We start from the raw sequence: 144,179 nt of genomic DNA, 5'->3' as shown, positions 1-144,179 counted from the left end.
CAGTGAGAATTGGCCTTTTGTTTTAGCTGTCAGGAGGTCATTAGTAATCTTAGTCAGTGCAGTCTCTGTTGAATGCTGTGGACGGAAACCAGATTGTAGAGGGTCAAGTAGAGAGTTTGACGGGCGAAAGTTTGTCAGTTGATTGTAGGTTAAACGTTCCAGCAGTTTGGAAGCTGGCGGGAGAAGTGAAACTGGACGGTAGTTTGATGGGGATGTGGGATCAAGTGAAGGTTTCTTTAGGATGGGGGAGATGATGGCATGTTTGAATGAGGATGGGAATATACCAGAGGACAAGGAGAGATTAAAGATGGGGTTTAGGCTTGGGGTAAGGACAATAGAGAGGGGTGGCAGGATATGTGAAGGTGCAGGGCGGAGGGGACAGGTGGTGAGGTGGGAAGACAACAGGACCTTGGAAACGTCGAGTGGTGTAACTGGGCTGAAGCAGGTGAGGATGGATTGAGGTGAGATGGGATGTTGTCCCTGATAATGTCAATTTTGTTTTTGAAGTAGGTGGCAAGCTCTTGGGCAGAGAAGTTGGCGGGCAAGGGAGGTGCTGTGGGTCTGAGAAGGGTGTTAAATGTGGAGAATAGACATTTAGGGTTATGGGAAAGAGGTGATTAATTAAATGAAATATGTTTGGAGAGATGGAGGGCCGATGTATAGGAGCGGAGCATGAATTTGTAGTGAATGAAGTCTTCAGGTGAACAAGACTTCCTCCATAGGCGCTCAGCGGTACGTGAACACCTTTGAAAGAGGCGTGTCTGTTTGGAATGCCATGGCTGAGGTGGACGGCGTGGGGGATTGCGTACAGTTACCATATCTAGGGCTGAGGCTAGTGTACGGTTATACTGAGCTGTAGCTGTGTCAGGACAGGAGGAGGAGGATATACTTGAGAGGAGTGGCCGTAGTGTATCTGAAAGCTGTGGAGTGTTGAGGTTGCTGATGTTACGGTAGGTTTGTGGTGGTTTCTTGGGTAGGGAGGGTGTGTGTGGTATGTCGAGATTAAATGTAAGCAGGCTATGATCAGACAGACAGATGGGAGAGTTGGAGAACTGAGATGTGGAACAAAGGTGGGAGAACACTAGATCTATTTGATGACCGCCACGGTGCATTGGGGAGTTAGTCCATTGTGAGAGTCCGAGGGAGGAGGAGAGTGAAAGTAGTTTGGAAGCAGCAGGTGAGGATGGGTGATCAATAGGTATATTGAAGTCCCCTAGGATTAGTATAGGGATGGTGGAGGAAAGAAAGTGGGAAAGCCAAGCAGCAAAGTGATCAAAGAAATGCAAGGTAGGGCCAGGAGGCCGGTAGATCACTGCAACCCGAAGAGCAATCAGGGAGAAAAGGCGGACAGAGTGTACTTCGAAAGATGAGAAAGACAGAGAGGGAATTGGTAGTAGACATTGAAAGGTGCAGCAAGGAGAGATGAGAACACCAACACCACCTCCCCGTTTGTCTCCAGGTCTGGGAATGTGGCTGAAGTGAAGCCCACCGTAAGTGAGAGCAGCAGGAGAGGTAGTGTCCGAGGGTGTCAACCACGTTTCAGTGAGTGCAAGAAGGCTACGGTGGTTAGAGATGAAAAGGTCATGGACAGTAGTTAGTTTATTGCAAACGGAGAGTGCATTCCAGAGGGCACAGGAGAAAGGGGTGCCGGGGTTGCAGTGGACTGGTTTAAAATTGGAGGGATTGCGGTAGTTTGTGTTAGTTCGGCAGGTGCGGGGAGGGAAGAAAGTGGGGATGGTGGGGCCAGGGTTACGTTCAATGTCACCTGAGCGCAGAAGGAGTAGGATACACACAGAAAACAAATGGGAATGTGATTTGTGGGCATTGGATGCCTTTACTTGCGAGTGCTTAGTGATGTTGGGGTATGAAGAAAACAGAAAGGCATATGAGATAGGGTGGGGTGGTAGATCGGATTTAGTTATGTGGACTGTAAAGGGTTTGTCAAGGGGCATGGAGGCTGCAGCGATTGTGCGAATTGTGGGTAGAGGGCATAGAAACATGTATGTGTCCATAGTAGGGGCGGAGGTGTGGCAAGCAGGTGCCTATGTGGGTTACCTGAATTTTGCACTGTCCTCGGGATGTTGTTTCTCGTTTCTCTCCCGTTTAACTCCAGTGTAACTCTTATCTGTCCACTTATGAAGAGTCCACTTGGGGAAAGGCCAGAGCAGCTACATTTCCAGTTATTAAAATGGCTTGGTGGTGTACTAGCAAAACCGTTAACTGATTTATTTAACAAATCATTGGTAACGGGAGTCATCCCAGGGGATTGGAAATTAGCGAATGTTGTGTCCATTCACAAAAAAGGCAGTAGGGAGCAGTCGGGCACTTACAGGCCAGTAATTCTTACATCTGTAGTGGGGAAATTCATGGAAACAATGTTAAAGGACAGGATTGTTGAACATCTGAAGTCATATGGGTTTCAAGATCAAAAACAACATGAGTTTACCTCAGGAAGATCATGCCAAAAAAATCTTATTGATTTTTTTGATTGGGTGACTAAAGTAATTGATCAAGGTGGTGCAGTAGGCATTGCGTATCTGGATTCCAGTAAGGCCTTTGACACTGTGCCACATAGAAGATTTATAAATAAACTGCAATCTCTGCGTTTAGATCCCAATGTTGTTGAATGGATTAGGGAGTGGCTAAGTGACAGGTAGGTAGACAATGCAGTAGAGCAGCAGGTAATGCTAGCAGAATGCTTGGTCGTATAGCGAGAGGCATTATTGTAGTAACAGGGAAGTGCTCATGCTGTTGTACAGATCACTGGTGAGACCTCACTTGGAGTATTGTGTACAGTACTGGAGACCGTATGTCCAGAAGGATATAGATATGTTGGAGAAAGTTCAGAGAAGGGCTACTAGAATGGTTAATGGATTACAGGATAAACTTTACCAGGACGGGTTAAAGGATCTTAACATATATAGCCTGGAAGAAAGACATGACAGGGGGGATATGATAGAAACATTTAAATACTGAAAGGGAATCAACAAGATAAAGGAAGAGAGTTTATTTAACCCCTTAATGACCGGGCTCGTTTTTCTTTTTGTACCCTGTGGGACCGAGGCTGTTTTAATACTTTTGTGGTGCTTGTGTTCAGCTGTAATTTTCTCCTCACCCATTTAGTGTACCCACATAAGTTATATATTGTTTTTTTCAGGACAAGATGGGCTTTCGTCAGATACCATTATTTTGATCGTATCATCTTATTTACTATAAAAAATAAAAAAAACATGTTGAAAAATTGGAAAAAAAAACACATTTTATGGCTTTTATTTGAAAAATCTTTTACTCACCTAAAAAAGCAAGTAAAAAAACTAGCTAAATAGATTCTACTACTTGTCCTGAGTTTAGAAATACCCAATGTTTTTATGTTTTTTTTGCTGTTTTTTGTAAGTTATAGGGCAATAAGTACAAGCAGCGTTTTATGATTTCCAAACCTTTTTTTAACAAATCTGGTCAGTCTACCTCCATCTCCTCTTTGGAACATCTTTGAAGCCGGTTAACTTAATTTAACCCATTCAAACCATATATTTTTGAAAACTAGACACCCCAGGGTATTCCAAATGCTGTTATTTTAACCCTTTCCATGCACCAATTATACAACTACACTTTGTCAAACTTTGTAATAGTAATTTGTTTTATTTTTTTTCACACAAATTGTACTTTAGTTATAGATATACAGGTTCTGGTATATGTCACTGTCAAACAACACCCCAATGTGTGTTCAGCAACATCTCCTGAGTGCAGTGATACCCGACATGCATGGGTTGGTCGTGTTGTTTGAGATTTAAAATGCCACATTTGGGAAGTGCGCTTTTTTCTCCGTTTTTGGTCAGTCTGTACCTATGCCCTATCTTTGAGCTCGGCCACTCCAATTTACCCCATCAGCCATTTTTTTTTATATTAGACACCCCTTGGGTATTTGAAGTGCTTTTATTTTAACTCTTTGTTGAGATTTTTGAGAAATTTTAGCACTTGCTCAATATAATAAACTTTATTTTTTTATTTTTTTAATACTTTTTTTATATTTTTTTTACACATTTTGCTGTTACTCGATGGTTCATCTAGTGACATCACTGCATAATTATTTTTAAATGTTAGCACATTTTTTTCTAATTTTTTTCCCCATTTTTTTTATTATTTTTTGAATATTTTACTAATCACATTGTGATTAGAAAGCTGGGCTCCATTGACTTGCATGGTTGAATGCAGTACCTGTATTCAACCTGCAAGTGGAGCCAGAGTTCTCTAGAGGGTCTGGAGACCATCTAGCGAACTCATTGATCTTTATTGTTTTTTTTCCCGGGCCGCCGCCATCTTGCTGATGGCGAAGATCAACGGCAGCTGCGGCTGTGACCGCTCTCCGGAGCGGTCACAGCCCATCCAGAGGTAAGTGTTTGGTGTCGCTGGATGCCTCCTGATCGAGGCATTCCAGCGACACCATTTAAGTTTATCGCGTTGATCGCCTCCTGAACGCTTTTAAAACGGGCGTCCGCCCGTCCCGGGGAGGGCCAGACATTGTCCCCGATGCCGATCTCGGCCTTGCTGAATGCCTCGACATCGAGGCATTACAGTAACGCCGTTTAAGCGAAGAAAGTGATCATTGATCACTTTCTAAGCTTATTAAATTTTTTGACGATTCAGGACTGTCAAAGGTCATTCTGTGACCGTTTTTCCATGACGGTCCTGAACCGGCAAAGGTCGTTAAGGGGTTAAAATGAGAAATACTACCACAACAAGAGGACATAGTCATAAGCTAGAAAAAAGTTTATTAAAAGGGGAAAGGTTTAATGGTAACATCAGGAAATATTACTTTACGGAAAGGGTAGTGGACGCATGGAATAGCCTTCCAGCAGAAGTGGTAGATGTTAATACAGTAAAGACATTTAAGCAAGCATGGGATAGGCATAAGGCCAAGCTAGATAAAGGATAAAAGCAGGTACTAAGGAAAGTACTCAGAGGTTGGGCACGCTGGATGGGCCTAATGGTTCTTATCTGCCGTCACTTTCTATGTTTCTAAAACACTTAGGATTTTTGTAGCTCTCCTCTGAATTCTCTCCAATGTGTCAATATCCTTCCGGAGATGGGGTCTCCAGAACTGTACACAATATACTAGATGAAGCCTGACCAGACATCTGTAAAGTGCATAATCACCTCCCTCTTTCTGCTACTAATGCCTCTCCCAATGCAACCCAGCATCCTGCTTGCTTTTTGAGATGCATCATTGCATTGTCTGCTTACCTTTAAGTCATGAGATATACCGTATTTGCTCAATTATAAGACGACCCCCCAAATCTGAATATTAATTTAGGAAAAAAAGAAAAAGCCTTAATATAAGACGACCCTATTGGAAAAAAGTTTTACCAGTAAATGTTAATTCATGTAAACTATTTTTAATAATAAAAGGGCGGCAGGGACGGAGGGAGAGGAAGGGTAGATAAGGGGGGGCGGCATTTTAAAATTCGCATTTTGCCTTGGGCCGGCCCTGGTTACAGGGCAGTGCAAATGAGCCTATTAGTCGCCTACAGGGACCTCCTCTGGCATCAACCAATTGGTTGATGCCAGAAGAAGACCCTGCAGGTGACCAATAGGCTCACTCTCACGGCCTTTGTAACCCCTGACAGCGAACCTATGGATTTCTGCTCCCGTTAACCCCTTCGATGCTGCGTTAGATAACGGGAGCGGAAATCCGTAGGTTAAAGGGCCGTGCAGGCGACCAATAGGCTCACTCGCACGGCCCCTTAACCCCTTAAGGTGCAACAAGTTACGGCACCAGGAGCCTAAAAGTCTGTACGAGCGACCAACAGAGTCGCTCGTACAGACTTGAAAAAGTTAAACCCTAATGAAACAACTTGTCCGGCAGATCCCACGGGTCTCCTTGTTCTATCAGTTAAATGATAGAACAGGGAGACCAATGGTATCTGCCGGACAAGTTACGGCACCAGGAGTTTAAAAGTCTGTACGAGCGACCCTATTGGTCGCCAGCAGGAGCCCCCTGCTGACGACCAATAGAGTTGCTCATACGGACATTTAAACTCCTGGCACCAGAGCTGCTGCGGTATGCGATAACCCCGTATTAACCCCTTAACCGGGAAAAAACAAAGAAAAAACAAACACGAAGAATGTCCACGAATATTCGCCCGAAGAGAAGACAGGAACAGGCGAATATTTGCGTAATACGAAGATTTTTTCTTTCCCCTAAGACGAGCACAAAGATGAACATGAAGAGCCCCCGGTGCCCAAGTCTAATATACACCATTAACTACAACCTTCTGCCTCCTATAACTCAACCATTGTCTTATCCATTCAACTATTCTGGCATCCATACCCATAGACTGCAATTTATTTATAAGTCTTCTATGAAGGATTTACTAAAATCTAAATAGGCGATATTAACAGCTTCTCCCTGGTCTATTATCTTAGTTACCCAGTCAAGAAGATACAGTAGATTAAGTAAGTTTGACAAGTAAAACTGTGCCGTTTCTGATCATCTAAACCATTTACTTCCAGATATTTAACAATCCTATCCTTGGTTTCCATTAATTTGCCAGCTACTGAGGTTTACTGGTCTTTAGTTGGTAGCGTCTTCCCTATTTCCTTTTTTGTGCAGTGATACTATGGTTGCCAGCTTCCAGTCTTCTGGAACTATTCCCGTCATTAGTGACTGGTTAAATAGATCTGCTAGGAGTTTGCCAGGAGACCTCGAAGCTCTTTTAATAATTCTGGGTGTATCCCATCAGGTCTCATTGATTTGTGTGTTGTTACTTTGGAGAATTCAAGTAGAACATCTTCCTCTGTAAACACAGCTGTGTCACATTGTGTCACCCCATGTCTCTTGGCTAACAAGGGTCCCTCACCATCATCTTCCTGAGTAAAAACAGAACAGAAGTATTTAAGCAGTTGGCTTGCTCTTTATCCTCATTTACATAATCCCTTCATATGTCTTTAGTTTAGTTTAGTTTAATTATTCCTGGTTTATGTTTTCTTCTCTCACTTATATATCTAAAAAAGGTTTTATCACCCTTTTTGGTTAACCCAATGTTCTCCTCAGTGTGTGTGCTTGGGTGCATCTAATAATGCGCTTTGCCTCCCTAAGATTAGCAGCTTAGCTTTGTATTTGCTCCCATCTTCCTTATTTTGTGTCTGTTTCTATTTCTTAAAAGCTCACTTCTTCTCATTCAATATATTTGCCACATCTGTGGAGTACCACAGTGGTTTTCGTTTTCTCGTACTCTTGCTAACAATTTTAATGAAATGTTCTGTTGCCTTTTGCAGGACATCTCTTAAATAGCTCCATCTCACCTGGACTCCATCTAAAGATGTCCAGACCATCAAAGACTCACTTACCAGTCTCTCCATTTTTGGAAAATCCATATTTCTAAAATTAAAAACCTTGGTTTTAGTGTGATGCAATGTAACCTCTCTCCTCTCTCCTAATAAACCACACTGATTTGTAAATACTAAATCCAGCACAGCTTTTTTCCTTGTTGGCTCCTCTACCAACTGCTTTAGACACAGCCCCTGTGTTAGGAATTTAGGATCTGTCTATACCTGGTCAACCCAGCTGTTTGGTTTTTCTAATCTACATCAGAAGGATTAAAGTCTCCCATAATGATAACCTCACCTTTCATTGACATGTTAGTCATTTCTTCAAGTAGTAGCTTGTTAAGCTCCTCTACTTGTCCCAGGGGTCTATACATCACACCAATAATAGTTTATGTCCTAAGAAAAAAAGGCAAGATGACCAAGGACATGTATGTCCAATGGTTTTTGCACCGGCATGGATGTTTCCCCACGGGTACATAGGAAATGAGGCTGAGACCCCTTGTCACAGTAACCCCCTGACAGGGGCGGGCTGGGCTGGGGGGCAATTGCCCCCCAGGCCGCCCTGAATCCGGGCCGGTGGGCCCGCCCCGGCTGCCGCTCATCTGAGGGGTGCCGGCGCGGCAACTGTGGCTGTGCATCAGGACTTGTGCCCCGGGACATGAGAAAAACACTGAAGCCACGCCCACCATCTTCCGCACCGGAAGGACAGGACACAGAAGAAGAGGAAGAACGAAGAGGAGGAGGAAAAGTGACAGTAACAGAAGAAAGGAAGGACAAGATTCAGGGAGAGTGGAGAGTGTGTGAGAGTGATGGGTGTTATGCTGAATGTTTGTGAATGAGGGTTTCAGATAGCATGGATGTGTAAGTGTTGGGTGATAGCATGGCATAGGGAGGCTGTAATCACATTCCTTTCATGCCCAGATTCCAGCATATACTGGCTGCCTAGTCATGATAGGAGTGTGATTGCTGTTATCAATTTTTTTTTTTGGTTCAACTTTGGTGTGTTAACACTTTTATTGGACAGAATAATTATATATATATATATATATATATATATATATATATATATATATATATTCCAAACAGCAATCACACTCCTATCATGCTAAGTCAGCCAGCACATGCTAGAACCTGGGCATGATAGGATTGTGATTGCTGTTAATTATATATATATATATATAAATTAATATTGTTGTTGATTTTCTTTAGTCTAATTTTGGTGAGTTACTTTTAATAAAGTATTTTAAAGTTTTTTGGGTTTTTTTTGGGGGGGGTTTTGGCCAAGTGAATGCTGAATTTTCAGTTTAAGTCCAGAATTTTCATTTCGGTGCATCCCTACTATATACTAAGCCAGTGACTGACATGGTAGGCCTACACCACATCAATGTTTGGCTTAGTATATAGTGATAGGGGTTGTAGTGCAGTATTGTCAGTGTCTGGCTCAATGTATAGTGATAGGCACGCATTGACGTCAATGTGTGCCTCAGTATATAATAGTTATGCTGTACCCCTGTCATTGTTTGCCTAACCATAGAAACTATGCAGTTTTAAAGTGTGTGTGGGGGGGTGCCACATACAGTATATGCCACAGGTGCCAAATACTCTCGGTACGCCCCTGCATCATGCAGCAGTCAGACCCAATGGCTGTGCCTCCGCGTCTTCGTCCCACGTCTTAAAAGGGGTGGGATGAAGAGCTGAGGCACAGCCATTGGGCGGTGCGGTGTGTGCACGCCGGCCGCTTTGATTTCATTAGGCACCGGTGGAGTGACTGCCGCACGACAGCCGTTTTCAATGTCGCTCGCAGCCGCTTTGGTGGCGCAATGGGCCAGTTGACTAGACTTGCCCCCCAGGCCTTGGGCTGCCAGCCCTCCCCTGCCCTCTGAGGCTGAGGACACATGGAGGTAGATTTGAGTTTGGGAGGGGGCACTGATGAATTCCTGTGGAGACTTGCCCGCTTGCCCAGCCCCCTCTTATGTCTAAGTCACCCTGTGCTCAGACTACGCCTGGCTGGGACCTAGCCGCAAATCCATGGAAAGTGGCGGCTTGGAACCCACTGAGATGCCGTCAACAATTGGAGCTGCTTCGCTACGGACACCTGATGTCCCACCAATGTAGCTCTTTTGGGGTTACGCTCTGCTTGTGGTGGGCAACATTCAGAGGTGGTTACGGAGAAGGAGCTCATTTGGGAACCATGGTTTTATTACCAATCGTTAGGAGTGGGGTTTACCCAGCCATGGCTATGGAACTCTGGCCCGGCCACCGCCCAAGGTCCCCAGGTTGGATCGAGTCGCTTTTTGGAACATAACATCCTTGGACCCTGAGCTCTCCATTGGTATCCTGGGATTGCCGCTGATCCCTCAGGATCACGCCAAAAATAGTGACTTTTATTGGGTGGGCATTGCTGGCCATAGAATTGTATGGAGGCACCGGGCTGTCTCGTAGTTGATGGGATTATACTTCTGATCCAATTATGTTGTCTGTATAAACATCTGTGCTGTTCCCAATAAAGTCAGTTTCTGTTTTACCTCAATACGAGCTCTGTCTTGTTATTGGGGTGAGCCTCGGTGCTGTCCTTGTCAGGACAGTAAAGCACTGTTTTGCTATGTTACAGTGCCACCGAAGTTCCTGAGATGCTGTGTTTCCTACTGTCTTTAACGCTATTTCCACCTGACGATCCAAGTCTTGTATTTCCCTGCCCATTTGGTTTAAACAAAAACAGGGCGCGTTCTTAATTCGGGAACGAAATCTATTGCCCGGAGCCCACATTTGCTCTAATTCACTCGCACTCTTACTCATTCTCTCACAGTCTCATTCTCGTTTACTCTCTCTCACGCTCTCCTTGCAGCTCTCCTTGCAGCAGCAGTTCTCCCATCCTAAAGGAATATGTAGTAAAATTCTCACCACTCAAGCCCAGCTTCTCCAAATATATACCAAATACCCTTCTAAATTGGAAAATAGTCAGCAGAGAACTTTTCTCATATAACAATAAAGATTTCCCTTCTACTGGTCTTACCCTCAAGTGATCCTTTAAAAGCCCCCACTTTAAAAAGTGACACCCAGCACTCTTTACCTTCAACATTTGTTTTGGATCCTTACCCTATTCTCTTCCAGCTTCAATACTGTCAGGGTACCAGTGAATCAGGACGGAGGCAAAAAGGTACTGGTCAAAATGTTTATTAAAATAAAATGATAACAAGAATCCAAAACATAAGACAAGCGGGTGGTCGTAGAACAAGCCAAGGTCAGGAGCCAGAACGGGTAGTCATACGAGCCAAGGTCAGGAGTCCAGAAATCCACGTAGTCCAAAAGCAGGCAGGAGTCAGCACCAGAATGGGAGTCAGACAGGCCGGGTCATACACAAGAATCAAACACTGGAAGGAAGCACGCACTCACAGGTCCGGAACCACGAAAGGGCAACCAGCAACTGAACTAGCTGGTTAATATAGTCACAGCCTGGAGGAAGAAGAGGGGTTAACTTGGACATAAAGTTGGAAGAGGAAGGGGGCGCGGCCTAACAAACAGAGCCATGAGAAGGAAAGCCGGTGCAGGTAGGCTGAAACTCTGACAAATACCTTCTCTCCATAAACCTGACTCTCTTGTCTTACTGGCTGCTACAAGCGCTTTAGCCGTAAAAGCCCCAAATAATGCCAGAATAAAAGCAACTTTAAACAGCCTAACCTCTAAATCAAACTAACCCCAAAGTCCCACAAAGTTTCTCTAAAACTTCAAAATAATAGGCCTCTAACTATCTGGAACCCTAACCTCCTTATTATAACCCTTCACTACTTGTTGGACCAGAAATTCCTTAACGACCATTGGCTTGCCCGAAAGTTTCAAGAAAAAACCCACACCCGAAAGCTGTGTTCTAATTAAGACTCTTGTCTTAAGCATGAAATAAGCATGAAAACCAAAGCACCCTCCAACAGGGGTGTACATAGAGTATTTGGCACCTGGAGCGGATACTGTATGTCGCACCCCCCCACACACAAAAAAATTATATTGCCAAGAATATTTATTTCACAAAGTTGTAAACTGTATGAACAGATATGGTACAGCATAACTCTGAGCCAGACATTGATTGTGGCACAGCACAACTCCCATGACTAGACACTGAGCCAGACATTGACAGTAGTACAACATAACCCCTATCACTCTGCCCCTAAAACAACCTGCCTGTGCCACTGCTGCCCCTTTAGCAGCCTGCCTGTGCCAACTCTGCCCCTGAAACAGCCTACCTGTGTCAACTCGCTCTAAACACTCACTCTCCGGCACCCCCTTACCTTTCTTGCAAATTTCACTAGTCCAGGGACCAACCTGAGCCTCCCTGGGGCCATGCAGACTTCTATGCGGCTCGACGGCTGCATAACGTGGGCATGCAGCTCACTGCTGTGGCGCCCGCGCGCTGTGTGAAGAAGCCTTTTTCCCACGCAGGGGAGCGGAAACCACAGCGGTAAGCTGCTGTACTGTCTTAGGCGGCCATGATGAGTGGCACCCGGGACGGACCGCCCCTTTTTATGTACACTACTGTCCTCCAAACCTATTTCCCCAGGATCCATACACCAATCTCCAGCAAACTTGCACCAATTGTTCCAAGCCTTAATATAGCAATTCCAAGTAGATGGTGCTAACTGAATTGCTGAATAGGCCACTTAACTGGGAAATATCAATTCCCAGATTCTTCCTATTAACACCACACCCTGCTGGACTGCATCCGGGGCAAGCTTCCTGAAGCTCCTAAACTCGAAAAGAGACTGCCAGAGAGTACTCCCATTTAACTCTTACAAACTTAAAAATCTTTTCTTGTTTGCCTTGTACCCCTCATATGCATACATTTTGATATCTTCCCTAAAGCCATTTGCCTAGAGAGCATCCTACCCATAGGTATAACCCTAACTGAGATTAGGACCTTCTTACACCTCTCTACCTTTTTAGCTCTGCTAAATACCCTTAATATTTTCTTCAAGCAGCCTAAATTCCACCTTAACCAATCAATAGTGATACAGAGAAAAAGTGTATAAAAATGTTTTTGGTAAAGTGTTTACATTTACAATAAGGCCATTTACGTTGGATCTCATTAAAGGCCCAACAAATTCCTCTTTTTGACTTAGTTAATTTGCCTATTTGAATTTGGAGTCCTCTGAGGAAGCATGAGAGTCCTTCATGCACCACTTTGGGTGCTTGTGCACTTCTAGTTTTTGATTGAATAGCTCATCATAGCTAAACCATCCAAAACCAGTAAAATTTTTATAAGGCTCCAACACCAATTCTAAATATTGAAAAAAAACTGTGCTCACAGCAGGATTTTTCTTACAAAACCAGAATACAGAAAGCCTCCAGTCAATTATTAAATGACAACTTTTTTTCTTTCTACTTTTTTCTCTGTTGCTTAAAAAGGTACTCCTTAGCTAAAGGCAAAAATGTTATTAAGTCAACACAATCTCCTCCCAGATCTTTCTTTTCATATTCTTAGATAAGTGAAAGCCCAGGGGGGATGCCTCACATGCATTGTTTACTGACTGACTTGTCTAGTCTCTCCAGGTCTGTTTGAGAACTAACATTGCATTGAGAGCTATGTCACAGTTTTTGCTGATGACACAAAATAAGGCCGGGTAATTCAGACTAATCTTGATGTTTCTTCTTTGCAGGAAGATTTAGACAGTTGGGGACTGGGCGTGCAAGTGGCAGATGAGGTTCAATATAGAGTAATGCAAAGTTATGCATTATGGTAAAAATACTAAAAATGCAACCTATTCTTTAAATGGAATATCCTTGGGGGAAACTACCAATAAGAAGGATTTAGGAATAACGGTTGACAACAGACTTGACAACAGTGCGCAATGACAGCAAGCAGCTGCGAGGGCCAATAAGGTTTTGGCATGCATGAAAAGAAGTATTGATTCAAGGGAGGAGGATATTATCTTGCCTCTTTACAGGTCATTGGTAAGACCTCACCTTGAATATGCGGTACAATTCTGGGCACCGGTCCTTAAAAAGGACATTATGGAATTAGAAAAAGTGCAAAGGAGGGCTACGAAATTAATAAGGGAATTGGGAGATACTAGTTATGAAGAGAGATTAAAAAAGTTAAAATTATATACGCTAGAAAAACGGCACCTCAGAGGGGATATGATAACATTATATAAATATATGCAGGGCCAATATAAAGAGCTCTTCAGTGACCTGTTCATTAACAGAAATATACAAAGAACAAGAGGTCACCCACAAGGAAGATTCTTTACAGTGAGGACAATAAAGGTATGGAATTCAATTCCAAAGGAGGTGGTGTTTTCCAATACATTAGATACCTTCAAAAGGGGCCTCGATATTTTCTTAGAAAGGCATGACATACAGGGCTATAAATAGAATGACATTAATATTTTAGAGCTTCTTGATCCAAGGAGAATTCCGTTTGCCTCTTGGAGTCAAGAAGGATTTTTTTTTCCCCTGATGGCAGAATTCGAAGTCGCTTGATTAGGGTTTTTTTGCCTTCTTTTGGATCAAGAATAGGAAGGTTAGGTAGAAGGGTTGAACTTGATGGACTTAGGCCGTTTTTCAACCTTATGAACTATGTAACTATTGTCAGTCCCATTAAAGATAGAGCCTCCTAAGTCCAATACTGCAGATGCCTGACCATAACCTTTTAAATACAGCACACAGCACTGCTACCTCATCCAAATGCCTTTATCTGATGTAGCAGGTTAACTCGAAGCTCCCTGTCAAGCAGGGCAATTTATACACCCGATTCCTGCCTAAACCTATGGCATGCGGTACTTGGACTTACCAACCAATAACTGAACACACCTGCCTTACCTTGAGCTACCTCGCACCTGCGATATGCCCAAGAAACTTAACCCTATGCTGCCCTAGACTCTCATGTTACAAACGGGCTAAATAGTCCTATGTATCCAGTACATCCAGAATACCCCACATGCATGTCTAGGGCATGTTTTTTTGACAGAGCACTGGTGAGACCTCACTTGAAGTATTGTATATAGTACTGGAGACCGTATCTCCAGAAGGATATAGATATGTTGGAGAAAGTTCAGAGAATGGCTACTAAAATGGTTCATGGATTACAGGATAAAACTTACAAGGAAGGGTTTAAGGATTTTAACATATTTACTCTGGAAGAAAGACGTGAAAGTGGGGGATATGATAGAAACATTTAAATACTTAAAGGGAATCAACACGATAAAGGAAGAGAGTTTATTTAAAAGGAGAAATACTACCACCACAAGAGGGCAAAGTCTTTAGCTAGAGGGACAAAGGTTTAAAGGTAACCTCAGGAAATATAACGTTACTGAAAGGGTAGTGGATGCATGGAATAGCCTTCCAGCAGAAGTGGTAGATGTTAATACAGTGAATATATGGAATAGGCATAAGGCTAAGCTAGATATGGGATAAGGCCAGGGACTAATGAAAGTATTGAGAGGTTGGGCAGACTTATCTGCCGTCACTGTTTCTATGACACTGCATGGGAACATTGTACATTACAGTTTTCAAACATGAAATTTTGACAGACCCGTTTGCTAGGTTCATGCCTCATTTTAGACACAGTAGAGGTCCCATATTTCAATTTAACACCATAAAACTATAAATGCCCTAAAACCACATGTTAAATGTTTACGTTCACATGGGGGGAAGGACACAAATTAGCCTGAACACACAGCGTGGTTCCTTTGGCACACATACCAGCAGATAAAAGTAAGGAAAGAACCCCTGTATCCATGGAAGCCATGCCAGAGCGAGTTATGGACATGGGGGACAGGTCATGGCGGGAAAATATCTGCCGGGCGATTTCAGAGGAGATTGGGCCACAGCAACTGGCTGAGCTCCCTTTCAAAGATCTACTAGGTGAGTGCTCTTCGGAAGAAATATGAATAGTGACTGTTTTTTTTAACCTAAAATGGTCAAATCTGATGCCCAAAGAGACGTTGTAGCTAAGCTACATTACTATGAAAGCAAAGAACAGATAATGCGAGCAGCACAAGGACAAAATGCCTTCCCAGTAAAATTCGTAATTCATAAAGATAGCCGACCCCTCATCTTCAACACATCCACCACCAGAAGCCAAGACAGAATTGATTAAGTGGGAATTCCTGCTGGAGATGCAAGGAAAGCAGCTAAATAGAAAAATAAAGTTCCCAAGAGTGTCCCCATGTTCTACTGCAAAATCATCTCCGAGGAGCATGCATAGGAAGACCCTGACATGAAAGGCAGCATACGATAAAGCTTTATGGATCCGGATTTGTATTTCACTGCTAAGACTGAACCTCACACTTGTTAACTCTTATTCTGTATCTCCCCTATTGGGGTATTACCAAACACCTACACTAGTTCAAGTATTCTTCAGAGCTCTTATAACCCTGAGATTTAATGGGGAACACATCTCTCCAAGGGAAATTCTACAGCAAACTATATTCACCCCCCTTATTACCTCTCTTCTAGATTCAATAGAGTCCATTTGGCAGGGTAATGTAATAATTGCAGGAGATCTAAATTCTGTATCGGATCCTGCACTAGATAGCACTTACATTTCACAAACAAAACATAAATCTCAGATAGCTAGACTAAGCCGTAGACTCTAAGATTTATCACACCTGCACACCATATAGACACCTGGAGCATCCCAAGGAGAAGGATTACAAATTTTATTCGGCCCACATAAATCGTACACAAGACTTGACCACATTACAATTTGCCCTTGAAAGGCATATGGTGTTTAAGTGAAAGCATTCTAGCGACTGAAATTAATAAAGAGAATATCCATGCAAAACTGGAGGACTATTTTGTGCTTAACCTCCCGAACACTAGGCCTGAATGGTTGTGGAATGCCCATAAGGCAGTGATTCAGGGTATGTTCATAAAGTTCTCTGCTGAGAAAAAAAGAAAATGAGAAGGCTATACTTTCCCTTATCCTTAAACGTAATGACCTGGAAAGAGCAATAAACACAAATCAGACCCTGCATGGATACCACAAATCAAGGCAGTCAAGGAAGATATCCTAAACTTAATAACTTGAAGATAACAGAAAATTGTATTAGGCTGGTCAGTAACAGTAAAAAATTAAGGAAACCGCTGTGGTACTCTGCAGAAGTGGCCAAAATCGTGAAAGACAAGAAGTTGGCCTTTAGTAGATACAAAAATACCCAAAGTGAGGAAGATAGACAGATCTATAAAATTAGGCAGAAAGAGGCAAAGAAAGTTATAAGAACTGCCAAATCACATGCAGAAGAACGAATTACCCTCTCAGTAAAAAATGGAGATAAAACATTTTTTAGCTATATAAACGAGAAAAGGAAAGTTAAACAAGGATTAGTTAGACTAAAAACAAAAGGAATATATGTAAAAGAGGATAAAGGTTTAGCTGACTCGCTCAATGAATATTTCTGTTCAGTTTTTACAGATGAAAATGATGGAATGGGACCTCAGCTGGGAAAAAAGACTGAATCATTTGAAATATGTGAGTTTATCGAGGCGGAGGTTCTACTTCAGTTGTCTAAGGTAAAGACAAATACGTCGATGGGGCCTGATGGGATACACCCCAAGTTATTAAAAGAGCTTGGGGGTGGGGGCGTGGTTTGCATGGCGGCCTGATCGGACGTGTTTTGCTGGTGCTCTGCGACCTGCCAGCTCTATCGCATTCCATCCACACGATTTAGTGGCCTTTTCCTTTTATTTTGATTTCTATTCCGTTCGTCCGTCTATGTCGACTCACCGTGGGAGGAAATCGACTAAAATGCCGAGTTTCTTTGAACCTAAATCAGGATGAGGACTCAGACGCCTCCATGAGTCACGCTTCGGCATCACACTCAAGGCCTCCTTCTCCTGCATTACCCTCCCAAGAGGAGCTTACCGATCTCCAACAGCCACTTACCTCACACATGATGAAAGCCTTGCTTCGTGAGATGAGAGATCAACTACGCCAGGACTTCCATGAAATAGCCTCTTCCCTGCGGCGAGACTTAGATGGCCTGGGAGACCGGACGGATGCCTTGGAGCGCCGTTTAGAGGAATTTGCGGATGCCCATAATGCTCTGGCTGACGGCCAGGTGTCCACGCAGAGTGAGCTCTCGCTTCTCCGTTACAAAATTATGGATCTAGAGGATAGATCGCGACGCAATAACATCCGTCTCCGGGGCATCCCGGAATCTGTGGATCAAGCTGACCTCCATGAATATGTTATGGCCCTTTTTGCAGCTCTTCTTGGCAATACTTTACCTGCCGACATTCGCCTAGACCGTCTTCATCGTGTTTCCCGCCCGAAGAACCTTCCAGGATCCCCCCCACGTGACGTGCTGACGAGAGTTCATTTCTTCGATGTCAAGTCCAAGATCATGCAAGCGGCGCGCAATCAACCTTCCTTACCTTCCAGGTTCCGCGATGTTCAGCTCCTGACGGACCTGTCCCAGCTCACGCTTCAATTACGCCGAGCCTTTGCCCCTGTCACGAGCATTCTTCGCTCGCACCAGATCCGCTACAGGTGGGGGTACCCGGTCCGCCTGATAGTATCCCGGAACGGCTCAACTACTGTCCTCAACTCACCTGAGGATGGTCTGGCCCGCGTGAAATCTTGGGGTCTAGAGTCGCCCTCCGCACCGGATCCAGCTCGTGCTATCACTCCATCGAAAACCACTTCCACCCCGAAGAAGCTGAAACGGGACTGGTCGACTAAAGCTTGATCTGCTGGCGTTCGTCGACGGGTGTGAGGCGTGAGCTGCCCGGAACGTAGTAATAGAGGTAGGAACCCAGTATGCAGGTGACAACTAGGAGCACACACGAAAATAAATAGGAACGTCAGGAATAGCCGGGGTCTGGTACACGAGGAGGCACGTCAGGAATTAGCCGGGGTCTGGTACACGAGGAGGCATGTCAGGAATAGCCGGGGTCTGGTACACGAGAAGGCACGTCAGGAATAGCCGGGGTCTGGTACACGAGAAGGCACGTCAGGAATAGCCGGGGTCTGGTACACGAGTAGGTAAATCAGGAAATAACAGGAATACACGGTATAAGGCACAATAACTGTGACGTCACTCGCGCGTGTTCCCTGCCGGCAGCGGCAGGGAACACATAAAGTTACGCGCTTAGAAGCCACCACGCGGCCGGCTGAAGAGGACGGCAAAGCCAAGCCGCGGGACCGTTTACCCGGAGCGGGTAAGTGCCGCCGGCGAGGACCCCGCCGTGGGTCCTGACAGGAAGACGGGACAGCCACGGCGCGGGACCGTTTACCCGGAGCGGGTAAGTGCCGCCGGCGAGGACCCCGCCGTGGGTCCTGACAACGGGTAACCTCTGGTCGTTTGAATTTTGTGTGTTTTTCCTCTCGACCTTTTAGCCTAATAGGCCCTACCTGTGTTACACTTCGCTCTTATGTTTTTCTTTTTACCATTTTTTACGCATTTTACCATGAGTTTCGTTTTTATTATTTTTCACGTTTTCGTTCACTACACCACACACATAGACGTACCCACTGCTACTCAGGGCTGGCTGGCCGCCGTGGGTCCTATTTTCCCAACTTGTTTAGTGCCCCCTTGGTGCTATTTATATCATTAGCACGGTTTTCTACTATACGTTGCTCTTGACCATGAGCCGATTTTTGTTACTGGTTTACTGGTTTATTCCGTTTTATTTACTTTATCGTTACTCTGCAAGTACCATTCTTGATTTGTCCGTCATTATGTACTGTACTGCATTGCTCTCTGGCGTTCTTTTGGTGGTGGGGTGTCTCCCCACATTTGGAGTGCAATGGCTGACGAATCTCAAACTCAAATTCCTGCCGCTGTCCAAGCCTGGCTCCGCTCCGCCCTGGCGGCGTCTTTCCCTACTGCGTTGGAGGAACGCCATTCTGCTCACCCTTCCTCGCCTCCCGCTTCCCCTGCTGAGGTGGAGGATTCTGACACTGGCGGCCTTGCATCCCCTGCGGCTACGGCAGTTTCTCACAAGCGCACCTGGGACGAATTGCCCTCCACATCTGGGAAGGGAAAAGCTCCGCTGAAGAAACCCCGCAGTTCAACCTTTCCTATGGTTTCCCCTACTGAAGACCTCACCGACTACGAGGTTCTAGATGAATATTGTGCTGGCTCCTCCGGTCCGGCCTCCCCATTGCGGAACCAGGACTTCGCTCCGGATCCTCCCAAGATCTCTTTCAACCCGTCTCACGCTCCGGATCAACCTTTTGAGGTCACGGATGATCTGGGTACCCCGCTGTTCGACCCAAGGGCTCTGCGCCACCCTCGTTCCTCGGAATGGACACCATCTGCCCACATTGCAGAGTCCCTGAGGTTCTGGATTCGTCGCCCCCTGGATAAAGAGGAATGTCCTAGACCCACGGTCCGGGACAAAGTTCTCAATACGCCCGAGTTTGATCAGACCTTTGTGACTTTTCTAACCAAGAATGGCAAAGACCCTCGTAAGGGCATTGAACTGGGCTTGCGTTCGGCACAGTATAAGCTCCTCGATGTAGCGGGCCCCTTGACCCAGGTGTTCCAAATGGCCGACGAGGCCATCTCTGACGGCTCTCCCCTGGATCCCCATCTGGTCCGTGACTGGACCCAGAGAGCTTTATGTTTGCTGGGCAACGCCAACTGTGCGATATCGTCTGAACGACGTAAGGCGGCTCTATTTAAATTGGATGCCAAGTTGGCTGAATTGGGTCCCAAGGAACTGGGCGCTGACGCCAAGCCTTCCGTTCGGACTCAGCTCCGCCCCATGGTGCTTCACCAAACTCCTGAAGCCCTTCATGGAGTTCCTTCGGGCTCGCGGGATTCGCTCCATAATTTACCTGGACGACATCCTTCTCATGGCCCAGGACGTCGAGTCCCTTCGTCGCGATACCTACCTTGCGGTTCATCTGCTTCAGGACTTGGGCTTCGTTATCAACGAGGCCAAGTCGGTCTTGGTTCCGACGCAGACTATCCAGTTCCTCGGTTTCTCTCTCGACTCGGTGGCGGCGGTCCTCAGGCTCCCTCGCGACAAGGTCCTGGTCATAAAGAAGGAGATTCGCAGGCTCCTTCGTGGCGGCCTGGTTTCTCTTCGAAATCTCGCCAGAGTCATTGGCTTGCTCTCTGCGTCCATTCAGGCCATCTTTCCGGGCCCGCTCCACTACAGGGCCCTCCAGCGACTGAAGACGCGGCATCTTCGCGAGTCGGCCTCCTACGACGCGCTGATCTCCTTGTCAGACGAGGCTCGGCTGGAACTCCATTGGTGGTTGGTCCACATGGATGCGTGGAACGGCGGTGCCATTTTCGGGTCAAGCCCGGATTTCGTCCTGGACTCGGACGCAAGCCTCTCTGGTTGGGGGGCCGTTTGCGGCGACGTGGCTACCGGGGGTCAGTGGACTTCGGAGGAACGCGACCTTCATATCAACTGTTTGGAGCTCATCGTGGGCTCGTTCGCAGTTTCCTGAAGGGGGTTACTCACTGTTCCCTAGTGTTGCGCATGGACAACGTCTCCGCCGTCCACTACATCAACAGGCTGGGGGGCTCGAGATCCAGGCTCCTCACAGAGCTCACCAAGGAGCTCTATCAGTTCTGCCTGGACAACCACTTGTCTATCCGCGCGGAGTACCTGCCGGGCAAGGAGAACCTCGTGGCCGACTGGTTCTCCCGGCATTGGGGGGACGTGAGCGATTGGCATCTCCTTCCAAGCGTGTTCCACTCTCTCCACCTTTGTCGCGGTCCCCTCCATCTGGATCTGTTCGCGTCCAGAGCGAATCGTCAGACAGACGCGTTCTTCAGTTGGCTCCCGGATCCACTGTCCTTGGCGGTAGATGCCTTCCTGCAGGCGTGGCCGCTCCAGGGAGCGTATGCCTTTCCCCCATTCAACATGATCCTCCGGACTCTCCACTCCGTCAGGCGTCAGGGTGTCTCAATCCTTTTGATAGCTCCCCTGTGGAGGACACAGCCGTGGTTCCCGTTGCTTCTGGAACTGTCATGCGCGGATCCCCTGATCCTTCCCTCGACTTGGGATCTGCTTCGGGATCCGGAGGGGAACCCTCACCCTGTCATCCTCGAGGATCGGTTGACTCTCGTGGCCTGGTCGGTTTCCGGGGATCCTGGCATGTGCCGGGCTTATCGGAGTCGGCTCGAGATCTGCTCTGGGGATCCTGGGCTCCGGGAACCAGACGGTCCTACCTCCAGGCTTGGCATGCCTGGGGTCGCTGGTGTTTGGCTCGACACCTTGATCCCCTTACAGCTCCTGTGACGGCGGTTCTTAATTTTTTTGGCCCATCTTTTTTCCCTGGGTCGGTCTTACCGCACCATTAACTTGTTCCGTTCGGCCATCTCGGCGGCTCACGTTCCGGTTCAGGGCTCGGGTGTCGGTAAGGATCCAGCGGTCTGCCGTCTTCTCAGAGGTGTTTGTCTTTCTAGACCCCCTAGGCCTCGTTATGAGTCCTTTTGGGATGTCTCCCGGGTACTTTGTTTTTTGGAGAGTTGGCCGGACAACGACGGTTTGTCCTTGCGCCAGATTTCCGCCAAGACTGCTCTGTTGTTTTGCCTCGTCTCTTTCCGTCGGGTGTCTGACGTTCGGGCTTTTGATGTATCCTCGTTTGTTTTTTCTCCTGACGGGGTATCGGTCTCCGTTTTTCGTAGAACTAAATCCAGTTCTACTTCTGTCTCTTACCCTTATTTTCCTGACCGGCCGCGCCTTTGCGTGGCTCGCTGTGTTCAGGCTTATTTGGCCCGATCGGCCCCGTTTCGGTCTTCCTCCTCTGGTCCGTTTTTCATCTCCTACGTGCGTCCTTTTCGGCCTGTCTCTGTTCCCACTCTCTCCAGGTGGATCCGGTGGATTCTCGTTTTGGCCGGTATTGATAGTTCCTTTGGGGCTCACTCGGTCCGCGGCGCCGCAGCCTCCACGGCTTTCTCAGCGGGCTGTTCCCTTTCCGACCTTTTATCAGCGGCGGATTGGTCCAGGGAATCTACTTTCCGGACTTTTTATTTTCGGGCCCCGGCCCCGGCTTAGACATCTGATCCTACTACCCCTATGTCCCATATTTGGGACATCTTTGAACCCGCCCAATTCAATTCACCCGATCAACTCATGCATTTTTTAATACTAGACACCATATGGGGATTTGTAATGCCAATATTTTAACTCTTTCCATACGGGAATTGTTGTGAAGATATAGAATTGTAGGACTTGCTCATTAAAAACTTTAATTTTAATGAGCAACTTAAAATTTTTACATAGACCCTCTGTGAACTCAGATCTATTGTTAATGCCATCGTGTGAATGACGGCAACGTCATTTACAGGATGGCACTTGCGGTTGCTCTTCGGAGCAATCACAATGATATCGGGGTAGGGGGTAGTGTTACTGCAACACAGTTTATGCTTAGGACGCGATTCCGATCGCTTCCTAAGCTGTTTTAGCCGGGCGCTGCCGCGATCTTTGATTATGGGTGCAGCGGCGGCCATTTTTCTTTGTCTTTATCACGTTGCACGGCAACCCCGTATATGTACGTTAAGGGGTTAATGTATTTATTTATAAAAGTATGGTGTCAATGATATTCTCTGAATGATTCGAATCCCTGTAAGATTCGAATCTTTGAACGATCCTCTGCCTTCAGTGACATCACTAGAGTAGGCAGGAGGTTTCAATGACTGTAATGAAAGGGGCGGGGCCAATCGTTAGTGTAACTTCAGGGAGGGACTGGGAAATAGTGATGGGAAGTTCGGATCATTAAAGTGAATCGGATCATTTCGATTCGTTCACTGAAATGATCCGATTCATGATCCGGATCTTCGGATCACTCAGTGTGCCTGCACGGAGTTACTGTTTTCCAGTAACTCCGTGCAGGCACACTAACGATTGGCCCCGCCCCTTTCATTATGAATCCTCCCCCCCGCCTCCAGTGATGTCAATGAAGGCAGAGAGTCGTTCAAAGATTCGGATCTTACAGGGATCCGAATCTTACAGTGATCCGGATCACTGTAAGATCCGGATCATTGTAAGATCCGGATCATTGTAAGATCCGGATCTTTGAACGACTCTCTGCCTTCATTGGCATTCTAATCATTCTCATCACCATACTGTTATAAATACATTAATAATCACTGCCCCCAGGATTTACATTCCCCTTTACCTGCAACTGCACCTTAAGCTAACTTTATTAAATTAATTAAATTAACCCTCACCATTAAATTAACCCTAAACACCCCATCAACCATGACTGCCCCTAAAATTAACCCTTAACACCCCATTAACCATAACTGCCCCCAAATTAACCCTAAACACCCCATTAACCATAACTGCCCCCAGATTAATCCTAAACACCCCATTAAGCATAACTGCCCCTAAATTAACCCTAAACACCCCGTTAAGCATAACTGCCCCCAAATTAACCCTAAACACCTCATTAAGCATAACTGCCCCTAAATTAACACTAAAGACCCCATTAAACATAACTACCCCCAAATTAACCCTAAACACCTCATTAAGCATAACTGCCCCTAAATTAACACTAAAGACCCCATTAAGCATAACTGCCCCCAAATTAACCCTAAACACCTCATTAAGCATAACTGCACCTAAATTAACACTAAAGACCCCATTAAGCATAACTACCCCCAAATTAACCCTAAACACCTCATTAAGCATAACTGCCCCTAAATTAACACTAAAGACCCCATTAAGCATAACTGCCCCCAAATTAACCCTAAACACCTCATTAAGCATAACTGCCCCTAAACTAACAATAAAGACCCCATTAAGCATAACTGCCCCTAAATTATCCCTAAACACCCCATTAAGCATAACTGCCCCTAAATTAACACTAAAGACCCCATCAACCATACCAATTTATTAGGTAATTTATCTGGAGTATATGCAATTAATTTAGGGGCAGTTATGGTTAATGGAGTATTTAGGGTTAATTTCAGGGGCCGTTATGGTTAATGGGGTCTTTAGGGTTAATTTCAGGGGCCGTTATGGTTCATGGGATCTTTACGGTTAATTTCAGGGGCAGTTATGGTTGATGGGGTATAAGGGTTAATTTTATGCTGATGACTGAGGGTTAATTTAATTAATTTAATAAAGTTAACTGTAGGTGCAGTTATAGGTAAATGGGGGCAAACTCAGGGGAATCTAAATCCTGGGGGCAGTGTGAACATTATTAATGTATTTATTTATAAAAGTATGGTATCAGTAATATTCTCTGAATGATTCGAATCTCTGTAAGATTCGGATCCTTGTAAGATCCGGATCCCTGTAAGATTCGAATCATTCGACTCTTCGGTTCATTCGACTCTTCGGTTCATTCGACTCTTCGGTTCATTCGACTCTTTGAACGACTCTCTGACTCTATGAGTCATCGTTCCTGTGTGAATTAATGAGCTGTAACCTGACCCCAGAGTCTGTGTCTGAGTGCTCTGCAGATGACTCACAGCTCTAGGATCAGGTTACAGCTGCATGATTCACAGACTGAACCGCTACAAATGAATCGTTCAGTCTAGTGAACCGATTCATCCGGATCACTAAAAAGAACCGGATCAAATGAACGATTCGTTCATGATCCGGACATCACTACTGGGAAACGGTAACTCCTGTGAGTCACACGTAATGATCCGAAGATTCGGATCATGAATCGGATCATTTCAATGAACGAGTCGAAATGATCCGATTCTCTTTACTGATCCAAACTTCTCATCACTACTAAATGTAATTATTTTTTATTTTAAACGCAAAAATAATTATGTAAAAAAAGGTCCGCTTGCTACCTTTATCATGTGCTTTGGGCGGTGGGTGGAAAAAACAATGCACCATAGTCTTAACGGCCACAGCATCCCCACCAATGATCGGATGAGAGCTCTCGTAAATCAAGCTGAGGCTCCACCCTTTTTTCAGACGTACTCATTGGGGGCGTGTGGTTCAAAAATCAAAATGAAGGGAGACAAGTAGTAATGTTTATGAGCAACCGGCTTCGCCGGGTTAGCGTTTTGTTAGTTGTGGTAGTTCAGCCATGCTTGATTATGATCAAGCCACCTCGTTCCTGGGGGAATGGGGTCCGTTCCAGCTCATAATATTCTTCATGCTCAGTGCCAGCATAATACCTAATGGCTTCAATGGCATGTCTGTAATGTTCCTAGCAGCGATCCCGGAACATCATTGCCTGGTCCCGGAGAGCTCTAACCTGAGCCAGGCATGGAGGAATGTGAGCATCCCCTGGGAAATGAAGGAAGGAGTGCAGGTGCAGAGTCAGTGCCAAAGGTACCGACTGGAAACGCTGAGTAAATACTCCGCCAAGGGACTGCTCCCTGGCAAGGACGTCAATGTGAGTGAGATAGAGCTTGAGAAATGTCTGGATGGATGGACCTACAGTCAAGAACTTTATATCTCCACCATAGTAACAGAGGTGAGTGTATTAAGATGAGTACACTTATTTCGAATACTTATGTAAATGAGTTAGGAGAACGTATATGTATTTGCTAGCTTTATCTGTGAGTATCACTTTGCACTAGCGTTTTTAAGATTATTTTGACTAAATGTGTCAAAAATAAGTGACCTGTCGGAAAGTTTTTTTTTTTTTTTTTCTTTGTGGCAAGAGGCCAGTTGAAGTGTAATTGGCTCGTATTATCTGAAGTTTACATACTTACGCACGTGTATCATTAGGTCTTATCATTTTTGTGTCAGTGGAACACATTCAAACGATAATGTTGCTCTCTCAACGCCGTTTTCCATATTTAAAATGTGATTATTTACATGTCCCGGTAATACTAAATCCGCCTAGTCCACGCCATTTTTCAAATTGATTATATCATTTCTGGCCCGTGGCCGTTTTAAACCATCATTTAATTATCAATGTTGCAAACAAGTGTTAACGAGTGTTCTTGTTCCAGTCACTGCATGATGTCTTATGCAAGGGAGACATCAGCTGTTACACAACTATTCTGGACGCATAGCTTGCCTCAACGCAACAGTCATTGGCAATGCTCTCCAAAAATGTAGTAACCCTGTGTCTTTTCTACTTACCTCAATGTGCAATAAGCGACTTATTACTTGTTTAATTATTTAGCTTAAAGCAGCATTGACACAGCTCCCTTTCTCAACTGCATTTTACGCGATGCCTGTTACGAAATCATGTATTAGGTGGAGAACATTCCATAAAAAAATAATTATGTAACTTCAGCATCAAATTACTTGGACATGGCGTGAAGGTGTAAAACCTCGTCGCATCGGTTACTTAACTAAAGTAGGAACGCGCATGTAAACCTGAAATAAACATACAGATATATTGTGTATAAAAGGATGTGGGACTCTATTTGGAGTTTCACAATTGCAGCAAATGAAACATTTACACCTTTCACATGCATTTACAGGTGACAGGTTAAACCCCATTAAAAACCTAAACTGTTTTCCTTGTGTACCTTACGCTGTCAGTTGCCATTGGCCTGTCTGTCTTGTACTATAATTTTGCTAACACTTGAGATCTTACCCCAAAGCTTTTGATAATAAAGGAGACAGCCTCCCTCCAAGAAAAAACACATTCTGTATAAAATGTTTATGAAAGTATTTATTTTGTGTACTCTTTGAACATTTGTTTGTATTGAGCTCTAATTTTCTTTTTTATTTGCTGGACCCATCCAAGTTAGTTTTTTACTTTTCAGAACAAGAAGGATTTTCTCTAAATACCTTTATTTTAGTCATATCTAGTTTACTATAAAAAAAATGGTGAAATATTGAAAGTTCCCTCGCTTATATTTGAAAATGCTTTTACTCAAATTTTACAAATGCTAATGAAAAAAACCTGCTTAACAGATTCTAATATTTGTTTTGCAAGTTATAGGGCAATAAGTACAAGTAGTGTATTGCTATTTTAACTGCTTCCTGAAAATGGCTTTTGTGTACGCTTGCGACAATGGCTGTTCGAACATTTCTGCAGTGCTCATGTTTAGCTTTTCTTTTCTCTTTTACTGTTACCCCACAAGTTATATTTTGTTTTGTTTTTTTTAGGACAAGAACATCTTTATTTAGATGCCATTATTTTGATCCTATTTTACTATTAAAAAAAAGTGTAAAATATGCCAAAAAATGTAGAAAAAAACTTTTACTACAAAAGCTACATATATTCTACTATAGCTTAATGGAGTACTATTTGTCCTGAGGTTAAAATTACGCAAAGTTTTTATGCTTTTTTTTTTTTCCTTTGTATATTGCTGTTTCAAAACAGTCTAGTCATTCTGCCCCTGTGTGCTATTTGGTACATCTTAGAAGCCAGTCAATTGTTAACCTCTCATCAAACCATATATGTTTGAAAGCTAGGCACCGAAGGGTATTTCAAATGCTATATTTCAAACGGCCTTTGTCAAACTTTGTGGTACCGTAATAATTGTTTGGATATTTGGACATCTGGTCAGTCTGTGCCCATGTCCTATTTTTGGGACATCTGAACGCGGCTGTTTCTATTTACCCATCTAATCATACATTTATTTTTAAACCAGACACCCCAACATGCCAGTATTTTAACTCTTCCTATGAGAGGCTTTTTCTGAAAATGTAGCACTATAAACTCTAGCACTAAACAACATGATTACCATCCATATGTAAAAAAAAGAAAATCAGATGTTTAATTTATATAAGACATTTGAAGCTTCTTAAAACCAGAAAACCACACAAAAAATCTTATTTTTCTATTATGTAATCTACAATTCTTAAATTTATTGCTGCAAGCTCTAAAGCTGCAGTTATAATTCTTACAAATTACCAACCGTTTACCAAAAATAATGACAAAGCAACAGTAGCATTAATGCTAGCAGTAGCAGTGTCCATATATAGCATTAATATTTCATTATCCAAGAATTCCTTTTTAAACAGACCTCCCACAAAACCATAACTAATTTAATTTAGATTATTTCTTAATCTGCCTTGTAATATGTGAAAACAGGGATTTCTTACATGGAATAACTCTGGACGTGAATATACAACAACAATTTCTGAAGTGCTTTAACTCCTTCAATCCCAGGGGTTTTTGGTACCTCAAAGCCCGGAGCAATTTTGCCATTTTTGCGCTATGTCGGTTCAGAGATTATTCTCTTTTCCTGTGAATAGTGTACCCGTGGAAACTATATATTGTTTTTTCAAGGAGAGATAGACCTTTCTTTTAATACCATAGTTGGATGATTAGCTGAAAATTTTGAATGAGAAATTTAGTAAAAACTAGAGAAAATTAGAAAAAAATAAACTGATTTTTTTTTACATTTTTACTTCTGAATCCTCACAAAATTAGGTAAAGTGATGGAAAATCCCCTCCAAGTTCATCAATTCAGGTGTCCTGATTTCAGAAATACCTAATTTATATAGATTTTCCCAGCACCAGGGAGCATGCTATAAGGTGTACAGTTTTTGTATAATTTTTATGCCTATGGTTTAACGCAGGGCTCGACAAATCCCAGGCGCCAGGTCGCCATGGCGACAGAGAATTTTGTCCTGGCGCCTAGGTTTTGTCAGCCTCTTACATCCAGAAAAAATTGTGGATGTAAGAGGGCGAGTCACCACACGGTGGCGCTGCTGCTGTCTGCCCAGGAGTCTGGGCAGACAGCAACGCCACTCCGAGCCCGCCCCCGAGCCTGAGATCACTCCCACGGAGTGAGCCTGTAGGCTGAAAACGCGGTTGCTGCAAAACCAGCAATCGCGTTTTCAGCTGCCACAGGCAGCTTCAGGGAAGGGGGTTGTGTGTTGATTGGGTCCCCACACAAGTGTGGTTACCTGACACAACACCCCCCAGCTGCCTGATCGCTCCATGAGAGCGACAGCGCAGCGTTAACCCCTTCAATGCCGCGATCGTGGCATTTAGGGGTTAATTCCCGTTTTGTACGGGGCTCTGCTGCTGGTAGTCTGCCTGGCAGACAACCAACAGCAAAAACGAGCCCCCACAAGCCCTGTGATGACTCCTGTAGGCATGGAAGCCTACAGCAGTCATCAGAGACTCCCCCCTGCAATGGCTAGTCTATAGACCAGCAATTTGAGTCCCAGCTGCCAGAGGCTGGAGAGCAGCCCCAACACTCCCCTGCTGCCTGATGACTCCCGGAGAGCGACAGTGCAGCGTTAACCCCTTCAATGCCACAATTGTGTATGACACATTGGTGGCATTGCAGGGGTTAATATTTGTCCACACAAGCTTGTGGGGACTAAATATCAGTCAATGCTGTGCTCCAATGGAACATCAGCATTGAAAGGGTTAAAAAAATAATAATAAAAAATAAAAAAACAGCACTGGCCTGAAAGTACAGGGTGCTTCCAGGTCAAATGCTGTGAGTTTAGTAAGTGGGCTGATGATGATCAGATCACTCCTGACCAACTGTTGGTTTTAAAAAATCCTGGCTCCTAACTTTTTTACCTGGCGCCTAGATTCACAACAAATTTGTCAAGCCCTGGTTTAACGGGTTTGGGGGTTGTGAACGGGGGCAGGAGGGTTATACTGGCTAGATGTTATGCTAAGGCAGGCATGTCCAAAGTCCGGCCCGCGGGCCAATTGCGGCCCGCGTTCCGGACTGATACGGCCCCCAAGTGAGCCACGGGACTTGGCGTCATCAGCCGGCGCAGGGAGAAGGAAAGCGCGAGATTTGGGCTTTCCTTCTCCCTGCGCCGGCACACACCCCTCAGTAGCGTACCGAGCGGGGGGCGGTCCGCACCGGGTGCCGCTCATCAGAGGGGTGGCAACTTGCCGGCACCCCTCCAGAGACGGACAGTAATGTCCGCCGCTGGAGGAGCAGGCTCGCAAGGGAGCGGTATCGGAGGTCTTTAACAGACCACCGGCTCCCTTGAGTGATTTTAAGCCGGTTCAAGGATCTCCCTTGAACCGGGCTTAAAATCACTCAAGGGAGCCGGAGGTCTGTTAAAGACCTCCGATACCGCTCCCTTGCGATCCGCGCGGCAACAGCTGTTGTGCGCCGGGGTTTGTTGTCAGATCCCGGGGCACAACACTGAAGCCGCGCCCACCGCTGTCCGTGCCCTCTGAACCCCGTGCCCTCAGAAGAAGACAGAAGAACTGAAGAAGAAGAGGAGCGAAGAGCAGGAAAATGAGCTGTAACGAGAAAAGAGGAAAGGTAAGAAAGCATACAGTGAGAGTGGATTGGTGTATGTGTGTGGATTGGTATGTGTGTGGATTAGTGTATGTGTGTGGATTAGTATATGTGTGGATTAGTATATGTGTGGATTGGTGTATGTGTGTGGATTGGTGTATGTGTGTGGATTATTATATGTGTGGATTGGTGTATGTGTGTGGATTGGTATATGTGTGGATTGGTATGTGTGTGGATTGGTGTGTGTGTGTGGATTATTATATGTGTGGATTGGTATGTGTGTGTGGATTGGTATATGTGTGGATTGGTATGTGTGTGGATTGGTGTGTGTGTGTGGATTATTATATGTGTGGATTGGTATGTGTGTGTGGATTGGTATGTGTGTGGATTGGTGTGTGTGTGGATTGGTATGTGTGTGTGGATTGGTATGTGTGTGTGGATTGGTGTATGCGTGTGGATTGGTGTATGCGTGTGGATTGGTGTATGCGTGTGGATTGGTGTATGCGTGTGGATTGGTGTATGCGTGTGGATTGGTATGCGTGTGGATTGGTGTATGCGTGTGGATTGGGGTATGTGTGTGTGTTGGTATGTGTGTGTGGATTGGTATGTGTGTGTGGATTGGTATGCGTGTGGATTGGTATGCGTGTGGATTGGTAAGTGTGTGAGAGTGATGGGTGTTATGCTGTACCATTTCCAATGTATTTTTCATTATATAATTATGCTCTAAAGTACATCATAACTCCCATCACTCTATACTGTTCCATACAGTGGCAGAGCTGGGAGACAGAGGCCTTGCACCCCCACCGCAGGACTCCTGAAAGGTAAGTGAACTTCAAAGAGGGAGAGGGTAGATAGTTAGGAGGGGTAGATAGGGCAGAAGGGAGCGAGAAGTGGTAGATAGGGCAGAAGGGAGCGAGAAGGGGTAGATAGGCCAATCATACTCCTATCATGCCAAGTCTGCGAGTGCCTCCTGGAATCTGGGTATGCCTGGGCATGATAGGAATGTGATTGCTGTTAACAATTATATATATATATATATATATTGTTATTTAATTGTTTTGTCCTATTTTGGTGTGTTACTTACTTTAAATAAGTGTTAGATTTTTTTTATGGTGTGTGTGGGGGGGGTCATATTCAGTTTCGGCCAGGTAGTTTTGAAGTGTGTGTGTGGGGGGGTGCCACATACAGGATCCGCCCCGGGTGCCAAATACTCTAGGTACGCCCCTGCCCTCCCCTACACAATTTCTTCATCAGATGCCCTGTGGCTGTGTGTGCCGGCGCAGGGAGAAGGAAAGCCCAAATCTTGCGATCTCGGACGTCGCTAGATTTGGGCTTTCCTTCTCCCTGCGCCGGCACACACAGCCACAAGGGCATCTGATGAAGAAATTTGTAGGCAGTGGCGGAACTACCGGGGTCGCGACTGCGACCGGGCCCTGGAGTTCTGCCAGTCAGTGGGGCACAAGGGGTGCCGAGCGGTTGCTGAAAACGACCGCTCGGCACCTCTTGGGCCCCCCAGACTGACAGAAATCCAGGACTCCTCTGCTCGCCGCCGCCTGCCTCTGCGCTGCCCAGAGTGCAGTGTTGGAAGTGTGAGGTGTTTGTCTCGGGTGCCGGCGCTTCACGCTGAGCGCTGGCATATGACGGCACTCAGCAGTGAAGCGCCGGCACCCGAGACAAACGCCTCACGCTCCCAACACAGGAGTTGACGGTAAGTGACCTACAAAGGGGAGTAGGGAGGGAGTGGGTAGATCGTGAGAAGGGGGGGTAGGGAGGGAGGGAGGGAGAGGGTAGATCGTGAGAAGGGGGGTAGGGAGGGAGAGGGTAGATCGTTAGAAGGGGGGTAGGGAGGGAGAGGGTAGATCGTGAGAAGGGTAGGGAGGGAGAGGGGAAATTGTGAGAAGGGGGGTAGGGAGGAAGAGGGGAAATTGTGAGAAGGGGGGGTAGGGAGGAAGAGGGGAGATTGTGAGAAGGAGGGGTAGGGAGGAAGAGGGGGAGATTGTGAGAAGGAGGGGTAGGGAGGAAGAGGGGAGATTGTGAGAAGGGGGGTAGGGAGGGAGAGGGGAGATTGTGAGAAGGGGGGTAGGGAGGGAGAGGGGAGATTGTGAGAAGGGGGGTAGGGAGGGAGAGGGGAGATTGTGAGAAGGGGGGTAGGGAGGGAGAGGGGAGATTGTGAGAAGGGGGGTAGGGAGGGAGAGGGGAGATTGTGAGAAGGGGGAGTAGGGAGGGAGAGGGGAGATTGTGAGAAGGGGGGTAGGGAGGGGAGATAGTGAGAAAGGGATAGATGTGGTATGCCGTTTTCAATAAACTTTGCATAAAATAGTTAATTTGCATTAAATTTTAATGGTTCAGAAAATGTCAGGCAAAATGGTCGGCCCTCGCACATGTTCACTTCATCAAATCTGGCACTCTTCGAAAAAAGTTTGGACATGCCTGTGCTAAGGCAATGGGATGTAAGGTTTTATAATTTTTTTAAATTTTATTTTTTTTTACACAAAAATGGTTAGAGGTCCTCTTTGGGACCCCCTGAACATGCCAGTGATGTCACAATGACATCACAGCTCACATTATAATTTTTTTTATTGATTTTTTTTTTTTTACTATTTTTTAAATGAATAAACTTTTTTTTTTTTTCCTGCTTTTCTGTTTCAGGACGGGAGGGGGGGGTGAGAGACATGGTTTCTCCCTCCCCTCCCCGTGATCCCCCTGCACTGATCTCTATGCAGGTCCTCACAGACGTGCATAGAGATCGCAGCGTCTGTGTCTCATCCCTGCAGGGGATATCCTGTCCTCCGATGACCTTCCGGGTTTACGTCAGCAGTGACCCAACCCGGAAGGGGATTGCGCGATCGGGCAGTTTGAAATGTAACAGCTTTCTGGCTTTCATGCCGGAAGCTGTTACAGCAGATCGGATAGCAGAAACAGTGGGGAGTCCAGGCTGTCAAACGACAGCCTGATCTCCCGTGCAGCGGCAGGGATGTGTCCCTAACGGTGCAAGAAGGGCTGGACGTACCGGGACGTCCATAGGGGTTTCTTAATAAGCGTTTTTTGGACGTCCCGGTACGTCTATAGGGGATTGAAGGGGTTAACAACCAATGACATGTCTGGCACATCATTAAATAAGCTTAGAAAAGAGATCTAAGGTTGCTTTCTTCACTTAACCCCTTATGGACAATACAGTTTCTTACTCATAGGATATTGTGGGACAATGGGCTCTTTTAACATATTTCAGTGTTGCTGTGATTTTCTTCTTTCTCATTTCGTGCTCCCACACACATTATATACTGTTTTTTTTTTTGTTTTTTTTTTTCTTCAGGACAAACTGGGCTTTCTTTAGATACCATTATTTTTATCATATCTAATTTACTATATAAAAAAAAGATAAACTGTGGTGATTGTTACTTTTTCTCACTTTTGAAACCAAAATCTTTTACTCATCTGCAAAAACTAATGAAAAAACCTGCTAAATAGATTCTACTATTTGTCCTAAGTTTAGAAATACCCAATGTGTTTGGTTTTTTGGCTTTTTTTTGCACGTTATGGGGCAATAAGTACCAGTAGCGTTTTGCTATTTCAAAAAAATTTTTTTCCACAAAGCTGGTCAATCTGCCCCATATCCTTTTTTGGGTATCTTTGAAGCTTGCCAATACAATTTACCCCATCAAACCAAATATTTTTTAAAACTAGACACCCCAAGGTATTTCAAATGCTGATATTTTACCCCTTCCCATGCACTAATTTTACCACCAGCCATTGTCAAACTTTATGGTAGTAAATTGTTTTTGTATTTTTTTTCACACACGTTGTACTTCAGGTATGAATTTACCGCTTCTTGTATATGTCGCTGCCAAACACCCCAATATGTGTTCAGTAACATCTCCTGAGCACAGTGATACCCCACATGCATGGGTTTGTTGGGTTATTTGGGAGGTAAAAGGCCACCTTGAGAAGTGTACATTTTTGGAGTTTGGATATCTGGTCAGTCTGTGCCCACGTCCCATATTTGGGACATCTTTGAAGCCAGCCAATTCAATTTACCCCCCTAGTGAATGACAGACCAGTGGTCACTGGTCTGTCGTTTAAGCCATCGATCGCCGTGATTCTCTGTGAATCACGGAGATCGGGAGGTTGTGAAGCCCCCTCTGGGGCATTGCTGGCTTGCCTCAATTAAGAATGCCCCTCACCAGATTTGCATCGCGCTCGGGGGCGTGTTTAACAGACCGGTTATTTGCATCACTGGTCTGTTTAAAGTGCTGATCTCGGCGATCGGAAGGTCTGAAATTTTTTTTTTTTTTTGTTTGCCTGGACAGCCTCAACAGCAATACTGCCGATCACAGCGCAAACGTCACGATCAACGGCAAATAACGTTACCACGTACATGTACAGGCATTGTCATTAAGGGGTTAAAAGAGCTTAGGGGTTGATCAACGATCGCGTTCAGCGACAACGAAAACCCACCTGTGGGCGCACTGTGACCTCTCCAGACAGAGAACATACGCACCCTGCATTCAACAATGGAAGTCAATGGAGCCTAGCTTTCTAATCACAATGATTAGTAAAATAGAAACAAATTAACATAGTTTAACCCCTTCGTGACAAAGGCTGATTTTACTTTTTGTACCTTTCGTGACAATGGCCATTTAACATTTCTGCACTGCTCGTGTTTAGCTGTAATTTTCTTCTTTCCCGTTTACTGAACCCACACACATTAGATATTGTTTTTTTCAGGACAAGAAGGGCTTTCTTTAGATGACATTGTTTTGATTGTATCATATTATTTACTATTAAAAAAAGTATAAAATATGGTGAAACATTTAGAAAAAAATTACTTTCTAACTTTTAGTTGAAAAATCTTTTACTCATCTATAAAAGGTAATGAAAAAACCTGCTAAATAGATTCTACTATTTGTCCTGAGTTTAGAAATACCCAATGTTTTTATGTTTTTTTTGCTTTTTTCTACACGTTATGGGGCAATAAGTACAGGTAGCGTTTTGCTATTTCAAAGCCATTTTTTCCAAATCTGGTAATTCTTCCCCCATGTGCCATTTCGGGTATCTTTGAAGCCGGCCAATGCAATTTACCCCATCAAGTCATATATTTTTGAAAACTAGACAGCCCAGGGTATTCCAAATGCTAGTATTTTAACCCTTTCCAAGCACTAATTCTACCATTAGCCTTTGTCAAACTTTATGGTAGTAATATTTTTTGCATTTGTTTTTTTCACACACATTTTACTTTAGGTATGAATAAACAGGTTCTGGTATATGTCACTATCATAAAACACCCCCATATGTGTTCAGCAACATCTCCTGAGTACAGCGATACCTCACATGAATGATTTTGCCTGGCTGTTTGGGGGCAAAAGGGCCACATTTGAGGCATGCGCATTTTTCAACGTTGAACTTTGGCATTTGGGGATCCACTGCCCATGCCTTATTTGGTACATCTTTGAGCCAGGCCATTTCAGTGTGCCCAACAAAACCATATATTTTTGAAAACTAGACACCCCAGGGTATTTTAAATGCTGGTATTTTAACTCTTTGCATGCACACATTTTACCACCAGAATTTTTTTCAAAGTTTGCAGTAGTATTCTTTTGTGTGTATTTTTCTCCCACAAACCTACGTTATGTATGAATTTACAGCTCCTGGTATATGCCGCTGTCACATGACACCCCAATATGTGTTAAGCAACATCTCCTGAGTACAGTGATACCCCACATGCATGGGTTTGTCATTTTTGGGGGGAATTAAAAGGCCACATTTGGTACGTGTGCATTTTTCTAATTGGTAATTAGATGTGTGGCCATCCTTCCCCCGTGTTAATTGGGACATTGTTGAACCCGGCCAATTCAATTTACCCCATCAAATCATACATTTTTTAAAAGTAGACACCCCATGGGCATTTAATATGCCAGTATTTTAACTCTTTCCATGCAAGAAATTGTTTTAAGCTAATGTGCTAATTTTAGGACTTGCTCACAAAAATATATTTTTTATATATATTTTATTATTTTTTTGCCTTTTTTAAAAAAAAATTAACATTTTTTTTTCAACTTGAAGGTTCCCCTGATAGTGACATCAGAAGGAAATTATTTTTACATTTTACAGTTTTTTTTTACTATTTTTTTCTAATATCAAATTTTATTTTTTAATTTATTTATACGGATCTCACTGTGATTAGAAAGCTGGGCTCCATTGACTTGCATGGTTGAATGCAGTACCTGTATTCAACCTGCAAGTGGAGCCAGAGTTCTCTAGAGGGTCTGGAGACCTTCTAGCGAACTTTTGCATCTTTGTTTTTTTTTCCCGGGCCGCCGCCATCTTGCGGATGGTGAAGATTGCGTGCAGCTGCGGCTGTGACCGCTCTCCGGAGCGGTCACAGTCCATCCTGGGGTAAGTGTTTGGTGTCGCTGGATGCCTCCTGAACGAGGCATTCCAGCGACACCATTTAAGTTTAGGAGGTGATCGTTGATCGCCTCCTAAACGCTTTTAAAACGGGCGTCCGCCGCCATACATTGTATGGCGGATGTTGACGCTCCGGGGAGGGGCCAAACATGGCCCCTGGTGCCGATCGTGGCGTTGCTGAATGCCTCGAGGTCGTTGGGTGAAAAAATCGATTGTGTGCATCGCGTGTAGAGCTCTACGCGCTTGAGCGGAAGTTGTCTATGCGATTCGCGTAGACCTCTACACGCTGCCCGGACTAAGCACCGGGGACTCAGGTGCAGGGGACCTGGATCCTCCTGTGTTAAGCCCCCCCCCCAACTTATAGGTGTTTGAGTCCCCAGTGCTTAGTCCGGGCAGCGTGTAGAGGTCTACGCGAATCGCATAGACAACTTCCGCTCAAGCGCGTAGAGCTCTACACGCTGCCTGGACTAAGCACCGGCGACTCAGAACCACCGGTAAGCTTGGAGGAGGGAGTGTTAAATGGGGGGCATAAGGCGTTTCTGGAGGCAGAGTGCTCTGTGACATGCCTTTTAACCCCCTTAATGCCACTCTGCCTCCAGAAATGCCTTTTAACCCTCTATACGCCACTCTGCCACCTGAAATGCCTTATACCTCCCTATATGCCACTCTGCCCCATAATATGCCTTTTAACCCCCCTAAATGCCAGAATGGCATATAGGGGTATAAGGCAATTCTGGAGGCAGAGTGGCAGATAGAGGGTTAAAAAGCGTATCATGGGGCACAGTGGCATTTAGAGGGTATAAGGCATTTCTGGGGCAGATGTGCATAACTGGGGGGGCAGGTTTGAAAAAAGGAAATAAAAACAAAATATTTTTCTCAATCATAGCTTTTATTAACAAACAATTGTTCACATAGTTTACATGAATTAACATTTACTGGTAAAACTTTTTTCCTATAGGGTCGTCTTATATTCAAGCTTTTTCTTTTTTTCATAAATTAATATTCAGATTTTGGGGGGTCGTCTTATAATCAGGGTCGTCTTATAATCGAGCAAATACGGTATTATTACACAGTTGTTTTTGGCTCCTTTTTTCATAACTGATATCACCCAGATGCACTGATCAGGCTAGATAGTGAGTCATGGGGAGCAGAAAAGAACTGTCCAAAGATAATGGAATTTCAAAAAGATGGAAAAGCATATACAGTGAAGGAAACAATTACTTGATCCCCCTACTGATTTTGTAAGTTTGCTCGCTGACAGACATGATCAGTCTAATTTTAATGGTAGGTTTATTTGAGAAGTGAGAGACAGAATAACAACTAAAAATCCAGAATAACACACTTCAAATAAGTTATGAAATTGATTAGAATTTTACTCAGTGAAATAGTTATTTGATCCCCCTATCAATCGGCAAGATGTCTGGCTCCCGGTGTCTTTTATACAGGTAACGAGCTCTTAAAGGAGTGCTCCTAATCTCTGCTTGTTACCTGTATAAAAGCCACATGTCCACAGAAGCAATCAGATTCCAAACTCTCCAAAGAGCTTTCAAAGGATGTATGGGACAAAATTGTAGACCTACACAAGGCTGGAATTGCCCACAAGACCATCACCAAGCAGCTTGGTGAAAAGGTGACGACAGTTGGTACGATTATTCGCAAATGGAAGAAACACAAAATAACTGTCAATCTCCCTCGGTCTGGGGCTCCATGCAAGATCTCACTTCATGGAGTTTCAATGATCATGGGAACCGTGAGAAATCAGCCCAGAATTTCATGGGAGTGTCTTGTGAATGATATCAAGGCAGCTGGAACCATGGAAAACAATTGGTAACGCACTACGCCGTGAAGGACTGAAATCCTTCAGCGCCCGCAAGGTCCCTCTGCTCAAGAAAGCACATGTACAGGCCTGCCTGAAGTTTGCCAATGAACATCTGAATGATTCAGAGGAGAACTGGGTGAAAGTGTTGTGCTCAGATGAGACCAAAATCAAGCTATTTGACATCAACTCACCATGTTTGGAGGAGGAGGAGGAATGCTGCCTATGACACCACTGTCAAACATGGAAGTGGAAACTTTATGCTTGTGGGGTATATTTCTGCTACGGGGACAGGACAACTTCACCACATTAAACTGGGGGGGCAGGTTTGAAAAAAGGAAATAAAAACAAAATATTTTTCTCAATCATAGCTTTTGGATAGGGTACCGTGTACTATCAAATCTTGGGTGAGAACCTCCTTCCTTCACCCAGGGCATTGAAAATGGGTTGTGGATGGGGATTCCAGCATGACAATGACCCAAAACACACGGCCAAGGCAACAAAGGAATGGCTCAAGAAGAAGCACATTAAGGTCCTGGAATGGCCTAGCCAGTCTCCAGACCTTAATCCCATAGAAAAGCCGAAGGTTTGAGTTGCCAAAGGTCAGCCTTGAAACCTCAATGACTTGTAGATGAAGATCTACAAAGGAGAGTGTGACAAAATCCCTTCTGAGATGTATGCAAACCTGGTGGCCAAGTACAAGAAATGTCTGACCTCTGTGATTGCCAACAAGGGTTTTGTGAGCAAGTTCTAAATCACTTTTTGCAAAGGGGTCAAATACCTATTTCACTAATTAGAACGCTAATCAATTTTTTACTTCTTTGAAGTGTGGTGTTCTAGATTTTTTTGTTCTGTCTCTCACTGTCCAAATAAACCTACCATTAAAATTAGACTGATCATGTCTTTGTCAGTGGGCAAACTTACAAAATCAGCAGGGGTCAAAAATTTTTTTCCATCGCTGTAAAAAGCTATAACCAAATTCTCCACTTCTTAATAAGTGATTGAACGGTACTGACTGGCATTTTCAAGATTTTGGAAATCTCTTGATACAAAGCCAAGGTCAGGGTAGACCAAGAGATTTCAGCCACAACTGCCAGAAGAATTGTTTAGGACACAAAAAGAAAACTCCTCAGGAGAAATACAGGCTGCTCTGGAAAAGATGGTGTGGCTGTTTATAGGCGTACAATATGACGATACTTGAACAAAAATGAGCTGCATTGTTGAGTTGCCAAAAAGGAGACTTTAACGCACCAGTGCCACCAAAAAAGTCTGGTTACAATATGGCCGGCAACACCTTGACATGAGCTGTATGGTCATAACCGTAAGTGCTATGTTTGGAGAGGGGTCAACGCCTGTAGTGAAAAGAAAACCACCCCCACTGTGAAGCATAGTGGTGGCTTGCTGATGTTTTGGAGGCATGTGAGCTCTATAGGCACAGGGAATTTTGTGAAAATTGATGGCAAGATGATTGCAGCATGTTATCAGAAAATACTGGCAGACAATTTACGTTCTTCCGCACAAAAGCTGCACTTTCCAGCACCAAAATGATGTAAATGTGTTTACACCAGAAAAAGGTGAAGGTTCTGCAGTGGCCATCACAGGATCCTGACCTTAATATCGTCTAGCCGCTCTAGTCGTCTTGCATGAACCGCACATTTGAGATCTCCCCAAGGACTTTGCATGACCTGGAGGCACCTGCAAGAATTTGGGGTCTCGCAGACAACTATTACAAAAGACTGGTTAAATATGAATCCCATAAGAAATAAAAGAAATGTGTTTTGCCTACTCAGTCATGTTTTCTTTAAAAATGTTACACGTATAGCCAATTCTCCAAGGGTATTTAAACGTTTTATCGCAATCCAATGCATATGGTTACTACTCCAAGCTTAGGGTATTCTGCAGTCCAAGCCTGAACTAGTGAGTCCTGCGTATATGGAACTATTGAATGAAACCACTAATAGAAGATCAAAGTTACAGGACTCGCCACCCACGTCCAGCCTGCTTTTCTTACCCTTGTTCTTAATGCTGTCTTTCTTTCTTTACACAAAAGCGAGTTACGGATTTTCTATCTAAGGCTGAAAGAGAGCTCCTGGTCCACTTTCTTGATCCTTATACCTAGAATTTGCTGGATAATCCACCTTGTCTCAGTTCCACCTCTTCTGAATGAAAGGTGGATACCCCTCCTCTAAATAGACCGTCTTTTTACTCCTCTCTGTTTCAGGATGGTTCTGCTGCTAAGCACTTGTGAAGCCACTCAGAACTGCCACTCTTCAGTGCCGCTTCATTCCTCTATCCTTGGCTGAAGCAGTAAAAGGCTCAGCATTTTAGCGTAATCAGTCTGCCAACTGTGACAGGCCATCACACAGTGCTAAAATTCAAACTCCATGTCCTACCGGAACTGTCTTGAGCGAGATCTCCAGTTTTCAGCTCAGTGTAGGTATATATGCACATATTTTATATTTAAAGGTGTCCAGTATTTCACCCATACAGTAATTTGTTTTCAACTATTTTAGTTTGTTTTGCTTATGGTATGCTTTCAGATACCATTTTTTTGATCATAACTAATTTCCTATAAAAAATAAATAAAATATGGTGAAAAATTAAAAAAAAATCCCCCCTTTTCTCACTTTATTTGGAAATTGCTTAATAGATTCTGCTGTTTGTCCTCAGTTTTTATTTATTTATTTTTTGCTTTTTTTCTATAAGTTATTGCTATTTCAAAACCATTTTTTCTCTAATCTGGTCATTCTGCCCATGTGCTATTTCAGGTATCTTTAAAGCTGTCCAATGCAATTTACCAGGAATTTTTCCTTTAGCAAATCTTGATTTGGGTATTTTTTTTCGTTTCTTTCTTTTTAGACCAGAAAGGAAGAGGTGTCTACTACCTTGTCTTTGTAGTGCCAAATATTTCAGGTTAATCATAGACCGGTTCTTTTCATCATCTACCGAATGTTCAAGATGGAATCTGCCAAATCTAACCTAGAGATTCTCACTAAAGATGTTTTTCTGCAAACTCTGGACCTTATGCCCCCTGACGCTTACTTGCACTAATCAACCTGGAACCCCTAAGGTCTCTTTGTGCACGTGGACAATGAACGATTTTTTTGCAATAAATACATGCTAATGCATACAAATAAACACAGTTTACAGCAGTGTGACTTTTTTTCTTAGAGTTTGAATCTACTTGTTGATATAAACCTTTCTTTTAAGAATTGGGGGTAACAAGGAGTCAGGAAAATGTAAGCACTTTTGTACTTAGCAGACAAGGTATGATGTAACAGAGCCCTTTTCTGTTAGTTATATTGTCGTTGTCATGTGTTTATAGACCCTGTTAAAGGATTTTAGCCCTCCCCATATTCTCTTGAGTTTTCCCAAGTTGCTTTATGTGCCTTTGCTTGGGTTTTCAAATTGAAATTGTAGACACCATTTCAGTTAGTCTTTGCGCCCCCCCCTCCCTTCTCAAGTTGAAACCTGTATATCCCAACTAATGAAACCTCTCCCCTCATGCTCGAACCTCCTTTAGGCGGGGGATCAAAGCAGGCAATTCAATTTGACTTTCTATGTACGTACGAAGGTTACCCTTCAGCCTGGCTGTCATGCCCTGGCAGCTAAATGAAAAGAGTTTGAAAATACTGTGGTTTTTTTTTTTTGTTGTTTTTTTTTTGGGGGAGTGGGCAATTAGCTGCAAAGTCCATCCCAGACCCCTGCCCCACTGATTGCATATCAGATTTGACATGGAAACGGGTTAATCTAATCGGATAAAAAAAATGCCATAGCACTATGGAAGGTTAATTTCCATGTGATGTGAGGTTGCTTGCTGGCATGTATCGTATAACATGTGTGGCTCATATTGGAATTTTTTATGATGAATCCTGCTGCTGTCAGTGTACACAGTACTGATAATATTTTATAAAGGATTTGACTTTAATTATATATATATATATAATGTATGGGGATACAGTTATAAGGTCCCATTTTGCAGTCGTAACAGAATCTGGGCAACTCCCCCCCCCTGTTTAATCCAATCATTACCATGTCTGCTTGTTCACCATTTACCGTATTTCACCAAGTATAAGATGCACCTTAATTTTGGGGCCCAAAATTCTACAAAAATATATATTACATAGTTATTGTAATGGCTGCCTGGGCATGATATGAGTGTGATTGATGTTAGCTGCTAGCAATTGTTAGCATGCACATCACTTTCAGCCTCCCTGTGCCCCCTACTCACAGACACACACACTATAAGACGCACCAAGTTTTTAGACCCCAAATTATTCTAAGAAAGGTGCATCTTATACATGGGGAAATATGGTAATTGCCAGGCACCAGAGGGGTTACTTCCTTTTTTAGAATGTGCCAATATGTTTAGCTCTTCGAAAACAGCCCCCCAATATTCTGTTTGGGGAGAATACCTGATATGTAAATTTTATAGTGAATGTATTCTAGGGATGCAGCGAAATGCAAATTCTGGACCAAAACCGAAAATTCAGGATGCGCTTGGCCAAAATCGAAACCGAAAATGACCCCCTGACCCCATGTATATGAAATATTTCATTACATATACCGTATTGGCTCGAATATAGGCTGCACTTTTTCCCCCCACTTTAAGTCTTTAAAGTGGGGGTGCGGCCTATATTCGGGGTCTAGCGCCCGACGCCCGGGACATACAGTCCCGGGCGCCGGGCAGGCAGCGGGGTTAGGATACAGATCCCTGCAGCGGTGCAGGGGACCTGCATCCTACGGTCTGATACGCTCAGACAGCCTCCCCTGCCAGCACTTCCCATGCACTTCCCACGGGGGGAGTGCCGGCACGGGAGGTTGTCTAAGCGCATCGTGCAGACGTTCACCGGCAGCCGCAGCCGGTGAACGTCCGCACGATGCGTTTTACTCCTGCCCCCAAGACTCAGAGGATGTGCCAGCACCGCAAGTTGTATACGCGTACATGTCCCCCGCCGGCCCTGCAAGACAGTCGGGAGTCTCCTCTGGTAAATCAGGGGGGGGGGGATTAGGAAGACAGTGGCAGCATATCTCAGGCAGGGGGGGATTAGGAAGACAGTGGCAGCATATCTCAGGCGGGGGGGATTAGGAAGACATGGGCAGCATATCTCGGGGGGGGGATTAGGAAAACAGGGTCAGCATATCTCGGGGGGGATTAGGAAGACAGGGGCAGCATACCTCGGGGGGGAGGACAGTGGCAGCATATCTCGGGGGGGCAGTGGCAGCATGTTTTTTTGGTGCTTTTTTAAAGAAAAAAACTTTTTCTTTAAAAAAAGCACCAAACTTCTAGGGTGCGGCCTATATACGGGGGCGGCCTATATCCGAGCCAATACGGTATATACACATACACACACACACACACACACACTATTTATATCTGATTGCTAACAGGAATCACACTCATACCATGCCCAGGCAACCAGTACATCCTGGAATCTGGGAATGCCTGGGCATGATAGGAGTGTGCTTGCTGTTGGCAATCATAAATCCATATGATTGCTAACAGCAATCTAGGGCTGCAACAACTAATCGATAAAATCGATAATAAAATTCGTTGCCAACGAATTTCATTATCGATTAGTTGAATCGATTATTATCGATTCTAAAATGAGGGTTTTAACCCTCATTATATAATCCGTTTAGTCTGACTCACAGCAGCAGCTCCTGCTTACCAGTCCCTCCCTGTAATCACTGTGACAACTGGCCCCGCCCCTTCCTTCTCCCAGAAGGCCAGAACCACATGGCTGTGACACTCATCTAACTGTAAGTATGGGGGTTAATTTAGGGGCAGTTATGGTTAATGGGGTGTTTAGGGTTAATTTAGGGGCAGTTATGGTTAATGGGGTGTTTAGGGGCAGCTATGGTTAATGGGGTGTTTAGGGGCAGTTATGGTTAATAGGGTGTTTAGGGTTAATTTAGGGGCAGCTATGGTTAATGGGGTGTTTAATGTTAATTTAGGAGCAGCTGTGGTTAATGGGGTGTTTGGGGTTAATTTGAGGCTGTTGTAGTTAATGGGGTGTTTAGGGTTAATTTAGGGGCTGTTGTGGTTGACAGGGTCTTTAGGGTTAATTTAGGGGATGCTGTGGTTAATGGGGTGTTTAGGGTTAATTTAGGGGCAGTTATGGTTGATGGGGTGTTTAGGGTTAATTTAGGGGTAGTTATGGTTAATGGGGTGTTTAGGGTTAATTTAATGAATGAGGACCGAGGGTTAATTTGATTAATTTAATAAAGTTAACTTAAGGTGCAGTCAGAGATAAAGGGGGGCCAAACTAAGGGGAATCTAAATCCTGGGGGCTGTGAAGATTAACCCAGTACTTATTTATAAAAGTATGGTGTCAGTGTGCTGTGAACGGGTCTGTGACTCTATGAGGGGACTATGAGATATCTGGGGTATATAAGGCATATCTGGGGAGGACGGAGTGACATATCTGGGGGTATAAGGCATATACAGTATATAAGGCATATGTGGGGAGGGCAGTGTGGCATGTCTGGGGAGGACGGAGTGGTGTATCAGGGTGTATAAGGCATATCTGGGGCCACAGTGGCATATCTGGGGGTAGAGTGGAGTGGCATATGTGGGGAGGGCAGCGTGGCATGTCTGGGAGGCAGTGTGGCATGTCTGGGGAGGATGGAGTGGTGTATCAGGGGGTATAAGGTGTATCAGGCACAGTGGCATATGTGGGGGTGGAGTGGTATATGTGGGAGGCAGCGTGGAGTGGTATATGTGGGAGGCAGCGTGGAGTGGCATATGTGGGAGGCAGGGTGGTATATGTGGGAGGCAGCGTGGCGTAGTATATGTTGGAGGCAGCGTGGAGTGGTATATGTTGGAGGTGGAGTGGCATATGTGGGAGGCAGCGTGGAGTGGTATATGTGGGAGGCAGCGTGGAGTGGTATATGTGGGAGGCAGCGTGGCATATGTGGGAGGCAGCGTGGCATGTCTGGGAGGCAGCGTGGCAAGCCTGGGCTCAAATGTGCATCAATTGGGGGGGGCTGGTTGGGAAATAAAGACAAGAAATGCATTTTATCAGTTTTTTTTTTATTCTGCTGTTTGTATTTAACATCATTTGTTTATTAAGTTATTTTAAATAAACGAAAAATTTACATTAATTTTTTTATCCGATTAATCGAAAAAATAATCGGCCAACTAATCGATTATGAAAATAATCGTTAGTTGCAGCCCTACAGCAATCACATTCGCATACATGCTGAAACATGGCTAGCTGTCCCCTTGTGTGTTGATGCTGCAAGCACAGATAAAATGTATTTTATTTATTTTTAAACCATTATGTGGTAGATTTACCTTGATGTTTAGGGTCATTGTCCTGCATTACACAACTTCTGCCGAACTTTAGCTGGAGACATTCTTCTGTATGATGCCTTGATGAACTTGGGACTTTATTGTGTCTCTGAAGGGTTTTTTTTTTTTTTTTTTTTTTTACCTCATTGTGCCCTTGGAGTCATCTTGGCTGGGTGCCCACTTCTGTGGAAAGTGGCCACAGTAATAAATAGACTCCGGTTATAAACAAGTTGTCTACCTGTGGACTGATGAATATGTAAACATTGACATTTATTTTGTAACCCTTTCCAGGTTTATGCAAATCAACATTTTTTGATTGAAACGTCTTCTGAGATTTCTTTTTGTGAGGCATGCTTTACATCAGCAGGTGCTTCTTGTTAATGACAAACTCAAAATGTACATCCAAAGTAGCTCTAAAATACACCTAGGAATTAGCGATTGTTATGCCCTTTAACAAGAAGGGCTGTAGGGAGGAGTCTGGCAACTACAGGTCTGTGAGTCTTAACATCAGTACTGGGGAAATTAATGGAAACTCTTAACCCCTTAAGGACCAGGCTGTTTTTTACTTTTTGTACCCTTTGGGACCACAGCTGTTTTAACACTTTTACGGTGCTCGTGTTTAGATGTATTTTTCTCCTCGCCCATCTAGTGTACCCACACATTTTATATATTGTTTTTTTCTGGGCCAGAAGGGCTTTCTTCAGATACCATTATTTTGATCACATCATCTAATTATGAAGAATTTTATTTGAAAAATCTTTTACTCCTCCAACAAAGCTAAAGCAAACACCTGCTAAACTGAGTTTAGAAATACCCAATGGTTTTTTTTTTTTGCTTTTTTTTCTGCAAGTTATTTGGCAATAAGTACAAGTAGCATTTTGCTATTTCAAAACCATTTTTCCCCAAATATGGTCATTCTATGCAATTTACCCCATCAAACCATATATTTTTGAAAACTAGACACCCTAAGGTATTTCAAATGCTAGTATTTTAACCCTTTCCACGCATGATATTCTACCACCAGCCTTTGCCCAAAGTTTGTGGTTGTAATTTTTTTTTTCTTTCCACACAAATTGTACTTCAGGTGTAAATCTATAGATCTAGGTGTACGTCACAATCAAACACCCCAATATGTGTTCAGCAACATCTCCTGAGTTTAGTGATAGATTTAAAAAAAAAAAATGTACTAATCACATTGTGATTAAAAAGCTGGGCTCCATTGACTTGCATGGTTGACTGCAGTACCTGTATTAAACCTGCAAGTGGAGCCAGAGTTCTCAAGGACCCTCTAGCAAACTTTCCTAACTTAATTTGTTTTTTTTTTTGTTTTTTTTAACCCCTTAAGGACAATGGGCGGTCCCAAAACCCATTGAAAATAAAGCAGTTTGAGCCCGTACATGTACAGGCTTTGTCATTAAGGGGTTAAAGGACGCGCCACCATCTTTTGAGTGTCAAAACTGCTCGCTGTGACGGCGTCCTGGGATGAGTGTCCGCTGTTACTGAATGCCTCACAATCGAGGCATTACAGCAAGACCGTTTTAGCAAAGAAAGTGATCGTCATTGGTCGTTACCTGACTGTGTCTGACGTGCCTGTGCCATCATTGGACGTTAAGGGGTTAAAGCATAGGATTGTTGAACATCTAAAGTCACATGGGTTTCAAGATCAAAAACATGGGTTTACTTCAGGGAGATCATGCCAAACTAATCTTATTGATTTTTATTTTTTTTGACTGGGTGACTAAAATAATTGATCAAGGTGGTGCAGTAGGCATTGCATATCTAGATTTCTGTAAGGCTTTTGACACTATCCCTCATAGAAGATATATCCATAAATTACAATCTTTAGATTTTAGATCCCAATATTGTTGAAAAGATTAGGCAGTAGACAAGTGACAGAAAACAGAGGGGGAGCTTTGGCAACTGGCATATAATGTGGAGGCCATATTTCCAGAACTATATAGATGAGAGGTACCTGCCACTGACATAGACAGACTAGGTTACCTTGCCACACCACCTGTCTACAGAATACAACTTAGTACTTTGTCATCTACAAAAACAATTTCTAAGAACATTGCAGGTAAATGAGTTGGTTTACAGTCTTACAAAGCTTGGTGCAATTATTTATCAATTTATTTTGCAGTGGGATATAGTCTGTGAAAATGACTGGAAGGGGCCATTGACTACATCTTTGTTTTTTGCTGGTGTTCTCATTGGATCATTTATTTCTGGCCAACTGTCAGACAGGTAATATCACTAAATTACAAGGTGCAAAACAAGTTCTGTGTTAAAAGAACAATGTGAAGGGATTATGTATACTGGTTTGTGTGGAATTCTCATTGAAATTCTCTTTTTTTTTTTTTTTCACGTTAGCTTTATTAATAAACTAAATAAACCTACCTACACCAAAACCATTTTCTGAATATTTTTAAAGCTTTTAGGCTTTGTGCTGTGCAGCATACAATAGACACTAGACAGTAAGTACTCTTGAGCTGAGGTCTTGTATAGTGGGCAAAGTTAAGTATGGCATTTAATACAACTATCATTTTGTTTTTTGTTTTTTTTTGTGTTTTCAGTTTCGGCAGGAAGAAAGTCCTATTTGCTACCATGGCAGTACAAACTGGCTTTAGCATTGTCCAAGTCTTCTCAACAAGCTGGGAGATGTTTGCCATTCTGTTCTTTATTGTTGGTATGGGACAGATTTCCAATTATGTGGCTGCATTCATATTAGGTATGAGCTTCTCATTCTTGGTTCTGTTTCTTGACAAGTAAAAACATTGAATGGACTGAGGAATAAGCACTTTAAGGCCAGGGGCTGATACATTACAGCATGTGGCTGTCATGTATCATAGCTGCATGCTGCTCTCTTTTGTGAGAAGGCAGGCAACCACCCACTAAATTGTGTAGATGCCCTTGGTCTGCAGTAGTCTTAAATTACAGATGATCAATTAGATTCTATGTTTTCAGTTAAGCTTTTCCTATTCTGAATGTGTATCTCTTGCGTTCATTTACAATCTTTTAAAGGTCAGTGGATGGAGTGTGTGTGTGTGGGGGGGTGGCGGGTTACACGCGTCAATGGACAGACTGACTATGCCAAACATTGTCAAAGGCTGGTGGTAAAATTTGTGCATGGAAAGAGTTAAAATACTAGTATTTGAAATGCCCTAGTTGTCTAGTTTTCAAAAAAATATATGGGGTTAATAGAATAGGCCGGGTTTCAAGATGTCCGAAATAACACATGGGGACAGGATGTCAATTTCGAATTGAAAAATGCACGTTTCCCTTATGTTGCCTTTTGGCTCCCAAACAACTCAACAAAGCTGTGCATGGGTGGTATCACCGTACTCAAGAGATGTTGCTGAAAACCAATTTAGATGTTTGACATATACCAGGAGCAGTAAATTGTGGGGGGACACAAAATTACTACCACAAAGGCATGGAAAGAGTTAAAATACTAGCATTTGAAATACCCTGGGCTGTTTTCAAAAATATATTGTTTGATGGGGTGCATTGAATTGGCCAGGTTCAAAAATCTCCTAAATAGGATACGGGGGCATACTTTTCAACATTAAAAAAAAAAAAAAAATCCAAGTTGAAAAACTGAACTGCGCATGTACGAGTATAACATTAATGTTTGGGCTGTAAGTAGCAACTGCTGTGAGTCACACTGAATGAAACATTATAAAACAAGGGATATTTTTCAGAGCATTTGCTCTAAAAAAAACACCCAAACCCCCCCCCCTTATTTTATAATCGATAATCGATTTCAACCAATAGATAATGAAATTCGTTGGCAACGATTTTCATTATTGATTATCGATTAGTTGTTGCAGCCCTACCAGTTTCCCACTGTGTTGATTATTGTTTGCTGTTGCCTTATCACATTTTAAACTGGTCAGATCAGTTTAACAAGATCTGCACAATCTTATGCACTAGATGCTTATGCATAGTATGCTATAACTGTGTCAGGCATGCTAAAACTAGCATTATTTCTGAGTAGTGGTCAACCCACTCCATACATATAGGGTCATCTGTTCTTGAAGCTGGTACCATGTCTTTATTTGGTTTACTTTTTCTCCCTTCTAACAGGATCGGAAATCCTTGGCAAGTCTGCACGTATCATCTTCTCTACATTAGGAACATGCATTTTTTTTGCTATCGGGTACATGCTGCTTCCTCTGTTTTCGTATTTTATTAGAGATTGGAGGACATTGCTTCTGGCTCTCACTGTGCCTGGCCTGTTTTGCATTCCACTTTGGTGGTGAGTCTGCTGGAGTTGACCAATTGCTCATAAATAAGTAAATTTAATATAAAAAAATTTAAAAAATACTTCTGTTGCTCTGTTAGACGATATGAACCTTCTATGATATGACCTTCCTGCAGTTGTGTTTGGACAGCTCCATCTTTAGGTCACAGGCTGTCTGTATGTATAAGTATGTATATATAACCCCTATTGCAAATCGGGTTTACTGTCAAAATTTTACAGACTTTCAGCCGTTGCAAAGAAAAAAAATCAAAATCAAACAAAAGCAACTGAAAGTGCAGCTGATAACTTCTCCAGTCTGTTATTCAACTCCTTCGTGACAAACCTCTTTAGAACTTCGTAGAGCACCTTTTTGCTTCTATGACCAGCTGCAAAAGGAGATGCATAGCCACCAGCTTCTGGTATCTTAGACAAATCCTCATGAGCAATGCCTTCCAGTTCGGTAATATTCTTGGGTTTGCGTGCGGCAACCTTCTTCAAATCCCACCAGAGTTTTTCTAAGGGGTTCAAGTTGGGTGACTGTGATGGCCACTGTAGAATCTTCTAGAACAAAGAACACTAGGGGGCGCTCGTGTATACCGGTTTCAAAAAGTAGATAAAGACAAAAAAAAAAGAATATAATTGTGTAATATTCAACACAGGTGCTATCGCTGTAAGTCTATACAATGCACTTACAGTGTTTACATGTGTTCAGGCTTCAAGAGACAATCCAGTCTTCCGGATGGGTGTATAATAAATATATGTAAAAAAGCAGAGAGACAGGTAGGGACACCAATGGTGTATTATCACGCAATGTTTGTAACACGCAAATACAGAAATGCACTTACACTTTAGGGGGGGTTTTTGAAACCCTTACACATCAAATGTCTTTCCTCTGCTCCTCTTGTGAAGACTTCAGATGGTCTGTATATGTGGAGCTGTGTCCAATGATGGAATCAGGCTACATCCACTATATAGTATAATTTAAAAACCTATTTATTTAAGGCTTACAAGCCAAAATAATAAAAGATTCACAATCATCCACCAAGGGATGCTTTAAAAGTATATAAAAAGTCCAAATAAAAGAATAAGAAGAGCTCTATAAAATCCTCGACGCGTTTCGCCAGTTCCGTGGCTTATGCCACAACAGAGATAAAAAAAAAAATATTCTTGATTCCGTAGTGGCAATCAGATTACTCCCTAGATCAATTTGCTAATACTACTCTCCCTGTAGTTGTTTTTCTAGTTTCAAGGGATGCACCGAAATGAAAATTGTGGACTGAAACCGAAAATTCAGGATTCACTTGGCCGAAACCAAAAATGACTTTTATTAACCCCTTCAATCCCAGGGGTTTTTGGTACCTCAAAGCCCAGAGCAATTTTGCCATTTTTGGGGTATGTCGGTTTAGCGATGATTCTCTTTTTTTCCTATGAATAGTGTATCCATGTAAACTATATATTGTTTTTTCAAGGAGAGATAGAGCTTTTGTTTGATACCATAGTTGGATGATTAGCTGAAAATTTAGAATGAGATATTTAGTAAAAACTAGCGAAGATTAGAAAAATAAACTAATTTGTTTTTACATTTTCCCTCTGAATCCTCACAAAATTAGGTAAAGTGATGGAAAATCCTCTCCAATTTTATTAATTCAGGTGTCCTGATCTCAGAAATACCTAATTATATAGATTTTCCAGACTTTCCCAGCACCAGGGAGCATACTATTAGGTGTACAATTTTGTATAATTTTTATGCCTATGGCTTAACGGGTTTGGGGGTTGTGAACGGGGACAGGAGGGTTATACTGGCTAGATGTTATGCTACGGCAATGGGATGTAAGGATTTTTTAAAGAATTTTTTTATTATCTTTTTTTATATATTTTTTTTATTTTTTTTTTTATTTTAATTTTTTTACATTTTTTTTGTATTTTTTATATTTTTTTTTGTTTACACAGAAATGGTTAGAGGTCCTCCTAGGGACCTCCTGAACATGCCAGTGATGTCACAATGACATCACAGCTCACATTATAATTTTTTTGGTATTATTTATATTATTATTTTAATGATTTTTTTAATATTATTTTTTAAATGAATTAACTTTTTTCCCAGCTTTTCTCTTACAGGACGGGAGGGGGAGTGAGAGAGATGGTCTCTCACTCCCCTCCCCGCGATCCCCCTCCACCGATCACACTGATTTCTATGTAGGTCTGTGAGGATCGTAGCGTCTCTGTGCCTCATCGGAGGGCAGGATATCCCCGCAGGGGACGCAGTGACGCAACCTGGAAGGGAATGCCCGATCGCGCGACCTGGATTCCACTCACTGTCAACCAGTGGGTGGGTGGGTGTGTGTGCGTGCGATGCGCACAGACAACTTCCATCTCTCCCCTCCACTTCTGCTCGGGCTTCTACGATGCAGCGCCATGATGTAGAAGCCCCCACAGAAGTGAAGGGACGTAACGGAGGCTGTCTGTGCGCATCGCGCAGACCCCCACCGGCTGACAGAGAATCGAGGTCTCCTGCAGAGGATCATCCTCTCTGTCAGCTGGTGGGAGTTTGCGCGATGCGCACAGACAGCCTTCGTTACTCCCCTTCACTTAGCTGAGGCTTCTATGAAGCTCCAGTGAAAGTGCCTGTCAGCAACGGAGGTTCACAAAACACCAGGGAGTCGGGTAGAGAGGCAGAGTGGTGTATGGGAGGTCATCCCCAAAAACCGCCCCCACATCGCCACAATAGAAAGCCCTACTTGTGCTGAAAAAACAATATATGATTTGTGTGGGTGCACTAATTTAGAATTTACAGCTGAAGAAAGACATAGCAAAAACAGCTCTGGTCCTTTAGCGCCACCTTAGTATCAAAATCCTGGTCCTGAAGGGGTTAATCATGCATACCTGCTCATAAACCCTCCCCCCACCCCCTAACCTGAACTGCAGATCTCTCACTCGCAGACGTATGCAGGGCCTGGCTGTCCGAGCAACTTATCTTGTCCCGTCCCCAGGGGAAGAAGGAAGGGAGCAGAGTCATGTGACATGCATTCACGTGACTTTGCTGAGTTCCTGCTTTTCCTGGCCGGTACCAGAGACGCTCGCCCAGGTAAGCAGCCTGGCTCCTGCGGACGATTACTTTTCAGACTTTTTTTTTTGACGATAATGCCCTTTTCGGCCGATTATATTTCGGCCACATATACCGTATTTGCTCGATTTATAAGACGAGGTTTTTTTCAGAGTTTTTTCAAAATACCCCTCGTCGTCTTCTAATCTATGAGACTAAGATCCAGATCCCCCGCACCGCTGCAGGGGACCTGGATCCTTCTGCCCCCCCCCCCCCCACACACACACTTACCGGTGCTTCCAATTTCCTGCTGTATACCGGGGCAGCAGGTTGACGTCCACGCGATCCGCGTAGACAACTTACGCTGCAGCCGGAGGGAGGTGTGGCTAGCAGCGGGGGTTGTCTGCGTCCATCGCGCAGACCTTCCCCGACTGTCAGAGATCAGAGTTCCCCGCACCGGTGCAGGAAATTGGAAGCACCGGTAAGTGGGTGGGGTGTTAAATGGGGGGGGGGGAGACAGAAGGAAGACTGCTGCCCCGGTATACAGCAGGAAATTGGAAGCCCCGGTAAGTGTGTGTGTGTGTGGGGGGGAGTGTTAAATGGGGGCATAGGACATTTCTGGAGGCAGAATGCTCTATGAAATGCCTTTTAACCCCCTGAACGCCACTCTGCCTCCTGAAATGCCTTATACCTCCCTATATGCCACTCTGCCCCATAATATGCCTTTTAACCCCCTAAATGCCAGAGTGGCGTATAGGGGTATAAGGCATTTCTGGAGGCAGAGTGGCACATAGGGGGTTAAGAGGCAATTCAGGGGCACAGTGGCATATAGAGGGTTAAAAGGCATATCATGGGCCACAGTGCCATATTGGAGTGGCAAGCCTGGGGGCAGATGTGTGTAACTGGGGGGCAGGTTGGAAAATACAAGGAAATAAAATCAAAAATATTTTTCTCAATCATAGCTTTTATTAAAAAATTTAATAGTTTACATGAATTAACATTTACTGGTAAAACTTTTTTCCTATAGGGTCTTCTTATATTCAGCCTTTTCCTTTTTTTCCTAAATTAATATTCAGATTTTGGGGGGTCGTCTTATAATCAGGGTCGTCTTATAATCGAGAAAATACGGTATATCGGGGCATCCCTACTAGTTTCTTCATAACTAAAATTCTCAGTTCCTTTAATTTTGTAGCCCACCTCTGCACTTTATCCAGCTCTATAACATCCTTCTTAAAAACGGTTTCCTAAAATTGCACTACATATTCAAGGTGAGGCCTCACCATTGCTTTTATAAAGAGGTAACTTTATATTTTCCTCTTATGATTTAATACTCTTTATGCATGCCAATACCTTACTGGCTTTTGCAACCGCTGACTGGCACTGCACTTTGTTGCTAGGTCTCTGGTCTTCAGTTATACCTAAGTCCTTCTCATTTTCTATTTTTCCCAATGCAATGCCCTTTAGAGTGTAAGTTGCATGCTTATTTTTGGTACCAAAGTGCATTGCCTTACATTTATGTAATTGAATCTCATCTGCCACTTTTTTGACCAGTCCCCTAGTTTATCCAAATCATTCTGAAGAGAAGCTACATCCTGGTCAGACTTTATAACCTTACCTAATTTTGTGCCATCAGCAAACAAAGACAAATGACTTCCGATATCTATTGCAAGATTATTAATATACAAGTTAAAGAGAATTGGACCCAAGACAGAACCCTGAGGCACCCAACTTACCACAGTTGTCCAGCTTGAGAATTTACCATTAACAACAACTCTTTAAACCCTGCCAATTTCTAATCCAAACAGGCATTTTCTCCAAGACCGACTTGTCCTAGCTTATACAATAACCGCTGATGTGGAACAGTGTCAAATGCTTTTGCAAAATCTAAGTTGACAACATCTACAGCAACACCCTGATCTATACAACATCAATAAAATCCAATTAACCCCTTCAGGATATATATATATCAGTGCAAATGGGGGGGGGGACTTCTAAACAAGATTTTTTTTGTTTAAATGTGGTATCCTGGGAGTTGCAGCCAGAAAAAGAAAAACTGCTCAACAAAAGTATATATTTTTTGAAAGATGACATCCCAAAGTGTATTACTTGGGGCATTTTAACACTTTTTATTTAACCATTTTAGTGCCAGTCTGTCATAAGCATTGCAGTAAAAAAAAATGTTTTTCCTGGGTACATAAAATGACTGAAACAACTTGGGGGTATTTCTAAATAAAAAGCACAAGTACAGGAATACCCCATATAAATGGGTAGGGCGTGTCTCTTTGGCACTGCGGGTTCAAAATTGGCAAACATGTGCGTTTCAGTTTTCAAACATGGAATTTTGACTGATCAGTTTGTTGGGTCCAGGTCTGATCTGAGACACATAGACATCCCATATTTCATTTTAACCCCCCTAAAGCTATATATTTATTTCCTAAACAGCTCAGGGAATCTAGGCCTGTCAAAATTCCATGTTTGAAAACTGAAACGCGCATGTTCCAATTTTGAACCCGCAGTGCCAAAGAGACATGCCCTACCCTATGTATATGGGGTATTCCTGTACTTGTGCCCCCACGATCACCACGATTGCGGCAACGTGGGTGATTTTTTTTTTTTTTTTTTTTTTTTAAGATGACGTACCTGGTACGTCCCGGTCTGAGAGTTAAATTGGTCTGACACGATCTGTTCTACACAAAACCATGCTGACTCCTACTGATGTAATTGTTGACAATATATTTCTGTATGCCATCTCTTGATAAACTCGCAAAAATTTCCCCACCACAGATATTAAGCTTACAGGTCTGTGGTTCCCTGGCTCAGATTTGGATCCTTTTTTAAAAATAGAAACCGCTTTGGCTTTACGCCAGTCCTTTTGAAAGAACTGGAAAGAATCTTTGAAAATCAAAAACAGTGGTCTGGCTATTTCTTGACTAACTTTATGTAGTATCCTTGGGTGTATCCCCTCTGGCCATGGAGCTTAGTCTAAATGTTTAAAAACTTTATCTTGAGTCAGCCATTCTCACAATTGATGTAAGGATTCTGTAGTGCTAAATTGCCAATCGGCAGGTAGTGACTCTATTTTGTTGTATACAGAGGATAAAAAGGCATTTAGTATTGCTGCCTTTTCCTGATCCTCACTAATTAACTTCTCCAGATTTCAAAACGCCTACCTTGTCACTCCTAAATTTCGTGGCATTAATGTACTTAAAAAAAACTTTTGGGATTTGTTTTGCTCTCCTTGGCTATCGCCTTTTCATTATTAAATGTAGCCAGTCTAATAGCCCATTTGCAAGCTCTGTTGGCATCTTTATACTTGATATATTATGCCATTGAACCATCTGACTTGTACAGTTTAAAAGGCAATTTCTTTTTTCGCATTACCTAGCACTTTTATTGATCCACGTTGGTTTTAGTTTCTTTCTTGTGGATTTACTTCCTAATGGTGCATGTTTTAGAAATATATTTTTGAAGTGTGAGTTTAAATATACCCCACTTGTCCTCTGTATCTCTTTGGACAAAGGGGCCATGGCTAATTTATTCTCTCCAAGCTTTTTCTTAACTAGTAAATTTTTTTTTTCTTTAAAAGCCGGTGATGCATGTAGACAACCTCCACTACTGCCCTCTACTTCGCTGGCTCTTCTATGATGGAGCACTGGTGTCACATGACCTTCCCGTGCTCAGTCATAGAAGGCGATTAGGATAGGGCTGCAACAACTAATCGATATAGTCGATAATAAAAATCGTAGCCAACGAATTTCATTATCTATTAACTGAAAAGATTTTATCGAATGTAAGATGAGGGTCTTTTAAGAGCAAATGCTCTGTAAAGAAAAAAAAAAACCACTCGTCTTACAATTCGACCTCAAATAGAGGTCTGATAATAAGATCCAGATCCCCGCAGCGCTGCAGGGGACCCGGATCCTTGTCTCTGACAGCCGGCGGGCGTCTGTGCGATGCACGCAGACATCCTCCGCCGCTGTCCTCCACTTCCGCCGGGGCTTCTATGATGGAGCACCAGCGTGACTTTCCGGTTAAGTCCCATAGAAATCGCGGTGGAAGTACCGACCAGCACAGTGGAGGTTGTCTGCGCGCATTGCGCAATGTTTACCGGCTGCCAGAGAGGAGGATCCGCTGCAGGGAACCTGGATGCTCCTGTTTGGCAGCCGGTGGGCGTCTGTGCCACTGCCGGCGCTTCCACTGGGGCCTCTATGATAGAGCACAGGCTTCACATGACCTTCCGGTGCTCAGTCATAGAAGCTCCGGCCAGCAGCAGAGATCGTCTATGTGCATTGGGCAGACCTTCACCATTACTAGACACCAAAGAATTTGGAGCACGGGGGGCACATCTTGGGGTTTAAGGCATATCTGGCAGTGTGGCAAGCCTGGGCTCAAATGTGCATAACTGTGGGCAGGTTGGGAAATAAAAACAAGAACATTTTTTTATTCCGCTGTTTGTTTTTAACATCCTGTTTGTTAAATTATTTTTAACAAAATTATCGGCCAACTAATTGATTATGAAAATAATCGTTAGTTGCAGCCCTAGATTAGAGAAATCCCGTTGTGATAAGGAGATAAATGTGTTGTGTGCAGAGAGTACATTGACACACACTATTGTAAATTTTACATTTTTATTCTGCTGTTTTTAACTGTTTGTTAAATTATTTTAAATAAAAAATTTTATTATCCGTTCAGTCGAAATCATTATAAGATGCATTTTCAATTCAATTTGGAGAAACCGCTTGAACCATTTGTCATGTTGAGCTTTTTCAGTTGCTTATGTTTGATTTGTTAATTGCAACCAGCTGAAAGTCTGTGAAATACACCTGATTTGCTATAGGAGTAGAATAATTTTGATTGTGTGTTTGTGTGTATATATAATTATTCCTTGAAACTTAACCCAAAGCCTAGTTTACTGCACTATATCTGATCACCTTCCACTATGGAATTTGGCTAATAGATCAATTTATGAGTTACTGAATTTGAATAATTGATGTCGTATTTGTTGTGGTTGTAGGATTATCCCAGAATCTCCGCCATGGCTCATCTCCCAGGGAAGATTAGAGGAGGCAGAGGAAATTATACGGCAGGCAGCAAAAAGAAACAGTGTTTCACCCCCAGCTGTTATATTTAAAACTGGCGAGGTATGTATGATCATACATGTCTTCCTATGAAAAGGTGCTCATTTTTAGAAAAAGAGTGTGCACCTATATACAGTGAAGGAAAAAATGTGATCCCCCTGCTGATTTTGTATGTTTGCTCACTGACAAAGACATGATCGGTCCATACTTTTAATGGTAGGTTTATTTGAACCTACCATTGAACGCATTTCAAATAAGTTATAAATTGATTTGCATTTTGCATAAGGATTTTACTCCTTTGCAAAACATGACTTGGTCCTTAGTGGCAAAACCCTTGTTGGCAATCACAGTGGTCAGACGTTTCTTGTAGTTGGCCACCAGGTTTGCACACATCTCAGGAGGCATTTTGTCCCACTCCACTTTGCATATCCTCTTCAAGTCATTAACGACAATACATTTTGGGACAATGACAATGGCTCTTTTAACATTTTCAACACACATTTTCCACACATATTATATATTGTTTTTCCAGGACAAACAGGGCTTTCTTTAGATACCATTATTTTCATCATATATAATTTACTATTAAAAAAATGATAAAATATGGTGATTTTTTTTTTTTGTTGTTGTTAAATTACCTTTTCTCACTTTTTTTTTTTTTTTTTTTTTTTTTACAACAAAATCTTTCTCATCTGCAAAGACTAATGAAAAAACATGCTAAATAGATTCTATTATTTGTCCTGAGTTTAGAAATACCCAATGTTTTTATGTTTTTTTTTTTGCTTTTTCTGCATGTTATGGGGCAATAAGTACCTGTAGCGTTTTGCTATTTCAAAACCATTTTCCCCAAAGCTGGTCATTCTGCCCCGTGTGCTATTTCAAGTATCTTTGAAACCGGCCAATGCAATTTACCCCATCAAACCATATTTTTAAAAACTAGACACCCCAAGGTATTTAAAATGCTGATATTTTAACCCTTTCCATGCACTAATTATGCAACCACATTTTGTCAAACTTTATGGTAGTAAACATTTTTTGTATTTTTTCCCCACACACGTTGTACTCCAGGTATAAATTTACTGCTCTTGCTATATGTCCCTGTCAAACACCCCAATATGTGTTCAGCAACATCTCTTGAGCGCACACATGCATGGGTTTGTTGGGTTACTTGGGAGGTAAAAGGCCACCTTTGTAAGGTGTGTATTTTTTTGCCATTTAGACATCTGGTCAGTCTGTGCCCACTTCCCATGTTTGGAACATCTTTGAAGCCGGCCAATTCAGTTTACCCCATCAAATCCTACACTTTTTAAAACTAGGCACCCTATGGGCATTTATAATGCCAATATTTTAACTCTTTCCATGTGGGAATTTTTGTGTAGATATAGCGTGAATTAAAAAACAAAAATATATATATTATGCACATTTTTCTTTGGTGACAGTGGGGAATTAATTTGTTTCATTAATCTAACCACAAAAGAGATTTTGATAAAGGACGAGCTAGTCAATCTTAACCCAAGACAGAGTTTGGTAGGACTGGCACCATGTATTTATCCCCACTCATTTTCTTTTCTATGTATGTCCACTGATATTGAAAGAGTGAAGATGGTGATTACAGAATTCAGATGGTTTTTAGCTTGAACATTTTTATGATTGTCATGTCTCTCTACAGCTGGAAGATTATAAAAACTCCCAACGTAAACGCCACAGTTTCTTGGATCTTGTGAAGACCCAAAATGTTCTCATCATCACTTTACTAACTATATGTCTTTGGTAAGTTTAAACTCCCCTGCTGTATGGGGTGAAATAGTATAACCATTGCAAGTGCACATCAAAGGTTAAATGCATACAGAGATAACATGAGTCACACCAAATATCAATTTGTTTTACATTTGTTTTAATGTAACTTTGCATTCTGTTTAATTTATAAAAATAAATGAACATACATTTTTCAAACCTGCCTAAAACTTTTGCACCATACCGTACATCTAAGTCAAATACTAAATCTCATGAAAGTGATGCTTACGTTTTTAATAATGGCGAGTTTTCTTATAACAATTCAAGAAACATGACGGTAGTATTCCTAGTGGACAATAAAGTAATGCTGCCCTTAATGTACAATCCGAAGTGTCTTACATCCATCATCAGCCTTTGTACCTACCCAAAGGCATTTAAAAAAATGTGCTGAAATCTACAACAGTCCATACTGCATTGACTTGCAGAATTGGAAAAAAGCACCTTCCTAAATCCTATATTTTTGGTATTTTAGATACTGAGAAACAAAAAGCAAGTGCTATAGTTATTCTTAACATTTAAGGATGAAAAGAAATGCAATGAATCGGCTTAAGTCATCTGAGACAAATCATTTCATTTATTCTCGTCTGTCTGCATACTTTCAAAAAACGCTTTTCACACTGAGACTGATATATATAGCGTATTGGCTCGGATATAGGCCGCCCCCGTATATAGGCCGCACCCTAAAAGTTTGGTGCATTTTTAAAGAAAAATTTTTTTTCTTTAAAAAAGCACCAAACATGCTGCCACTGTCCCCCCCCCGAGAAATGCTGCCACTGTCCCCCCCCGTGATATGCTGCCACTGTCCTCCTCCTCCCCCCCCCGAGATATGCTGCCACTCTGGCCCCCCCCGACTTACCAGAGCAGACTCCCGGGTGTCTTGCGGGGGACATCTACGCAATACGCGAATACAAATTCCGGTGCCGGCGCTCAGCGGATGTGCCGGCACCCTAAGTTGTATACGCGTATTGCGTAGATGTCCCCCGCCGGCCCCGCAAGACACCCGGGAGTCTGCTCTGGTAAGTCTTGGGGGCAGAGGTAAAACGCATCGTGCAGACGGTCACCGGCTGCGGCGATGCGGGTAAACAACCTCCGCTGCCGGAGGCTGTTTACTCGCATCGCCGCAGCCGGTGACCGTCCGCACGATGCGCTTAGACAACCTCCCGTGCCGGTGAGCCCCCCCCCCGGAAAGTGCTGGCAGGGGAGGCTGTCTGAGAGTATCAGAGAGTAGGATTCAGGTCCCCTGCACTGCTGCGGGGGATCTGTATCCTAAACCTGCTGCCTGCCCAGTCCCAGGCGTCTGGCCCTAGACCCCGAATATATATATATATATATATATATATATATATATATATATATATATATATATATATATATATATATATATATATATATATATATATATATATATATATATATATATATATATATATATATATATATATATATATATATATATATATATATACTTAAAGTGAGGGAAAAAAGTGCGGCCTATATTCGAGCCAATACGGTATTTTTTATGTGAGCAGTGGCAGGAGGGTCAGTTGTCCGAGCCCCTCCAAAATTCCTTTAAAAAAAAAAAAAAAAAGTTGGAACCTGCCCACTCAGCTTACAAAGTCACATAAACATGACTTGATGTGACCCCACAGCAAAAGCATGACTGCTCACAGCAGCTAGAAACAAAGCTCCAGGAAGGTAAAGGGAGATGGAATGAGTCAGTTAGGTAGGGAGTGAATTCAGTACTTTATTTGCTTCTTCCCAATTTTTTATATTTTTGCATATTTGTCACACTTAAATGTTTTAGATCATCAAACTAACTGGCATAAAAAGACCCAGGTTGCTGCTAGAATAATGACCAATAAATACACAAAACAAATCAAGAATTCATCACATAACCAGCAAATACTATTCCAAAAAAACACACCCAAGTGTTGGGGATTCCGTCACACTATATGGCCATATATTGCTTAGCCCGCCACTACATCAAAGCAATGTATGGCCATATAGTGTGACGGAATCCTCAATAGTTTGCCAGTATGTGCAGAATTCTTGCTTTCTTTTGTAATTTTACTAGTAGTCAAAGATAAGCCAAGAAAACAAACAGCAGTTTTTCCATGATTTCATGTATAGAAGGAAAAAGCTATCCTATCCTAACTGTTTCTATGTGGAAAAAATAATTGCCCCCTTAGTTACTAAATCAACAAATTAACCAAATGTAGTTGATAATTGGGTTCAATTTCATTGACACACCCATGCACAATTACTGCTAGCCACTTTAGTACACTAAATTCAAAGAACAGTTAAGAAACAAAGCCATTATCCTCTATCAGTCTGGAAAGGGTTACATAATTTTCCAAGGCTTTGGGACTCCAGTGAACTGGTAAGGTCAGTGTTCATGATTCCGTAATTAGAAAGACACTGTGCAAAAAATGGCATCCGTGGGAGAGCTGCAAGGTGAAAACCGCCACTAACAAAAAAAAAAAAAAAAACACAAAGGCTTGTCTCGCGTTTGCCAATATCTTGATGACCCCTAAAGACTTTGTGTGTGTGTGAGAGAACTGATGTGTCAAAGGTGGAACTTTTTTTTGGAAGACATGGGTCCCGTTACATCTGACTTAAAGATAAGAGTATTCCACAATGAGAACGTAACATCAGTCAGTCATGTTGGTGGTTGTATGGTCTCGGGATTTCTTGGTTCCGGACGTGGGTGACTATCCATAATTGATGGAACATGAATCCTGCTCTCCATAAAGCAGCTCAAGTGCGGTTAGGTAAAGCAGCAGGACAATGAGCCATTCAGATAAACCAAATTAAGGTTCTGGAGTGGCCTGGTTGAACTCTTGACTTGCTTGAGATTGTATGGGATGACCTTTAACCCCTTAACGTCCATTGACGGGTCAGGCACATCATGGACAACTGTCACTTAACGACCTATGACGTGCCTGACGCGTCATTAAACAAGCTTAGAAAGTGATCAACGATCGCTTTCTTTGCTTTAGCGGTGTTGCTGTAATGCCTTGATGCCGAGGCATTCAGCAACACAGAGATCGGCATCATGGCCCATGTCTGGCCCCTCCCAGCGGACGCCCGTTTCAACAATCACCTCCTAAACTTAAATGGTGTTGCTGAAATGCCTCGCCCACGATATAGAGAAATTAAATAGGTGGGTAAGTGTTGGACCAAGGGGTGAACATATAGAGACTTTGTGAGGTGAGGTGTGATGGAATGGGGTCAAGGGGAAAGGTTGTTGGATGAGAGGAAGAAAGAAGAATGGCTATCTCTTCTTTGGTTGTAGGGGAAAAGGCAGTTAGTATGGGAGGAGTGGAGAGAGTGGTGATGGGTGGTGTAGGAGGGGGTTGTAAAGAAGAGAGGTCTTTTCTAATAGTCTCGATTTTCTCTTTGAATTGGGTAGCAAGATCTTGGGCAGTGAGAGAGGGAGTATAAGGCATTTCTGGGGCAGAGTGACAAGCCTGGGAGCAGATGTGCAAGTTGGAAAATAAAAGGAAATTAAAACAAAATATCTTTCTCAATCATAGCTTTTATAAAAAAAAAATAGTTTCCATAGTTTACATGAATTAACATTTACTGGTAAAACTTTTTTCCTATAGGGTAATCTTATAATCAGGCTTTTTCTTTTTTTTTTTTTTTTCCTAAACTAATATTCAGATCTTATAATCGAGCAAATACGGTGTGTGTGTGTGTGTCAAATCAAACTGGCCGGCTTCAAGGATGAAGTATGGGACATGGACACAAACCCAAACACAAAAATGTCCAAGTGCCAAAAAATGCGCACCTCACAAAGGTGGCCGTTTTTCTCCCAAATAACCCAACAAACCCATGCATGGGGGGGGGGGGTGTTGCTGTACTCAGGAGATGTTACTGAACACGTATTGGGGTGTTTGACAGTGTTTGGATAAGGCTGATGGTAGAATTGGTGCATGGAAAGGGTTGAAATACCAGTATTTGAAATACCCCGGGGTGTTTAGTTTTCAAAAATATATGGTTTGATGGGGTAAATTGCATTGGCCGGCTTCAAAGATACCTGAAATAGCACATGAGGCAGAATGACCAGATTTCAGGAAAAATGGGTTTGAAATAGCAAAACGCTACTTGTAATTATTGCTCAATAACTTGCAGAAAAAAACATAACATTGGGTGTTTCTAAACTCAGGACAAATAGTAGAATCTATTTAGCAGGTTTTTTCATTAGTTTTTGCAGATGAGTAAAAGATTTTTCAGATAAGTGTGAAAGTCAACAACAAAAAATCACCATTTTATCATTTTCTTATAGTAAATTAGATGATATGATAAAATAATGGTATCTAAAGAAAGCCCTGCTTGTCCTGAAAAAAAAAACAATATATGTGTGTGGGTGCGCAAAATGAGAGGAGAAAACGGCTAAACAGCAAAACTGAAAAATGTTAAGCCTGTGTCCCAAAGTGTGCTAAGAGTAAGAAGCAGTCTTGTCATTAAGGGGTTAAGAGGAGGATGGTGCTTGACATCATTGTTCTTTCTCTGGTAACCTGCAAGGAAATATGTACTGTTGTCATTGCTTTTGCGCAAAATGAGATTCACAGGCAAGGAAATTGCTGCTGGTAAGATTGCACCTAAATCCACCGTTTATTGGCTCATCAAGAAATTCAAGGAGAGAGGTTCAATTGTTGTGAAAAATGCATCAGGGTGCCCAAAAAAAGTCCAGTAAGAGCCAGGACTGTCTCCCAAAGTTGATACAGCTGCGTGATCGGGAATGGCAGATGTGAGTGCATCTCCACGCACAGTAAAACGCAAGTAATACGCAGACTTTTGCAGGATGGTCTGGTGTCAAGAAGGGCTGCAAAGAAGCCACTTCTCTCCAGGAACAATATCTGGGACAGACTGATATTCTGCAAAAGGTACAGGGATTAGATTTATGAGGACTGGGGTAAAGTCATTGTCAGTCTCCTTTCCGATTGGGGTATCCTGTAAAAAAAAAAAAAAAAAAAAAAAGATGAGCACTACCATCAGCCCTGTGTCATGTCAACAGTAAAGCATTCTGAGACCATTCATGTGTGGGGTTTCTTCTCCGCCAGGGAGTGGGCTCACTCACAATTTTTGCCACGAACACAGCCATGAATAGCATGATGCCGTACCTTGCCACAAGGCAAAAGTGATAACTAAGTAACTTGGAACAAAACATTGAAATGTTGGGTCCATGGCCAGGAAACTCCCTAGACCTTAATCCCATTAAGAACTTGTGCTCAATCCTCAAGAGGTGGATGGACCAACAAAACCCCACACATTCTGACAAAGTTCAATCATTAATTATGCAAGAATGGGCTACCATCGGTCCAAATGTGGCCCATAAATTAGACAGCATGCTAGGGAGGATTGCAGAGGTCTTGAAAATAAGAGGTCAACACTGCAAATATTGACTCTTTGCATAAGCTTAATGTAATTGTAAATAAAAGCCTTTGACACTTTTGAAATGTGTGTAATTACAGTGAAGGAAAAAAATATTTGATCCCCTAGGGATTTTGTGCGTTTGCCAACTGACAAAGACATGATCAGTCTATAATTTTAATGGTAGGTTTATTTGAACAGTGAGAGACAATAACAACAAAAAAAAAAATCCAGAATAACGCATTTCAAATAAGTTTTAAATTGATTAGCATTTTACTCTGTGAAATCGGTATTTGACCCCTTTGCAAAAAATGATTTAGAACTTGGTCGCAAAACCCTTGTTGGCAATTACAGTGGTCAGACATTTCTAGTAGTTGGCCACCAGGTTTGCACACATCTCAGGAGGGATTTAGTCCCACTCTCCTTTGTAGATCCTCTCCAAGTAAGGTTTCTAGGCTGACGTTTGCCAGCTAGAACCTTCAGCTCCCTCCACAGATTTTCTATGGCCACTCCAGCACCTTAATGTGCTTCTTCTTGAGCCACGCCTTTGTTGCCTTGGTCGTGTCTTTTGGCTCATTGTCATTCTGGAATACCCATCCACGACCCATTTTCAATGCCCTGGCTGAGGGAAGGAGGTTATCACCCTTTGATGCGGTGAAGTTGTCCTGTCCCCTTAGCAGGAATACATCCCCAAAGCATAGTGTTTCCACCTCCATGTGTACAGGGGGATCCCTCCTCCGATTGCTCCCCGGGTGTTGAGCAGACCGAAGTAGTAACATCCGCATTGGCCGATGTTACGGAACAGAATCTTCTTCCTTCTTATGCCGCGAGGGGGGGTATGCGCGCAACGATGGAACGCACGTCCCGGAGTAGCTCCCCTTTACTGAAACTATCCTATTTTGTCTACTTGGACTTATCACATCAGTTTTATTCTATAGCTAATGGAAATTTGGCAGCTCTTTTCTTTAGTGTGTTTGAGTTTTTCAACATGCTCCCACTTGATGGGCTTGGTCAGAGGCAGATAGCATTTATGTTTACTTACAAAGCAAAAAAAGTTCTCTAGTCGGGCCTCAGCTAGAGTATTGCGTACAGTACTGAAGACCCTTTTTCCAGAAAGATATTTAAATTTTGGCGAATATTCAGAATAGGGCTGCTAAAATGTTAACTAGTTTTGCAGAACAATTATCATTAAAGACTGAGGTATCTCGATTAGGGCTGCAACAACTAATCGATAAAATCGATAATAATCGATAATGAAATTCGTTGCCAACGAATTTCATTATCGATTAGTTGAATCGATTATTATCGATTATAAAATGAGGGTTTTTTCAGAGCAAACGCTCTGAAAAATACCCCTCATTATATAATAGTTTAGTCTGACTCACAGCAGCAGCTCCTACTTACCAGTCCCTCCCTGTAATCACTGTGACAACTGGCCCCGCCCCTTCCTTCTCCCAGAAGGCCAGAACCACATGGCTGTGACACTCATCTAACTGTAAGTATAAAATTAACATTTGGGCTACTGAAAGTCAGGGGAGGTGGGGGTTAATTTAGGGGCAGCTATGGTTAATGGGGTGTTTAGGGTTAATTTAGGGGAAGCTATGGTTAATGGGGTGTTTAGGGGCAGTTATGGTTAATAGGGTGTTTAGGGTTAATTTAGGAGCAGCTGTGGTTAATGGGGTGTTTGGGGTTAATTTGAGGCAGTTGTGTGTTTAGGGTTAATTTAGGGGCTGTTGTGGTTGACAGGGTCTTAAGCGTTAATTTAGGGGATGCTTTGGTTAATGGGGTGTTTAGGGTTAATTTAGGGTAGTTGTTTTGATGGGGTATTTAGAGTTAATTTAGGGGTAGTTATGGTTAATGGGGTGTTTAGGGTTAATATAATGATGAGGACTGATGGTTAATTTAATAAAGTTAACTTAAGGTGCAGTTAGAGATAAAGGGGGGCAGACTAAAGGGAATGTAAATCCTGGGGGCAGTGAAGATTAACCCAGTACTTATTTATAAAAGTATGGTGTCAGTGTGCTGTGAACAGGTCTGTGACTCTGAGGGGACTATGAGATATCTGGGGAGGACGGAGTGACATATCTGGGGGTATAAGGCATATACATTATAAAAGGCATATGTGGGGAGGGCAGTGTGGCATGTCTGGGGAGGACGGAGTGGTGTATCAGGGTGTATAAGGCATATCTGGGGCCACAGTGGCATATCTGGGGGTAGAGTGGAGTGGCATATGTGGGGAGGGCAGCGTGGCATGTCTGGGGAGGATGGAGTGGTGTATCAGGGGGTATAAGGCGTATCAGGCACAGTGGCATATGTGGGGGTGGAGTGGTATATGTGGGAGGCAGCGTGGAGTGGTATATGTGGGAGGCAGCGTGGAGTGGTATATGTGGAGTGGTATTTGTGGGAGGCAGCGTGAAATGGTATATGTGGGAGGCAGCGTGGAGTGGGATATGTGGGAGGCAGCGTGTAGTGGCATATGTGGGAGGCAGCGTGGAGTGGGATATGTGGGAGGCAGCGTGTAGTGGCATATGTGGGAGGCAGCGTGGAGTGGTATATGTGGGAGGCAGCGTGGAGTGGTATATGTGGGAGGCAGCGTGGAGTGGGATATGTGGGAGGCAGCGTGGAGTGGGATATGTGGGAGGCAGCGTGGCATGTCTGGGAGGCAGCGTGGCAAGCCTGGGCTCAAATGTGCATAAATTGGGGGGGCTGGTTGGGAAATAAAGACAAGAAATGCATTTTATCATAGTTTTTTTTATTCTGCTGTTTGTATTTAACATCATTTGTTTATTAAATTATTTTAAATAAATGAAAAATTTACATTCATTTTTTTTTATCCGATTAATCGATTAATCGACAAAATAATCGGCCAACTAATCGATTATGAAAATAATCGTTAGTTGCAGCCCTAATCTCGATATGTACTGCTTGGAGGAAAGGAGAGACAGCTGGAATATGATAAATCCCTTTAATTTAATTTTTTCTAACAAAAGGAATAAAAATAAAAAATGTGGATAGGCCTAAAGTTATCCTGAATCTAAGGCAAGATTAAGTACTGATTAATCTTTATTGGTTTCCTTATATCTTATATATAGGATGCATCTGATTCATCGGATTTAAATGCTGTAAAAGCCATTTTCTTATTTTTAATTTTCTGGGTAACTTCCCCACTAAGCCACATTGGTTTCAATTTGTTTCTTTTAAATGTATTACCTAGAGGTACATATTGAGAAGTGTACCTTGCTAATATTTATTTGAAAATACTCAATTTTCCCTCAGTGTTTTTATCCCTAAAGAGTTTATGCCAGTATACGTTCTAAAGCTGCCCTTATCTTATTGAAATTGGCCTTTTTAAAATTGTTTTAGTGTTTCCCATGGGCAATTTCTTATGTCCTATGTGTATGTAATTTGGGTGCTGGTCAGGTTCTATGTGGGCAATGTGGATGCTGTTTTTTTTTTTTTTTGGAGGGTTATTAAAGAAAGCACTATTATATGTTCAGTAAATGTTATTTAAACGTGTTTATTTTACTTAGAAGTTAATTTATTTTTTCAGATTTCTTGTTGTTTACAGTTGACATACAGTTTACAAATTGGTGCAATAAATATTCTTGCCAACATAATTTTGTAGATGTCTTTACATTTTGGAGGGGGGGAGGGGGTGGGGGTGCCACTTACAGGATCCGCCCCGGGTGCCAAATACTCTAGGTACGCCCCTGCTTCTCATTTATGATTGAGACATAGAAAGTGACGGCAGATTAGAACCATTAGGCCCATCCAGTCTGCCCAACCTCTGAGTACTTTCCTTAGTACCTGCCCTTATCCTAAATCTAGTTTGGCCTTATGCCTATCCCTTGCTTGCTTAAATGTCTTTACTGTATTAACATCTACCACTTACCTTTAAACCTTTGTCCCTCTAGCTTAAGACTATATCCTCTTGTGGTGGTATCTCTCCTTTTTTAAATAAACTCTTCCTTTATCGTGTTGATTCCCTGTAAGTATTTAAATGTTTCTATCGTATGCACCCCTGTCACGTTTTTCTTCCAGGGTATATATGTGAAGATCCTTAAACCTTTCCTGGTAAATTTTATCCCGTAATCCATGAACCATTTTAGTAGCCATTCTCTGAACTTTCTCCAACATATCTATATCCTTCTGGAGATACAGTACTGTACACAATACTCCAAGTGAGGTCTCACCAGTGCTCTGTCAAAAAACATGCCCTACCTATACATGTGGGGTATTCTGGATGTACTGGATACATAGGATTATTTAGCTCGTTTGTAACATGAGAGTTTAGGGCAGCATAGGGTTAAGTTTCTCTGGCATATCACGGGTGTGAGGTAGCTCAAGGTAAGGCAGGTGTGTTCAGTGCCGCTTATTGTCCTCTGTCATATTAGCACATAGGCATTCCAGAATTAAATATATAATTTTTATATAACATTAACTTTACGTGTCAATGATGTCACTAGCAAAAGCAAATAGTTTTTGTACCCTTTGTGACTGAGGCTGATAAACATGAGCATCGCAAAAATGTTATCTGTAATTTTTTTCTCTCACTTAATGTACCCACACAAGTTATGTATTTTTTTCCGGGCAACAGGGGCTTAAGGTTAACCTTTATTTTGATCATAGAGTTTAACTTTTTTTTTTCTTTTTGCAAGTTATATGTCAATGATTTCAAAACATTTTAAGAATCTTGTAATCTTGCTCCTGTTTTGGATGTTTTTGAAGGCGGACAGTTAAATTTACCCCCATCAAACCATATATTTATGTATAATACAAAGTTTGTTGGAACTAGATGGTTCCCCTGGTGGTCATTAGATTATTTTTTTTTACTTTTTCAAGGGAAAGGCTGAACTGTGGGAACTTAGACGCATGTCTTTTCTTTCATATGTAACTATGTAACCCTTTTAAATTTTTTATATATTTTACTAATCACATTGTGAAAAGTAAGCCGGGCTCCATTGACTTGCATGGTTAAATGCAGTACCTGCAAACCTGTCACTGTTGGTTGCACTGTCAAGTGTTCTTATTTGAATTAAGACGTTACACATGTGCTCTGGGGTTTACATAAACACCTGCACGCAGCATGCAGGGAGATGCAAATTCTGCAGAATCCCCCATGCACTTGCAAAATGGACCATATAGCAATTTAAAGGGAACATGGAGCTATCATGTATTAAAATATGTATGGCTGGAGTTTCCTTTTAACGTTTAGAAAAATTACCTTTTTTTTTTTTTTTATAATCATTCTTTATTTTCTTATTATAAAAAGAACAAAATGACTGACAGAAGAATGTATACATCTGCATGTAGAATGCCTAAGAGAAAAATAACAATAATGGTAATCATAAAATAGTAACACGATGAGAATGAAAATGGACAATACAATCACAAAAGTGCTGCGACTTAGGGGGCTGAGATATGGACCCAACCCAGGGAACATATGTTGTTGTAGGGCTGCAACAACTAATCGATAAAATCGATAATAATCAGGAGGCATTCAGTGGCACCACTGTTGTGGTCGTGGCCTGTTTTATGCAAAATTATGCTAATATTTAAATACACAATTTAGACAAAACACATCTAACAATACAACAATAAATTTGATTCAGGAATACAGTTAAATTATTCAAAGACGAATACCAACAGATGTTATGATATATAATGATATACTTTATTAATACCTCTAGCGGTAAAAACAATATATCGAAAAAGGTTACCATAACAAAGTTACAGACAGTCAACAATTATATTCTAATAACATTGTAGTAACATATGTACTTAGCTTCAAAGAGTATCAGCATATCAAATGACTTCTTTGGTGTTTTGTTTCCAAAATGGCTCTAGATACCAGGATCATATAGAAGACTTTAAAGGATTCTTTCAGTAGTTGTTTTCTAATTCTTAGTTACAATACTAGGCACTAAACTAGTCCTAGCTTCTTGGCACTTAACTAGCCCAAGATGGAAGAGCAGCTTTCTATTTCATACTTTTTCTGCCATGCTGCTTCCTTCTTGTCCTTCCAGTCTCTTCTCCTCCCATCCTCCTTCTTCCTGGAGTTCCTGATATCCCATTGTTCCTGGCATAGCCCACATGGCTTTTCATGTAGGTAGCCATTATCTATAGTCTTAGATAAACAATAGATGTACACATCACTCACTCTCTAGTGCTACCTGGTGGTAGAGGTAAGGCACTTCTTAAACAATAGAACTAATTGGTATTGTAATGTATGCCACAGTTAGGGGAGTGGTTTATCCAAAGGGAGATACAGAAATTGCATCTGTGATGTGAATCACTAATAATGGATGACGCAATCCATGTCCACAACACACCACTTACCCCAGGACGGGCACAGCCGTCAGTACCGGTGATCTTCACCATCCGCAAGATGGTGGCCGCCCTGTAAAAAAAAAAATAAAAAAAAGTTGAAAAAGTTTGCTAGATGGTCTCCAGACCCTCTAGAGAACTCTGGCTCCACTTGCAGGTTTAATACAGGTACTGCATTCAACCATACAAGTCAATGGAGCCCAGCTTTCTAATCACTATGTGATTAGTAAAATATATATTTTTTAAATGGTAACATTTAAAAATTATTATGCATCAGAGTATCCAGTTCCAGCAAAAAATAAAAAATAAAAAAAATAATAAATAAAATAAAATTTATTATTATGAGCAAGTGCTAAAATTAGCGCTGTATATTCCCAAAAATCCTGACATGGAAAAATTTAAATAAAAGCATTTCAAATACCCAAGAGGTGTCTTACTTAAAAAATGAATGGTTTGATGGGGTAAATTGGAGTGGCCGGGCTCAAAGATAGGATATAGGCACAGACTGACCAAAATAGGGAAAAAAAGCGCACTTCCCAAATGTGGCCTTTTAACCCCAAATAGCAGTCAAACCCATGCATGGGTGGTATCACTGTACTCGAGAGATGTTGTTGAACACATATTAGGGTGTTGTTTGATAGTGACGTATACATGGAGCTATAAATGTAAAATAAAAAAAAAAACACCAAAAAAATACTACCACAAAGTGTGGCAAAGGCTGGTGGTAGAATCTCATGCATGGAGAGGGTTAAAATACTGGCATTTGAAATACCTTGGGTTGTCTAGTTTTCAAAAATACCGTATTGGCTCGAATATAGGCCGGACCCTAAAAGTTTGGTGCTTTTTTTAAAGAAAAAGTTTTGTAATAGATATGCTGCCACTCTGCCCCCCCCAAGATATGCTGCCACTCTGTAGCCCCCCCCCGACTTACCAGAGCAGACTCCCGGGAGTCTGCTCTGGTAAGTCGGGGGGGGGCGAGTGAAAACGCATCGTGCGGATGTTCACCGGCTGCAGCGATGCGCGTAACCAACCTCCGCTGCCGGCTCGTCTACATGATGTGCTTTGACAATCTCCCTTGCCTGGAATTCCCACGAGGGGAGTCCCGGCAAGGGAGATTGTTAAAGCACATCATGCAGACGCGCCGGCAGCGGAGGTTGTTTACGCGCGCATTGCCGCAGCCGGTGAATGTCTGCACGATGCGCTTGGACAACCTCCCGTGCCGGCACTCCCCGCTGCGGGGGGGGGGGTGTATATTAACCCTGCTGCCTGCCCGGAACTGCATGTCCCGGGCATCGGGAGCTGGACCCTGAATATAGGCCGCACCCCAACTTTAAAGACTTAAACTGGGGGGGGGAAGTGCGGCCTATATTTGCGCCAATATGGTATGATGGGGTCAATTGAATTAGCCGGCTTAAAAGATGGTCCTATTAGGACATGGGGGCAGAATGACCAGATGTAAAAGTTCCAAGTTATAAAATGTGCACTTCCTAAATGTGGCATTTTACCTCCCAAACAACCCGACAAACCCATGCATGGGGGGTATGACTGTACTTGGGAGATGTTGCTGAACACATATTGGGGTGTTGTTTGAAAGTGTCGTATACCAGGAGCTTTAAATCCATACCTGAAGAGCAATTTTAGCGATAAAAAAACAAAAAATAAATTACTACCACAAAGTTTGACAAAGACTGGTGGTAGAATTAGTGCATGGAACGAGTTAAAATTCTAGCATTTGAAATACCTTTTGGGTGTCTAGTTTAAAAAAAAATATATATATATATGATTTGATGTGGTAAATTGCGTTGGCCGGTTTCAAAGATACCCGAAATGGCACATGGGGGCAAGAATTACCAGATTTGGGAAAAAATGGTTTTGAAATAGCCAAATGTTACTTGTACTTAATGCTCCATAACGTGCAAAAAAAAACACAAAAATGTTGGGTATTTCTAAACTCAGGACAAATAGAATATATTTAGTAGGTTTTTTCATTAGCTTTTTTGGATGAGTAAAAGATTTTTTGGGTAAAAGTCAGAAAATGTGGGGTTTTTTTTTTACATTTTTCATCATATTTTTTTTTTTTTTTTTTTTCTAAAGAAAGCCCTTCTTGTCCTGAAAAAAAACATATAATTTGTGTGGGTTCACTAAATGAGTGATTAGAAAATTACATCTAAACACGAATACCGCAAAAGTGTTAAAACAGCCTCGGTCCCAATGGTACAAAAGGTAAAACACAGCCTGATCCTTCAGGGGTTAAGTATATGTGACCGAACCTTCCGTCACTGGGGCTTTTGGTGGGGACTGATGGGTAGCCTGCTGACAATGGACCCTGACATCAGAAGGGGTTCTGTTCTTGGAGAAGTGGGTACAGGGACCCACTTTTTACTGATTTTCCATATTATATGTTTTACCACATTTCCCACACAGCGACTCAGAACTGTAAGTGTGAGCTCCAATTAATGTAATTGTGTCTCATGTCATTCTGTCCTTCCCCCGGATATTGTGTTGCAGGATTTGATCTAATTCTTCCTTCTTTCCTGACATGGTAATTAGGTCATGTGATATTTGTCTGGCCCTTTTTTCTTACTTGTATATATAATTCTGTATTTGGTTTAAATAAGGTAGTTCCTGTTTTAACGCACTACGAGTCCTGTCTTGTTGTTGAGGTAAGCCTCGGTGCTGCCCTTGTCAGGGCGGTAGAGCGCTGTATTGCTATACTTTTCGTATATTACCGTGTCGCCGAGGTTCCTGAAGAGCTGTGTCCTCTGCTGTGATCACATATTGTCCTTTTCAGGACAATAGCCCCATGGTGTAGCCCAGATTCAGCTAGCCACAGTGGTAAAGCAGCCCCTTCTCTCTGCAATCCTGGCTCTGTCTGGCGGTGAAGGGGTTAATAGCTGGCGTCCCGGTGGCCATGGGGCGGAGGAAGCAACGTTCGGCGGGTGTACCCAGCTGGTGTATACCTAAATAGACGAAATCAGACTTTGTCCAAAGAAAAGTCAGTCTTTTTTTATCTGGTTCATTTGACGCTGTCCATATTAACGTCTAATAGTATATTTTTGTTTACATTCGTTTTTTAGTTAGAAACACGGCCCTGTGCATTGATTTCTTTCATAAGATAAATTAATGATTCCAGTGGGCTGGAAATCTCAATTAGAATATCATGGACATAAAGGTTGATCTTTAAATCATGATGTCTAGCGGGGAAACCTTAAATATTACAATTGTTTCTAATGCAAATAGCTAATGGCTTGACAGACATAATGAATATGAGTGGAGACAGACGACAACCCTGTCTGTAAGAAATTAAGGGTGCCTTTAAAATGGGATATTACATTTTATGCATAATGTTTTTGGGAAGATTTGGGTTTCTGTAAGGCGAGATTGCTGGCTTTACAATGTAAGGTCATTTGCACTACAAAGGGTTTGGAACAACACCTCCAACAGGGGTGGGATACCCCCAGAGGGGTTAGACACCCGAAGTAGAAGATGTATTAGATGTGTGTGTTTTCACATACTGGATCTCCTCCATAATTGGGTCATACAGGAAATCTCTGGAAAGAGGGGTCAGGTGAACCACTTTCTGGGAGGTAAAAGGAATTCTGGAATGATTAGTTAGGAGCTGCAATAGTCAAAAGAAAAGTCTAAGAAAAGAGAGCGCAGTGAACAGAAGTGCTGGGTTAGGAGACTCAGAACAAAGCTGCGCAAGATGGCGCTCGGGAGAAGCCTTGAGCTGAGAGGTTTCCCAAGAATGTGCTTAAGTATCCCTTTTGTTTTGTATTATCAAATGTTTTGTGTATGTTATATGTCTTATAACCTGTACCAGTGACCTAATTCAATCTAAATATACATTTTTCTATCTGGCTGATGGGTTCGAGTAGAGAGACATGATTGCCCTATGTATCCACCCCGTGACTCCGAGCCTCATCAATATTCCACTCATAAAATCCTAACTGACTCGGTCGAAAGCCTTCTCGGCATTAACCGACAGAGTTAAGAGTTCTTCTCTGCCAGGTCCACTTGATCATGATTTATAATAGTATCCAGTATATTTTTGAATCTATTAGCAATAATTGATGAAAATAACTTGACATCAACATTAATAAGCAAAATGGGCCTATAACTGTCTGTGGGATTTTTGCCTCGTTTCAGAATAGGGAGAATGTTAGCTCTGGTCATTTCGTTTGAGAATTTACCCTGAGAGACATAGAATTAAAATCTGGTGTCCAAAAGACTTTGCCCCCCCCCCCCGAGATATGCTGCCACTCTGTCCTCCTCCCCTGAGATATGCTGCCACTCTGTCCCCCCCTCGTGATATGCTGCCACTCTACTCCCCCCCCCCGACTTACCAGAGCAGACTCCCAGGTGTCTTGCGTGGGTGGCGGGGGACATCTACGTAATACACGTATATAACTCAGCGAAAGTGCCGGCCCCCGGAAGTTGTATACATTTATTGCGTAGATGTCCCCCGCCGGCCCCGCAAGACACTTGGGAGTCTGCTCTGCTAAGTCTTGGGGGCAGAGGTAAAACGCATCGTGCGGACGTTCACCGGCTGCGGCAATGTGAGCGTAAACAACCTCCGCTGCCGGCACGTCTGCACAATGTGCTTAAACAATCCCCCTTGCCGGGACTCCCCTTGTGGGAATTCCCGGCAAGGGACATTTTATTTTCTGAGACAAGTTGGTTATAAGAAATATAAAGCTCTGAAAGGCCCCTCCCTTGATCTCTTGATTTTACTCTTAAGTTTTATTAAGTAAGCTCTCACAACCTTTTTAAATGTCCACCAGTTATTTTATGGGGGTGTTTCCTTAGGTTTATTCTGTTTAAATAATACATTTATTAACTTTATTATAAAGAAAACGTGATATTTATTAATGTAAGGGAATCATGTAATTTCCAAGTGGTTCTGATGTTAGTAGTTATATTATTTTTAAACTCCGCCAATAGAATATTGTGGTCAGACCAAGTATTGTTCCTTATTTCTATGTTTTTAACCCTGCTTATAATTGTGGAAGAACATAAAATATAATCAATATATAATTAAGATAAATGCACTTTACAGAAATGAGTGAAATCTTTATCAAGCGAATGGTATACTTGCCAAGGAGTATATGTGTCAACCCCCTATTTAGGAAAAGAAATTTAAAAGATTTTAGTAGTGACAGTCTGTGGTGGGGGGGGACTCATGGTGGGTGTACCCGAACTCTGGGACTAATATGAAATAGGGGTACTAGCAGTTTCCCTATTACACATCCAGTTGTGTAAAAACATACCTATCAACCCTCTAATTATAAAGATAATTTAGTCAAATTACCTAGTAACAGCCTAGGAAAAATAAGGGATGAATACGGTCAAGGCTAGCTATCGGATAACTGGACACATAGGGTTAATGATCCCAGCCTTTTGGTCACTCACTTATGTTTAAATACCACAAAAACCCACACCAGACTGGTAATACGCTGCCACCACCAAGTTATGTTTTAATCTACAGTTTATGGACGCTTCGGTAACGCCCAGTACCACACTAAACCAATCAAAAATGTATAAAAAGGTAGAGTTCAGTTTAGGGCTGCAACAACTAATCGATAAAATCGATAATAGTCGATAATGAAAATCGTTGCCAACAAATTTCATTATCGATTAGTTGAATCGATTTTTATCGATTATAAAATGAGGGTTTTTTCAGAGCAAACACTCTGAAAAATACCCCTCATTATATAATCTGTTTAGTCTGAATCACAGCAGCAGCTCCTACTTACCAGTCCCTCCCTGTAATCACTGTGACAACTGGCCCCGCCCCTTCTCCCAGAAGGCCAGAACCACATGGCTGTGACACTCATCTAACTGTAAGTATAACATTAATATTTGGGCTACTGAAAGTTAGGGGAGGTGGGGGTTAATTTAGGGGCAGTTATGGTTAATGGGGTGTTTAGGGGCAGCTATAGTTAATAGGTTGTTTAGGGTTAATTTAGGGGCAGCTATGGTTAATGGTGTGTTTAGGGTTAATTTAGGAGCAGCTGTGGTTAATGGGGTGTTTGGGGTTAATTTGAGGCAGTTTTGGTTAATGGTATGTTTAGGGTTAATTTAGGGGCTGTTGTGGTTGATGGGGTCTTTAGGGTTAATTTAGGGGATGCTGCGGTTGATGGGGTGTTTAGGGTTAATTTAGGAGCAGTTATGGTTAATGGGGTGTTTAGGGTTAATTTAATGATGAGGACTGAGGGTTAATGTAATTAATTCAATAAAGTTAACTTAAGGCACAGTTAGAGGTAAAGGGGGGGCAAACTAAGGGGAATCTAAATCCTGGGGGCAGTGAAGATTAACCCAGTACTTATTTATAAATGTATGGTCTGTGACTCTATGAGGGGACTATGAGATATCGGGGGGGTGTAAGGCATATCTGGGGAGGACGGAGTGACAAATCTGGGGGTATAATTCATATACAGTATATAAGGCATATGTGGGGAGGGCTGTGTGGCATGTCTGGGGAGGACAGAGTGGTGTATCAGGGTGTATAAGGCAGGTCTGGGGCCACAGTGGCATATGTGGGGAGGGCAGCATGGCATGTTTGGGGAGGATGGAGTGGTGTATCAGGGGGTATAAGGTGTATCAGGCACAGTGGCATATGTGGGAGGCAGCGTGGAGTGGCATATGTGGGAGGCAGCGTGGAGTGGCGTATGTGGGAGGCAGCGTGGAGTGGAATATGTGCGAGGCTGCGTGGCATGTCTGGGCTCAAACGTGCATAAATTGGGGGGGCTGGTTGGGAAATAAATACAATAAATGCATTTTATCGAAGTTTTTTTTATTATGCTGTTTGTATTTAATATAATTTGTTTATTACATTATTTTAAATTTTTTTCAGCCAACTAATCGATTATGAAAATAATCGTTAGTTGCAGCCCTAGTTCAGCTAGAGCCCAGAGACTGAAACTGGGTTAATATAGTTTAATCTGATGTTTAATCTGATGAATGTCACAGTGCTTATGTACAAAAATATGAACAAAGGTGATAATTTAGAGAGACAATATATAATACAGTTTGTAAAAATAAAACAAGAAGAAACTCAGAAAAACCTGATTATACAAAACCAATTTAGGTCATCTGCGGGAACCTCAATGTCCTTGTTGAATTTGAGGATTTTCAGTGATGTTCCAAATCCATAGAAAGTTTCAGGAGAGATTCTAAGAGAAGTTCTCACAGGGGTTCTTGGAGAGGTTCACTGATTTTCCAAAAAAGTCAATTTTATCCCCTGGTGAGATGTTCTGCCCCTCCAGTGTCAGAGAGATGTCCCAGGCCGAGGCCTTAGTATCACACACACCCATATACTCTTACCATACATCTGTTAAGATTGATAGATCTCATTGTGTCCTTAAGATGATCCAAACCCAGCATAGAAGACCATCACCCTAAATTCCATACCATAGGGGAGGCACCACCAATGGTCACTGAGGCAGAACCTGAATTCCCTATTTCACAGTGTATATCGTGTATATACATATCAACCCACTATTTCTAGAAAAAAATGGTAAAATTACACAGTAGCAATCTGACCAAAAAAAAAAATCTTTTACTCATCCAAAAAAGCTAATGAAAAAACCTACTAAATATATTCTACTATTTGTCCTGAGTTTAGAAATACCCAATGTTTTTATGTTTTTTTGCTTTTTTCTGTACGTTATGGAGCATTAAGTACAAGTAGCGTTTTGCTATTTCAAAACCATTTTTTCCCAAATCTGGTAATTCTTCCCCCCATGTGCCATTTCGGGTATCTTTGAAGCCGGCCAATGCAATTTACCCCATCAAATCATATATTTTTGAAAACTAGACACCCCAAGGTATTTCAAATGCTACAATTTTAACTCTTGCCATGCACTAATTCTACCATCAGCCTTTGTCAAACTTTGTGGTAGTAATTTATTTTGTGTTTTTTATCACTAAAATTGCTCTTCAGGTATGGATTTACAGCTCCTGGTATACATCACTTTCAAACAACACCCCAATATGTGTTCAGCAACATCTCCCGAGTACAGTCATACCCCTCATGCATGGGTTTGTTGGGTTGTTTGGGAGGTAAAACGCCACATTTAGGAAGTGCACGTTTTTTAACTTGGAACTTTTACATCTGGTCATTCTGCCCCCATGTCCTAATAGGACCATCTTTGAAGCCGGCTAATTCAATTTACCCCATCAAACCATATATTTTTGAAAACTAGACACCCCAAGGTATTTCAAATGCTAGTATTTTAACCCTTTCCATGCATGAGATTCTACCACCAGCCTTTGTGTTAGTATTTTTTTGGTATTTTTTTTTACACAAATTGTACTTTGGGTATACATTTATAGCTCCAGGTATACGTATCAAACAACACCCTAATATGTGTTCAACAACATCTCTCGAGTACAGTGATACCACCCATGCATGGGTTTGACTGCTGTTTGGGGTTAAAAGGCCACATTTGAGAAGTGCGCTTTTTTTTCCCTATTTTGGTCAGTCTGTGCCTATGCCCTATCTTTGAGCCTGGCCACTACATTTTACCTCATAAAACCATATATTTTTGAAAACTAGACACCCCAAGGTACTTAAAATGGTAGTATTTAACCCTTTCCATGCATCAGATTCTACCACCAGCCTTTGCCACACTTTGTGGTAGTATTTTTTTTGTATTTTTTTCACACAAATTGTACTTTGGGTATAAATTTATAGCTCTAGGTATACGTCACTATCAAACAACACCCTAATATGTGTTCAGGAACATCTCCCGAGTTCAGTCATACCCCACATGTATGGGTTTGTCTGGTGTTTGGGGTTAAAATGCCACATTTTGGAAGTGCGCTTTTTTCCCCCCCATTTCAGTCAGTCTGTGTCTATGCCCTATCTTTGAGCCCGGCCACTCCAATTTACCCCATCAAACCATTCATTTTTTTAAATTAGACACCCCTTGGGTATTTGAAATGCTTTTATTTAAATTTTTCCATGTCAGGATTTTTGGGAAGATACAGCGCTAATTTTAGCACTTGCTCATAATAATAAACTTTATTTTTTTATTTTATTTATTTTACTCTTTTTGGACTTTTTTTTTACATTTTGCTGGAACTGGATAGTTCCTCTAAAGCATAATAATTTTTAAATGTTACCATTTTTTAAGCTTTTTATTTTTTTCCTTTTTTTTTAATATATATATATATTTTTTAATATTTTACTAATCACATAGTGATTAGAAAGCTGGGCTCCTTTGACTTGTATGGTTGAATGCAGTACCTGTATTCAACCTGCAAGTGGAGCCAGAGTTTTCTAGAGGGTCTGGAGACCATCTAGCCAACTTTTAAAACTTTATTATTCTTTTTCCCGGGCCGCCGCCATCTTGCGGATGGCGAAGACAGCGTGCGGCTGTGACCGCTCTCCGGAGCGGTCACAGCCCACCCAGAGGTAAGTGTTTGGTGTCGCTGGATGCCTCCTGATCGAGGCATTCCAGCGACACCATTGACGTTTAGGAGGTGATCGTTGATAAACGCTTTTAAAACGGGCGTCCGTCGCCATACAATGTATGGCTGCTGTTGACGCCCCGGAGAGGGGCCAGACATGGCCCATCATGCCGATCTCGGTGTTGCTGAATGCCTCGACATCGAGGCATTACAGCAACACCGTTTAAGCTTAGAAAGTGATCGTTGATCACTTTCTAAGCTTGTTTAAGTCTCATGACGTGTCAGGCACGTCATAGGTCGTTAAGTGACCGTTTTGCATGACGTGCCTGACCCGGCAATGGACGTTAAGGGGTTAAGTTTTTTTTTTTTTTTTATTTCCTTAGTTTTGTCCAACGAGGGAGAGAACAATTCTGACACAGATCCCGCTTGTTTTACTTTTTTATCCCTTTTAATGTGATCTTTTTAGAGAATTATTGTTCTGCTTTCTTTTAGTGGCCATTTTTAAAGGGAGCACATTGACAGTGTGTTTATGTGTGTGTGTGTGTGTGTGTGTATATATATTTTATTTATTTATTATAGATTTTTTCGTGTACCTACCTGGCTTCCCTCTGACTTTGCTGCTGCTGTTGCTAAACGGCCTTTTGGATTCCTCGTATACTGACCTTGGCTACCCTATTGACTCCGTTGCTTTCTCGTGTACTGTACCTCGGCTTGTGTCCTGACTCTGCGTGGGCCTTATCGGCTAAGTGCCTTATCCTGTTTTCCTGCGTACTGAGCTCAGTTGTATCCCTCATCAGCCCCTTCTGACATGTATATAGGCTAAATGTGCAATCGTTGGAACATAAGCAGCATAGCTTATTATGGAAAAATGCCACACAAATTGCAGAGGAGCTTATAAAAAAATCCCAGCCAGGTCTTCTTGTACTATAAATGCAAAGACTATTTAAAAAAAAAAAAAAAAAAAAAAAATAGTGTGCATATCGAAGTAGGGATAATGGAGTCATTATTAACCACCTTTTGGTCTGCTTGGTAACACATATGCTGTATATAGATGAAAAGTTGGATAATTAGGCACCTAGAGGATTAAATAAATCAAAAACAAATCAACTACTTAGCTGGTAGTTGTAAGAGCAGTGCATCCACTTTCGTGTCAGCAGATCTCCACAGGCGTAGAATACCTAGTTATAAGAGACTTGAGAAGACGTAGGCATTATTAGACCTTGCCCTTCTTCCTCCCGGCCTAAGCGGCGTCTGCAGGGCAGTATTCCAACATAACGACCCCAAACACACCTACAAGATGACCACTGCCTTGGTAAAGAAGCTGAGAGTGAAGGTGATGGACTGGCCAAGCATGTCTCCAGACCTAAACCCTATTGAGCATCTGTTAGGCATCCTCAAACGGAAGGTAGGGGAGCGCAAGGTCTCCAACATCCACCAGCTCCGTGATGCTGTCATGGAGGAGTGGAAGAGAACTCCAGTGGCAACCTGTGAAGCTCCGGTGAACTCCATACTCAAGAGGGTTAAGGCAGTGCTGGAAAATAATGGTGGCCACATAAAATATTGACACTTTGGGCCCAATTTGGACATTTCCACTTAGGGGTGTACTCCCTTTTATTGCCAAGGTTTACACATTAATGGCTGTGTGTTATATTTGAGGGGACTGTTACACAGTATAAATATTTAAAAAAATTTGAGGGATGTACTCACATTTGTGATATACAGTATATAGGTGAAACTAAATGATGGTTTATAATTATTTCAAAAGAAATGAGCTGAAAAAACATATTATGTGTGTGGATACACTAAATGAGTAAGTGGGCTATCACAGTTGAATAAAGACGTAACAAAAGCACAAAAACTGCCCTGGTCATTTAGTGCACACGTAAAAAAAACCTGAAGGATAAATATCTACCATATCTGCCTGTGTTTGTATACGTTTCATAATACCAAGAACATAGCAGAATACAGTAGGTTTAATTGAAATAACCCAGCTTCTATTTTTCTTTTCAAATTAAAACATTGGTCCTGTGCCAACCTTATAGTCTAATATCAGTTTTTCAAGGATAGCTTAATCAAGACGGGTGATTGTGGTGACTGCATTTTGCTTTCTAAACAGATTTCATAACTTAATCATCAGATGGATTATATTTCTGGTTTAGAGGTGAGTTGGCATTACAACCAACAAAACATAAATAAAGATTCAGTGTGCATATAGCTTGTGTCTGTTAAATTAGATTTCCCCACAGCAGAAGCTGATGCATATATGTTATCTTGTACCTAACTGTGCACTTTTTTTTCAATTCTTTTACAGGTTGATAATTTCTATTGGATATTTTGGCGTTTCGCTAAATACCCCAAACTTACATGGTGACCCATTTCTAAACTGTTTTCTCTTGGCTGCCATTGAGGTCCCGTCATACATTATTGCCTGGCTGCTGCTGAAGAACGTAGCCCGAAGATACTCCATGAGCTCTACTTTGCTGCTTGGTGGAATTGTACTTCTTTTGATGCAGCTGGTGCCTCAAGGTTGGTTACTTTTTTCTTTGTTATAGAATTTACACAGTTGCTGTTTGATATATTTTTTTTATTTTTTTTATTTTTTTTCAATTAGATAAAAAAATGCAAATGTTTCATTTGTTTAAAATAATTTAATGAACAAACTGGATGTTAAAACAAACAGCAGAATAAAAAATTTAACGTGTGTCATTGTACACTAATCTCTATCACAATGGCTCCTGAGATGTGTGCAAACCTGGTGGCCAACTACAAGAAGCGTCTGACCACTGTGATTGCCAACAAGAATTTTGCCACCAAGTACCAAGTCATGTTTTGCAAAGGAGTCAAATCCTTATTTTACTAAGTAAAATGGTAATCAATTTAAAGCTTAATTGAAATGCGTTATTCCGGGTTTTTTTGTTGTAGTTCTGTCTCTCACTGCTCAAATAAACCTACCATTAAAATTAGACTGATCGTGTCTTTGACAGTGGGCAAACGTACAAAATCACCAGGGGATCAAATAATTTTTTCCTTCATTGTACCCTCTTATATGCCACTGATATACCACTCTGCCCCTCCCCACCCAATACGCCAATCTGCCCCTCGTGCTCCTGACTCCATGGTGTCTTAATGGGGACAGCCGGTGAACATCTGCGCGATGCGTGTAGACAACCTTTGCTGCTACCCCGCACTTTCACTGGAGCTTCTATGATGGAGCATCAGAAGGCCATGTGACGCCAGTTCTTCGTCATAGAAGCCCCAGCAGAAGTGCTGGCAGCAGCCTAAATTGGGACATTGTTTATCAGTGACACCTACTGTGTAGAAAGAAATTCAATCAAAATTGCAAAAAATATATTTATTTTGGTATAGTTTTATGAATTTCTATGGTTTCAAACAATCAAAAAAAATATATGTATGATTTGTGTGGATACATCGAACTCAGGAGAAGGGGGATCTTGATTAAACCAACATATGGTAAAGGTAACTGCAAGAAGTTCTGGTATTGAAAAAATACAAAAAACTGTACTGGCATTTGAAATAGAACTTTTGAAATGTTTGAACTGTATTGAGATGTATACATTTATACCACAAGCAAACACAAACATTTTATTCACTGAACTTTTTTTTGTATATTGATAGATCTTCAAATCCTGTCTACTGTTATGGTGATGATAGGAAAGTTTGGAGTTACAGCGGCATTTTCCATGGCATATGTTTACACTGCTGAGCTTTACCCTACAGTGATCAGGAACATGGGAGTGGGAGTAGGGTCAATGTCTTCCCGTGTTGGTAGTGTCGTCTCACCATATTTTGTCTACCTTGGTATGTTCTCTGAGGAACCCAGCTCTAAATGGGAAGTTTGTGGCGAGGGTGCCAATTAATTTATTTTTGTGCAAAGTTGTTGGTCTACAGCTGTCTTCAGTTTTTCATTTCCCCATCAAATATAAAGCTGGCACTTTAACTCACTTTAATAAAACTTAATGGCAATAAGAGTAATTATATTATCCGATATCTATTAACGGTTAATTTTAAGTACTTGTTATCTATCATAGGTGGCGTAAGATTTCATAAATGCTCAAAATGGCATATAAAAATGAAATGCTCAGTATTATCCTGTTTCTTTTCAATAGGTGCTTATAATCGTATACTGCCTTATATCCTTATGGGGAGTCTGACTGCTATTATGGGCATCCTGGTTTTGTTGTTCCCAGAAACTAGAGGGCAACCTCTGCCTGAAACCATTGACCAGACACAGAGCATCAAAGGGTAACATTTCACATATTCACTGCTGCTAATCACAAATTGGATATTAGACATGTGATTTATCAAGCTTTGTTGATCCATCAAATATTGGTCAAACAAATAGGGGCAAAAGCCTAGTTTTGCTTGCCATTTTCTATTGTGCCTTTTCTGTCTTGTGCACCTTGAAATGTTCTCAATTATATTGTGTGGAAATCCTTAACCCCTTAACGACAAAGCCTGTACATGTACGGGCTGCTGTTAAACATTTGCAGCATCACAAGTGAGGCTGGCTGTGGATCTGGGGAGGCCGCCGCAGCACCGATCATCAAAGATCGCGGCGGCTGTGCCAGGCTAAAATAGCTTAGGAAGCGATCAGAATCAATTCCTAAGCATAAACAGTGTTGCTGACATGCCACGATATTGAAGCATGTAGCAACACAACCCCCCTACCCCAACATGTGAATGGTGGCAACATCATTTACAAGATGGCGTCAAAAATAGACCCTCTTGAGAACTCTCGAGCTCCTCCTGCAGGTTGAATGCAAGGTCAATGGAGCCCAGCTCACTAATCAGTGAGATTAGTAAAAAAAAAAATATGGTAACGTAAAAATTCTCCACTGTTACCATACCAATAAAATAAACAAAAATATGTTTTTTTACGAGCAAGTCCTACAATTTACTCTATATCTTCACAAAAATTCCCACATGGAGAGAGTTAAAATATTGACATTATAAATGCCCATAGGGTGCCTAGTTTTAAAAAATGTATGATTTGATGGGGTAAATGGAATTGGCGGTTTCAAAGATGTCCCAAATATGGGACGTGGGCACAGACTGACCAGATGTCTACATGGGAAAAAAATACACACCTCACAAAGGTGGCCTTTTACCTCCCAGATAACCCAACAAGCATGTGGGGTATCACTGCGCTCAGGAGATGTTACTGAACATATATTGGGGTGTTTGACACGGACATATGCCAGGAGCTGTAAATTCATACCTGAAGTACAATGTATGTGAAAAAAAAATACTACCATAAAGTTTGACAAAGGCTGGTGGTAAAATTAGTGCATGGAAATGGTTAAAATACCAGCATTTCAAATACTTTGGGGTGGCTAGTTTTCAAAAATATTTGGTTTGATGGGGAAAATTGTATTGGCCGGCTCCAAAGATACCCGAAATAGGGTATGTGGGCAGACTTTTTGACAAGTCAAAATTCCAATTTGAAAAATGCATACCTCTCAAAAGGGGGCTTTAGTCCCTGAACAACCTAACAAACCCATGCATGTGGGGTATCACCGCTCAGGAGATGTTGCGGAACACATATTGGGGTATTGTTTGGCAGTGACATATACCAGGTGCGGTAAATTTATACCTGGAGTACATGTGTGAAAAAAATACACCATATAGGTTGACAAAGGCTGATGGTAGAACTAGTGCATGGAAATGGTTAAAATACCAGCATTTCAAATACCTTGGGTTGTCTAGTTTTTAAAAATATATGGTTGTATGGGGTAAATTGCATTGGTCAGCTTCAAAGATACCCGAAATAGCACATGGGGCAGAATGACCAGCTTTGGGGAAAAAATGGTTTCGAAGTAGCAAAATGCTACTGGTACTTATTGCCCCATAATGTGCAGAATAAAGCAAAAAAAAAATTGGGTATTTCTAAACTCAGGACAAATAGTAGAATCTATTTAGCAGGTTTTTTCATTAATTTTTGCAGGTGAGTAAGTTTTTTTACCAAAAGATAACCATATTTTATCTTTTTTTTTTATAGTAAATTAGACAATATGATACAAATAATGGTATCTAAAGAAAGCCCTGTTTGTCCTGGAAAAAAAACAATATATATTGTGTGGGAGCATGAAATGAGGAAGAAAATCACAGCTAAACAGCAAAACTGAAAAATGTTAAGAGCCATTGTCCCAAAATGTAAGAAACAGTCTTATCATTAATGGGGTTAATATTGATATGAGCTACCTTTACCTCATATACTTTTACACATGGTTAATGTTTTCATTAAGTGTACAGTGTCCAAATTATTCTAAGGTTCTATTTACCTTCCAAGAGGGTTAAGTCCACCAGGAGGATAGAGACAGTAAAGCAAACATTATACCTTCTGTTACCTTGGATGTCCCTGGCATCTCTACTATAGAAGAATGCATATTAAAGTACTCAGTGAGTACTTTAACCCCTTTGTGACAACGAATGATTTTATTTTTTGTACCCTACATGACCGTGGCTGTTTTAAAATTTCTGCGGTGCTTTTGTTTAGCTGTAATTTTCTTCTTTCTTATTTACTGTACAGGTGATATATTGTTTTTATTTTCAGGACAAGAAGGGATTTCTTTAGATTCCATTATTTTGATCCTATCCTATAATTTTACTATATATAAAAAAAATTTATGGTGAAATCTTACTTTTACTTGAAAAATCTTTTACTCATCTACAAAACCTAATGAGAAAAAAAGCTAAATAAATTCTAATATTCTGAGTTTAAAAATACAGTATTTCACAAAAGTGAGTACACCCCTCATATTTTTGTAAATATTTATTTATATATATTTTTGTATATATATTATTTCTTTTTATATTTCTTGCTAAAAAAAAGCTGAGGGTAAAGGTGATGGACTGGCCAAGCATGTGTCCAGACCTAAACCCTATTGAGCATCTGTGGGGCATCCTGAAACGGAAGGTGGGGGAGCGCAAGGTCTCCAACATCCACCAGCTCCGTGATGTTGTCATGGAGGAGTGGAATAGGACTCTAGTGGCAACCTGTGAAGCTCTGGTGAACTCCATGCCCAAGTGCTGTAAAATAATGGTGGCCACATAAAATATTGACACTTTGGGCCAAATTTGGACATTTCAACTTAGGGGTGTACTCACTTTTGTTGCCAAGGTTTAGACATTAACCCCTTCAGGACCGGGATTTTGATACTAAGGTGGTGCTAAAAGAGCAGAGACTTTTTTGTGTTTATGCTATCTCTTTCTTCAACTGTAATTTCTCTCATCAATTAATGCAACCACACAAATCATGTATTGGTTTTTTCAGCACAAGTAGGACTTTCATTTGAAACCATATTAAGGTGGGTAGTACATTGTTTTGTTTGAAATAAAAAGCGGGGAAAAGAAATAAAACGCATTTTTTTACAGTTTTGTATACATAAAAATTGTACACACATTGAACCAATGGGAAAAGATTATCCAAAATATATTCATTAACTTGTCCTGATTTGGAAACCACCTAATATGGCCAGGATTGTCATCTATTTTGACCATTATAGGGCAAATATTGCAAGGCATGCATCATGTTTTTAAAATGTAATTACTGCAATAGTTGTCACAGATACTGATTATCCCCCCAAAATTATATTTTTATGAGCAGTAGATGAGTCAAGGTGTTCAACTAGGGTCATTTTGACACTTTTCAAACAGGGATTTTATCGCCAATTGCTACCAAATTTTGAGGTATTTTTATATTTTTTTGTTTTTTTTGCATATGTTGCTATAGATTTCATATTATATTTTGTATAGAATATGTGCAACTGCAGAGAAAAACACCAACATCCCCCAGTTCCAACAACGCCTCACATGCATGGTTCATGCATTTTTTGAAGAAGCTATGAGGGCAAAACTGGAACATGCGCATTTTAGTTTTCAAATTTGGAATTTTCAGAAATCTGTTTACTGGGCCCATATCCCATTTGGGACATTTTGGAAGCCCCCCACTGTAAATTAGCCCATAAAAGTATTTGTTTATTTAAAGTAGACAAGTCAAGGTGCTCAACTAGGGTAATTTTGACAGTTTTCAGGCTTGTTGGTGACAAGTTTAGGCCACTGACAAAACGGGAATTAACCCCTAAAATACCGCAATCGCGGCATTGAAGGGGTTAACGCTGCACTGTTGCTCTCATAGAGCGATCAGACAGCAGGGGGATGTTGTGTCAGGTCCACACACTTGTGTGGGAGACCCAATTAACATTAAACCCCCTTTCCTGAAGCTGCCTGTGGCAGTTGAAAACGTGATTGCAATCACGTTTTCAGCCTACAGAATCACTCTGTGGGAGTGATCAGAGGCTCGGAGTGGCTGTGCTGGTCTGCCCAGACTCCTGGTCAGACAGCAGCCAGCAGCTCCCCCGCCATCACCACGATTGTGGCGATGTGGGGGTGGTTTTTGGGGATGACATACTTGGTACGTCCTGGTCTGGTGGTGACGTGACCAGGAAGTACCAGGTACATCCCGGTACGGAAGGGGTTAATGGCTGTGTGTTGAATTGTTGTAAAGGGACAGCAAATTTACACTATTACACAGGCTGTACACTCACTACTCTACATTGTCATTTCTTCAGTGTTCTCACATGAAAAGATATAATAAAATATTTACAGAAATGTGAGGGGTGTGAGATACTGTACCTAATGTTTTTGTTTTTTTCTTTTTCTTCTTATAGTACAAGTACAAGTAGCAAAACAAAATTATATTTTTAAACCCTTTTTTTTTTTCTAATATGGTCATACTTCCCCCGTGTCCTATTTGGGACATCCTTGAAGCCGGACATTTCTTTTTACTTCCATCAAACCATATAAGTTTGAATACTAGATATTCCAGAGTATTTCAAATGCTGATACTTTCTCTTTCTATGCACTTCTACCATCAGCCTTAGTCAAACTTTGTATGAATTTACAGCTCCTAGTATATGTCACTGTCAAACAATACCCAACATGTGTTCAGCAACATGTCCTGAGTACAGTGAATACGCCCATGTATGGGTTTGTTGGGTTTTTCTGTTGATAATAGGCCACATTTGTGACATGGGTAGTTCATTTTCTCCCTTGGCATTTTGAAGGGTTGAAAACTCTGCCCCTTTGTCCTATTTGGGCGATCTTGGAAGCAGGACAATTCAATTTGCCCCATTAAATCTTATATTTTTTTAAACTAGACATCCCTGTGTATTTCAAATACCAGTATTTTAATGCTTTACATGTACTAATTCTAGCAGAAGCCTTTGTCAAACTTCGTGGTAGTAATGTTTATACACACACACACTCGAGGTATTAATTTACAGCTCTTGCTATGTGCCACTGTCAAAGCATACCCCAATATGTGTTCAGCAACATCTCCCAAATACAGTGATACCCCAACACATTGGGTTTGTCGGGTTTATTGGGGGGTAAAACGGGACACAGGTGTGCTTGTTTGGGAATTTTAACATCTGGTCAGTTTGTGCCCATGTCCTGTTTTTGGGACTAATTTGAATCCAGCCAATTTTTGATTTATCCCATCAAATCATCTTTTTTTAAAACTAGACACCCCATGGGTGTTTTTAATGCCAGTATTTTAGCTTATTTTAACTTTAAATTCATCATTAAGGGGAGAATTTTGGTGATGATATAGCGCTAATTTAAAGACTTGCTCCTAAATAATGAGATCGTGACATCAGTAGGCAATTATTTTTTACATGTTACCAAGTTTTAATTTTTTTGTATTTTTAAATATTTTCCTTTTTTAAAAACAAAAATGTTAATTTTTATTTCACTTTTTTAATTGGCACTGCCATCTTGCAGGGGGCAAAATCTCTCGCAGTGGCGCTTGTCAGCGTGTCCTGGGGTGGGTTTTCAGTACTGTTTAAGCTCTCTTAAATCGGGTGATTTGGGGGAGGGGCCACATGGGGCCACTGCTGCAGATTTCAGTGTTGCTGAATGCCTCAATGTCAAGGCATTACAGCAACACTGTTTGGGAGAAGAAAGGGATGGTACACCTTTTTAAAGTCATGACGTGGCAGGCTCATCAATTGACGTCAAGGGGTTATTATGCGTTCTTCCAAACGGGAAAAAAAATAAACACTTACCTGACACAGATTTCTTAGTCTTGTAATTCTGTTTTTGTTTTTTGTGCTCTAGGCTGTGCTTTAAAAGAAATGTTTCTCCTAAGACCCACGTGCACAAGAAAGAAAATAAAAATGGACCTGTATTAATGTCCTCAAGGTTATAACATATCTGATCTCGCAACATGCTGACTTTGGCTTATGTGTTTGGGCATGTCCTTGATGTTACTTTGTGCATACACAGAACACAAACACTTCAACATTCCGAAATAATGGATAGATAGATGCAAAAAAGACTTGCAAAAGTGTAACTCTGATGTAACATCTGCAGAGACTTATCTGGTTCATGGTCCCTCCTGTACTTAATTCTGACTTTAGTCAAAATTGACACAGTAACAGATGATAAATGTATGTTTTTAAGTTACATTGATTTTTGCACTATAAATGTATTTTTCTTTGATCTATAACTTTTTTTTTAATACAGTAAGTTAACTGGAGCAGAAATGTTAAATATTTTACAAAAAAGGATGTAGCATCAAACTACATCTTTAAATTAATTTCACCATAATAAAAAGACAACTTTCTTATAGGTCTTCATCTTCTTGAAATCTAACTTTTTTTCTAACATTTTGTTTTTCTGTCGGGTATTTGTTGTAACTTCCTTCTTTCCTAGGTAAAGATTCATTTACAATGCCTTGGTTCTTCTTAAAATACATAAGATACAATGTTTGACCAAAAATTGCATTTGTTACTGTCAAACTTCAATTGCTGAAGTTGCCTAAAATATTAAAATATTGTAATGTAATCTCATTCTGTGTAATAGAGTTTTGACCCATGCATGTCATATTAGAGGAAAGAAGAGAAAGAAAGCATGCGACATTTAAATATGAAATGTGATTGCACAAACTTTGTAGACTATTATTTATGTTTTTTTTTGTTTTTTTATTTCGGTATTTTGCCAATGTGATTTTCACTCGATATGTTTCGGGCACTGATATTTTGGTGCATCCCTAATTGAAACACTCATGGGATAGCCGTAAGGTGCTTCTGGGCTTCTACATATGCCAAAACGGGGATGTTGCACTAAATCGAATATGTTCACGTATGGGTTCTAGAAAGGTTGGTAGGCTGTCTTCAAGGGGTGTGCTTTTGAGGAAATGCGCTGAAAAATACCCCTCGTCTCCAATAGGTCTGATTATGAAACTAAGATCCAGATAAAAAAAAGACAGCACTAAAATAAATATAAATTATTTTAATAAATACAAACAAAACAGATACACAATCAAATCCAATATAATAAGAACACAAATGGTATATACCGTATTTGCTCGATTTTTAAGACGAGGTTTTTTTTCAGAGCAAATGCTAGTCTTCTTATCAGAGCTCAAATAGACTACAAGACTAAGATCCAGATCCCCCCGCAGAGCTGCAGGGGACCCGGACCCTCCCTCTTCGGCAGCTGGTGGAGGTCTGTGCCGATGTCCCTCATAGAAGCCCGGGCAGAAGTGACGGCAGCAGCAGAGGCTGTCTGTGCGCAGTGCACAGACCTCCACCGGCTGTCATTACGACGCACCAAGGAATCTGAAGCAAGAGGAGAAGTCTAGGGAAGCACTAGTAAGTCGGGGGAGGGTAAGAATGGCATTTCTGGGGGTCAGAGTGGCATATAAGGGGGTATAAGGTATATCTGGGGGGCAGGTTGGCAAATAAAAGTAAATAAAAAAAAAAATGCATTTCTCAATCATAGTTTTTATTAAATATAAAAATAGTTTACATGTGAATTAACATTTACTAATTTTTTTTTTTTTTTTTTTTTTTTTTAGGGTAGTCTTATATTCAAGATTTTTCTTTTTTTCCTAAATTAATAATCAAATTTTGGGGAGTCGTCTTATAATCAGGGTCGTCTTATAATCGAGCAAATATGGTAATATAATATAATATATACATATATCTTAAATACAAATAATATACCAAATATCAAAATACAGATACACCCCTCAAATTTTTGTAAATATTTTATTATATCTTTTCATGTGACAACACTGAAGAAATGACACTCTGCTACAATGTAAAGTAGTGAGTGTACAGCCTGTTCAACAGTGTACATTTGCTGTCCTTTCAAATATAACGCAACACACAGCCATTAATGTCTAAACCTTGGCAACAAAAGGAAGTACACCCCTAAGTGGAAATGGCCAAAGTGGCAATATTTTGCGTGGCCACCATTATTATTATTATTATTATTAGTAGTATTTTTCAGCACTGCCTTTACCATCAGCTTCTTTAGCAAGGCAGCAGTCCTCTTGGAGGTGTGTTATGTTGGAATAATGCCCTGCTGCCTAGTCTCCGAAGGGAGGGGATTATTCTCTGCTTCAGTATGTCACAGTACACTATGGCATTCATGGTTCCCTCAATGAACTGTAGCTCCTCAGTGCCTGCAGACCATGACACTCCCACCACCATGCTTGGCTGTAGGCAAGACACACTTGTCTTTGTACTCCTCACCTGGTTGCCGCCACACACTTTTGACGCCATCTGAACCAAATAAGTTTATCTTGGTCTCGTCGGACCACAGGATATGGTTCCAGTAATCCATATCCTTAGTCTGCTTGTCTTCAGATAACTGTGTGCAGGCTTTCTTGTGCATCATCTCTAGAAGAGGCTTCCTTCTGAGACGATAGCCATGCAGATAGATCCAAAGTTGGGGCGCAATGACATGGAAGGGGAAAAAATGTAAATAGCGTAATATAGTCAAGTAAAACAATGAATATGTAGAGGTGTAAGTACCACTCACAAATAAAGTAGAAATATCAAGCTCATCTGATGATTCTTTGGAAAAATCTTCAAACTTGAGGGAGACGGTAGATGGAGGCAGGGCACTAAATTCATATTGTCTGGATGTGTATCTATGTCTCCGTTTAGCTCGCTCGAGTGTTCTTTATAGTGGGCTAAAGAGTTTCCCGGATCATCCATGGGCAAAAGGATAAATAAATAAATAAAGGTTATAAATGTATTTGTGTAAATGTCTTAATTCAAGTTTTTTTTAATTAAAAGTGAATAAAGGTGAAGGTATTATTTATGTGAGCTTGAGATTCTTATTTAAACTGAAAAGAACTGTATGAAGGTGTATTCTAAATTTTTCATAAGAGAAGTTAATAATTTTAATATTTTTTTATAAGGTAAATTTACTATTTTTTAATATTTTTATTTCTAATCCCATTACATGATAAATATGAAGGGAGATTCTTAGGTTATTATTGAGAATGGAGAAAAAAAATTCTAAATATAAAGAAAAAATAGAGGGGAAAAAATTAATTAAAAAGGTGAATGAAATTGTCACTCAGAGTTACACCACTTTATCTAACTAGGGCTAAGAGCACAGTATTTTTGTCTCAACATAGATGGGAGTGCCGTGTATAAATAGATGACGTTAATGGTATTCAGTGTATGAAATCTCTAATCTCATATTCTTTACCTGTGTTTGTACATTTAACATTGGTGATTTTCTTTTTTTTGTAAACTGTATGTTTTGCAAAGCTTACATCTACCCAGAATCCTGGAGTTTTTTGGGGCAGAAATTGATGTTCAGGTTCTTTTTTAATTCTCGGGAGGGCACAGGTTTTCAGTTTTCCTATAGATAATATTTGGCTGATTAGGTAAATGTTCTCTTAATATATTATCTTGTTTGAGGATAGGCCAGCATTTAGTACGGGCTTTTTTAATTGCAAAGGCACTGTGATTATATTTGGTTAAAAATGAAAAATTGAAGTTGTTGTTCCGGGATTTTGCACCATTTAGGAAATCATCCTGTTTTAGTTTGTTTATAGATCCTAAACTATTATCTCACAGTTCCTGGGGATAATTCTTATCTGTGAATTTGGATAGTATGGATTGGCTCTGGCTAAGGAAATCTTTTTCTTCCGTGCAGTTTCTCCGTATGCGTGCTACTTGGATGATGGCAACTGGAGTACTCGATAAAACCATTCCCATCTGTTGGCTTGAAAAAGGTTCTGGAGCATATTTGTTCTTCACGGGTGTATAGGGTCAAATCTAAGAAGTTTTTCTTTCTAGTCAATACATGAAGTGAACTGTAAATTGTGTTGCTTTTGATTCGCATAAGTGAGGAATTGATTGAGGTTATCGGTAGTCCCATTCCAGATGATCAAGATGTCATCAATATAGCAGTTTTAAAAGACATTTTTTACTTTCTTTACCGGACTGTGCCGTGGACTCAAAGGACATTAAATCTACTATATACGGTTATTGCCGTTTGCGCTTAACCCAATTGTAAGTGCAATGCAACGTCCTATATATTCCATGATCAGAGTTACTATCGCTATTGTGGTTTGTTTTATAATTTTTTTGAGTTTTAAGAAGATATTAAAGAGATTTTTCCAAAGAATCATCAGATGGGCTTGATATTTGGTACTTACACCACTACATATTCATTGTTTTACTTGACTATATTACACTATTTTAATTTTTTTCCATTCCATGTCATTGCGGCGGCTCAACTTTGGATCTACTCGTATTGTTGCACTCTGAGGATCACTCTGAGTGATATTTGGGCGGTCGAAGACACTGGGAAGTATCATATTTTATAGCACTTCTGTACACGTGTTGGTGGGGATCTGGGTGCTTTCTGACAATAGCCATGCAGACCAGTTTGATGTAGTGTGCAGTGTATGGTCTGAGCACTGACAGGCTGACCCCCTACCCCTTCAACCTCTGCAGCAATGCTCGCAGCACTCATATGTCTATATTTTTTAATTGCAAAGGCACTGTGATTATATTTGGTTAAAAATGAAAAATTGAAGTTGTTGTTCCGGGATTTTGCACCATTTAGGAAATCATCCTGTTTTAGTTTGTTTATAGATCCTAAACTATTATCTCACAGTTCCTGGGGATAATTCTTATCTGTGAATTTGGATAGTATGGATTGGCTCTGGCTAAGGAAATCTTTTTCTTCCGTGCAGTTTCTCCGTATGCGTGCTACTTGGATGATGGCAACTGGAGTACTCGATAAAACCATTCCCATCTGTTGGCTTGAAAAAGGTTCTGGAGCATATTTGTTCTTCACGGGTGTATAGGGTCAAATCTAAGAAGTTTTTCTTTCTAGTCAATACATGAAGTGAACTGTAAATTGTGTTGCTTTTGATTCGCATAAGTGAGGAATTGATTGAGGTTATCGGTAGTCCCATTCCAGATGATCAAGATGTCATCAATATAGCAGTTTTAAAAGACATTTTTTACTTTCTTTACCGGACTGTGCCGTGGACTCAAAGGACATTAAATCTACTATATACGGTTATTGCCGTTTGCGCTTAACCCAATTGTAAGTGCAATGCAACGTCCTATATATTCCATGATCAGAGTTACTATCGCTATTGTGGTTTGTTTTATAATTTTTTTGAGTTTTAAGAAGATATTAAAGAGATTTTTCCAAAGAATCATCAGATGGGCTTGATATTTGGTACTTACACCACTACATATTCATTGTTTTACTTGACTATATTACACTATTTTAATTTTTTTCCATTCCATGTCATTGCGGCGGCTCAACTTTGGATCTACTCGTATTGTTGCACTCTGAGGATCACTCTGAGTGATATTTGGGCGGTCGAAGACACTGGGAAGTATCATATTTTATAGCACTTCTGTACACGTGTTGGTGGGGATCTGGGTGCTTTCTGACAATAGCCATGCAGACCAGTTTGATGTAGTGTGCAGTGTATGGTCTGAGCACCGACAGGCTGACCCCCTACCCCTTCAACCTCTGCAGCAATGCTCGCAGCACTCATATGTCTATTTCCCCAAAGACAACCTCTGGATATGACGCTGAGCACGTGCACTCAACTTCTTTGGTCGACCATGGCGAGGCCTGTTCTGAGTGGAACCTGTGCTGTGAAACCGCTGTATGGTCTTGCCCACAGTGCTGCAGCTCAGTTTCAGGCCTTGGCAATCTTCTTATAGCCTAGGCCATCTTCATGTAGAGCAACAATTCTTGTGTTCAGATCCTCAGAGAGCTCTTTGCCGTGAGGTGCCATGTTATATTTTCCAGTCACCAGTATGAGAGAGTGTGAGAGCGATAACACCACCTGCTTCCCATTCAGACCTTGTAACACTAATGAGTCAACTGACACCGTTGAGCGGAAATTTGGACATTTCTACTTAAGGATGTACTTACTTTTGTTGCCAAGGTTCAGTGGCGTCTCCAGCTTTAATATTTAGGGAGGGACAGGGACCAAAGTAGGGGGGCCAATTATAAAACGCTACATATACATTCTGTATGTATGTATGTATATATATTGGGACTGAAACAACTAATCGATAATAATCGATAATGAAAATCGTTGACAACGATTTTCATTATGGATTAGTCGAATTGATTTTATAAAGTTTTTTTTTTTCAGAGCAAAAAACTGGAAAAACTCCTCTCCTTATATAATCCGACCTCAAACAGAGATCGGATTATAACACTAGAATCCAGATCCCCCGCAACGCTGCAGGGGACCTGGATTCCCCTTACTGTCACCCAGTGGGTGTCAGTGTGATGTGCACAGACAACTTCCGTCTCTTCCCTCCACTTCCGATGCAGCGGCAGCATCACATGATGTAGAAGCCCCAGCGGAAGTGAAGGGGAGTGCAGACCCCCACCGGCTGACAGAGAATCGAGGTCTCCTGCAGAGGATCATCCTCTCTGTCAGCTGGCGGGGGTCTGCACGATGTGCACAGACAGCCTCCGTTACTCCCCTTCACTTACGCTGAGGCTTCTATGAAGCTCTGGTGAAAGTGCCTGTCAGCAACGGAGGTTCACAAAACACCAGGGAGTCAGGAGAGAGGCAGAGTGATGTATGGGAGGGGGGAGGAGGCAGGGGGGTGTATGGGAGCCACCATCCCATACACCACTCTGCCTCTCCACCCGACTCCCTGGTGTCTTGTGAACCTCCGTTGCTGACAGGAGGCAGAGTGGTGTATGGGGTATAATGAATTTCAGAGTGCCATATCTGGGGGAGGCAGAGTGGTGAATCAAGGCGTGTAATGAATTTCAGGGTGGTGCAGGGCATTTATGGGGGGTGGAGTGGCATATCAGGGGGCACAGTGGCATATAGGGGTATAAGGCATATCGATATTAGGCATATCAGGGGAGCATAAAACATATCTGGGGGTAAAAGGTATATCAGGGGGTTCAGTTGCATATCACTGGCATATAAGGCGTATAAGGCATATCGGGGCACAGTGTCATATCAGGGGGCACAGTGGAATCTCTGGCATATAGGAGGTATAAGGCATATCTGGGGACAGAGTGGCAAGCTGGGGGTCAGATGTGCATAACTGGGGGCAGTTTGGTATATAAAAGAAAATATAAACAAGGCTTTTTTCTCATAGTTTTTATTAAATATGAAATAGTTAACATGAATTATTTACTAATAACTTAAAACCTAGTTTGAGAAACACTGTGTTTGGGTTCTTGTAGCTTTTATTATGTCGATAAAATAAGAAGGTGACTAGAGAAATGCCATTGTGATAAAGAGATGAAAGTGTAAAGTCTTTTTATTACATTATTTTAAATTAAAAAAAATTGCTTTTTTTTTTATCAGATTAATCGAAAAAATAATCGGCCAACTAATAGATTATTAAAATAATCGTTAGTTGCAGCCCTAGTATATATATAAATATATATATACCGTATTTATCGGCGTATAACACGCACTGGTGTATAACACGCACCCCCATTCTAACAAGGAAATTTGAGTAAGAAAAAATAATTTTAACTTGGAAACTATGAACTTAATGTTGGAATAATATTTATTACATTATAACATTTATTATAACATTTATATCACTTATAAGGCAAATATGAAAGAAAAAGCACCTCTTTGAACAAAAAAACTGAACAAAAAAAACTTCATCAGAATCACTGCTATCTGGGAAACCACACACACACAGTAAGACACACACAAACTCAGACACACACACAGTAAGACACACACAGTCAGACACACACAAACTCAGACACACACACAGTAAGACACACTCGCACTCAGACACACACACTAAGACATACACAGTAAGACACACACACTCAGACATACACACTCAGACACACACACTCAGACACACACTCAGACACACACACACACACTGACACACACACACTGACACACACACACTAAGACATACACACACTAAGACACACACAAACACACTCAGACACACACTCCCTAACCCCCCTTCTCAGGATCTCCCCTCTTCCTCCCTAACCCCCCTTCTCAGGATCTCTTCTCTCATTCCCTAACCCCCCTTCTCAGGATCTCCTCTCTCATTCCCTAACCCCCCTTCTCAGGATCTCCCCTCTCCCTCCCTAACCCCCCTTCTCAGGATCTCCCTTCTCTCTCCCTAACCCCCCCCACTTACCTTCAACTCCTGTGTTTGAAGCGTGAGGCGTTTGTCATATGCCGGCGCCCAGCGTGAAGCGCCGGCACCCGAGACAAACGCCTCACGCTTCCAACACAGGAGTTGAAGCGCTGAGGCAGGCGGTGGTGGCCGCCGCCAGCAGAGGAGTCCTGGATTTCTGTCAGTCAGGGGGGCCCGAGAGTTGCCGAGCGGTCGTCTTCAGCAACCGCTCAGCACCCCTTGGGCCCCCCTGACTGGCAGAACTCCAGGGCCCGGTCGCAGTTGCGACCCCTGCAACCCCGGTAGTTCCGCCACTGGCTCTAGGATTTATCGGCGTATAACACGCAGGTAGGGTTTCAGCTTCATATTTTAGTTAAAAAAGTGTGTGTTATACGCCGATAAATACGGTATGTCCAAAATATACAATTGCACACCAACCTTAATTGCTCTGCCCGGTGCCTGGTAACTGCAGCAGTAATGCATATAAATTCCAAAAGTAGTTGCCGGCACTCATGGGACTTGTTTTTAAATAATTTCACGAAACTCCATATTACAAGTCAACGTTTCAGTCTCTTTATTTATAGACTTTCATCAGGACATCATGAATGATTTGGAATTTATATATACCGTATTTGCTCGATTATAAGACGACCCCCCCAAAATCTGAATATTAATTTATGAAAAAAGAAAGCCTGAATATAAGACGACCCTATAGGAAAAAAGTTTTACCGGTAAATGTTAATTCGTGTAAACTATGTGAACTATTGTTTGTTAATAAAAGCTACGATTGAGAAAAATATTTTGTTTTTATTTCCAGTTATGCACATCTCCCCCAGGCTTGCCACTCTGCCCCAGAAATGCCTTATACCCCATATATGCCACTGTGCCCCATGATATGCCTTTAAACCCTCTAAATGCCACTGTGCCCCATGATATGCCTTTTGACCCCCTATGTGCCACTCTGCCTCCAGAACTGCCTTATACCCCTATGTGCCGCTCTGGCATTTAGGGGGTTAAAAGGCATATTATGGGGCAGAATGGCATATAGGGAGGTATAAGGCATTTCAGGAGGCAGAGTGGCGTATAGAGGGTTAAAAGGCATTTCTGGAGGAAGAGTGGCATTAAGGGGGTTAAAAGGCATTTCACAGAGCACTCTGCCTGCAGAAATGCCTTATGCCCCCCATTTAACACTCCCTCCTCCAAACTTACCAGTGCTTCTGAGTCCCAGGTGATTAGTCCGAGCAGCGTGTAGAGCTCTACGCGATTTGCGTAGACAACTGAGCACCGGGGACTCAGAAGCACCGGTAAGTTGGGGGGGGCATAACACAGGAGGATCCAGGTCCCCTGCATCGCAAATACGGTATATAATGTGTGTATGTGTATACAGGCCCAGACTGGCCATCGGGCACACCGGGCATTTGCAGGGCTGGTGCAGGGCCGGATTGACTTAGGGGCTGATGGAGCTGCAGCTTCAGGCCCCTACCTTAAAATAGGCCCAGTCGGGACCTGACTGACTGGGCCTATGCGGCTGTCCTTAATGCAGGGCAAAAGGGGCACCTGGCCCTTAAGCCCGCAGCAACTGCGACCGGGCCCGCCACTCTAGCAGCAGGCCCACTACTTACCTAGCAGACGCACGCGAGCAGCGTCTCTTCTACCGCCAGGGGGACGCAGGAACGTACGTCACATGACCCTGCTGCGCGTCTGCTTCCCCTGTGCAGATCCGCGGAAGTCTGCGAGCGACGCGTACATCATCAGTTCAGGTAAGGGGGTGAGGGAGGCTGTATGGAGTATATGAGATTGAATGAAAGAGTGAATTAATGAGTATCTGTGAAGGAGTGAGTGAATGAGTATATGTAAATGAGTATCTGAATGAGGGAATTAATGACTATCAATGTATGAAAGAATATCTGAATGAGTTACATAGTTACATAGGCTGAAAAAAGACATGCGTCCATCAAGTTCAGCCTTTCCTAAATCTGTTAATTTGTTGCTGTTTGATCCAAAAGAAGGCAAAAAACCCCGGCTTCGCTCTTTCCAATTTTGCACTAACCAGGGAAAAAAATTCCTTCTTGACCCCAAAATGGCAGTCAGATTTCTCCTTGGATCAATAAGCTGTTTCCCCATAATTAAAGATTATATCCCCGAATATTATGTTTTTCCAGGTATCCATCCAGTTGCAGTTTAAACGTCTGTACAGACTCTGATAAAACTACCTCTGCAGCCAGAGAATTCCACATCCTTGTCCTTACTGTAAAAAACCCTTTCCTCTGCTTTAGTCTAAATCTCCTTTCTTCCAGTCTAAATGCATGACCACGTGTCCTATGCATAGTCCTGTTTATGAACAGATTTCCACACAATGGTTTGTATTGGCCCCGAATATATTTATATAACGTTATCATATCCCCTCTGAGGCGACGTTTTTCTGAACTAAACAGATTTAAATTAGTTAACCTTTCTTCATAACTATAGTGCTCCATTCCTTTTATTAATTTTGTAGCCCGCCTCTGCACCCTTTCTAGTGCTATGATATCCTTCTTTAGAAAAGGTGCCCAAAATTGCACAGCATACTCAAGGTGCGGCCTTACCATTGATTTATACAGAGGCAAAATTATATCTTTATTCCGCGACTTGATGCCCCTTTTTATACACGACAATACCTTACTGGCCTTAGCAACCGCAGACTGACATTGCACATTGTTGCCTAGTTTGTTGTCTATAACAATTCCCAAATCCTTCTCATTTGTCGTTACCCCTAATTCACTACCGTTTAGGGTGTAGGTTGCTTGTGCATTCGCTACCCCGAAGTGCATAACTTTACATTTATCTACATTGAATTTCATCTGCCATTTGTGTGCCCAGTCCCCCAGTCTATCTAGATCCCTCTGCAGCACAGTAATATCCCGCTCGTCCTGTATTACTTACTTTACTTAGTTTAGTGTCATCTGCAAACACAGAAACATGACTTTCAACGCCTACTGCCAGGTCATTTATAAATATGTTGAATAAAATTGGTCCCAGAACAGAACCCTGAGGGACACCACTTACCACTTTTGACCAGCTTGAAAATTTACCATTTATAACAACTCTCTGTTCTCTATGTCTAAGCCAATGTTCTACCCAAGAACAAGAATTTGCATCTAGACCAATTTCCTTCAGTTTGAATACTAACCTATTGTGTGGAACCGTGTCAAACGCCTTGGCAAAATCCAAGTAGATTACATCCACTGCAACACCCTGATCGACACTTCTACTTACTTCTTCATAGAATGCAATTAAATTGGTTTGACAGGACCTATGTTTCATAAAGCCATGCTGATTTTTGCTAATAATACTGTTCTTCCCAAGGAATTCTTGAATATTATCCCAAAACAGCCCTTCAAATACTTTCCCAGCCACGGAAGTTAAGGTCACAGGTCTATAATTTCCGGGCACAGAGTTTGAACCCTTTTTGAAAATAGGAACCACATCTGCCTTCCTCCAATCCTCTGGTACAATTCCTGAAAGAAAAGAATCCCTAAAGATTAGAAACAGAGGTTCACTTATTTCCTGACTCAGTATATATATATAAACAAAAGATACAGAATGTAACGTTGCAATATGCCCGGGTGCTAACAATCCAAAAAATATATACAGCAAATAAAGTTGATGCACTCAGCAGGTCTTCTTTTTATAAAATTTATTGATTTGGTGAAGGCCCATTTTTCGGCTCTCAATGAGCCTTTCTCAAGAACAATGAGTGATGTAATCTGTGGCAAATTTATAGCTGAATAAATTAAGTGTACTAACCTGTGTAGGACGTGGTCGTGTAGCCAGGTTATGGTGTAATGTGTTCAGGTAACCAGCTGTAACGAGGGAATGCTCTAATCAAAACTAACGTGGAGTGACCGAACGTGCTAAAAAAACAGCAGAAACAAATGTGCTCCAAAGTAAAAAAAAAAAAAAGTATAGTGGATAACTGGATATGAGTGCCAGAGTCAGTGGTATGAACTAAATAATAAGAGGACTGACTAAGCGAATAGTTCGTGAGCGAAAGCAATGTTACGTGGTGTGTATGTGATGAGAAAAATAGATATATAAAACAGAATAGAAAATATAGTAATATGTGGTATGTAAATAATCCACATGTTAGTGCTCATACATGACCCTAAGTGACAATATAATACTAAGCTAAACGAGTGTTTCAAGATACATGATACAAATCATAAAAGAGGCTGAACAATAAACACTGTCCATAATGAAAAGTCCATAGGAAATGCCTATGAAAATTATATTAAAAGTGTATTCACGTGTAAAAAAAACCAAACACTATATGCAACTGTAATGCTACAGATAGAATACATACTCAAAGCGAGAAACCATTATATCCAAAATTAGGCAAACCGTTATGATAAAAACTTCAATATTAGAGAAACGTAGAAAAAGAAATGTACTCATTGAGACCCTTAGGTGTGACTGTATCTAGGCGTTGTATCCAATAAGTCTCTCTTTTGAGTAAGTTGTTGGAACGGTCACCTCCGCGGGGCAGTGGTGGTACATGATCAATTGCAATAAAGTGTAAGCATGACAGGCGATGTGCATGCTGTAAAAATGTTTAGCAACTGGTTTGTCCGATTTAGAATCCCTGAATGCTGTAATGATTGTAGAATGATGACCTCTGATGCGATCCAGAAGTGTTAGATCTGTTTTACCCACATAGCTTAATCCACAGGGGCAAGTGATCAAGTATATAACGTGAGAAGTGGTTCAGGTTATGTGATGCTTAATCGGTATACATTTGCCCGTGTGAAGATGAGGGAAAGAAGTTCCTATCTGCATATGACTGCAGGTCACGCAACTGGGGCATCTGTAGCATCCTGGTTTTGCGGCTTGCTTGGTGGAACTGTAGCAGTGTTGGGGATCTGTTTTAACAATCAGATCTCTGATATTGTGACTTCTCCTGTAGCTAAATGTCGGTGGTGTCTGGCAATGTTCCCTCTAATTTTTCTTAGGTGGTGTGCGCAGAAAATTTCTCCTGTGCAAAAATTTTCCCAGAGCCAAAATTTTGTGCGCACAATATGCTTCTGCAAACGTTACGTTTAAATTGTGATTCTATATTTTTGGTACAGCTCGCTCATGGTTAATAACACTACATTATAGTGTGATAATGTAGTATTAGTTACACAACAGTATTACTTCCTGTAATATTTTTTTAAAGGTGAAATTCTCACTGCATAAGTAAATTATGAGAGAATCACGAGCGGAGGCTCCAGGCCGCATAAAGGGAAAAAAAAATTGGGAAAAACTGTTGTGTGCAGGGGTGTACCTAGAGTATTTGGCACCTGGGGTGGATCCTGTACATGGGACCCCCACACACACACTCTTTAAAACTGGATAGCTTCTATCGTTAGCAAACATTGACAGGGGTACAGCATAACTTATTATTTACTAAGGCAGACATTGACGGTGGTACAACATAACACCTATCACTATATACTGAAGCAGACATTGACCGTGTTACAGCATAACTGCTATCATTATATACTAAGGCAAACATTGACAGTGGTACAGCATAACTGCTATCATTATATACTAAGGCAAACATTGACGGTGGTACAGCATAACTGCTAACATTATATAGTGAGGGAAACATTGATAGTGGTACAGCATAACTGCTATCACTATATACTGAGGCAAACATTGAGGGTGGCACAGCATAACTGCTATCATTATATACTGAGGCAAACACTGACAGTGGTACAGCAGAACATCTATCACTATATACTGAGGCACGCACTGACGGTGGTACAGCATAACACCTATCACTATATACAGAGGCACACATTGACCGTGGTACAACACAACACCTATCACTATACATTGAGCCAGACATTGCCAATAATGCAGCATAACCCCAATCACTATATACTAAGCCAAACATTGATGTGGTGTAGGCCTACCACTTTAGTGTCTGGTCTAGTATATATATATATATATATATATATATATATATATATATATATATATATATATATATATATACATATATATATATATATATACATATATATATATACACCGTATTGGCTCGGATATAGGCGGCCCTCGTATATAGGCCGCACCCTAAAAGTTTGGTGCTTTTTTAAAGAAAAAGTTGTTTTCTTTAAAAAAGCACCAAAAAAACATGCTGCCACTCTGCCCCCCCCCCGAGATATGCTACCACTGTCCTCCCTCCCCGAGATATGCTACCACTGTCCTCCCTCCCCGAGATATGCTGCCACTGTCCTCCCTCCCCGAGATATGCTGCCACTGTCCTCCCTCCCCGAGATATGCTGCCACTGTCCTCCCTCCCCGAGATATGCTGCCACTGTCCTCCCTCCCCGAGATATGCTACCACTGTCCTCCCTCCCCGAGATATGCTACCACTGTCCTCCTCTGCCCCTGTTACCCCCTCCGTTGTCCCACGGGTAGGGGAGCTGAGACGCAGCCCGCGCGTCCAGCCCCCTGCTCGTTCCGTTGGCGGGAGCCGCCAGGTCCGTTCGGCGGATAGACGCGCGTCCCCGCAGAGATAACTGGATCCTGACGGGGCGCGCGCCTCGACGTCAGGAGTGCCGTTCGCGCATGCGCGAACGGCTAACTCAGAAATATTCATGTCGCTTCTTAAAGCGACATTTATCTTTTTTCCTCCTCCCCCTAATTAGGTGGGTAGGAGGATCCTGTGATTGAGAGGGATATTTAAACCCTCAGTAGGCACTTCACCTTTGCCTGTGATAGTGCCTAATAGCCTTCACTAGCGTTCCTGTATTGCTTAGTTATTTATTGGTTCTGACTCCGGCTAGTTTTTGACCTTGCTGTTTGCTGCCTGCCCAGACCTCGGCTCGTGACCCCGACTACTCTTCTGCCTGACCCCTGAATTTATTATTTTCCATTTATTATTTTCGTTCCTGAATATTTGTACTTCGCTACGCTCCTGTGTCCGTTATTCACTTTGGTGTTTCGTTGCTGGGCCCTCCATCTCCGCCAGGAGGCGCCTTCCCAATTTCTGCAGCGAGGATCCTCTGCTGTATTGCAGACGTGACAGCCCCCCAATACGCGTATACAACTTCCAGTGCCGGCACCGGAAGTTGTATTGCGTAGATGTCCCCCGCCGGCCCCGCAAGACACCCAGGAGTCTGCTCCGGTAAGTCCGGGGGGGGTGCAGAGGTAAAACGCATCCGCACAATGCGCTTAGACAACCTCCCGTGCCGGCACCCCCCCCCCCGTGGGAAGTGCTGGCAGGGGAGGCTGTCTGAGTGTATCGGGGAGTAGGATGCAGGTCCCCTGCACCGCTGCGGGGGATCTGTATCCTAACCCCGCTGCCTGCCCGGCGCCCGGGACTGCATGTCCCGTGCGTCGGGCGCTAGACCCCGAGTATAGGCCGCACCCCCACTTTAAAGACTTAAAGTGGGGGGAAAAAGTGCGGCCTATATTCGAGCCAATACGGTATATATATGTATACACACTGAAATGAAAATTCTGGACCTGAAAATTTAGCATTCGCTTGACTGAAACCGAAAATGACCCCCCACACACCTTTAAAAACAAACAAAAAAAAAACACTTTTATTAAAAGTAACACACCCAAATTAGACAAAAAATCAATAACATATATATATATATATATATGATAAACAGCAATCACACTCCTATCATGTCCAGGTTCTAGCATGTACTGGTTGCTTGGGCATGATAGGAGTGGGATTGCTGTTAGCAATCATATATATATATATATTAATATTGTTATCGAATTTTTCTGTCCAATTTTGGTGTGTTACTTACTTTTAATAAAGATGTGGTTAACACACCAAAATTGAACAAAAAAATAGAATTGCTAACAGCAATCTCACTCCTATCATGCTCAGGCAGCCAGTACATGCTGGAACCTGAGCATGATAGGAATATGATTACAGCCTCCCTATGCCATGCTATCCCCCCCACACACACATACACATCCATGCTATCACACACACTCATTCACATTTCAGTTTAAACTACACCCATCACTCTCACACACTTACTAATTCACTCACACAGAATGTTTTCCTACCTGTGACTTTTCCTCCTCTTCGTTCTTCCTCTTCTTCGTTCTTCCTCTTCTGTGTCCTCTTTTTTCAGTGAAGTGGAGGCAGTGGGCGTGGCTTCAGTGCTGTGCGCCGGGATATGGCATAAAATACCGACGCACGGCATCAGTTGCCGCGCGTATCGCAAGGGAGCAGGATCGGAGGTCTGTATTAACAGACCTCCCGCTCCCTTGATTTTTTTTAAGACGGTTAGAGGGAGATCCTTGATCTCCCTCTAACCGAGCCTGCACCTCTAGCGGTGGACATTACTGTCCGTCTCTGGAGGGGTGCCGTGCACATAACCAGTAGCGGACCGCCCCCCCCCCCGTTCGGTACGCTACTGGTTGTGCGCACAATTTTTGTTTGTGTGCGCTCCCTCTTAATGCTTTGTGCGCGCGCATAAGCGCACAGCTTAGAGGGAACACTGGTGTCTGGTATATTTTGGGAAGGGTGGGATCTGAGCCTATGATATTCCAATTTTTTCTTATAGCGTTGGTGATTGTGGTGGTAGTGGTATTATATGTAAGTGGCAAGAAGAAGGACTCTGATCGTACCTTAGGTTGGGTATCAGTTGGGTCTCTTTTTCTGTTCCATACTTCCATTGCTTTGATTTGTGCCTTGTTCAATGTCTGGGTGTTATACCCTCTAGCTTTAAATCTTTGTCATTTCACGCAGCTGTCGTTCCCTATTGGCGGGGTTACTATTGTATCTTAGTACTCTAAGGTACTGGGAAATAGGTAGAGCTCGTATAAAGTGCGGTGGATGGTGACTATATGGTAAAAGCAAGGAATTTCGGTCAGTGTCTTTACTATACAGTGTATACCCCAAGCTGTTATCGGTGTCTCCGTATACGCTTACATCTAAAAAAACGAATAGAACGACTATGATGTGTAAGCGTAAGCTTGACATTGGTGTCATAGCTATTGAGGGTATCCACCATGTGTTGAAGCTGTTCCTCTGTGTCTTGCCAAATTAAGAAAATATTGTCTACAAAACGTGTATAGTATTTGATTTGAGGTCGGTATGCATCCAAAATATATATTTTTTCATAACTGTACATAAAGGCGTTGGCATATGATGGTGCCGTAGCTACTCCCATAGCAGTACCTGCTATCTGTGAATAAAATGTATCATACTTAAAATAGTTGCATGTGAGAGCTAGAGCTAAACATGATATCAGGAACTCAATGGGGGGTCTTTGTAGTTAGATGATGTCATCATTTTATTCACAGATAGCAAGTACTGCTATGGGAGCAGCTATGGCACCATCATATGCCAACGCCTTTTTGTACGGTTATGAAAAAAAGATATATTTTGGATGCATACCGACCTTCGGAGCAATCACATGGCTATCGGGGTAGGGGGGTTGTGTTCCTACCGTTTATGCTTAGGAATTGATTCGGATAGCTTCCTAAGCTGTTTTAGCCCCTTTTTTCTTGTGGGGAGGGCTTTCCTCCCCGGATCCACAGTCAGCCTCACTTATGAGACTTCCGTGGATGCTGCAAAGCTGCCGATCGCGAAGAAAACGTGTACGGGGAGACCTAAGTAACAATACCCCAGCTGCTGCTGAACATATGGTATGTTTATTAACCCCATCAGTCCCAGGGGGTTTTGGTACCTCAAAGCCCGGAGCAAATTTGCCATTTTTGCAGTATGTCGGTTCAGCGATTATTCTCCTTTCTGCAAAAAGTGTACCCATGTAAACTATATATTGTTTTTACAAGGAGAGATAAAGCTTTCTTTTGATACCATCGTTAGATAATTAGCTGAAAATGTAGGCTGATAATGTTTTATATATTTCCCCTCTGAATCCTCACAAAATTAGGTAAAGTGATGGAAAATCCCTTCCAAGTTTATCAATTCAGGTGTCCTGATTTCAGAAATATCTAATTTATATAGAATTTCCATACTTTCCCAGCACTTTTAGGTAACATACTATAAGGTGTACATTATTCGTAGAATTTTTACATTAGGTATGATGGGATTGCAACTCTTTTTTAAACAAATAAACCAAAAATACCCACAAAAGTATATATTTTTGTAAAGCAGACAACCCAGACTATGGTATCAGGGCACAGTATTTGGGCACTCTTCATGCAGCTATTTGGCCACCTATCACTGTCAAAGTGAAATTATTTCCTGTACTTTTTTTCACCAGCACTTCTGCGTTGCTTAGATTTTTTTGCTCAGAGGAGAAACACGGCCAAAATTGTTTAGCTGCATCTCCTGATTACGGAGATGCCCCACATCCTTAGTTTTTTTTCTTTCAAGAGGGCCATATCCATGCCTTACATATAGTATCCATATCCTGTCCTCAGATGACCTTCCGGGTGACGTCAGCAGTGACGCGACCCGGAAGGGAATGCCTGATCGCCCAATCGGGCATTTAGAACTGTAACAGTTTTCCGGAGCACCAGAAGCTGTTACAGGAGATCGGGCATCGCTGGCTTACTGCTGACAGGGGGGAGTCTTGGCTGTCAAACCACTCTGTCCTTGCCACTGCAAGAAAGGCAGGATGTACCAGTGCATCCATATGTGTTTCTTTAGATGCGTTTTATGGACGTACCAGTATGTCTATAGGGGACTGAAGCGGTTAAAGGCGCTGATAGACATTAATCTCTTAACATCAATGAAATGATTGCACCAGCTGACCCTCCCCCAATCAGTTCTGAGTCTCTTCACCACATGTACACAATGTATACACCTGTGCTGCAATCATACCCAACCAAATCTGGGCTGATTGTGGAAGTTGTAGTTTTACAAACGGTTTGGCTATCAAATATCCATGTAAGCTTTAAAGGGGCAGTCCAGTGTCCCATAGCAATAAAGAATGCATAGCAAAGTAATTTGTAAATGCATTCATTACTTGTATAAAACAAATTGTCTTTAGGAAAGGATGCAATGCACCACCCCTCTTGCTGTAAAATTTTCATGCCAGTAAATGATACAATCAAAATAATGACATCCAAACAAAGGCCTTCTTGTCCTGAAAAAAACAATATACCGTATTTGCTCGATTATAAGACGACCCCCCCCCAAATCTAAATATTAATTTAGGAAAAAAACAAAAAGCCCGAATATAAGACGACCCTATAGGAAAAAAAGTTTTACCAGTAAATATTAATTCATGTAAACAATATTTTCATATTTAATGAAAGCTATGATTGAGAAAAATATATATTTTTTTTATTTCCTTTTATTTGCCAACCTGCCCACCCAGTTATGCACATCTGCCCCCAGGGTTGCCACTCTGCCCCCAGAAATGCCTTATACCCCCTATTTGCCACTATTTTGGAACCTAGGGATGATAGGAGTGTGAGTACAGCCTCCCTATGCCATGCTACCACCACTACCCCCTTACACATCCATACTAACACACACTCATTCACCAACATTTAAATACTCATTCATTCCATTAATCACACATACTTCACACATTAATCACAAAAACCCTCCCCCACCCCCTAACCTGAACTGCAGATCTCCCACTCAAAGACTTCTGCAGGGGCCCGGCTGTGCAAGCAACTTCTCTGGCCCCGCCCCCAGAGGAAGAAGGGGGGAGGCAGAGTTATGTGACACTCTTCTAGCTTCCTGTTCTCCTGCTGCTCGCGACCAAAGCACCGGTAAGCAGCCCCCAGCAGACATTTTGAGGTCTGATTAGAAGACGACCTCGATTATAAGACGAGGGGTATTTTTAAGAGCATTTGTTCTGAAAAAAACCTCGTCTTATAATCGAGCAAATACGGTATATCTTGTTTGGGTTCTGTAAACGGGAAAGTAGAAAATTACAGATAAACACGAGCACCGCAGGAATGTTAAAACAGCCATTGTCATGAAGGGTACAAAAAACAAAATCAGCCATTGTCACCAGCGGGTTAATATATATGAAATATTTTAGAGAAATAAACATAGTTTAGTTTAGGAGTCTCACTTAGCATTTCTGCTTCTAATCATTTGCCACCAGAGGGAGCACTTGGCTCAATAACAATTTTATCACACCTGTTTGTTTTTTTTAAATAAAACAAAAGATACTTTAAAAATCTTGCGCTGCATCTGACAAAAGTATCCAAAACAATGAAATATCTAAAGTAAGCAATGAGCCAACAGAGCACCAGTCCCTCCCTATTTTATTATCTACATTTATTCATGAGGATTATATAGAAAAGAATACTGTTAGACAACCTAATCACTTGACCTTCATGGGCTCTCCTCACATTCACTATGCAGCTCGGCCCTTCTTAAATGTGGTGCATTGCGAGGTCACTACTACTTTCTGAGTGCTATTCCATAGCAGCCCAGACTTTAGAGTTTTCTGCACCTATTTGTTGTGAATACATTTTCTTTCTGTGTTTTGGGCATGATGGGTATAAATCGAGCATGTGTTGTCAGAGTGTTTTGGGCCAAATTGTAAGCTTGTTTGCGCAGGGCCCTCCTCACCTGTTGTTTCTGCAAGTCAATTTATGTTACATGCTACTTGTTATGTCCTGTCTACCCATTGTACAGCGCTACAGAATTTAATGGTGCTATATAAAACTCTTAATAACAAAGCTGAACCATCTTTAACGCAGGGCAAAAGGGGCAGCTGCCCCAGCCCAGTTATTCCTTGGGGCCCATAGAAGCCGCCTATTAAGCCCACAACAACCCTGCAATCACTTCCTTACCGCCCCGCCGCTTACCTCTGCATTGTGAGCAACCTCTCTTGTACCACTCAGGAGAAGCAAAGACGCAGCAAGGTCCCATTACATCACATCAAATTACCCTGTTGCAATCCTTCTTCCCTTGGGTAGTAAAAATTACGTTGTTTGCAAAGTGTGTGAGCAAAGCAGAAGTGAGCTGTGGACTCGTACAGATGTGTGCGTGCTTCACAGACAAATCTCTTATTGAGATGGGGGAGGACTTATGAATGTGTATGTGAAAATGAGCGAATTAATGAGTATTTGTGAATGAGTATGTGTGATAGCATGGAGGTCTAAGTGGGGTGCAAAAATGGCACAGGCAGGCTGTTTAGGGGCAAAGATCATGCAAGGAGGCTGCTTGGAGGCAAAAATAGCAAGTCCTATGCGTCCAATCTGGCTGCCAGACAGGCCCTGTGGATGCAATTCAGTGCTGGGACAGCTCCTGTGTGTGTACCATCTGGGTGCCAGGGCTGGCCTTTGGTGTTTGCTACCTGTGATCTATGTCTACAATTTAGAGTTTAGATGCATTGTTTATTTAATCTATACCTTTAATGTCACATTGGTTATGAGTTATGACCGAATACTCTTAGTTTAGCGCCTGATCAGGGCCTTCTTCACTTAATGCATTAGGTTGTCTTAGTCTGTCGATTCTAATTTTGTCACACTCTTAATGTATGTAAGAAGTGCTGTGTAAATTGTTGACATAAGTAAAATATAGATTATTACTACTACTAATAATAATTTTCAATAAAGACATGAAAGCAGAGGCGGGTAGTGTGGAGAGCCATGTTCGTTACATCAAGGGGTGAAATGATTATGCCTTGGTGATGTGATCCATGAAACAGTGTTTTTTCTATGAATGATTAAATATGCAGCGCAAAGAAAACCATGAGGGTTAGGTTAGGAGAGTATGATTACTAGACTTGTGCATTCGTATTCGGGCGAATATGAAAACAAACACGAACAGTGCGTTTTCATTGCTCAAACCGAATAACGAAGAAATGAACATGGCGGTGGCAAAACGTACACGAAGACGCACAAAACAAAAGAATCTTTGTTTCTTTATGTCAGTCTTAGTTTTCACAGCGCGCCCGCCATTTTTTCAAAGAAGAGGAAGACACAGATTGAGATTTGTCCAATCAACTCACTCTTGTGACATCATACTGATAGCTCGTCCAATCTCTGTGCTGCTTTTTTTGAAATAGGAAACAGTCTATATAAGAGCACAGCTTGCATTGTATCCATTTTTTTTACTGTGACTGCTTTTACAACACTGCTGTGCTGCATCAGAGCGTTACAGAGAGAGATTGTTCTGTGTGAGACTGGTAATCCTCACCCTGCCATTTCTCACAGTGTACTCTTACTGAAGAAGGATTTTTTTCTTCGTGCTTCTGTCAACTGTGTAGTGCTGTTGATCCGACAGTTTGCTGCACACAGTGCTTCACTGGCACTGGGGTGCCTTTGCCCTGGGCTGGCAGTGCCTACTGCCTGCCCTGTCTTCCCTTAGTTTTTAAGATAAGATAAATCCCTAATATTTTTTTTATTTTAAAGTTAAGCTAATCATACTAGTACTGGTGGGCAGTGCTTTAGTTTGTGCTTTGTGTTAGCAACAACAAGAGACAAAGTCAAATTTTCTTCTTAATATTATTAATTAATTTTATTAACTACAGTATATTCCGGCGTATAAGACGACCCCCAACTTTTCCAGTTAAAATATAGTTTGGGCTATACTCGCCGTTTAAGACTTAACCTCAACCCAGCGTACAACAACCAGCCAATCATGGCAAGCAATGTACCTAACCGGTGATTGGCTGGTTGTTATACAGACATATACATACATACACTGCCCTTACACACACACACACACACACACACATATATATATACCAGAAGCACCTTCAAAGTTAAAGGGTAGCACAACTAGTACTACCGTACTACTAGCCCAGTTAGTAAAAAGAAGTGCCTATTGCCATACCTGGGAACTCTTTTGGGTTTGACCCGGAGATTGGCGAGTGAGCGTTGCTCACCCAGTTCTCTGGGTCAAGACCCGAATCCTCCGGGTCGCGGGAGTGGGGTCTTGACGCTCCCCGCCCATTTTTCCTTTAAATTGGGGGTGTTTCCCGCTGCCGTCAGCTGGAGCTCCAACATCAGCAGTACCGCCCACCAACATCAATGGGACCGCCTACTGATGTCAGTGTGCAGTCCTGGCCGCGTCCCAGGGCCGCATCCGGAGCCGAGAAGTTCCCAGGTATGCCTATTGCCCCCAGCAGCATCTTCCTCATCCATGAGCAGAATGCAAGGTACCAAGCAGAGCAAGTTTAGCAGCAAGACTGAAAGTGGTGTTCCCAAGCGATCTTGTTCTTTCTCACGGAGGCTTTTTGTAGATAATCCACCTCCCAACTACTATCATCATCACCACCAACAGCAAAACCTACCTGTTTGCACTGGCACAGTAACCAGTGTCACCACCAGTACTGTAGCAAATAAGAACAACCACTGTTAGCAGCAGTGTAGAGAGCCTAGAGATGGAGAGTGAGATTAATGTGGTATCTCCCAGTGTTTGCAGAACTAGTCCTGCTGCTGCCCATCCACCCAGACCAGTAGAAGCAGCACCCAAAAGTGCACAGTCCAAGGGTCCCCTCGCCCCAATTTGGGAGCACTATAAAAGTGTAGAAAGGCGCTATGGAAAGTGCAAACATTGTGGGAAACTAATAAGTAGAGGGAAAGTGTCCAGACATTTCACGAGTGTTGCCATGAATCATCACCTCAACACAACGCTGTGTTATTGGGGAAAGATGCAGAAAACTTAAGGCAACTAGTACCATCTTAAGAGAGAGTGGAAAAAACCCAACCGCTGCTTCTAAGCCAATAGCAGCTACAGCTAGTGCTGGCATCCAAAGACCAACGCAGGTTGGAGCACTGCAACATGTCCTGCCCACCCTGGAAAAAATTGGAGCATTCCTCTCCAGGAGGTCAATGTCCAAACAGCAGGCCAATAAAATAACCCAATTTATTGGGCAATTCCTTGCTGTTGGAGGGGCATTTGAGGGAAGAGCAAGAGAGGGCAGGTCTTCCCGTACACTGTCTACGACAAGATGTGAGTATACCGTGGAACTCCACTTTAGATATGCTGAAGAGGATTTTGGAGCAGCAGAGGGCAATCCATAATCTTGCATCAGAGCACAATATTGGGAATACATCTCCATTGAATAGGGAGGATTAGACAGTGATCGCTCAGCTAGTGGCAGTCCTTAAACCATTCAGGGATGCCACGGAAAATTTAAGCTCAAAAACTGCCAGTCTGGGCCAGGTAATCCCAGTGTTCTTCCATCTAGGCAGCAAGATAGAAGTGTTTCTTGAAAACCGTGATGCTGTTCAAGGTGGCACTCTACATCTTAACGTAGCAGCCATAGTGAGGAAGTTGAAGGATCTGCTAAAAGTACGCCTTCGCAGACGAATGGAAGAAGGTCCCAAAATGATGCTAGGGTGCCTTTGCGATCCAAGGATTAAGGGAAAGCTAGCAATCAAATTGAAAGGGGAATGCTGTCCGAGGAGGGAGAGGTGCAGGAGGAAGAAGAGATGATGTTGTCGGCTACTCCTAGCAGCAGCATCAGGAGCAGTGCCACAAGCAGCACAACACAGCTGAGTGGAGTAACTGCGTTTTGGGAAGAGGCACTTGGAAGTATAGTCGGACCAACTGACAGAGCTTGCAGCAGCAAGAAGAGTAGTGCTGCTAAAAAGGTCAAACTTTACCTCTGTAAAGTTCCTTCTGCGCCTAATGTTGACGCTCAGCTACTGGGATGAAAAGAAGAGTGTGTGGCCTGCAATCTCATGGGTTGCACAACAGCTGCTATCATGTCAGCCAACCACTGTTCAAGTGAGCGCGTCTTTTCTATGACTGGAAATATACTCCACAGCACTCACGCATGGCACCTCATCTGATAGAGCAGATTTATTTTCTTAAATTCATTCTGCCCAAGTTGGGGTACCCAGCTTTTAGCTTGGAAAGTTAATTTTCCCAAATGGTGAAGCTAGTGTCCCCCCCTTGGATGCGTCTGTGTGCGGTGTGGCAATACCTGCTACATCTACCAGTGTAGCCAGCTTACGCTTGGGCCTAGTGTTTGAGCTCTGGAAGTCCTCTCCCAAACGTCAAGGACTGACAGTGTTTGGATGCTTTGCCCTGGGGTGAAACAGGTGAGCAGGTCTTCAATTGCACATTCATTCACCTTTTCTGTTTCCAATGCTGCTGGTGGTGGTGCCAGTGTCTTTTGCCAGCCAGATTGCGTCCTGGCTAAAGTCATGCCTAAAATGTCCCAAATGGTAAAGGTACTTTCTCCCCCTTGGCTGTGTCTCTTTTGTAGTGTGGAAACACCTGCTACCTCCGCCACAGTGCTAGGGCCTAGTGTTTGAGCTCTGGAAGTCTGCTGCCAAAAGTCATTGACAGTGTTTAGATGCTTTGCCCTGGGGGTGAAACAGGGGAGTGGGAGGCCAATTGCCCACTCATTCACATTTTCCGTTTTTCTATCATCTACTTTTTCTTTGCAAATCTTGCTTTTTTCTTCCATTCCTTCCTAAGATAATATTTGGAGTTTTTTAGCCCTGTTTCTTCTAGCAAAAACCTTCCAATGGTTCCGTATTTTCTGACAGTACCGTTGTTTCTATCCTGTCAACTTCTGTAAGTAATTATGCCCTTGTGGGAAAGTATGCAAATGTAGGTAAAAATAAATCAAATAGAACAACTTTTATAACATAATAAAATAAATAGAATACATTTACCCCTTTACTTTAATAACACCCATTAAATTTAACATTAGATAATATTAATAATTGATCTTTAACCAAACCAGTGCACTACTACTATTCTTAACCTTGTGTTAACCCTATAAGTCTAAGCTTATTTTGAGTTTTTGTCCCACATTCTTCCATCTGCATACCTGCCAACAGCCCCTATTTTTCCCGTCCTGTCAAATTCGGGTTGTTGGAAAGTATGCCATTGTAGATAAGTTGCAAATGTTAGCCAAGTCTGTAAAGTTGGTCTAAAATCCCCTATTATTGTTTTATTCAACTTCTGTTGATGTTATATGATAAATCTAATCCACGAAATGGGATTGAGCCAGGATTTAAAGGTCCATGTGTGTCTCTATTGGTCACTGGCAGGGGGCTCATCTGGCATCAACGAATGAAGGGCAGTTGCTCTTCATTGGTTGATGCCAGACGAGCCCCCTGCCGGCGACCAATAGAGTTGCACACACAAACCTTTAAATCCTGGCCCCAAATCTGCTGCTTAACCCCGTATATTAACCACTGCTAGGAAACTGGTGAAAATGAAGATGAAAACACACACGAAGAACGTACGAATATTCGACCAAATCGAACACAGGAACGGGCGAATATTTGTCGAATACGAAGATTTGGGTAAAGGAATGAAGGGAATTATTTATTTCCATATAAAAGTGGGGCAAGTAGGAGCAGTATTTGTGACTGGACCGACCCGTACCCCGACTGCGTACACGCGCCAGACGCCGCCTTCTCCTCATTGACGCCAGGAATACAAGACTTAAATCATCAGGTGGAGCTAGCATCCAAGACGACAGGAAACACTGCTCCTCGGGAACCTCGGTGGTACTGTCATATTCCAACATGATCCAAAGTAATATTAACCACTGCTAGGAAACTGGTGAAAATGAAGTTGAAAACACACACGAAGAACGTACGAATATTCAACCAAATCGAACACAGGAACAGGTGAATATTTGTCGAATACGAAGATTTGGGTTTTTTTACCAGAATACAAACACGAAGACTTCGCTGGTGCCTAAGTCCAGTGATTGCAGATGATGTAAGGCATAAATCACTAAAGGAATGAAGGGAATTATTTATTTCCAAATAAAAGTGGTGCAAGTAGGAGCAGTATTTGTGACTGGACCGACCCGTACCCCGACTGCGTACACCCGCCAGACGCCGCCTTCTCCTCATTGACGCCACGAATACAAGACTTAAATCATCAGGTGGAGCTAGCATCCAAGACGACAGGTAACACTGCTCCTCAGGAACCTCGGTGGTACTGTCATATTCCAACATGATCCAAAGTAATATTTATGTCTAACACTGCTCCTTTAAGAATCTCTGACTTGACCTCACAGCATTATAAAAGCTTGGTTCACCTGTACCTCAGGGCACCATTAATTTGTTGAGAAACTGACAAACACCTGAATCTACTCCTGAGAAACCTGAAATAAAATCATTTGTTCCAAGACCTCTGAATAACACCTTTATCTGAACCTTCTGCCTGTTCTGGATTTGGACTGTGAATTTAACTACTCTTTTTGGATCAACCCCTGTTTTTGCAACCCTGGATACCCACCTGTACCTATCACAATCTCTATGGAATGTCTGCTGTTTTCTCATTAATGAGATTCTGAACCCTGCCTTTTCAGATCATTTGGAGATTATCAATTCAACGTTTCTTCTTCGAATTCAATTGACTTTACCTGTTTGCCACATTAATCTAACCCTGTGTTCTCTAAGACTGCATTATTTTTCAAGCCTGTTTTATACACTTCTCCGCTGAAAATAAATAAGAAAAGATCAATTCTTCTCATAAAAGTGAATTAGGGAATTTATTTATATCCTATCTGGCTAAATACACATTAATAAGGTTTTGGTAGCAGTATAAACTGCTTTGTGTGTCCACTACGTAGGAGGTGAGAGTAGGTTCTCACCCTATTGAGAGTGTGCCTTGACGTGGCGGGTGAGCTTAATTATGCTTTGGCCAATTCATATAACCAAAACCTCTCATTTATATTATGTTGATATATTTGTCGCAAACTTTATTAGGGTAAGAAGCGCAGACAGTTTTTGTTTTTTGTAAATAACCTGTCGGTCAGCTCTCATATGACAGGTACTGTAGCTTAGTAATACATTGCTTTACTGTCCTGACTAGGATAGCAACAAGACTTACCCCAATAACAAAACAGAACGTATTCTGGTAAAACAGGAACTGACTTTATTGGGAACAGTACCGAAATTTATACACATCATAATTGAATTAGGAGTAAAATCTCATGCTTCTATACAGTTGTATGGCAAGCAATGCCCCCAGACAAGAAGTCTCTATTTCTGGGTGATCCCGTGGGAGCGGCATCAATCTTGGTGCACCAATAGAGAGCAACAGCGTCAGAAATGTACACAGAAATAGTCTGCGCAGTAGCCGGGCCAGAGTTCCATAGCTGTGGCAGGGTAAACTCCGGTCCTAAAGATGGATAATAAAACTACAGTTTCCAAATGTGTTCCCTCTTTTAAACCACCTCCGAGTGTTGCCCACCATGAGCAGAGTTTAACCCCAAAAGAGCGAGATATGAGACAAAGAATGTCCATAGCAACACATTTCCAACTGTTGGCGGCCATTGCTGCCGTTCCTAGTCTCGGTCAGACACATGGAGCGTTTCTGGCCATATTGAGCCCTCATAGCCGGTTAGTTCATGGGAGTTTGGTTAGGGCAGACCAGACAGGTTTTCCAGTCACCCTGTGACCCACAATGAGACGAGGGGTAAAATACGGTATTTGTTATTATCCAAGGAAACATCTGTGAGACAGTTGTAAATTTAAGGAAACATATATGTGACTTTTTTTTCCAATAAAGGCAGTAAATAATTATTCCATGTGAGAATAATTGCTCATTTTGACCAAGTAGTATTTAATCCCACGATAGATGAAAAATTAAATAAAAAGCCGTATTTTCCTGGCCTGGCTAACCTACAGAACTACTGTTCTAACATTTACTTGTACAAGGCAAGATTTAATGTATATTAACCTCTTAATGACAATACTGTTTCTTACTTGTAGTATATTGTGGGACAATGGCTCTTTTAACATTTTTTAGTGTTGCTGTTTAGCTGTGATTTTCTTCTTTCTCATTTTGTGCTCCCACACATTATATATTGTTTTTTTCAGGACAAGCAGGGCTTTCTTTAGATACCATTATTTTTATCATATCATCTAATTTACTATAAAAAAAATAACATATGGTGATTTGTTGTTAAGAAATTACTTTTTCTCACTTTTTAAACAAAAAACTTTTACTCATCTGCAAAAACTAATGAAAAAACCTGCTAAATAGATTCTACTATTTGTCTCGAGTTTAGAAATACCCAATGTTTTTATGTTTTTTTGCTTTTTTCTGCACGTTATGGGGCAATAATTACCAGTAGCGTTTTTGCTATTTGGAAACCATTTTTTCCCCAAAGCTGGTCATTCTGCCCCATGTGCTATTTCGGGTATCTTTGAAGCCGGCCAATGAAATTTACCCCATCAAACCATATATTTTTAAAAACTAGACAGACACCCCAAGGTATTTCAAATGCTGGTATTTTAACCATTTCCATGCTCTAGTTCTACCATCAGCCTTTGTCAAACTTTATGGTAGTGAAAAAATTTGGTATTTTTTTCACACACGTACTCCAGGTATAAATTTACAGATCCTGGTATATGTCGCTGCCAAACACCCCCATGTGTTCAGCAACATCTCCTGAGCGCAGTGATACCCCACATGCAGGTTTGTTAGGTTGTTCGAGGACTAAAAGGCCCTTTTTGAGAGGTGTGCATTTCTCAAATTGGAATTTTGACATGTCAAAAAGTCTGCCCACGTATCCTATTTCAGGTATCTTTGAAGCCAGCCAATACAATTGTATATTTACCCCATCAAATCATAATTTTTTTTAAACTAGACACCCTATGGGCATTTATAATGCCAATATTTTAACTCTTTCCATGCGGGAATTTTTGGTAAGCTAAAGAATTGTAGGACTTTAAAATATTTTAAAAAATATATATATATATTTGTGTGGAACATTCACTTTTTTTTTTTTTTTTAATTGCTTAGAATTTTTGTTTGTTTTTTTGTTTTTTTTTACTAATCACACTGATTAGTGAGCTGGGCTCCAATGACCTTGGAGCCATTGGAGTTCTCAAAAGGGTCTGGATAGACCCTCTGTGAACTAATTCATTTTTCTATTGTTGATGCCATCTTGTGATTGACGGCAACGTCATTTTCATGATGGCACTTGTGGTTGCTCTTCAGAGCAATCACAAGGCTATCGGGGTCGGGGGGGGGGTCGATATCGAGGCATGTCAGCAACACAGTTTATGCTTAGGAAGCGATTCATTTTTTCTTGCGGGGAGGGCTTTCCTCCCGGTTCCACGGTCAGCCTCACTTGTGAGGCTTCCGTGGATGCTGCAAAGCACGTTGCACTGCAAGCCGTTGGCGTTGTCGTTAGGGGGTTAAACACGATTTTTTTTTGTATGTATGTATATATATATATATGTGTATATATATATATATATATATATATATATATATATATATATATATATATATAATGCAGAAAGGCATTTGTTTGGAATGTAATGACTCGCAGAGTGTAGCTGGCCTAATCCTTGCAAATATTCATGTACATTCTTTGTGTTGGTTGATGCCAGACGAGGCCCCTGTAGGCGACCAATAGAGTCGCTTGCACGTCCCTTTAACTCCTGACGGCGAACCAATGGATTTCCGCTCCCGTTAACCCCTGTAGATAAGGTAGACTAGATGGGGAAGGGACCAGGGAGATTAGTAAACGAAGATGAACACAAAGATTCTTCATATACGTTTTGCCGCCATGTTCGGTATTCGAGCTGAGCAACGAAAACAGTTCATGTTCGCTGGGCAAACACACAGCCAAAAACAATCTTCATTTTTGGTTTGGGTTTTATATTAACTGTTCATTGGAGATGTTTACAGAAAGGCTACAAGAGAAGAAACAAAGGGGGCAAAAATTGTGCAATGTACAATTGTGTAAACATAAATATACTACATTTTTTTATTCTAAGTGAGGTTTATATTACGGAATATATACAGTATATATACACATTATATTTAAGATTTAATTTAAAATTACAATGTAAAATAAAATTTACGCATCTCATTCTCATGGTTTTCTTTATTAATTAATAACCAATAGTTAAGGAAGCTGCATCTAGCCTTGTCCAAAAAAAAGGTGGGATTTTTTGCACTCAAAGTATAATATTACATGTTTTAGTGACACTATGACTAAGGACCAAGGAAATAAACCATAATTGAGCAGGGATATCTTTCTAAGATTTTATTCCTGTTCACGCTTGATTTCTATTCTTTGGATGATTTGGGCTTATCCAACATGTAAAGTTCTTAAATGTCAAGCTCCTTATCAGCGGAACGATTAGCAAGCTTGTTAGTCGATAGCTCCCTTGAACAAATCAAATGGAGAGTGTGCTTGTCTTTTTTCCAACTTGTCTTAATTCCATCTGTGGTAAAAAAAAAAATAATAAATAAATAAATAAAAACAAAATACTGTGCATTTCTAAAATTAAAACTAAATTCTCTTCAAAATCACTTGACTGATAAACTTCAGCTTTCCCCAAAATATTACAATTTAACATATAAAGTTTAGGAATTCAGTAAAGAAATATTTCTATATTGAGTGTATAAATAATGAATTATATTGAAAGTTCCGTAAGAGTGAAGAGGTTTAGTAAGGCAAGAAGCATAAGTTTGCACAGTTTTTGTTTGTGATTTATTCCCCACCCTGATAAAAATATGGATTGATTCTTGCGAAATAAATACAAATTGGAACAGAAGTATAACCATAGTGCCTTTTTTCTTCTTTGTTGCATAATTACAGTTTGAGCTGGTAACCCAAGATGGAGCACCTGGATATTATGCATTGAGACTCGGTGAGTGTACCACTGCAGACTCAATACACTGTCTCTTAGCCTAATTGGGACTTTATTATGGAACAAGTGTCTAGAATATTTTTGTTTAACAGGAAGCGTGAATGTGCGTGTATGTATGTGTGAATTGGCAGACGTGTGTATGGCAGGTATTTGTAAAAGCAAGTGTGTGTGCAGGGCCGGATTAACGCAGGGGCTGATGGTGCTGCAGCTCCAGGCCCCTGCCTGGCCTACCACCCAGGGGAAGCAGAAACCTAGTGGAGTCACGTGAATTTACGTCACATCACATGACTCTGCTCCGTTCCTGCTGCCCTTGTAAAGTACAAGAGAAGTTGCTCGAGCAACACAGAGGGAAGCAGCGCCCCTTGTGGAAGTCTGCGAGTGGCACAGAGAGATCAGCAGTGCGGGTAAGGAGATGGGGGAGGGTTAGGAATGAGTATCTGTGAATGAAGGAGTATCTGTATAAAAGAGTGAATGAGAGTAATCTATGAATGAGTAAATTAATGTTTGCAAATGAGTAAATTAATGAATATGCGTGTGATAGCATGGATGTTTAAGCAGGGTGAACATGGCACAGGGAGGCTGTTTGGGGCAAATATGGCAAGTCCTATGCTTAGGCATGTCCTGTTGATGCAATCTGGATGTCAGGTCTTACATGATGCTAAAGGGGGGGCAATATGCAAGGGTGTGGGGGCATTAATTCAAATGGGGGTGCTGGCTGGGGGCATCACATAAATCAATACTAAAAGGGGCTGGGTGGTGGGATGAATATACATATAACCTTTACATATTGGTGACTATCCCAGACAAAATCCTGCCATGCAGTATGGTGGATGTATAGACTCATGGAAGTGAACCAATTAGTCAGATATACATCCCCATACGGCAGGAAACCATTTTATCCGGGCTGGTGGCATCAATACAATAGAGCTGGGGGCACTACATAAATCAATACTAAAGGGAGGGGCGATACACAAGGTGACAAAAACACAAAAGGGTGGTCAATGACAAAGTAATGTGGAAAAGATTTTCTTTTATTGTTGTAGCTTAGCCCGTCCCGATGTTGGTGTCAGTGTGACAGAGCCTGTCCTGGTGTGTGTGTGTTTGGGTGTTGGTGTGGCAGAGCCTGTCCTGGATTATGTGTCTGTGTGTTAGTGTGGCAGAGCCTGTCCTGGTGTGTGTGTCTGGATGTCGGTGCAGCAGAGCCTGTCTTGGTGTGTATGTCTGGGTGTCGGTGTGACCGAGCTTGTCCTCGTGTGTGTGTCTGGGTGTCGGCCTGGGAGAGCCTATCCTAGTGTGTGTTTGGGTGTCGGTGTGGCAGAGCCTGTCCTTGTGTGTGTGTGTGTGTTTGGGTGATGGTGTGGCAGAGCCTGTCTTGGTGTGTGTGTGTTTGGGTGTCAGTGTGGCAGAACGTGTCCTGGTGTATAAATATATAAACATAATATAAATGAGAGGTTTTGGTTTTATGAATTGGCCAAAGCATAATTAAGCTCAGCCGCTTCTTACCCTAATAAAGCGCAGACAGTTTTTGTTTTTTGTATACATTGTACAGCCAATACACTGTTTTTGCAGCATGCTTATACCTGTTTGGTAGGCGTCGTATTATACATTTGTATTAATTGAGCCTGTGACTAGCTTAGCGCACCAACATTTTTTCTTTTCTGTGTCCTGGTGTATGTTTGGGTGTTGGTGTGGCAGAGCCTGTCCTGGTGTGTGTGTTCGCTGGGTCCAGTTGCAGATAGCTGTTTGCCTTAACTTTTGGCACCATCTGTAGACACTAGCTTTGGGGCACCAAGGGGTCTGCCGAGCAGCCAAGTATGTGCCGACTGGAAGTGTGGGTCTGTAGCGAGTGCAGACTGCAGGTGGGGATCTACAGCACATGACAGTACAAGATGATTCAAAAGAGAACTCAAAGTCCACGCCAAATAGGCCAAAATCCAGGTGATCAAAAGCAAACGCAGGGCAAAGAGGCAAAGCTAGTTTAGAGTTAAAGTCCATGCCAAAGGGTCAAATCCAAAATAACAAGTGGAAATATCAAAATGCAAGTAGGGCCAGACAAGGAGCTAGAAGCATGCTGTCGCGTAAGCCTTCATTCCCTGGGCTCCTGGAGGGGCCTGAGGATCTGCCTCGGGAAGGGCTTCTGTTTGTACAAGGGGTGTGTTAGGACAACGTCCTCGCTGGTACAACATGTCACATTTCCTCAGTTACCAGAGACTGTAAAGAGGGGGATGGGGTTTTGTGTGTGGTACTAGGGTGACCACATGTCCTGGAATGCACCCGGATTTCTGAGCCCCGGAATATGACGTCATATGAGAAGGGGGTAGAGGGTAGATAATGAGAAGGGGGTGGGTAGATAGTGAGGAACAGGGGGAGAGAGTAGATAGTGAGAAAGCGGAGTAAAGCTAGCTAGTGAGAGAATGAATGAATTAATGTGTGGATGCATTTTGTCAATGAGTGAGAAAACGAATGTATTAGTGTGTGGATGAATTGTGTAATTTAGGGGGTTTTATCTGTACATTTAATGCTGTTTTTATGTGAATTCCAGTTGATCTATACCTGAAATGCTATGTTTCCATAAATTATTATGGCATATACAGGATTTGTATTTCTGATTCTGTTCATTTGATCTATACCTTCAGTCCTGAGTTCACATGTGAATTTTAAATGATCTATACATACAAAGCTGGGTGTGATGGTGTGTATAAGCGGTTCCCTGAAGAAAGGGTTAACTGCTTACAAGAGTCTAAGCTCAGTACTCCAATCTAGTTGATTGGTATCTGCTGCTGCAGCAGTTACTGGGGCTTAAAACAAACACACCTTCTCTTGAATTAGGTTTTTTTCATTCTTCCATTTGTGGATCTCATAGAGGCTGTGACAACACTAAGCACAGTAGTGTACCTAGCGGGGGGGGCAGTCCGCCCCGGGTGCCGCTCGTCAGGGGGGTGCCACGGGCTATGATGACTGCATGTCCGGATCCCCGGCAGCCTCGTCGCTTTTTTTTTTTTTTTTTTTTTACACGAGAGGGGTCTCCTAGCAACCGCTGGGCGCCCCTCAGTCTCCATTGCGAGGTCTCTAACTCCGTTGCGGTGCCGGCATGTCATGCTGAGCGCCGAAATATGACATCATATTTCTGTGCTCAGCAGTGAAGCAGCGCAGCGGCAGAGCAGGAAGACGGAGGCGGGGTAGATAGTGAGAGGAGAGGGGGTAGATAGTGAGAGGGGAGGGAGGGGGTAGATGGTGAGAATGGGGTAGATAGTGAGGAGGGGGGGTAGATAGTGAGGAGGGGGGCTAGATAGTGAGAATGTGTGAATGAATTGTCTGAATGAGGGAGAAAGTTAAGTTTGTGAGAATGCATTAATTAATGTGTAAATTTGTGTGAATGAGAGAGAATAAATGATTGTGTGAATTATTTATGTGAATGAAAGTGTGAATTAGTGAGTGACTGTTAAAGTGTTTGTGTGTATGATAGATGTATAATTGATTTGTGGAAAGACAAAGATGGCACAAGCAGGATCTTTGAGCCTTGGGGACCAAGATGGCACAGGCAGGGTGTTTATGGGACAAAGATGGCACAGGCCGGGCTGTTTGGGGCTGCGGCGATGCGGGTAAACAACCTCCGCTGCCGGGACATCTGCACGATGTGCTTTAACAACCTCCCGTGCCGGCACCCCCCCGTGGAAAGTGCTGGCAGGGGAGGCTGTCTGAGCGTATCGGAGAGTAGGATACAGGTCCCCTGCACCGCTGCGGGGGATCTGTATCCTAACCCCGCTGCCTGCCCGGCACCCGGGACTGCGTGTCCTGGGCGTCGGGCGCTAGACCCCGAATATAGGCCGCACCCCCACTTTAAAGACTTAAAGTGGGGGAAAAAAGTGCGGCCTATATTCGAGCCAATACGGTGTGTGTGTGTGTGTATATATATGTGTGTGTATATATATATATATATATATATATATATATATATATATATATATATATATGTAAAAGGGTGAAGCTGTATTAGTCCAGTAGACACGATGTGAAAAAATAGAGTATTGCAGAGTATGCGGTGATACCTTTTTTATTGGACTAACATAATATTAAAAAGACAAGCTTTCGAGAGTTATCCTCCCTTCATCAGGTCTGAAGCAATACTAATCAACATGATAGAGGTTACAACTTAAAACAAGTGATGGTATAAGAGAAGGGGGGCGGTAGAGTGGGGTGTCGTAAATTAAACGGCCGCGCGGCTGCCCGTTTAAGTGGCCGTCTTTAATGTCCGCAGCATCCACGGTGGGCTGGCCGAACTGGCCAGCACACCAAGATGCCATTGCAGCCGACCTGGCTGTGACTCGTAAAGCGGTGGTAAGTGCAGGCACGCTGGCCGCTTAATGATTTTAAAGCGCCCAGCGTGCCTGCACAGTGCCGCCCAGTGTCCTGTTCCATGTGACTCCGCCCCCTTGAGCGGCACGTCACATTGTCAATGTGATGGGCCACTCAAGGGGGCGGAGTCACACGGAACAGCTCCTCGTGACAGCTAGAAAAGCACATTGGAGGACAGCAGCAGCAGTGAAGGATGGCAGCAAAAACGTAAGTATTAAAAAAAAAATTGTTGGTGTAATAGGCGGAAGGGGAGCCATATTCAAAGGGAGGGCTGCATTGTGACAACAATTAAACGTAAAATGGGGGTGGCTAGGGGGTATAAGTACACAACAGGGTGGTTGGGGAACCACATAAATCAATACACAAGGATGTTGGGGCATAATGTACAAAGGGGGCTGGCTGGGGGCACAAATCCACATGGGGCATAATGTACAAAGGGGGCTGGCTGAGGGCACAAATCCACATGGGGCAATACACAAGAGTGTGGGGGGAAATACATTAAAACCAAAGGGGGGGCTGGCTGGGGCATCAATACACAAGGGGGAAAACAAACAGCAAACCAGTGTGGAAAGCATTTTGGATGTGGGTGTCAGTGTTGCAGAGCCTGTCCTGGTGTGTGTGAGTGTAGGTGTGGCGCTCTGTTTGGATATCGGTGTGGCAGGGCCTGTCCTGGTGTGTGTGTATGGGTGTCCGTGTGGCAGAGCTTGTACTGGTGTCAGGGCGTGCTGTTTGGGGACAAAATTGGCTCACTCTGGGCTGTTTGGGAACAAAGTTGGCTCACTCTGGACTGTAATTTGTTAATGTTATCTTGGTGCTGGTCGGGTTCTATGTGGGCAGTGTGGACATCAGGGCTGGCTTTGGGGGTGTGCATCCTGTAATCTATGCCTGTAATTTAGGGGGTTTTATCTATACCTTTTAATGCTTAGTTGTTATGTAACTTCCAATTGATCTGTACTTGCAAAGCTGGGTTTGTGTGTTATTCTGTTGATCTGTATCTGCTATGCTATGTTTCCATACATTATTTATGTATACCTGCAAATACAGGGTTTGTATGTCTTATTCAGTTGATCTATACATGCACGTGCTGTTTACATGTGTTGTTTAATTGGGGCCCAATTTTCTTTAATATAAAATGTATTGGCAGCAGGTCTAATATATCAAGGGAGCAGAGGGGCAAATACATAAGTAAGGTGCATTATGAATTAAGGGGGGGGGCTTAAAATGGCTATTGGTTTCCATATTTCTGTTTCTATATAACTAACTAACTGCATAATAGATACCAAAAATGTTAAAATACATGTATTCCTGTTTATTAGGTAAAATTACCATTCCACTCATGTATTTTTTCGTTAACAATATTTTTTTCTTTAAAGTAGCCCAAAACTTTTAGGGTGCGGCCTATATTCGAGCCAATACGTATATACACACACACACACACTATCTCACAAAAGTGAGTACACCCACACACGTTTTTGTAAATATTTTATTATATCTTTTCATGTGACAACTCTGCTACAATGTAAAGTAGTGAGTGTACAACATGTATAACAGAGTAAATTTGCTGTCCCCTCAAAATAACGCAACACACAGCCATTAATGTCTAAACCTTGGCAACAAAAGCGAGTATACTCCTAAGTGGAAATGTCCAGATTGGGCCAAATTAGCCATTTCCCCTGCCCGGTGTCATGTGACTCTTAGTGTTACAAGGTCTCAGGTGTGAATGGGGAGCAGGTGTGTTAAATTTGGTGTTATCGCTCTCACACTCTCTTATACTAGACACTGGAAATTCAACATGGCACCTCATGGCAAAGAAGTCTCTGAGGATCTGAAAAAAAGACTTGTTGCTCTACATAAAGATGGCCTAGGCTATAAGAAGATTGCCAAGACGCTGAAACTGAGCTGCAGCACAGCACAGGACAGGTTCCACTCAGAACAGGCCTCGCCATGGTCGACCAAAGAAGTTTAGTGCACGCGCTCAGTGTCATATGCAGAGGTTGTCTTTGGGAAATAGACAGATGAGTGCTGCTAGCATTGCTGCAGAGGTTGAAGGGGTGGGGGGCCAGCCTGTCAATGCTCAGACCATACGCCGCACACTGCTTCAAATGGTTTGCATGGCTGTCGTCCCAGAAGAAAGCCTCTTCTAAAGATGATGCGCAGGAAAGCCCACAAACAGTTTGATGTCCTGTGGTCCGATGAGACCAAGATAAACTTATTTGGTTCAGATGGTGTCAACCGTGTGTGGCGGCAACCAGGTGAGGAGTACAAAGACAAGTGTGTTTTGCCTACAGTCAAGCATGGTGGTGGGAGTGTCATGATCTGGCCCTGCATGAGTACTGCCGGCACTGGGGAGCTACAGTTTATTGAGGGAACCATGAATGCCAACATGTACTGTGACATACTGAAGCAGAGCATGATCCCCTGCCTTCAGAGACTGGGCAGCAGGTGTCACGTCTACCACAAGCCAGAGCACTCACCGCGGAAGTTCTTCTCCTGGAGGAGTGCGCAGAGACGCAACCCCCAGGTATTCGATGATCCTAACAGTGAGGAGACCCCGGAGTAGGTAGATATGGAGAGGTAGATAGTCTCTGGGTACAGCTGGAGAGATCTCCACCAAAATAATGTAGGAGGAGAGCAAAACAAACGCAGAGTCAGACGAGCCAGGGATCATACACGGGACGGGTAGTCAGCCAGAAGGTGAGTCAGATCCAAAGCGGGTAGTCAGACGATCCAGGTCATACACAGGACGGGTAGTCAGCCAGAAAGTGGGTCAGATCCAAAGCGGGTAGTCAGACGATCCAGGTCATACACAGGACGGGTAGTCAGCCAGAAAGTAGGTCAGATCCAAAGCGGGTAGTCAGACGATCCAGGTCATACACGTAGAGGAATAAACACAGCCAAATCGTAGAGCAGAGGGTAGTCAGGACAAGCCAAAGGGTCAGATAACTCATAGAACGCACAAGAACGGTAACCAGCAAAAGACCACACCAGGGTACCGGTAACAGGGCTTCCGGATTTTTAAATTTGGCGTCGGTAGCCACCACGCCCCCAACGCTGATGTCACACGCGCCCCCTACCTGCCAAAACGCGACAGCTGAGGCTAAACCTAGCTGCAGTTACGCGCGTGTCCAGCAGGGGGAGCACGACCGCAATGCCGAGCACCCGGCCGACGCTTCCTCCTGACCTCGCCATGAGGTAAGTGTAGCGGCGAGCCGGGAGCCGGACGGACGGACGCAGGACGACGGGGGACAGCGGATCCACGGGAGCGGGTGACATTACCCCCTTCTCGAGGGCCGGCCGAAAGTTACCTGGCTTATCAGGAAATTTCTTGTGGAAATTCTGTAAAAGGCGAGGAGCATTAATGTCCTTGACGGATACCCAAGACCTTTCCTCTGGACCGTAACCTTTCCAGTGTACCAGATATTGAATAGTATTCCGGAATCTACGAGAATCCAGGATCGATTGGATCTCATATTCAAGGTGAGTATCAATTAATACCGGACGAGGACGCGGGATACTCTTGGCATAGCGATTACAAACTAGGGGCTTTCGTAAGGATACATGAAAAACTCTAGGAATATGAAGACCAGCGGGAAGTTGAAGTTCATAAGCAACAGGGTTAATTCTCCGAAGAACACGAAACGGACCAATAAAACGAGGAGCCAGTTTGGAGGAGGCGACTTTGAGCTTGATGTTCTTCGTGGAAAGCCAGACACGATCTCCTGCCATATAAGATGGACCCAACCGGCGATGCCTATTGACCTGGCGTTTATAGGTTTCAGACGCTGTAGATAAACATTGATGTGCCTTAGCCCAAATGGAAGGGAGGTGAAGTAAATAATGGTCAACAGCGGGAACAGGAGTCTCTGGAAACACTGAGAGCAAGGCGGTAGGGTGAAAGCCGTAGTTGCAAAAAAAAAAAGGAGAAACTTTAGAGGCTTCATACGTGACATTATTTCTTGCAAATTCAGCCCACGGGAGCAATCTGGCCCAGTCGGAGTGATGGTCTCCAATAAAACAGCGAAGGATCTGTTCTAGGGATTGATTGGTTCTCTCGGTGCACCCATTAGTTTGAGGATGGTAAGCAGATGAGAGGGCTAGAGAAATCCCTAGTGCTTTACAGAATGTTCTCCAGAAGGTGGCAGTGAACTGAACTCCTCTATCAGACACAATCTGTGTCGGGAGACCATGGAGTCTAACGATTTCTCGTACAAAAACAGGTACCAATTCGGGTGCAGAAGGGGAGTTTGGGCAAAGGGATGAAATGTGCCATCTTCGAAAACGACGACAAAAATAACGGTACAACCTTCAGAAACCGGTAAGTCCACCATAAAATCCATAGTGATATGGGACCAAGGACGAACAGGAACAGGAAGAGGTAGTAACAATCCGGCAGGACGGGAGTGAGAAGCTTTGGCAGTAGTACATTGAAGACACGCGATTAAAAAATCATGACAGTCGGATCGAAGCTCAGGCCACCAAAAGTCCCTAGAGATGATGTCCACCGTGCGCCGAGCATTATCCAGCAATAAGGGATGAATGAGCCCAGCATAGCACCTTACGCCTTTCGGATTCAGGTACAAACAGAGTACCCGTGGGCCAAGCACTGTGAACCGGAGAACGAGACTGAGCCTTCAATATGCGCTTCGTCAAAGAAGAATCGAGTTGTGTGGTAATAGCAGAAATTATACGAGCTGGAGGGATAAATGTTAAGGCTAATGTAAATTAGCCTGTAGTTGTGGGAGGGGCTATGGGTACTTAACCATCGCCTCTCCTGCTCTAAATTACGTTTCAGCGTCTGACGTTGTGGACGCTGTACGGAAGGTGATTCTCACGTGCATCGCGGCACTTCGGTTTCTCCCAGCGGCGGTTTTTCTCCCAGCGGCGGTTTTGTCTCGGCGGCGGTTTTGTCTCGGCGGCGGTTGCGTTCCCGGCGGCGGTTGTGTTCCCGGCGGCGTTTCGTTCCCGGCGGCGCTTCAGTCCCGGCGGCGTTTCGGTCCCGGCGGCGGTTCCTCGCAGCAATCCGGCGGTAATTCTGCCAGGCGGTTAGGTAGCTGTCACTCCTAGCAGGTTCCGTTGTTCCTGTTGTCATCAGAAGCCCTCCTTCGGTTCAGGTCGTATGTTTCTATCGTTTTCTTCTCTTCGTTACTGCCCTCTGCTGACCGATTGTCAAACTAATATTGCTATTTTTTCCATTACCAACTTACACTACGAGTCTGGTCTATTGCATATTACGGTCACACACCGCCATCTACTGGTGGTTTTTCAATTTAATCTGGTGCTGTTTGTAAGGCATAATCAGTTCTCTCTACAAATTAAGCAGTACCTTTTACTGGGAGTTCCTTTTATTGTATTCAGTTTCGGTTGTGATTTTACATCTTTTCAATCGCAGTATCATTACACTCACCTTCGTAATATAATTTTGGGGATGTGGAATACTCTTTTGGATGTCGTTCTTTCCTGCATACTTATAACTGGGAAATGTACCGGTTATCAATATCGCATTCACATTTTAGGGACTTACTACTCGGTTTACGCGATCTGCATACATAACTACGTGTTAACCCTCTCTTTTCTTCCTAACAACAGGGAGGGATTTAAACCTCCTACTCGACATACGGTTCTTACCTCACCTACGAATACGTGTTCCTTTCGGTTCTCCTATCTGGACCCTCACTTCGGCGTTTTGTTGTGAGTCCAATTCTATTGTGGTAGCTCCCTCTTGCTGCTTTTAATCAGTCTGATTCATGGTCTCACGGCATGGAGCGCTTTTCTGGTGGTTTTAGGATTAATTCATTGTATCACTGTCCAGAGGGTACTTGGGCTTAGGCAGGCGAGTGGGCTACTTCAGATGATCCTGCGGGGGGTTTTTTGTACTGCTCGCAATGTCCCAGCTTGTCATTGTGTTATTGGGTATGTGCTCACTATGTTCGTTTCTGTATACAGCAGGTTATGTTTCTGGAGGGTTCAGGCCAGGGTAACGTATGGTTATACGCTGGTAACATGTTATATTTAGACCGTGTTCACGCAGTCATGTGGTCGTGTTTATGCATTTTACCTGCTGTAGGTGCTCAAGTTCGTTCGGTGGCCTAGACATTTCCCAATCTCAGGCCAGTTTTTCGGTTGTCAAACTTGGACTCCCCGGCGAATTCATAGGATAAGGTAACTGGTTTGAGGACCCTATCCGGGGTAGTATGTTTCAGCAAGGTAGTTAGGAGGCATTAGAGAGTTTCGTTTCGACATCGGTTAGGCAGCCTGCCTCATGTACGTTAGCTATTGGCCCACCCCGCCCACCCCGAGGCAATTTCCCCTCCTCGCTTGGAGGTTACGTCACTCGAGCTAGTAATCCGTGCCTCACTGGTAGTTAGCTAGGCCGCCCCCTACGTTTCATCCCGCTCTAGCGCAGAGCTCGTTTAGCTAGTGGTTAGTTAGTTAGGTGCTTGGGTGTAGGGGTTCTAATAAGGCTCCTTCTCCTTATGTTCTTAGTATGTCGTTCCAATCCGACCAAGAGGACAGGCCCTCCATGCCTTGCTCACCTGCGCCAGGGTCAGACGTCGCCACCCCCCCTTCGCTCCGGGCATGGACAATTCCAAGATTAACGGCCGAATTAACTAGGAGAGGCATTCCGTTTTCGGCCTCCGCTAGGAAAGCGGAACTTTTCCGCTTACTATTTCCATCTCCTCAGTCTCCGGCTACTAGGTCCAGTCCGCGACAGTCCACTTCCGTGGACCTGGCCCAAATGAGAGATATGCTTACCTCACTGGTAGCATCGGTCTCGTCGTTACATGAGAGACTAACCAATCTAGAAACCCAGCCGGCGGCTACCATCCCGCACCTCCTTCCCCCCGTTCAGGTCCTGCCTAGCCCGGGACCACCCCTCGCGGGGCCCGCAGGGTCAGGTATGTCATCGGGCATTTCTCCTACAATTTCCCCTGCTCACTTTATCCAGGGTAATCTGAGGAAGGATATCCTGGAAGGGAAAGACGTTAACCTGGTCTCCCTTCTCCTAAGTTCCCATGACCTGGCGGAAAATAAAGCCTTCTCCTGTGGCGACATTTCTGTGGTGCTAAAAGCAAAAGACCCCAGGCTGGCCAAAAAGTTATCTATCCCAGAATTTGTCCTGGCCTTTAGCATGTATAGGGATGTCCTGTGTTCAGCCTTCCCGTCCAGAAGGGAGGAGCTGGATCAATATTTATATAAAGTGGTAGAATTGGGCTATAAGTATGGGGGTAGTGCGTTTTACGATTACCACAGGTCATTTTCCGCCAAAGCAGCTGCAGCTCTGGCCCAATTTAACTATGCGACTGACTGGAGTAGAGTAGACACGGAATTGTTTTGTAGGCATTTCGCAGGCCTCAAAACTCCGGCGTGTCAGCATTGCCAGTCCACAGCACATGCAGCTAACCTTTGTCCGGTTATTGACAACCCCCCTTCCACCAGCTCGGCTGCTTTGTCCGCCCCCTTTCGTCCTAGTCAACTACTCTCCAAACCCCATGATAAGTTTGGTAGACCGATTTCATTTCTAGGCAGATCACAGATCTGCAACAATTTCAATGCTAACGGTTGCCATTTTAGTCAGTGCAAGCTTCTCCACATATGCATTAAATGTCATAGGGCCCACCCCCAGACCATGTGTCCGGGGACCTTGTTCCCTAAGCAATGACTATCCCCGATTAATGTAGAGGGCCTTTTGGGTAAGTTACAGGTCCACCCCTCCCCTGATTTGGTAAACTTTCTGGTCCAAGGTTTGGCTTTTGGTTTCCATACGGGTGTAGTAGCCATGCCCCAGGAGTCTTGGGAATGCCCGAACCTCAGGTCAGCCTTATCGGACCCGGATGCGGTGGATTTACTACTATCCCAAGAACTGGCAAAAGGTTTCATCATAGGCCCCCTTCATTCCCCTCCCTTTCCGGTTTGGAGGGTTAGCCCTCTGGGTATTGCGATTAGCAAGTTCTCCAATAAAAAGAGACTCATTATGGATTTGTCTGCCCCTTATTCCTCGGCGTGCCCTAGCATTAATTCCCTCATTCCGGCTGAGGAGTTCTCGTTAAAATACGCCTCCGTCGACAACGCCATTCAGGCTATAGTCAACGCAGGGAAGGGCGCTTGGTTATCCAAGGCGGATATTACGGATGCTTTCAAACTATTACCGATTCATCCTGATTTGTGGCATCTTCATGGGATTAAATGGAGGGGGGTTTACTATTTTGCTACCAGATTAGTTTTTGGTTCCAGAAGTAGCCCTAAGCTTTTTGACACCTTAGCTGAGACGTTGACTTGGCTCCTCCTGAATGTTTCCCGGTGCCCGGTAGTGATCCACTACTTGGATGATTTCTTGTTGGTGGAGGCCCCCAACGCTTCCCCGTGCAGTCTACGGAAGCTATTAGAATTGTTTGATGAACTCCACGTCCCGGTAGCCCAACATAAATCGGCAGGTCCGGTTACCACTTTGGAATTCCTGGGGATAGTGCTAGATTCCAATAAGATGGAGGCCAGTCTGCCTATCATAAAACTTCAGAGAATTCAGGATATAATCCAGAGTTTCATGAGATCTGAAACCTGTTCCAAACTGCAATTGCAATCCCTTCTAGGCCATCTTAATTTTGCAATGCGAATTATTCCCCAAGGCAGGTCTTTCATTTCCCATCTCCTGTCTCTGCTGTCGGAGTCCCATGCGTCCGAGGAGGCAGTGGTCATAGATCAGTCCGCTAGGTCTGACTTGCGTATGTGGGCCAGGTTTCTGAAGTCATGGAACGGACGTTCCATGTTTATTTCCCGACCCAGTCTGTCTTCCCCTAGGGTTTTTACGGATGCTACACCATCCCTTGGGTTTTCGGCTATTTTCCAGGATCTGTGGTTAGCAGAAAGGTGGCCGTCACAGATGCTGGAGATTCCCCGCTTTCACAATACCTCGGCCCTATTCGAAATTTATCCTATTGTGGTTGCAGCGACAGTATGGGGCAACAGGTGGACAGGTGATACAGTCACCTTTTTTACTGATAACATGGCCACAGTGGAAATCATAAATAAGGGTAGGTCGTCATCATCTCACATTATGGGATTGATGCGTAAACTCACGTGGCTATCATTATATCATAAATTTTTTATTAAATGTTCACATGTACCGGGAGACCAGAATATAGCAGCTGACGCATTATCTCGTTTCAATTTCCAGAGGTTTTTCGAGGTCCTACCCTCAGCGGCAGCAGCACCGACGTCTGCGCCGCTTTTCGACGAACTCGTTCTAGTATAGAGATGCATCTGAACACAGCTCGCCAGATTATCTCAAGAGCATTGTCAAAAAATACCAGAAAGGCATACGATAGAGCCTGGTCCCTATTTTGCAGATTTGTGGCAGCATCGGCCCCCATGGACACATATTCAGTTGCCACCCTCCTGGCCTTTGCAGCATACTGTCATTCGAGCTTAAACCTCTCATATGGTTCAATTAAGCTTTATTTAACAGGAGTACAGCATCACATTTCTTTAATCTTTCCGAACAATCCCTCACTGATCGCTTCACACCCGGTCAAGACATTACTGAGAGGTCTGCAAAAAACCAAGCCAGTTAAAACCCCCAGTCGTTTGCCGATTGATGGGGAAGTTTTCAAAGCTTTGATAAACTGTCTAGATTCACACCCATTTTCTCCAGCCACTTGTGTTGTGCTGAAAGCCGCCATGTTTCTAGCTTTTTATGGTTTTATGCGCCCTGGGGAACTGGCCACAACACCTTATGCGACATCGTTTCTGAAGGTCTCGGATTTGCGTCCGGTTGCTGATTATTTTGTTCTATCCCTCGGGCATACAAAAACCAATCAGTCCGGGCCGAGTACTCAAATCACGTTCTTTCCAACAAATTCTGCTTGGTGCCCAGTTGCAGTCCTGGGTGCCCTTTTGGTGTTTTTGTCTGGGAAACCGGGTAACAGTCCTCTTTTGCCCTTTCCCAAGGAGCCATTGTCATCTGTTACATTTGTCAGATATGTGAGGTTACTACTGGCAAGGGTGGGCCTCAATCCGCTTGCATATTCGGGGCACTCCTTTCGAATCGGGGCAGCCTCAGCAGCATCTAAGAACAAGGTGCCAGCCCATGTGATTAAAAAGCTAGGCAGGTGGAACTCCTCCTGTTTCTCTCTGTATATTCCTCAACCTATGGCAGAGATGCGTAATGCCTTCGCGTCTCTAGTTCTATAAGCTTGTTATGGTTTTCATGTTATGTTTTGTTTAGCAATAAAGTTATGGTTTTCTAACTTTGTGTCTTCTTCTTTTGCCCTCTATAGGCCTACCTGGTACGTCGGTCATGGCACACCTCAGACCGAATAGACCCTCTCTTGGTCTTTGCGTCTCCAGTTCACTAATCATATTCGGTTGCCCCTAACACAAATGTTAAGGCTAATGTAAATTAGCCTGTAGTTGTGGGAGGGGCTATGGGTACTTAACCATCGCCTCTCCTGCTCTAAATTACGTTTCAGCGTCTGACGTTGCCCGCCCTTACCCCCCCTCGCTATTCATTTCCTTCCTTTTATTTCCTCTTTTTCTCCTCTATCCTTTCTTTCATCTCTTTTACAGGGTGGCCCTCTATAGGCCTACCTGGTACGTCGGTCATGGCACACCTCAGACCGAATAGACCCTCTCTTGGTCTTTGCGTCTCCAGTTCACTAATCATATTCGGTTGCCCCTAACACAATAGGTTCAGGAGCCGGATTGTCCTCAGAGGTAGAAATAAACTGTCTGGAAAGTGCGTCGGCCTTAACATTTTTAGAACCCGGTCTGTAGGAGATAATAAAATTAAACCTGGACAAGAACAGAGTCCATCGGGCTTGTCTGGGGTTTAGGCGTTTGGCCGTGCTGAGATATTCCAGGTTCCTATGATCAGTGAGGATAGTGATGGGATTACGAGCCCCCTCGAGAAGATGTCGCCATTCTTGTAGAGCCCAAATAATACCAAGCAATTCCCGGTTACCGACGTCATAATTAACTTCGGTAGAGGAGAATTTCTGGGAAAAATAGGCGCAGGGATGTAGACGACTGTGAAATTCTTTGCGTTGTGAGAGTACAGCCCCAACCCCGATCTCGGAGGCATCGACTTCGATAATGGGTGTACTAACACAGGAGCAGAGAAGAATGTCTGCTTCAGGAGAGAAAACGCCCGTTCAGCATCTTCGGACCAAATTTTACAATTGGCCCCTTTCTTGGTAAGGGCGGTAAAATCTTGGAAAAATTTTTTATGAATTTTCTGTAATAGTTTGCAAAACCCAGAAAACGTTGTAGAGGTTTTAAGGCCGCCGGTTGGGGCCATTCTGCTATGGCTGAGAGCTTAGCTGGATCCATCTCGAACCCTGAAGCAGAAATAATGTATCCCAGAAACGAAATGCGTGGAACTGGGAATTGACATTTCTCGAGTTTAGCATATAAATTATTCTGCCGAAGACGCTGAAGGACTATACGGACATGCTTCTGATGAGTTTCGAGATCCGGTGAATGAATCGATATGTCGTCAAGATAAACAATAACAAATTGAAGTGCAATGTCACGAAAAATGTCATTTATCAATTCTTGAAAAACTGCGGGAGCATTACATAGTCCAAAAGGCATAACCGTATATTCATAATGTCCCATGCGTGTATTGAAGGCTGTCTTCCATTCATCCCCCTCCCTAATGCGAATAAGGTTATAAGCACCTCTCAGGTCTAATTTAGTAAATATTACAGAGTCTCTCAAACGGTCAAACAGTTCAGGAATAAGAGGAAGGGGGTACTTGTTTTTGACAGTAATATTATTGAGCCCCCTATAGTCAATGCAAGGACGTAAACTGCCATCTTTCTTAGTAACAAAAAAGAACCCAGCACCAGCCGGAGAGGTGAATTTACAAATGAAACCCCTTTGAAGGTTGTCTTGGATATATGCTTCCAGAGCCTTAGATTCCGGAAGAGACAGCGGATACGTTCTTCCCCTGGGGGGGCATGGTACCAGGAAATAATTCGATGTGGCAGTCATAGGGACGATGGGGAGGTAGCTGAAGAAGCTGAGGGTAAAGGTGATGGACTGGCCAAGCAGACCTAAACCCTATTGAGCATCTGTAAGGCATCCTCAAACAGAAGGTGGGGGAGCACAAGGTCTCTAACATCCGCCAGCTCCGTGATGTCGTCATGGAGGAGTGGAAGAGGACTCCAGTGGCAACCTGTGAAGCTCTGGGTTAAGGCAAGAGGGTTAAGGCAGTGCTGGAAAATAATGGTGGCCACACAAAATATTGACACCTTGGGCATTTCCACTTAGGGGGGTGTACTTTTTGTTACGCAGGGCCCGGGGTAGTACAGGTTGCTGAACCCACGTAACAGAGACGGAGCAGCGAACTCATGAGGTAGCAAAAACACAGATCGATAAATGCAAAATACAGGGAAGTCCACAGTCGGGCAGGCAACATAGAATCAAAGTCGAGGATATCTGAGGTTGGGGCAGGCAGCACAGGACCAAGGTCAAAATGCAAGCTAAGGTTCAGTACACGGTAGACACACGAACAGGAACAAGCGTAAAGCGCAATAGCCCAGAGCAAATCAAAGTGTGACTCTTTGAACGGGTACTGCAATAATGGGACAGAAGGTTTAAATAAGAACAAGGGCAGCAAAACAAACAAACAATCAACCAATCATAACGTGTATGATGTCATCGCGACCGACGCAAGCAAATCGCTTCGTCGTGCACTATTTACCAAAGACGTGCAGTGTCTGTGTGTGCTACACCTGCGAGCGTCGCGGGTGTGCCACGTCGACATGCACTTTCGAGGACAAACGCGAATATGCCGCGGCAACTCGCTCATTTACTTGCGAGTACCGTGGGTACCGCATGACATTGTGCATACACCATGGGCGCCAAAGTAGTAGTCAGGGAACCTGAACACCTAAGGCCAGCCCTGTGCAGGGTTGCAATGAGTGAGTGAGTGAGACCATGCCTTTTCCGAACTGATGCTTCCGTTCAGCTGCTGCTGTGTCTCCAAAGTTAGTCCCTCAGCACCAGCTAAATAGCTTAGTTGTCAGCGGGTATCCGGCAGAAAACCTATTTAGCTGATGATACTGTTTGCTGCGTGACGTTAATAGAGACAACGGCAGAAGCATCAGTCCCTCAGCTGAATAAAAAGCGGCAACTAAGCTATTTAGCTAGCACAGAGGGACCGGCGTTGGAGTCACAGCAGCAGCGGAACGGAAGTATCGGCTCATTCTGTTTTAGGCAGCGTCTTTGTGCTAGGCTCCTCCCAAGTGACGTTGCAACAGATGCTTGTATGGGAGGAGCTTAGCATGGTGATGCTGGAATGTAAATCCGACTTTGAATCTGTTCGTCACGGTGCCATTGCTCTGCTATGTGTCTCAACGTTTCTTGTGCCTATCCTCACCTGCTGTCTCTGTTAGTCAATTTGTTATGTTACTTACTACTTGTTATGTCCTGTCTACCCATTGTACAGCGCAACGGAATTTGATGGTGCTATATAAAACAATAAATAATAATAATATTAGGCAAAAAAATAATAGCCTAAATTGAGATCCAGAGCAGTGACACCTATAGGGCAAAAATAGACTAAATCTAACTAAACCCAACATATATGTATATATAAAAATAAATTATAAGAAAATATTATGAAACAACTAGAAATTAGGCAGCTACAGCCTAGTAGCCAAACTACTGTTTGATTAGGGACTATACATGCAAATTGTTTATCTTAGCAAATTATTTAAACACCTAATATCTTTCCCTCATTTGTTTAATTCCTTTCCGTCATTTATTGCTGATCGCTTTTTTGTTATTTAGTGTTAGCTGTTCTGCTTTATACGTATTTGTTTCCCCTCTACCTATGTTTCATTAACTGTTTGATAACAAACGGTGAAAAATTTTAACCTTAGCAAAATTTAAACACTTCTAATGCTTCTAAGAACAAGTTATATAGTATTCCGTTCCAAGGAAAGCTCCTGTTTTGCAGTAACCTAAATGAGATCCTGGAATCTACTACGGGAGACAAGAATTGGCTACCTTGGAGGAGAGTACCACCACATTTTACATCTAACCCCTTTCGGCCTTACAGAAATAGAGCATCATATGGGACAAGGAAGGAAGACCCTCAGTCCTTTCGGGACAGGTCATACAGATGAAGATTTCAAAGAGCCAGAGGAAGGGAAGGGATGACAAGCCAAATACGTTTTGACTGCATGTCGAATCAAGTTAGAGGAAGCCTATCAAAGTAATCCCAGCAATGGTCTCAGATTAGACCCATGAACTTTACATATTATCTATCAGGGTTACCTGATAGAATTCAACCAGCCTCCTCCCAGAAGTTTCTTAATTTCTCTACCTTCAAAGGATCCTCTCAAATACCCTTTCCATTCAAGACTCCATAAGGAAGGGCACTTTGATTCCAGTTCCCCTACCTCAGAGAGAAAAAGGTACCTATTTCCACATCTTTGTGGTAGCGAAGCCTTCAGGAAAACACAGATTAATAATAAATCTATGCCTAGTCAACAAGTTCATAATGGATTACAGGTTCCGGATAGAAAACTTGAAGTCAACCACAGAGATCCTTTCACAAGGAGACTACATGGCCTTCAAGATGCTTATCTCCATATTCCTATACACAAGCAACATCAGCAACTCCTTCACCTGGCATTTACATCAAGCCAAGGCATCCAGCATCTTCAAATCCAGGCTCCTCCTTTCGATTTGGCATCTGTGCCATGAATTTTTACAAAAATGACATCGGTAGTTTGTCTTCCTCAGATTACAAAGGATCAGAGTTATCCCCTACCTGGACGACTGGCTGGTCGCAGCTTCCTCAGAAAGTCTTCTATGATCTCACCTATCTGCAACATTGGATCTACTGCAACGCTGGCTCATCAACTGGGAAAAATCTCAATTATATACTGCTCAAAGACGGATGTTTCTAGGGATGATCCTGGATTCCAGAGCTCAAATGACTTTCCTTCCTTTGGAGAAATATTGGAAAATCCGAGATTCCATCAAGGTGCTGCAAAGGAAGTCCACGATCAGGAGCCTGATGTCCCTCCTAGGCCTAATGACCTCGGCCCAGGCTGCAGTTCCATGGGCACTGGCACACATGAGACCCCTTCAAGCCTTCAACTTGAATCACTGGCACGGTTCAAAATCAGCTCTCCAAAAGAAAGTCTGCATCAGCCCCCTAGTAATCTCATCCTTTCATGTGTGGAACAAAGAGGACAACCTGCTGAGAGGAGGATCCTAGAAGTTCCAAACATGGACAGTGCTTTGTACGGATGCCAGTCAGAGAGGATGGGGAGCCACCTTCGAAGAAAACATCGCACAAGGCCTGTGGTCCCCTCGGGAGGCAAGTATCAACTTCCTAGAGATGTTCTCCTAGGGGACAAAGCAGTTCATATCCTTTCAGGCATATTTACTTTGCTAGAACGAGTTCATGGAGAAAATCCAGCTCCCTGTTTTTGTTTTTCTGGTACTCATAAAGGGAATAAGGTACCTAGAGCCTTAATCAGATGCTGGATCAGAGAGGCAATTTCCGAATGTTATGTCTCTGCTGGGTTGGAACCTCCCCTCAAATTGAGAGCTCACTTGACAAGATCATTTTCGACCTCCTGGGCCGAACTTGCATGTCTAGACCCTTCAGTCATTTGTAAAGCGGCCCCTTGGCTTAACTTCCACACATTCTCTTAGCATTACCGTCTCGACCTCATGGCTGTTGAAGAGGCCAAGTTTGAAGGACCAAGGGTCCTTCAACAAGCAGTGCTCACATCCCTTTCTTGCTTATTTTCCTTAGTGCCACCTGGAATGGCAAGGGAAAATAGAATTCTTACCTGGGAATTCCCTTGTCAATTTACAAGTGGCAAATATTTTTTCCCTACTCACGTTTGTTGTTTATTACATGTTTGTTCTGAGTAACTTTTTAACTAAATAGGTATTTGGGAAGGTTCGGAATCTTTTATAGGAGTCCCTGCCATTCCTGAGGGGCGGGGACTATCTCTCCTTAGTGCCACCTAGAAATGGACAGGAAAGGGAATTCCCAGGTAAGAATTCTATTTTCTCACTTTTATTTGAAAAATCGTTTACTCATCCAAGAAAGCTAATGAAAAAAACCCTGCTAAATAGATTCTACTATTTGAGTTTAGAAATACTAATGCTTTTATGTTGTTTTTTTTTTTTGTGTGCAAGTTATTGGGCAATAAGCACAAGTAGCGTTTTGCTATTTTATTCCAAATCTGGTCATTCTGCCCCATGTGCTATTGCGGGTATCTTTAAAGCTGGTCAATGCAATTTACCCCATCTAACCATATATTTTTGAAAACAAGACACCTCAAGGTATTTTAAATGCTGGTATTTTAACCCTTCTCATGCACTAATTCTACTACCACCCTTTGTCAAACTTTGTGGTAGTTATTTATTTTTAATTAGTTTTTTTATCACAAAAATTGTGCTTCAGGTATGGATTTACAGCTCCTGGTGTATGTCACTTTCAAACAAGACCATATGTGTTCAGCAATATCTCCCAAATACAATGATACCCCCCCAATACATGGGTTTGTGGGGTTGTTTGGGAGGTAAAAGCCACATTTAGGAAGTGCGCTTTTTTTAACTTTGAACTTTTACATCTTGTTCTACAGCTCCCATGTCCTAATAGGGCCATCTTTGAAGCCGGCTAATTCAATTTACCCCATCAAACCATATATTTTTGAACACTAGACACCCCAAGGCATTTCAAATGCTA

The 144,179-nt window shown here is 42.6% G+C and overlaps 1 protein-coding gene across 2 annotated transcripts; it reads left to right on the top strand.

Annotated features, from left to right (window-relative positions):
- The first annotated feature begins 25,216 nt into the window (after positions 1-25,216).
- Positions 25,217-91,806, top strand: LOC128491171 (organic cation/carnitine transporter 2-like). 2 transcript variants are annotated; one of them, XM_053463394.1, is made up of 10 exons: positions 25,217-25,675; positions 48,000-48,103; positions 48,433-48,587; positions 49,946-50,117; positions 58,160-58,286; positions 59,893-59,993; positions 83,452-83,666; positions 84,777-84,959; positions 85,268-85,403; positions 91,281-91,806. In XM_053463394.1, exons 1-10 carry the CDS (start codon positions 25,283-25,285, stop codon positions 91,369-91,371), a joined length of 1,677 nt encoding a protein of 558 aa, XP_053319369.1. In that variant the 5' UTR covers positions 25,217-25,282; the 3' UTR covers positions 91,372-91,806. The 2 variants fall into 2 exon arrangements, with proteins under 2 accessions (XP_053319369.1, XP_053319370.1); XM_053463395.1 differs by lacking the exon at positions 84,777-84,959.
- The last annotated feature ends 52,373 nt before the right edge of the window (positions 91,807-144,179 follow it).

Source organism: Spea bombifrons, chromosome 4 (assembly GCF_027358695.1).
Source record: "Spea bombifrons isolate aSpeBom1 chromosome 4, aSpeBom1.2.pri, whole genome shotgun sequence".
Taxonomy (NCBI): domain Eukaryota; kingdom Metazoa; phylum Chordata; class Amphibia; order Anura; family Pelobatidae; genus Spea; species Spea bombifrons.
The sequence above is the reverse complement of the archived record's forward strand: the minus strand, read 5'-3'. Positions and strand labels throughout refer to the sequence as shown.

Bases quoted from the DNA above. Each gene is read 5' to 3' on its own strand.
- LOC128491171 (XM_053463394.1), top strand. From the start codon at position 25,283: ATGCTTGATTATGATCAAGCCACCTCGTTCCTGGGGGAATGGGGTCCG. The intron at 58,287-59,892 runs GTATGTATGATC...GTCTCTCTACAG, and splicing joins TTATATTTAAAACTGGCGAG to CTGGAAGATTATAAAAACTC. The intron at 83,667-84,776 runs GTTGGTTACTTT...GTATATTGATAG, and splicing joins GATGCAGCTGGTGCCTCAAG to ATCTTCAAATCCTGTCTACT.